Here is a 144179-nt window from a genome sequence, read left to right on the forward strand (position 1 = left end):
TGCACTACATATCGATCTGAATGGAGATCTGGGAACAGTTCGAGCGATACAGGTGGTGTCTCGAGCGAATGATTCGCAACTGCATTGGCGACGCTAACAAATCAAGCCAAATTTGATGGCTTCCTGGCCTTAAAAGACCGTCATTTTTTTTTCTTTTTGGGTGGGAGTTAACAAAATGTTTTGATTTGAATGCTCCGAAACAGGTTGACACGGACCTGCTTCCACTGTCAGGTTCGAAACGACTGTTAATGAGCAACGTAACTCTCATCACCGGGACCCGTGAGTTAAGAGCTTTTTACTATCGCTGCTTTTACTTCATGTTGCACGTCGTGGCTACAGCCAAGCAAGGTAGCTCCTTTCTTCCATTTGTCATATCTCTACGTCGACCCACCTCAATGCAATGAGTCCATACAACCACCTGGCAAGTACACACTTCTTGCTGTGGCTTGGCTTACGTCAGCGATGGATTCCCACATGACTAATACTAGCTCTGTACTATCTACAGTGCTCCAAAGCGACAAGCGTGCTCTTTTAAGGCGTGAAAAAAATTGTTCATCGAGGTTACTTTAAGAAACATTACAATGTTTCTCTTTCATCTACATCTACATCTATGTGATAACTCTGCAACTGGCAATTCCGGTTCTAGGCGCTTCAGTCTGGAACCGCTTTACCGCTACGGTCGCAGGTTCGAATCCTGCCTCGGGCATGGATGTGTGTGATGTCCTTAGGTTAGTTAGGTTTAAGTAGTTCTAAGTTCTAGGGGACTGATGACCTCAGATGTTAAGTCCCATAGTGCTCAGAGCCATTTGAACCATTTTGCAACTGGCAATAATTTCATCGAACCACCTTCAAGCAATTTCTCCAAAGTTCCACTCTTGAACGGCGTGCGGGAAAAACAGCACTTAAATCATTCTGCGCGAGCTCTGATTTCTCTTATTCTCTCATGATAATCATTTTTCCCTATCAAGGTGGGCACCAACAGCATATTTTCAGATTCGGAGGAGATAGTTGTATATAGAGATTTTACTACAAGATCCAGACGCAGCGAAAGACGCCTTTGTTTCAATGATTACCATCCCAGTTTACGTATCATGTCTGTGGCACTCACCCCCCTATTTCGCGATAATACAAAACGAGCTGCCCCTCTTTGAACTTTTTCGATGTCCCCTGTGACTCTCATCTGATGGAGATCTACCACGGCGCAGCAGTACTTCGGAAGAGGGTAGACAAGCATGGTGTAAAAACTCTTTTTAGTAGAACAGTTGTCATTATCCAAACCTTGTGCCAACAAATCTCAGTCTTTAGTTTTCTTCCTCTTCAACATTGTCTATGTGATCGTTCCAGTGTAAGTTATTCATATTTGCAATAGCTGAGTATTCAGTTAAACTACAGCATTTACATCTGCACAATTTATCGTGTAACTGAAATTAAGCTACTTATTTTAGTAATCATGTAGATGATTTCACAATTTTCAGTATTTAGAGTTCATTGTCACTTTTCGCACCATACGTATATCTTGTCTAAATCTTTTTGTAATTGGTTTTGATCATCGGGTGATTCTTTCCTGTCCTCTTTGAAAGTGTTGCCTGGGAAGAGCACCTCTTGGCAAGCCTGTCTATGATTAATTAGCACTTCTGAATAGCAAATCAGACTCTTGTGCCATCCACACAGGCAGATGTAAAAAGCATTTTGGGTAATAATGACGTCATCCAACTGGTGACACTTTTAGTAACTTGTGAAATTATCGTATTTATTTTAGAGGCTGTACAGGAAGTAGGACGAATGAATATTTACAAAATCAATAGCATGAACACGCCAGTTTCAGTTACACTGATTTTATTTATCCTAATAAAGTGATTGCGTGTAATTGTTTATCTGAAATAAACAGCAGGTGCGGCGTGGTACGCAGCAGCGACGGCAGGGGCGGCTGCGACGACGGGGGCGGCTGCGGCCACGGCGAGTCCGTTGAAGTTCTGAGCGATGTACTGCGAGCTGTGCGCCGTCACGACGGCTGGCGCGGGGGCGGCGTAGGCCACGGGGGCGGTGGCCACCAGGGGGGCGGAGTAGGCGAGGGGGGCGAGGCCGGCCTTGGGGGCGGCACTCACGCAGCAGGCGGCCACAGCCAGCACCAGGGCAATCTGTAGGACAGGACAAGTGTTGAGTTACCACTGTCTTTCGAGTCTGAATAAAGACTGAAGCAAACCATTACACCCCATTCTAAGAAAACATGACAACTTTGTTAACACATATTGCACCCATCAGTCTTATTATAAAATAGCTCTAAAGTCTGCTTTTTTATAAGTTAGGATTACCTCTCAAATATTTTATCTGTATTTAAAACATGTGATGACTTCTTTTATTCTCTCTATTTATGAGTAACACATTCTATCCATGATTAGGATAAAACGAGCAAAGTGGTTGAAAGTTCCATGTCTTGTTAATAAGGCAGTGGAAAATGAACAACGTACACCTGTACATCTGTTGCATAGATATACTAATTAGAGTGGTAAAGCCAGTTATGTTAACTCGTTGAATGAGTGGGAAAAACGTTGTAAGAACAAAAGTCTTATGCACGAGTACGAATAAGCTTGATAGTGCTTGACCAGCTGTACAGCAAGTTCAACTAGCCTGTAATGCCATATTTCAAGAAGCCATTTAGTATCATTGTGACTTTTTGTTCTACATGAAACAGCACAAGATTTAGAGTTTGTTACCCAAGACAAATTATCCAATTTGAGTTAGGTCCTGCGATTACGATGATATACAAAGTATGTCCTTTAAAAATACGTATTTCAATGAAGTCTACTTTTGTGCGGCATCATCATTTTAGACCGTTCATTTTGCTCTATGATACAACCTTGGCTCTGGAACCTAAAATTAGAAACATTCTATCAATGTAAAATTTATAAAATCGTATATACACTAGGCCACATTAAATGGTACTATATCTTGAGATTAAGTTTTGGTACATTCCTGAAACAACGTGCAACCGAAACGTCTTCCAGTTATGGATAGATGACAACTAAGAATCCGTAAGTCAGAAAAGTGTAAGAAATAAAATATATAGCTCAGTCAGGAACAAACAAGGAACTCTGAGATACAGAAGTCGGTGCCGACACATCTGGAACTCTCTCTCCTATCAGCCCTGCAGAGGCTATAAGCGAAATTTATCGGTATTTGTTACAAAACTATTTTAATAAAATTTTCCTCTAGTGTAAGAATTTGTCTGTTCCAGATCTTAACGCAAGTAAACAGATGCTCTGCTATTTGTCACTTGAGTCGTCCAAAGATTTGTCACAGTGTTGCTGACGTTAACGTGCTCTTTCAAACAGCTCTTGCAACTCACTGATTGACCAGAAGCTAGAGACGTACCTTGAACATGTTGACGGCGTCTGAGTGGACAAGACAGTGTTCAGTGGTTAGGGCAGCCCGCTTTTATAGGCGGACTGCAGGCGCGGTGGCAGCGGTGGGCGCAACGTTGGCAAGCGATCAGCGCCTTACGTCACAGGGCTACGCATCTCCACTCAGCGCAGGCGTGCTTCTCCTTGCGCAGCTAGCGGAGGACCAGTTACGCGTTGCCTCCATCCCAGAAAAGAGAAAATAATCGCTATGTTTGCCATTCACAGGAAACGCATGGTGTGTTTTCAGCTCTCAGTTCATTAGACATTAGTGTTTTGGAACTGCTACAATAGAGAAGATCTCAGGTTGCAATAATCTACAATTATGTTCTCCGGTTGACATACGTCCCACCTCAGCTTTATATTTTCCCAGTGCTACGTTAAAATGTTTCTTCACAAAGACAAACATAAGACAGAAAAACTAAATCTGGAAGTACATGGGTTGATTCCGGACATTGCAAATGGAACTGGACGTATTCTTTTAAACCATTGCAATCGACGATTGGAAACTATGTCGTCGCACTAGGGTGGTGGACTGTGCAAGCAGAACTTGTCTTCTCTCTCTGTTCATCTCATCGTCGACTGGATGCTTAACTCTGAGTTTGCTTTCCCTATGAAAACTTCAGTGCAAATGATGAGAGAGTCTGCGAGATGAGGACTTGATTATATGTATTCGTACAAGGTATCTGTTCCATACACTTTTTTACACTCTGTCTGTTATTCCACTCAATGGCATATTTACTTTTCTGTTCCTTTGATTACTCTCTCCAGCCGCTTTTATATCTTTAGGTACCGTAAATACAAAAGTCATTAAATGGCTCTATGGCTTTAACATTTACTTTGCGCAACCTTCTTTCAAAATGTTAATCAAATGTCATATTTTTTTTACATCAGGAATAATTTTCAAGCTAGTGGGATACTTTTCAATATCATAAAAGATAGAGAATAGTATTTATGGAACTAATTTGTCTTCTTCGACGTTTACCAGTTTAAAAAGCTAAATCCTTCGTCGAGAAACGATGAGAATAGTTGCCTGACATGAAAAAATTCGACCTTGACTCCTCTTTCAAACCTGGTCTTTTTATTTCAGGCCGGTCAACTGGTAATTGCGGTAAGTCTTTTGAGAGCGGTTATATATGTTTTTTTTTGGGATTCTGAATCCAATTCCATGTTTACTGCCGTTTCGGAGTACGGCTTAGGAACTAACAATGAAAAAAAAATCAATATTTTCACCATTTTTCAGTTTTTCACTTGTGTTACGAAAACTATGTGGTTTCAGAAGATGACCACTTTGCACAAAATTAATGTAGTCATAATTTCCGCTCAGGCGTCTTATCACGGTCCGCGCGGCTCCCACCATCGGAGGTTCGAGTCCTCCCTCGGGCATGGGTGTGTGTGTTGTCCATAGCGTAAGTTAGTTTAAGTTAGATTAAGTAGTGTGTAAGCTTAGGGGCCGTTGACCTAAGCAGTTTGGTCACGTAAGATCTTACCACAGATTTTTTGCATAATTTCCTACAACATGCACTAATACGGTGTGTTATTTCGACGAGCAGTATCGGTGCTAAATGCGCTGAATATTAGCAATTCTTTGCCCTTCTGCGAAAACGTCAAAGACACTCACTCCCATACTGTATCACTTCAAAAATATTCATGTTATCATAAAAAACCTTACATCACGTGAAAACAAATTAAATTTCCTCCAAGAGATGTCTGTAACATTCAATTTCCTCGTAAGGAACAGAGAGAAGCGAAAATTAAGGAAAATGTCTTCTGCACTCTGTAGACATAGGATCCCACCGAACTCTCTATCTCTTACCAGCGCTATACTTTCGGTGCATTGGCTGTTTTTAATGAAAATATGTTAAATCGTTTTTGATTAAAACATAAATAAATTATATTTACGACATATTAAGTACATGACACTGCATAGAAAGCTAAATATGAAATATGTATATAGTATTGTACATGTGTCATAAAACGGATATTGAGCCCAGGATTAGGTTATCACTTCGAGTCCTGACTTCCAGTAGGCTTTCCGCCTACAAAGAAATAACGAATTTAGAATATGGAGATAAAAGATAGATAAGTCGTGTGGTGAACTATAGGATAAATCCGGGAGAAATGGCACAGATTTTCAAAATAACATATATGACGTTCGATGGTGCACTTTTAGTAAAAACTTTTGTGTACAACGAAACACACCAGTTGTCTATAAAATAAATTTCTTTATTTTTTTCAGTGTAACAATTAAAAGTAATATCTGACCATGAAAACATCTTTATATTTATGCGTCTATCCCTTACACACTGTGTGTGTGTGTGTGTGTGTGTGTGTGTGTGTGTGTGTGTGTCTGTGTGTGTGTGCGTATGTTGGAGTGAAGAACAAATAATGAAGTGTTGAATATATAAGTATTTCACTGGTTTACATACTAGTTACGTAAACTAGTTAATTTATTGATTGCTGAAAACATTAAAACTAAGACATATGCCCCACCTGTATTCTGGTAATGACCTCCTTTAGCCTTTCTGGGTCACAAAGATCCCGAGGTTTGGTCTGTGGTTTCCGTTTGCAAAAGGTAGGCAATTTTATGAAGCCCAAAATAAACCACATACAACTACCAGTTTCAGAATGTGTTTTGCTCTAAAAATTAGAAATATAATTTTATTTATAAATTGGGTTTACTTACTTTGTTAGTATTTGGCGAGTAAATTACAAGTAATCGGGTAATTTATATATATTTGGGAATATTGCATAATTTTGTACTTTGATCTTCCTGAGACTGTGTGAAATGCATGCTAAGTGATAAAAATATCAACAGAAATGTCATTTACTTTAAACTATTGCCTGATTTGTTCGGCAAGTATCGCTAACGAAAAAGTGCGTGGAATATGAAGCGGATTTTATTTCTGCACGTATTCCGATCTTGAAGGGGGATACGTCGTATCTTACAAATCCATTACCTTGCTAACCAAGATGGCCGTACTGGGTTCGTAATACATTACCCGTGTTAAAATGGACCATTTACCAAATGCGGAAAAGGTCGATACTGTGTTGATATATGGTTATTGCGATCAAAACGCCCAACGGGCGTGTGCTGTGAATGCTGCTCGGTATCCTGGACGACATCATCCAAGTGTCCGGACCGTTCGCCTAATAGTTGCGTTATTTAAGGAAACAGGAAGTGTTCTGCCACATGTGAAACGTCAACCACGACCTGCAACAAATGATGATGCCCAAGTAGGTGTTTTAACTGCTGTCGCGGCTAATCCCCACATCAGTAGCAGACAAATTGCGCGAGAATCGGGAATCTCAAAAACGTCGGTGGTGAGACTGCTACATCAACATCGATTGCACCCGTACCATATTTCTATGTACCACGACTTTGAACGTCGTGTACTGTTCTGCTACTGGGCACAAGAGAAATTACGGGGCGATGACAGATTTTTTTGCAGGAGTTCTATTTAGCGACGAAGCGTCAATCATCAACAGCAGTAGCGTAAACCGGCATAATGTGCACTATTGGGCAACGGAAAATCCGCGATGGCTGCGACAAGTGGAACATCAGCAACCTTGGCGGGTTAGCGTATGGTGCGGTATTATGGGAGCAAGGATAATTGGCCCCCATTTTATAGATTGCAATCTAAATGGTGCAATGTATTCTGATTTCCTACGTAATGTTCTACCGATGTTACCACAAGATGTTTCACTGCATGACAGAATGGCGATGTACTTCCAACATGATGGGTGTCCAGCACACAGCTCGCGTGCGGTTGAAGCTATATTGAATATTATATTTTATGACAGGTGGATTGGTCGTCGAAGCACCATACCATAGCCCGCACGTTCACCGGATCTGACGTCCCCGGATTTCTTTCTGTGGGGAAAGTTGAAGGATATTTGCTATCGTGATCCACCGACAACGCCTGACAACATGCGTCACCGCATTGTCAATGCATGTGCGAACGTGACGGAAGGCGAACTACTCGCTGTTGAGAGGAATGTCGTTACTCGTATTGCCAAATGCATTGAGATTGACGGACATCATTTTGAGCATTTATTGCATTAATGTGGTATTTACAGGTAATCACGCTGCAACAGCATGCGTTCTCAGAAATTATAAGTTCACAAAGGTACATGTATCATATTGGAACAACCGAATTAAAATGTTCAAACGTACATCCTTGCTGTATTTTCATTTAAAAAACCTACCTGTTACCAACTGTTCGTCTAAAATTGAGGGCCATCTGTTTGTGACTATTACAGCGGCATCTGTCACAAAGCGAAAAAAGTGGTTCAACTAAAACATTCATATTTCTTTACGTACTACATGAATATGTAATAAAAATGGGGGTTCCTATTTAAAATAACGCGGTTGATATCCGTTTGACCTATGGCAGCGCCATCTAGCGGGCCAACCATAGCGCCATCTGGTTTCCCCCTTCAAGCTAGACGAGTTCCGTTCTTTGTAGTTTTTTCGTTTGACCCGGTCGCGGTCAATGGATCATCCTATATAACGCATGCTGCGTTTCTTCCGGATTTACCCTAATGGATGAAGATATACCTACACTGATATCATGTGTGCACTTTTTTTTATTGTCTCCTTTTAGCTGCTGATGATCCAGACAATGTATCTTGGGCATTAGAAGGTGCAGATGTAAGGTCTTCTGTCGCCTCTGATGCTTCAGACTGTGGGACTGCAGGGGGTTACTCCAGATCGTCACAGTCTTCCATATCAACATTGTCGTCGATGTTTGAGCACGACCCTTCACACTGCTGGCACAGTTTCGTGCAAAACAGTCCTGTCAGCCTACACCCGCACCTACCTTGGTAGTCTGTCTTGCATTTTCAAAATATAAGATGAAGAAGGTTCACGAGAGCCGGGGATTTCGTTGTGGGAATGGGAAACAACCCGTTCTGTTCCCACTGTACTTGATACAAGTATGTGATTGATGGGGGCTATGTTGCACATATTTATATGGTCGAGTCCGCCTCGATAGATGAGTGGTCAGCGTGACGGATGCCGTCCTACGGGCCCGGGTTCGATTCCCTGCTGGGTCGGGGATTTCCTCCGCTCAGGGACTGGGTGTTGTGTTGCCTTCATCATCATTTCATCCACATCCGGCGCGCAGGTCGCCCAGTGTGGCGTCTAATGTAATAGGACCTGCACCAAGGCGGCCGGACCTGCCCCATAAGGAGCCTCTCGGCCAATGACGCCAAACGCTCATAAGGTCGAACGGGCACACCCTCGAACAAATTTGCGACTGTTATATCCAGTGTGTAAGAAGGAAGAACAACCAAAGTGCGACATTTGTGTTCGATGGGTACTCAGATGGACAGAATCCAACCAAGTCAATGTAGCGCTTGAAGAGGTTGAGCAAAAACCAGTTTGTGGTGATATAATTTAGCAGCGTCATGACACCAACAATTGTACACGTAAATTTTCTGTTGAATGTGAAAAACAAGGATAGACTAATCTCCATGCTGATGACAAAGTGCAATGTAAGTGGAATCGCCTCTATGCAGGCAGCTGATGATACTGACACACTGATAGTATGTACTGCGGAATCTCTGGCTTTGGCTCACAAGACTTCGCAATTGTGGGGAAGGTGTTAACCTTCTTATCATGATAATAGGTCTCCAGTGTCCTTGTAATGTATATTTCCTCAATCCAGGAAGAGGTACAGCCTCTCAGCTCCTCTACCATCCAGCAAGTGCAGTGTTCAAAAGTATTGCCAAACAAATGATCTTCCTCCACTCAATGAACTGTTGCGACTCTGCGTCTGAGTTATTCAACCCTGGCAGAATTAAATTACTCAAATACTTCTCCAAAAATCCGGATCTTGAATCATACATTACTAACTTCACTGATCCCTCAGCCCATCCAAAGGAAATAACAGCTGCTGGGGAAAATATCTGATTACCATTCATTGTGGTATCACCCAACTACTATATTCAACAAGCCGAGATATAAGCAGTATGTGACATCAGGTTACAAGATATCAGCAAACATGCTTCCTTACCTCTCATTGAAGTTGCAGCTCAGAAACACACATTCAGAGTTCTCCATCAGGTGCAGTAGTGGATTTCAAACTGCTTGGATCCAGACTAGTGAGGTTTGACGCTGAAAACAAAATTGGTTGTTTCCAAATACCACAACGAAACCTCCGGCTTCCGACAAGCTTCTTCCACTTATCTCTTCCAGCTGCAAACCAGACCGCCAAAGGCCGATGTGGGTGTAGGCTTGCAGGCGTGCAGGACTGCTCCGCACGAAACAGTGCCAGCGATGTGAGGAGCATTACTTCAACATCGACAACAATTTTGATACGGAAGACGAAGACGACTTGGACAAGCCCCGTGCAGTACCACTGTCCGAATCAGCTGAGGCGACAGACGGTATCAATTCATGCAGTATTTTTGCAGAATTGTGCATCTTCAGTAATCAATATTTCTCTACCATAATACTAATCACTCAATTACAATTTTTTCGGTTGAAGAACAGCAACGTCTCATTGTTCGGTCTGGACCATCCATAGCCCCAGACGCTTTGATTGAATCTTACATTGCCCAGTACCCTTCACGTGGACCTTCTACGGCCCAAGAGACATTGCCTGGGCCATCAACAGCTAAATGGAGAAAATTGAGGAAACTGCACGCGTGCACGTGACAACATCAGTACAGGTATTTCTTCGTGCATGGACAGTTCACTTTTTCAGTCCAGTTTATCGCCACGAATTTTAGCCCCACTATCTGGAAACTCTAAATACTTCGTACACATTGAATAATCGTGGTAACATTCAGTGCTTTATATTATGTACATAGTAATAAATTATGTTAACAGCAACCATCGGTAATACGTAGAAGCAGAACAGGACATTAAAACGTAAGAATCAATAAAAAACATGGAATAAAAGGGATTAACTGAAGTTCCAAATGAATAACTTCCAGCTTATACTACTAGGTATGATATTGGCATCCTCTAAATGAAGCAAGGTTTGCTTAATAACTATAACTATACCCACCTCTAAGCCTACACCATTCTACATCGTCCACACAGATATGTGCATGCCTCTGCAATCCTAGAGTCCACGCATGTCCGTATGGCTGGTCACAGCATTCTTTCTTTTCTTTTTTCATGTTATTTATGATTTTCCTCATACACTGAAGCGCCAAAGAAACTTGTACTGGCATGCATAATCAAATACAGAGATATGTAAACAGGCAAAATGGCTCTGAGCACTACGGGACTCAACTGCTGAGGTCATTAGTCCCCTAGAACTTAGAACTAGTTAAACCTAACTAACCTAAGGACATCACAAACATCCATGCCCGAGGCAGGATTCGAACCTGCGACCGTAGCGGTCTTGCGGTTCCAGACTGCAGCGCCTTTAACCGCACGGCCACTTCGGCCGGCTGTAAACAGGCAGAATACGGTGCTGCGATCGGCAACGCCTATATAAGACAAAAAGTGTCTGGCGCAGTTGTTAGATCGGTTACTGTTCCTACAATGGCAGGTTCTCAAGATTTAAGTGAGTTTGAACGTGGTGTTACACTCGGCACACGAGCGACGGGACGCAGCATCTCCGACGTAGCGATGAAGTGTGGATTTTCCCATACGACCATTTCACGGGTGTACCACGAATATCAGGAATCCGGCAAAAAATGAAATCTCAAAGATCGCAGCTGCCGCAAAAAGGTCCTGCAAGAAGAGGACCAACGACGACTGAAAAGAATCGTTCAGCGTGACATAAGTGCAACCCTTCCAAAATTTGCTACAAATTTCAGTGCTGGGCCATCAACAAGTGTCAGCGTGCGAACCATTGAACGAAACATCTTCGATATGGGCTTTCGGAGCTGAAGGCCCACCCGTGTGCCCTTGATGACTGCACGACACAAGGCTTTACGCCATGACTGGGCCTGTCAACACCGAAATTGGACTGTTGAAGACTGGAAACATGTTGAGTGGTCGTGCGAGTCTTGTTTCAAATTGTGTCGAGCGGATGAAAGTGCACTCGTATGGAGACAACCTCATGAATTCATGGAACCTGCATGACAGCAGGGGACTGTTTAAGATGGTGGAGCCTCTGTGATGGTGTGGGGCGTATGCAGTTGGAGTTATACGGGACCCTTGATATGTTTAGATACGACTCTGACAGGTGACAGATACGTAAGCATCCTCTCTGATCTCCTGCAGCCATTCGTGTCCACTGTGCATCCGATAGACTTGGCCAATTCCAGCACATCACAGCGACAACATACACATCCAGAAATGCTACAGATTGGCTCCAGGACCACTCTTCTGAGTATAAACACTACCCCTGGCAGCCAAACTCCCCAGACATGAACATTATTGAACATATGCGGAAAGCCTTGCAACGTGCTGTTCAGATTAGGTCTTCACTCCATCACACTGTAATGGATTTATGGACACCCCTACAGGTTTAACGGTGTCATTTCCTTCCAGTACTACTTCAGACATTAGTCGAGTCCATACTACGTCGTGTTGCAGCACTTCTGCTTGCTCTCGGGGGCCCTACAAGATATTAGGCAGCTGTACCTGTTTCTTCCGCTCTTCAGTGCATACAGTTATTCTGATCTGTTGATGTTAATTTGGTATGCAGAGCATCAAACTGATATTATAGACTGAAAGTTAAGCAGTTGCCTTTAATTATTCGATATACTATCATACCGACTGCAGTGCACAAGCTTTGGTTACTTACAATAGTTGTTTGCAGATCGCAGTCTAATTGACTGCAGTAACTCGACATGATCAGCGATGTCTTCCTCTGCACATTCGTAGATTTGTGTGTTACCACATCCGACTCGATGCAGATGTTTAGGCCATGGACCGTGGCCTTTTAAACCGGTGCACTTAACCTCGAGTAGGGGCTGTGTCTTGCAGTGTGAGCCTCTTCCTGATGCTTGGCAATGTGCTGTAAACCCAACTTGCAGTGCTTCTAATGTCACTATGCGACTTATCTAACTTTTGTATGAATATTCCATCACAAAATTCCTTATTCTTTTTCCAGGTGGAGAACCTACTCAAACTGATGAACGAGTCTTGCGCTCGTTATTCACTCATTTCATGACAAATGACTTTATTGCATACAGATTTCACGTTTATCTTTCTGTACGCTGTCATCTTATAAATATAATTTGTTAATCTTTTCGTCAGAACATGGTTTCCCATCAATTCATTCAAAACAAACTCTTTTAAGCTTAATACATCGAAAGTATAGCGCCGATGAGATACAGACAGGTCGAAGGGGTCGCTTAGCTGTAGGACACAGAAGGCATTTCTCCTAGTTTTCGCTTTGCTCTCGACCCTCTTACGTGAAATTAGAATGTTATACACGTCTCTTGTAGGAAATTAAATCCTCTTTTTGTGTAGGGGCTGTGTTAGTATTTTGTAAGTTTTTCGAGCAGTGGATGGTCGGAGTGGGCGTTTTCTACGTTGTTGCAGAAGGGCAAAAATATCGCTGCTTTTCAGCGCGCACTGCCATAAAATCAAATTTTAGGAAATTATGTTTACTTTAATTTTTATGTATGTAAAGTCAGTTTGTTCCTTTGCTTGGCTAAAATTCAATGCTTCTTCTATGCGTCTGGGATTGTCTGTAAGAGTTGCACCATGTTTTCAGCACTATTGATTTTCTATGACATAGATTGAATTTCTGAGATGAAATACGTTTGGATTGTTGATGAGAAGACCTTCTTATTAATATGTAAAAAATTATGAAAATACATGGCCGCCAACGTACATTTTGCGTAAAGACCACGAAGATTAGATACAAGACATTAGTGCTCATACAGAGGCATATAGACTGTCGTTCTTCCCTCGCTCTATCTCCGAGTAGAACAGGATAAGAAATGAATAGTAGCAGTACATCGGTGAGTTTCAGAGTATGTGTTTAGATGTGGATGACCTTTTCTAAATGATACTTGCCCTTAAGACTTGGTTTCTGACTTCGCAGAAGTTCTGAAGGTAGACTGCGCCGGAAACGCGTCAGTACAAAAAAAATTGTGAACGACAAGTGGTCCGTTCATTGCTAGCGACTAATTTAGCAGTGACGTAATAACTACTCTCAAGTTTAGTTCTTGGTCGCAGGTCTCCTGCGAGACACTGTGCCGAATATTAAATTGTTCAACATCTTAACAGGCACCAAACTCGTATCTCTGTACTGCTTGTATTCCAAATTGAGTGATTGTTCAAAATCCGATCGTGATAGTTCTGTATTCCAAGAGTACTGAAATATCGTTATAGAAATTAACTTTCAAATCACGATGCTTTTGACACGCGTCGAGATAGAATCACAATGTATTCTTCTTTTTTATTATCTTTTTTTTTAAAGTCGCTTCACCGCTGACCACCAAAACTGCAACGCCATGAAGACATTAAGCAAGAAACGGCAACTAGGAATAAAGTGTATAACGGGCTTCGATATGCAAGTCATTAGCATTTCCGCGCAGTCGTACAACGTAAGTACAAATAACGCCATCTACACTCTTAAGGGTCTTAATCTTGTACTCACATTTCTTTTCACACGTCAGTCTTCCGCACACTTCCTGGCGATGCACTACACACATCATTAAATTGCGTGATAAGACCTGATACATAAATCAGTTACCACTGGTGCCACACATGCATACAAACAGTGGCCTTTCACCAGGGAAAATTCATTAACATCCTTGTAACATGAACAGTTAAAACAAGCAAATGGCCAGTCACGAAAAACTGAAACTAATGACGCCTCACAAGAGCAAAACTCAATGACAATTTTGCAAGACAAACAACATACAGATGAGGAAGTACTCAATAATAAAGTTACTCAGCTCCACGTAGAATTATCCAGTACTCGTGTGTCGGCTGATCTCTTTCGGCAAAACAAGTACTGTGCAACCGAAACGCTCGTGCATGCAAAAGGATAATTCCTCATCAAATTACATCTTCCTGAACAATGGCTCCCAACTACAACTAGGCGGTGCTATCACTCCAGGTGCGGCCAAGTGGTTTCCCGGCACATACATGGACTGCTCCCAGCATAGGGCGCCGTCGCCACCTTCCTTGTGCCGCTGCCAAGTCAAGACTCCTTCGATACCCGAGCCAAGGCGCCTCGCGGTCCACATTCGCACCACAAGCATCTCTGGCAAGGAGATCCTACACAACCAACGATTCCACTGGAGAGGCACAAAGACGAAAAATTCCAACTTCGGGTAGCAATTTTGACTTACGATTTAAAGAGCACGTAGATCTGAGAAATTCGAATTGCCCTTAAGTTTGCACCTGTTAGTACACAAACTGCAACTACCCTTTTCCATATTCAGGTCCTACAGAGGTCAAATAAGAGCAGTATATTCTTGAGGATATGGAGATTATGCGTTCTCTGAAAAAGTTCCCTGAACGTACCTTCAATGGGTATGTTGAGCTCAGACATCGTGGTTTATTGGGCAATTTAGACTGCATCAGCGTTCAGTGACTGCTTATGCCAATGGTGAGTTGCGTCCTGCCTTTTCTTGTAGTATTATGTTTTATTACGTTGTATCATCCTAATGTGGTGATTCGGTACTTTAAGGGCAAAAATTTGTTATTCACTTTCATCCAACAGCCTCTATGACCTTGACTCAGTCGGTTTATTCCAGCTTCGCTTTGGCGCTATTTTGGAATACTTTGTCTTGTTAGTGATGCTTCATGCTTTTTACTTAAAATTAAATTAAGCTCGTTTCTTGTTCAGGGAACCACGTTAATCTACACCCTAGCATATATTAGTTCTTTGCATATCGTTACATATCATGTTCTATAACCATTAAGTAATTGCTATCTTCTGCAGCAATTAACGCGATGCTTTTCCTTGGGCTATATTTTGCAACATTGGCACTAATAACAGTTTTTACGAATTTACTTTTTTTTATTTTCTTAAAAAACGGAAAAGACACGTTCTAAGGAATTATCTAGACTTCTTATCAGTTCACCTATCATTTCTCTTGTCTAGTTATTCGCAGATGCGCATGCGCACGGCGCATGACTGTTCTGTCCATGTCGCTAGCTCGTGCTGCTGCAACTGCATTCTGCTTGCTACACGATTCGGTGAGCGCATTGCTGCAGATATGTTCAGCCTTCTGCTATCTGCCCCCGCTATGTCTTGGTTTCTGCCCATTGAGCTGTTTAAGTAAGAAATAATATTCATTCCCGTTATTTACTTCTTGTCTTTCGCATGCTAAGCTTTAAAATAGCTTTAGGAAAGATATTTTTAGGGAATTAACTACTCTTTTACACTGAATAACTGTTTTAATCCATGCTAGACAAGTGTTGGAGCGTTAGTTGCTCAATCTTTTCATTATTTGATCATCATTTGACATATATGAACCCCGTTAGATCACCAGATAGTGTCACTCCGGGTGAGTGGTGTTAATTAGTTTCTAGGTATGTGATAGATTATTATTAGGATTTCTTTTTATTAGTTTCCTTCTTTATAGGTATCACGGGAGCATTCCATGTTAGTTCATTTTTTACGTCCACTACTTAACGAAAATTTGCTGGCTGTGAATACTGGGTTATACAATTCTCTTTTTTAGATTTGTTCATGACTTGATTTTGTGGATATGTTCATCCCGTACACAAATTTTCGTTTTAGTTATGTTTTCTTGTTACCTTACATGGGTTTTTGTCAATCAGTTTGTACGGACTGAATCCGATGATGCAGTTAACATGCTGCGAAACCGGTCATGCCTATATATAAAGGACATGCCGCTGAAGTGGTCTTTTCTGTGCAGAATTCATTATTTATTCTTTCGAATCTAAATATTTTCGTCAATCCTTTATGGAAGAGATATGTCTTATGCAAATGAGAACATATACGAAGTATGTAAGAACGTAAGCAACGTCCCTACTGCAGAAAAAGCGAAATTCCTGACGTAATTAGAATGCTAGAAAAGTATACATGAAAATCCAAACATTTTTAAGGGACTGCTGCTGAGAAAACTTAATGTTTTAACCCACTACATTTCTAGTAACTTTACTCTAAGTTTCCACTAAATTCTGTCGTTTCGGAGGTGGAAGATGAACGGTAATTCCATATACTGGCCCTGAATAGGTCAGTTTTACAGATACAGAAATTCAAAACATGTTTTTTCCTACTTCAGCCTTTAAAATTAGAATTGCAATCCATTATATCCTAAGGTTACTATGAATCATCCGTTTTTCTCCTGTCACGTTTATGTCTCATAGTGTCTGTAGATTAAACGATCTGGTTCAAATATTATGTAGCTATAAATATGATTCAATTGTAGCCACATGAACTGGCAAGCATGTTTGACTGACATACATAGGTTTAATATGTGTAATGACATGCTTACAGCTGGTCATGTAGTATGTTGTTTTCATTTAAGGGACACAACATTTGGAAAACTGTAAATAGTTCAGAAAAGAAGAGTAGTTGGCTTGCAAATAAAGAGGTACTGAACAGAATAATGGAGATGAGAATGCTGTGGCAGTACTTGACTAAAAAAATGGATCGATTTATAAGACATGTCCTGAAACATCAAGTAATAGTTTGATGATGGAGGTAAGTGCAATGGGTAAAAATTGTAGAGGGCAACCAAAGTTCGACTGCTGTAAGTTTGTTCAGGAGGAGCCACGGTGGAGTAGCTTCGCAGACATGAAGAGGCTTACACAGGATAGAGCAATGTCGAAAGCTGCATCAAACGAGCCTCACCACGACAACAACAGCAAGAACAATAACAATAAAACAGTTACTGCTATTTCTACTGAGCGACGTTGGAGAGTTTTTTAAGAACGCTAAACGTAATGATTTATTTTAACGTGATGACTTAACCTTCTTTATTTATTTTCTGAGAGACTTTTCATGATTATCACTACGTATAGGTGTGAGCAAAGACGTACGAATGGCACTATACAAGTGTCTCCCCCAAGGAGCGATTCGCAGCTGCACTGGCGACCCCAACAAATCAAGTGACGACACCTCTGGTGGCTGTGCAGACTCGAAGTACAGTTATTTCTCCCCAGGTGGGCGGCAGTTAAGAAATTTTTTGCCTTTCGTTTGGACAGTCCTTGTTGACACAGCTACGAACATGACAACTTCATTCATGGTCTTACTGTACTGATACTATACCACTGACTGTCAACGACACACTGTCTGCTATGGCTTACATCAGCTGTGAATTGTCACATGATTAATACTAACTCTATACTATCTACAGTGCTCCAAAGCGCATGTGTCCTGTTTTAAGGATTGCAAAATGTTTTGTCCGTTGAGATTTCTTTAAGTAGCATTATAATGTTTCTCTTCCATCTACGTCTACATCTACATGATAACTCTACAATTCACAATTAATCGCCTGGAAGAGGTTTCAACGAACCACCTTAAAACAATTTTTCGAACGTTCCACATTTGAAAGGCGTGCGGGAAAAAGACCACTCAAATCGTTCTGTATGAGCTGTGATTTCCCGTATTTTCTCATGATGATCATCTTTCCCTATGTAGGTGGGCGCCACCAGAATATTATCGCAACTGGAGGAGAAAGTTGGCTGTTGAAATTTTTAATAGAAGGTCCTGCCGCAACGAAAGATGCCTTTGTTTTAATGACTGCCATCCCAAATCACGGATCATGCCCGTGGCAATCCCTCCTCTGTTTCGCGATAATACAATACGAACTGCCCTTCTTTGAACTATTTCAATGTCCTCCGTCAGCCTCATCTGGTGCAGATCCCACAATGTATAACAGTACTCCAGAATAGGGCGACAAGCGTGGTATAAGCAGTCTCTTCAGTAGGCTTGTTGCATTTTCTAAGTGTTGTGCCTACAAATGGCAGTCTCTGGTTTGCTTTCCATTCAACACTGTCTGTGTGATCGTTCCAGTTTAAGTTACTCCTAATTATGATCGCTAAGCATTTAGATAAATGACAGTCATTACATTTGTGTGATTTATCATGTAAAGGAAATTCAGTGGTTTTCTTTTGTTCCATATATCAAGGACTTCACTCTTTTTATCATTTAGAGTCTATTGTCACTTTTCGCACCATACATGTATTTTATCTAAATCATTTTGTAATTGGTTTTGATTGTCGGATGATTCATTCCTGTTCTCTTTGAAACTGTTGCCCGAGAACAACAAATTCTGCCAAGCCTCCCTGTCAGTAATTACCATTTCAGAATAGCAAATCAGTCTGGTCTACCACCTACACAGAGAAATGTACAAATCGTTGTAGCATAATAATGATGTCATTCAACAGGCATACTTTTAGTAACTTGTGAAGTAATGATACTTGTTCTAGAGAATGTACAGAAAGTAGGATGAATGGAGATTTAGAAAAGCAATAACATGAACAAGACTCTTGCCATTAAAATGACTTTATTTATCCTTATGAAGAGGTTGCAGGTAAGTGTTTATCTGAAATAAACGGCGGGAGCTGCGTGGTACGCGGCAGCGACGGCAGGGACGGCGGCGACGACGGGGGCGGCGGCGGCCACGGCGAGTCCGTTGAAGTTCTGGGCGATGTACTGCGAGCTGTGCGCCGTCACGACGGCCGGCGCGTGGGCGGCGTAGGCCACGGGGCCGGCGGCCACCAGGGGGGCGGAATAGGCCAGGGGGGCGAGGCCGGCCTTGGGGGCGGCGCTCACGCAGCAGGCGGCCAAAGCCAGCATCAGAGCAAGCTGTAAGCAGGAGAAACAACAAGGGTCCTAGAGAGCATCTCAAGCAAGAATGCACACAATACGTGATAACTGAAATAAATTGATTATGTATTAACACTATCTAATGTCAGCAGAGTGTGAAGGTAAAGTGGATATTGTGTCGCTAAAAGCACATTACACTCCATTCTAAGAAAATGTAACTTTGTTAACACGTGTTGTACCCATCAGTCTTATTATAAAATTGCTCTAGGCTTTGCTATAGTTATATATCAGGGGTCTTTCTTAAATACCTTACCTTTAATTATCGCAGATGATAACTTCTTTTACACTGCCTCATTGTCATCGACACATTGTCTATGGTTAGAATAAAACGAGGAATGTGGTTGAAAGTTCGATGTCCAGTGGAAAAATTTAGATTTGTAAATTGATAACAGAAATTTCACGAGATTAATTGGAGTAGTAAATCCAGTGAAGCAAAGCCCCATTCTGCTGAATGATCGGTAAGGACATTCTAGGCACAAAAGTCTTATGTAGCAAGACATAGAAACATGACAGTGTTTCTTGTGGTCTGGAGTACCAGGAGCATCCCACAACCATTTCCACAGCAAATGGAAGTAGCCTGTAATGCCGTCTTCGAAAAAGACGTGTAGCATCACTGTGGCTTTTTATTCTGTATTAAATTGCACAAGATATGGAAATTGTTGTCCAAGACAAATTATCCAGTGTGAGTTACCTCCTGCGATTAGATGATATACAAAGTATGTCCGTTAAAATACGTATTTAAATGGAGTATACTTTCGTGTGACACCATTAACTTTAGACCATTTTGCACTATGATGAAACCTTACCTCTGAAACCTAAAATTATAAGCATACAATGAGAATAAAATTTACAAAATTGCATGTACGTTAGGCCACATTAAATGATACCATATCTTGAGGTTAGCCTTTGGTACATTCCTGAAGTAAAGTGAAACCGAAAAGTCTTCCAGTTGTGAATAGATTAGCACTAAAAATCCGTAAGTCAGAAAAGTGTAAGTAACAAAATAAATAGCTCACACGCAGAAAAAGACTCGAAACTCTGAGCTAAAGAAATTGGCACTGACATATCTGGCACTATTTCTTCTACCCGCGCTGGAGAGGTGGAAGATCGAAAGGGTTAACCCATAGCCTTTCCTGCTCGGAAGGTTATAAGCAAAATTGATCGGAATTTGTTACAGAATTGCTTTAAAATTTTTGTCTCTAGTCTAAGAATTGGTCTGTTCTGAACCTTTCCACTTGTAAACAAATGGTCTCCAGTTTGTCACTTGATTCGCCCAGAGATTTCTCACAGTGTTGCTGGCGTTACTGTCCTTTTTCAAACAGTTGTTGCAGCTCATTGGTTGCCAAGCAGCATCATACGTACCTTGAACATGTTGGCGACGTCTGAGTGGACAAGACAGTGTTCAGTGGCTAGGGCGGCCCGCTTTTATAGGCGGACTGCAGGCGCGGTGGCAGCGGTGGACGCAACGTTGGCAAGCGATCAGCGCCTTACATCACAGGGCTACGCATCTCCACTCAGTGCAGGTGTGCTTCTCCTCGAGCGACTAGCCGAGGACCAGCGTTAACCAATGGTTATGCGTTGCTTCCATCCCAGAAACGAGCAACTAATCGCTATGTTTGTCATTGCCTGGGAGCATTTGGTGAGTTTTCAGCTCTCAGTTTATTAGAGATTAGAGTTTTGTGAACTGCTACATTAGACCAGCTCTCAGGCTGGAATAATATACAACTGTGGTCTGTGCTTTATATTTTGACAGTGCTGTGTTAGAATATGTCTTCACAAAGATAAACGTAAGAAAGAAGTACTCAAATCTGGATGTACATAGGCTGATTCCAGACAATGCAAATGCAACTGCATGTATTCTTTTTAACCATTTTAATCTACTATTGGAAGGGATGTCGTCGCACTAGGACGGTGGATTGTGCAAGGAGAACTTGTGTTCTGTCTCTATTCATCTCATAGTCAAATGCTTTAATCTTAAGTTTGCTTCCCCTACGAAAATTTTTGTGTTAATAATCATAGGGTCTGCGAGACGAGGATTTGGTTATTAATATTTGTACAGTATATCAGTTCCACACATTTTTGTGTTCTCTGTCTATTATTACCTCTCAATGTCATATTTACTTTTCTGTTCCTTTGATTATTCTCTCCATTTACTTTTTGTCTTTAGGTGCAAAAGCCATTGAATGTTTCTATGGCTTATCTATTGCTTTGCGGAACCTTCTCTCAAAACGTGAATCAACCGTTATATTTTTGAACACCAGGACGGATTCTCAAGCAAGTGGGATACTTTTTAATATCATAAAAAAGGTAGAGAATGGTATTTACAAAATTAACTAGCCTCCTTCAACGCCTGCCATGTTTTAAATGCTAAATTCTTCATCTAGGAACGATGAAAACAGTTTTCTGAGATGAACAATATCTACCTTGACTTCTCTTTCAACTCTTGTTTTCTTACTTTCGGGCCAGTCAAATGGTAACTGCGGAATCTTTTATGACAGCCGTTATATATCTTTTTTTGGGAGCTGAATCTGAATTACATGTTTACTGCCATGTTGGGGGTTGGCTACGCAATAGACAATGCAAAAAACATTAATATTTTCACCATTTTTCAGTTTTTCGCTTTTATCTCGAAAACTCGAGGGTGGGGCACGATAAGGTACCTGATTTGCTTCATGAATAACACATTTGTTGCTGACAAGATTTGTAATTTATTGATGTAGAAGTAAAGAATACAGCTTGAAAATACAACCTAATGAATCACATGTTCAATATGACTGCCGTTTTGATTTACAATTTCTTCAAGTCGCATTTGTGACTACTCTCCGACACAAACCTTTTGGAATGGCGCGGCACAACTACACAATGATGGCCCTAAGTTGCACTGCATTTTCGGGTTTTCTGTGATGCACCTTCTCTTTAAGAAACCCGGAAAAGAAGAAGTCACATGGATTAATGTCCGGGCTGTGGGGCGTCCACATTCCCCCTCCTGTATAACGTTCTGGAAATCTGTTTGACAATACCCTAAGGCCAAGTCTTTCGTGTAGGAAATCAAGTACAACGTTGGCAGTATGGGGGCGTGCTACATCCTGCATGAAACATTGTGTCTGCAATGGAAGACGTTAGGCGATGAGTTGACGAAAGAACTGGTTTTACCGCATGTGTAAATAGTGTAGCATCGAAGAAGAACGGACCGATGATTCCATGGCTTGACATCGCGACCCACACGCACACTTTCTCTCCGTAGGTGTCTTCCGTGTGGATTATTCGCGGAGGTTCATATACCAGGATCGAACGTTCTGTTTGTTCACATCACCATTCACGTAAAACATAAGCTTCGTCAGAAAACCATGTGTTGTGTAGCGCTGCCTCCTGGTCTTTCCGACTGCCCACCTTGCAAACTGCGCTCTCTGCTTCTTATCTCTCGCAATAAGCTTATGTGCCACAATCATCTTGTATGGATACAGGCGAAGGTCGGATTGAATATTTCTGTGTACAGATAGTCATGAAATTCCCAACTTGGCACTGGCTCTTCTTCTTCATTTACTCGGACTACGAGTCAAAGTCACTCGAACTGCTTCAATGCTTCGCACATACAGTACGTGCATGTGGCGGCTCGTACATACAGTACATGCATGTGGCCGCTTACACTCCAAACCAGATCTAGTACCACTAAATTTTTGATGTAATCTGCGTATTGTCTGTGGACTGGGAGCCCACCGTGTACCGAAATGAACACGGAACCTTCTCTGTGTGACGCTGTTCGTTGCCTCGAACAGTAACACAATCTTCGTCTTCTGTGCGACGGTCAACCATCATTTGCTCGTCATCGCGGCAAACTGAAATGGCGGGCTCACAACGGAAGCGATGAACTCGCAACGACATTTGGCGTAATTTTCATGAAGGGCACGAAATTGAGTGCTCAATTTGAAAGCTATTGCCCTAATAGTACACTTGCAGGATCAAAATTGAATCGGATGACTTATCGTGCGCCACCATGTATGTGTTTTCCGAAGGTGACCACTCATAAAAAATTAATGTGGACATAATTTCCTACAAAAGGCACTAATCAGGTTTGCTATTCTGATGAATGGTATCGGTGGTGGATGCGCTGAACGGTAGTGATATCTTTGTTCTTCTGCGAGAACATTAGAAGGTATCAATTCTTGCAATATTTTGGGGACTTTTGCATCTTTAGTAATCAATTTTTCTCCATCATAATATTTATCATTCAATTCAATATTTTCAGTTGAATAACAGCAACATCTCACTGCTCAGCCTGGACCATAAACAGCCCCTGACGCTTTGCTTGGACCTTACATTGCCGAGTACTCTTCACGTGGACTTTACGCGGTCCAAGAGACATTGCCTGGGCTATCAACAGCTAAACGGAGAGAATTAAGTAAACTGCACACATAACATCAGTACAGATGGATATTACACTAGTAAGATTTCAGTATAATTTATTGCCACGAATTTTAGACCTATTATCTGGAAACTCTAATTACGTCATACATATTCAATAATTATGGCAATGTTCAATGTTTTATATTATGTAAATATTAATACGTTATCTCAAAAGCAACCATTGGTCATATTATTACAGAAATAAAACAAAACACTAAAAAAGTAAGAATCCATTAAAAGAAAAACATAAAATAAAAGAGGTTAATTCAATTTACGAGTGAGTAACATCCAGTTTATATTACTTGATTTTTGCTGTTATCCTCAGAATAACACGAGGTTTGCCGACTGAATACAGCTATACCTCCTACTGAATCTATTGTTGCTGCACTATTCTACATCACCCACAATGATACGAGCATGCCTCAGCAATTCTAAAGTCTACGCATAACTGGATGGGTGGTCATATAATTCTTTCTTTTCTCTTATATTAGCTTTCTTTTTTCTTATATAAGCTTTTTGTGATTTGTTGACGTTATTTTGATACTCAGAGCGTCCAATTGATATTATAGACTGAAAATTATTCGGTTGCCTTTTAGATATTCGATGTTCCGTCATATCGACTGTAGTGCACAAGTTTTGGTTACTTACAATAATTGTCTGCAGACCGCAACCTAATTGTCTGCAGTCTCTTAACATGATCAGCTATATCTTCCTCTGCACATTCGTAGATTTGTGTGTTACCACATCCCAATGAATGCAAATGTTTGGGACATGGACTGTGACCTGTTAAATAGGCCCACCATACCTCCAGTAGGGGCTGTGTCTCGCAGTGTGAGCCTCTTCCTTATACTTGGCAATGTCCTGTAAACCCTACTTGCAGTGCTTCTAATGTCACTATACGACTTATCTGACTTTTGTTTGAATATTATATCACAATATTCCATATTTCTTTTCTAATTGGCGAACGTACTCGAAGTGATGAGCGAGTCCTGGGCTCGATATTCATTAATTTCATGACACATGCACATTACTACAAGCCGATTCCATATTTAGCTCTCTGGTCGCTATCATCTTGCCGGCCGGAGTGGCCGAGCCGTTCGAGTTCTGTAGTCTGGATCAGTGCGACCGCTACGGTCGCAGATTCGAATCCTGCCTCGGGCATGGATGTGTGTGATGTCCTTAGGTTAGTTAGGTTTAAGTAGTTCTAAGTTCTAGGGGACTAATGACCTCAGATGTTAAGTCCCATAGTGCTCAGAGCCATTTTGAGCTATTGCCCTATAAATATACTTTTTAATGTTTTCGTCAATCATTACTTCCTATTAATTTTTTCAAAACAACCAGTTTTAAGTTTAATACACCGAAGTATAGCGCCGATGAGACATAGACAGGTCGGAGGGGTCGCTTAGCTGTAGGACACAGAAGGCATTTCTCCTAGTTTTCGCTTTGCTTCCGACCCTCTTATGTGACAACAGAACGTTATACCCGACTTTTGTAGGAAATTTAATGTACTTTTTGTGTAGGGGTTTTGTTGGTATTTTGCATGTTTTTCGAGCAGTGGAGAGTGGGAGTTGGCGTTCTTGAAGTTTTTGCAGAAGGAAAAAAAATCTCTGCTTTCAGCGCGCCCTTTCCTCCAATACAGATTTTAGGAAATTATGTTTATTTTAATTTTTATATATGTAACGTCAGTTTGTTCCTTTGTTTGCTTAAAATTCAATGCTCCTTCTATGCGACTGGTTATGATTCTAGAGGGCAGTACAGTTAAAGCGTAATTCTAGCACTGAGCAGTTGTCTTCCTTGCTCCAGGAATGCGTGTTACATTAGTGGATCTGAGAATCACACACTGTACAACAGTTTTGCAGGCCCTGAAGATTTCCGAGCGATGCCTGCAGAGCGCCGAACTGTTGCAGAGCAGTACTCAACAGCCGTCTGACAGCCGGGCCAGGTCTGGCATGCAGTCAGACTTTGTGTCACCCATCTAGTTAGGACGAGAGCAAACTTTTATCTAGCTGCACTTTATGCAGCGCGGCAGTGTGAACGTAGCCCCATACTCCCTCCCCCTACGTATTTGTTGCCTTTTTGCCTTTAAAGTGAGAAGCCAAGACTGTTGACTCAAGCGTACCAATAGCAGCAGGGTATGAACGTTTTGGGTGGGATATACCCTGGTTGGTTCCTGTAATACTCACTAGGATGTAATAAAGTGCTCACCATCTGACACTTAGGGGATTCCTTCTTTGAATTCTATACAAACGACAAATTTCTTCTAATCATGTCATCTACAAAACACCGATGGAGATGGAAATTCTTGCACTATGTATAATGTGAGAGACTCGTTGTGTTATTGAAAGTGGTGATTGACAGATCATACGTGAGTGGTGCCAGGGACCTAGGCTCGGCTACGTACGATCCAATGTTGGTGAATTTTGTTTAGCATGCTGAAAGGGTGCACTGGGACCGCACCTGCATTGCAAGCGGCAGCGACCGTTGACCCACTAACACAATATCAGTGCCTTGACGGAAAACGTTATGGGCACTATAGTCAGTTCAAAATTACTTTGGGACTGACAGTGCGACAGAAGCACGGACCGGACTTGTCACTTTCCACACGGACCACGTGCCTAATCTTACGTTTCATTCATTTTTTGTAAAATACTCACGTATGATCTGCCAATCGCCACTTTCAGTAACATAACGAGTCTCTCACATTATACATAGGGCAACACTTTCCATCTCCATCGGTGTATTGTGGGAGACATGATTAGAAGAAATTTGTCGTTTGTATAGAATTCAAAGAACGAATCCCCTAAGTGTCAGATGGTGAGCACTTTATTACATCCTAGTGAGTATTACAGGAACCAACCAGGATATAGAACCCAAATCATTGTGTTCTGTAAGAATTGCACAGTGTTTTCATTTTAGTTTTATTTGTGGCAAAAAATAATTAAGGTGTTATAAGGCCAATTCATGAAAATCCGTTTTTTGATGACTTTTGCTGCGCGGGATTAGCCGAGCGGTTTAAAGCGCTGCAGTCATGGACTGTGCGGCTGGTCCCGGCGGAGGTTCGAGTCCTCCCTCGGGCATGGGTGTGTGTGTTTGTCCTTAGGATAATTTAGTTTAAGTAGTGTGTAAGCGTAGGGACTGATGACCTTAGCAGTTAAGTCCCATAAGATTTCACACACATTTGAACATTTTTTTAATGACTTTAGTGAATTTTCGACATGATGGAAAACTTTTTGTTCTTAAAGCTAGGTAAACACATCACGTGAACGAAATCTTAACAATACACCATATTTTCGTGTACTCTAAGCCGGAAATCTGTCAATGTATTCTAACACGAGACAATTTCAGTTGAATGTGACGCGGAATTATCGGCTCGCTCGTCAAGCAGTAACCGACCTCTCATATTAATTCTTGTAGAAATAATGATCACTAGGTTTATAAGTAATTTAGGTTTACAATGAATCTGTTATTAAGTTTTCCGATCCACCTACTTGTGTCTAACGTATAAAATAAGATTTTTGAGGCTTTTAGCAGTGGAAGACGTCATCTCAAATAAGTCAACCGGTATTGCGAGGAAGAACAAAAACAGTCTAAAAAACACAGCCTTAGTACTGCAGTAATTGTGTTGTAATAAGCACTATTGGTTTTGTATGACATGAATTTCTGAGATGAAATACGTTTGGAGAGTGGTTTACAAGACCTTCTTATTAATATATAAAAAATTATGAAAATACACGGCCGCCAACGTACATCTTGCGTAAAGACCACGAAGATTAGATACAAGAAATTAGTGCTCATACATATGTATACAGACAGTCGTTCTTCCCTCGCTCTATCTCCGAGTGGAACAGGATAGGAAATGAATAGTAGCAGTAAATGGTGCCCTCGACCAAACACCGTTTGGTGACTTTCGGAGTATGTGTGTAGATGTAGATGACTTTTCCAAAATGATACTTGCCCTTAAGACTTGGTTTCTGGCTTCGCAGAAGTTCTGAAGGTAGACTGCGCCGGAAACGCGTCAATACAAAAAAAATTGTGAACGACAAGTGGTCCGTTCATTTCTAGCGACTCATTTAGCATTGACGTAATAACTACTCTCAAGTTTAGTTATTGGTCACGTGTCTCCTGCGACACTGTGTCGCATATTAAATTCTTCAACATCACAGTAGGCATCCAACTCATATCGATGTAGTGCTTGTATTCCAAATTGAGTTAATGTTTAGTAGGCAATAGAGATAGTTCTGTGTTCCAGGGATACTGCAATATCGGCATATAAATTAACTTTCAAATCAGGATGCTTTTGACACTCGTCGAGAAAAAAACACGGTGTATTCTTCTTTTTTATTATCTCTTTTTAAAGTATCTACAACGCTGAGCACCAAACCAGCAACGTCATGGAAACATTATGCAAGAAAGGTCAACATGGGATGAAGTGTACAACATGCTTGGATATGCAAGTGATTAGCATTACGTAGCTGGTTCCTCATTCATAAATCGCATTTATATAGTGATAATATCCGAGAAGATTTTATGTCTCGTGTAAGGACAAAGGACTAAAAGCACGTTTAAGAATTCGATAGAATTTCTGAAGAAATTGGTAGACAATTGCACTCAAGAAAGATTCAACCATCTTACTTCATTCACAAAAGTGTGGTTCAGATTTTTAGGCATAAACAACAGATTATTACCGATAAATTTAAAATGACTACGGTATATTGCACCTCATGTGATGACTGCGCAATGAGATGTATCGGTGAGACGGGTAGCAGTTTTGATGTACAATTTAAAGAACGTCTAAAGCTAAGAAATTCGAATTGGCCTTAAGTTCGCAGCTGTTAGAACACAGGCTGTAACTATCATTTTCCAGCTATATTCAGGTCCTACACAGGGCAAATAAGGGCAGTATATTCTTGAGGATGTGGAAATTGTGCGTTCTCTGAAAAAGTTCTCTGAACGTACCTCCACTGGTGAAGTTGAGCTCAGACACCGCGGTTTATTGGGCAGTTACGACTGCCTCAGCGTTCAGTGATTGCTTATGCTCACTGTGAGTTGCGTCCTGCCTTTTCTCGTTTCATTATGTTTTATTACGTTGTATCATCCTGTTGTGTTGATTCGGAACTTCAAGGACAAAAATTTGTTACTCACTTTCATCCAATTCCCTCTATGACCTTGACTCGATCGGTTTATTCCAGTTTCGCTTTGGTGCTACTTTCGAATACTTTGTCTTGTTAGTGATGCTTCATGCTTTTTACTTAAATTTAAATTAAGCACGATTCATGTACAGGGCATCTCGTTAATCTACATCCTAGCATATATTAGTTCTTTAGATATCGTTACAAGTCATGTTTTATAACCTTTAAGTAGTTGCCAACTTCTTCAACAATTAACGCGATGCTTTTCCCTCGGCTACCTTTTGCAACCTTAGAACTGATAACAGATTTTACGAATTTACTTTTTTATTTTCTTAAAAAAAGGGAAAAGACGTGTTGTAAGAAATTATCTAGACTTCTTATCAGTTCAGCTATCATTGCTCTTGTCTAGCTATCCGCACATGCGCATGCGCACCGCGCATGACTGCTCTGTCCACGTCGCTAGCTGTTGCTGCTGCAACTGCGTTCCGCTTACTACGCAATTCCGTGCGCGGGTTGCTGTAGATAAGTTCCTGCTATCTGCCCTCGCTGTGCTTTGCTGTCTATCGACTGAGCTTTTTAAGTAAGAGATAATATTCATTCCCGTTATTTACTTCATGTCTTTCGCGTGCTAAGTTTCAAAATAGCTTTAAGGCGGATATTTTTGGGAAATTAACTGTTCTTTTACACTGAATAACTGTTTCAATCAATTTTAGGCAAGTGTGGGAGCGTAAGTTGCTCAATTTTTGCATTATTTGATCATCATTTGGCATATAGGAATCCCGTTAGCTCACCAGATTCTCTTACTCCGGGCGACTAGTATTTATCACTTTTTAGGTATCTGATAGGTTATTATTAGGATTTCTTTTTATTAGTTTCCTCCCTTATAGGTATCACAGGAGCATTCCATGTCACTTTATTTTTGACGTCCAGTACTTAACGAAAATTTACTGCCTGTGAATACTGGGTAATACCATTCCCTTTTTTAGATCTGACCATGAATTAATTTTGTGGGTATGTTCATTCCGTATTTAAATTTTCATTTTAATTATCTTTTCTTGCTACCTTACGTGAGTGTTTGTCCTTTAGTTGGTACAGACTGATCCTGATAATGTAGCTAACATGCTCCGAAACTATTCGTGCCTACAAATAAAGGACTTACTGGTAAAGTTGTCCTGTCTTTGCAGAATTCGTTATTTATTCTTTCAAATTTAATTATTTTCGTCAAATCTTTGTGGGACAGGTATGTCATATGCAAATCAGAACATGTATGAAGTATGCAATCTCATAACCAACGTCACTACTACAAAGAAGCGCTATGCCTGATGTCATTAAAATACGAGAACATTATACGCACAAATCCAAACATTAGTAAGGAACTGTTGATGAGAAAACTTAATTTTCCAACCGCTACATATCCAGTAACTTTAATCGTACACTTCCACGAAATTCTATCATTCCGGAGATGCAAGATGAACGTTAGTTCCCTATACATTGCCTCTGAATAGTTGAATTTTACAAATACAAAAGTTCAAAGCTTGTTTTTCCACTTCAGTATTTAAAATTTGAGCTACAGTAGACTATGTCATTGTATGTCTCCTGAGGAGAAGCTGCATCTTCCGTTTTCGTCGTATCACGTTTACTCAATTTAATGTCTGTTGATTAAACGATGCACTTGAAATATTATTCAACTACAAATATTATTTCTCCATAGCCACACCCACAGTTAACGAAGCATTTTTTCCTTGATATAACATCTGTTGAACGACGCGCATCCTATTGTTAGGATAGTATATTGTTTTCGTTTAATGCATAATATTAGAAAACCGTAAATAGGTACACATGAGAAGAGAGTACTAGAAGGTTAGTCGGCTTAGTAACAAAGAGATACTGAATGGAGTTATGTATAAGAGAAATATGTGTCAAAACTTGACTAAAGGAACGGATATATTTATGAGACACATCCCGAGGCGTCCAAGAATAGTTTGATGATGAAGTTTTTCTACAGTAAGTTGGTTCAGAAGGCGGTAGGTTGCAATAGCTATGCAGACATGAAGAGGCTTAGACGGGATAGATTAACGTAGAAGACTCACTACAACAACAACAACAACAATAGCAACAACAGTAAAACAGTTACGGCTGCAACTTCTGAGCGACGTTGAAAAGTTCTTTTCAAGCCTTAACGTAATGATTTACCCCTCTTTATTTATTTTCTAAGAGACTTTTTAGGATTCCCACTACATATAGATGTGAGCTAAAATGTAGGAACAGTCGGCGTGATACAGGTGGCTCCTCCAGGGAGTAATTCACATCTGCACTGGCGACCCCAACAAATCAAGTGACCACATCTCTGGTGGCTGTGCAGGCTCAAAGGACAGCTATTTTTCCCGAAGCTGGTCGGAGTTAACAAAATTTTTTGCCTTTCGTTTGGACAGTTCTTGTTGACACACCTACGGACAGGACAACTTCACTCATGACGTGGTCGTGGTTACATTCAAAGAAGGTAGCTCCTATCATCCATCTGTCATGTCTCTACGTCAACCCTTCTTACTGCGCTGATTCCATACCACTGTCTGGCACCACACGCTGCCTGCTATGGCTTGTGCCAGCGGTGGATTGTCACGCGATTAACACTGGCTCTTTACTATCAACAGTGCTCAAAAGCGACAAATGTTCTCCTTTAAGGACTGAAAAATTTTTGTTCGTTGAGCTTACTTTGAGTAGCACTATAATGTTTCTCTTTCATCTAAGTCTACGTCTACCTGACAACTGTGTAGTTCAGAATTAATTACCTGACAGAGGTTTCATCGAACCACCTTCAAGCAAATTCTCTAACGTTACATTCTTGAACGGCGCACGGATTATAGAGCAATTAAATAACACTATGTGAGCTCTCATTTCCCTTATTTTCTAATGATGATCGTTTCTCCCTATGAAGGTGGACGCCAACAGAATATTATCGCAATCTGAGGAGAAAGTTGGTCATTGAAATTTTTAAAAGAAGATCCTGACGCAAAGAAAAACGCCTTTGTTTTAACGAATGCCATACCAATTCAGGTATCATGTCCGTGGCACTCCCTCCCCTATTTCGCGATAATCCAAAACGAGCTGCCCTTCTTTGAACTTTTTCTGTGTCCTCTGCGTCTCATCTGATGCGGATCCCACACTGCACAACAGCACTCCAGAGGAGGATGGACGAGCGCGCTGTGAGCAGTCTCTTCAGTAGACTTGTTGCATTTTCTAAGTGTTGTGCCAATAAAGAGCAGTCTTTAGTTTGGTTTCCATGTGATCGTTCCAGTTTGTGTTTGGAATCGCTAAGCATTTAGTTCAATTACAGTCATTACATTTGTGTGATTTATTATGTAAAGGAAATTTAGTGGATTTCCTTTATTACTCATGTCAGTGACTTCACACTTTTCATTATTTAGCGTCTATTGCCGTTTTTCGCACGGTACATGTATTTTATCTAAATCATTTTGTAATTGGTTTTGATTAGCGGGTGACTCTTTCGTGTACTCTTTGATGTCCTTAGATTAGTTAGGTTTAATTAGTTCTAAGTTCTAGGCGACTGATGGCCTCAGAACTTAAGTCGCATAGTGCTCAGAGCCATTTGAACCTTTTTTTGTACTCTTTGAAACTGTTGCCGAAGAAGAACAACTTTTGGTAACCCTCTCTATCGTTAATTACCACTTCTGATTAGCAAATCAGACTGGTGCGCCACCTACACAGAGGAATGTACAAAGCATTATAGAATAGTAGTGATTTCATCCAACAGGTGATACTTTTAATAACCTGTGAAACAATCATATTTGTTCTAGAGTGTGTACAGAAAGTAGGATGAACGAATATTTACAAAAGCAGTAACATAAATACGACGCTTTCAGTTAAAATGACTTTATTTATCATTATAAAGTGGTTGCAGGTAATTGTTTATCTGAAATAAACGGCTGGCGCGGCGTGGTACGCGGCAGCGACTGCAGGGGCGGCGGCGACGACGGGGGCGGCGGCGGCCACGGCGAGTCCGTTGAAATTCTGCGCAATGTACTGCGAGCTGTGCACCGTCACGACGGCCGGCGCGGGGGCGGCGTAGGCCACGGGGGCGGCGGCCATCAGGGGGGCGGAGTAGGCCAGGGGGGCCAGGCCGGCCTTGGGGGCGGCGCTCACGCAGCAGGCGGCCAAAGCCAGCACCAGAACAAGCTGTAAGCAGGAAGAACGATGAGGATCCTAGAGTACGTCCCAAACAAGAATGCATGCAATATGTGACAATTGACAGAAATTGACCAATGTATTAACAGTGTCTAATGTCAGCAGAGTGTGGAGGTACAGTGGATACTGTGTCGGTAAAGGCACATTTTACTCCATTCCAAGAAAAGATCATAACATTGTTAACACATATTGTACCCAATAGTCTTATTACAAAATTGCTCAGAACTCTGCTATTTGTATGTGTGAGGAAACTCTCTCAAATATTTTATCTATGCTTAAAACAGCGATGACTTCTTTTATGCCCTCTGTTTATGCTCAACACAGTGTATCTATGATTCACATAAAACGATCAAAGTATTTGAAAGTTAGACGTCTTGTTGTCAGGTCAGTGGAAAATGAATAATGTACACCTGCAGATTTGTAACATGAATACACTAATTTGGGCGGTAAAGCCAGTGATGTCACCCTTTGAATGAGTGAGAAGAACGTTCTAAGCATAAAACTCTTATGCAGAAATTCATGTAAGCATGATAGTGTTCGGTCCTGTCTGCTTTACGAGCAACATCCCACGAGCAGCTGTACAGCAAGACTAGCTAGCCTGTATTGCCAGCTTCCAAGAAGATATCTTGTATCACTGTGAGTTTTTGTTCTACACTATATCACAATATATGGCCATTTTTATCCATGACAAATTATCCAGTATTAGTTAGCTACTTCAGTTGTAATGATATGCAAAATATTTCCTGTAAAATAATATAGTTTACTTTTATGTGTCACTATTACTTTAGACTGTTCATTTTGCTCTGAGATCCAACCTGGTTCTGAAACCGGAAATGAGAAGCATTCAAAATATATAAAATTTATAAAACCCTACCCTACAGTGAATGATGCTATATATTGAGATTGACTTTCAGTGTATTCCTGAAACACAATGAAAACGAAACGTCTTCAGATTACTGATAGACGAGAACTAAGAAATCGATGGCACAAAAATATAAATAATAAAATAAATAGCTCCCTCACAGTAACGGATTCGAAACTCTGAGGTACAGAAATCGGCTCTGATAAATCTTAGCTATCTCTACTATCCGCCCTACAAATCAAAACGATCAATGCATACCCTTTCCGGCACTGAAGGTTATGAGCAAAATTGATTGGTACTTGTTACAAAACTATTTTAATACATTATTTCTCTAGTGTAAGAATTTTTCTGTTCCAGACCTTTACACAAGTAAACGAATAGTCTCCTACATGCCACTTGATCATTCAGGAATTTGGCATAGTATTGCTGACATTACAGTACTACTGAAAGCGAGAACCGAGAAAATGTAGAACTCTTCAACACAGCTCTTGCAGCTCATTCGAGGCCCAGCAGCCACTGACGTACCTTCAACATGTTGGCGGCGTCTGAGTGGACAAGACAGTGCTCAGTGGCTGAAACTGCCAGCTTTTATAAGGGCAATGCAGGCGCAATGGCGGCGATGAGCGCAACGTTGGCAAGCGACCAGCGCCTTGCATCACAGGACTACACATCTCCACACAGTGCGGGCTTGCTTTTCCTTGGTGGTTAGCCGAGGATTTGCTTTAACCAGTGTCTACGCGTTGTCGCCATTTGTGAAATGAGAAAAAAAATCACTATCTTTATCATTCACTGCAAATGTGTTGTGTGCTTACAGTTCTCAGTTCGTTGGACATTGGTTTGGACCTGCTACAATAGAGCTTATCTCGGGCTGGAACAAAATACAACTGTGGCCACTGGTTGGCATACGTCCTGCCTCTGATATTTGTTTTCCGATTGTTACCTCAAGATGTGGGAAAAGCAAGAGACTTTTGTTAAGTACAAAGACTGATTTCGGACGACGCAAATGCAAGTGCATTTTTGCTTTTAAATCCTGACAATCTACGGGTAGGAAGGATGTTATTGAACTGTCTGAGTCGTCGCGATAGTGCGCCGGTGGGGTTGTGAAGAAAGGGTTCTATAAACCTCAGCTGGCCATCCCCATTTTCATTTCTCGTGAATCCGGTAAATCGATTAAATCGAATGCTGAGGTAGTTCCTTCGAAAAATATAAGGTCTATTTCTTTCCCCGACCTTATGCAAGGAGAACTTATCCTGTCTGTTTTCATCTCATCATCGAATGGACGTTTGCTTCACCTATGAAAATTACTAAGCAAACGGTCAGAGATTCTGCTAAACGAGGATTTAATGATTTGATATTCCTACAGAGTATAATTTCCACACTTTTTTGTACTCTCTGAGGCCATATTTAAGAGGGCTTGCTGAAATGTAATGCGGCCGAATTTTTCTGTTGTAACACTTAAAGCTTGTTAATTAAAACAAACGTTATTAACATTCTACATCTTCATTCATAATGTCTTCATATTTTTGCAGCCCTCTGCTGCTACAGGGCTCCGAATTGTAGCCTGTAGCATGGCGGTGTGTAATGTAACTATGCCAGTACATGAGAAACAGTGCAGTGTAATCGAGTTTCGAATACTCCTTCGTCATAGCAATGCCAGACCACACGACATCGCTTCGACATCTGCAACAATCCGACGGCTTGAGATCACTGTTATCCACCGTATTCTATACATCACCACTTGGCTACATCCGATTTTCATCTGTTTCCAGAACCTGAAGAATACAGTCGAGGACGTAACTTCAATAGCGATAAAGTGGTGCAAGCAGAGGTGAGGTTGTGGCTTCGTGAACAAAGTCAAACAATCTACAGCAACGGTATCAACAAACTGATGTCCCTTGGGAGAGCTGTGTTTATTGTCAGGGTGAGTACGTTGAGAGATAAATATGTAAACGTGAAGAATAAAGATTGGGTAGGCCTACGTTAATAACATTTGTTTAAGAAAAACAAAGGTCTGAGTTCGAGTCTCGGTCCGGCACACAGTTTTAATCTGCCAGGAGGTTTCAACGCTTGTTTTAGTTAAAATACTTAAAGAATTTTTATACAAAAACACAGCACACACTGGCATTTTCCTACTTTTTTCCAACTATTTCTTGATTTCAGGTGCCACAGGAGTCATAAAATGGTTCTATGACTTTTCTGTTACCGTGGACAACTTCCTTTGAACATGGCAACTAAACATTATTTTTGCGCATCAGGACTGTTCTCAAGCTAGATGCAAATTGTTCAGAATCATGAAAAAGTATAGAATAACATTTCTCCAACTAACCAGCTTACTTCAAAGTTTTTCAGGTTTAAAAATTTAAATGTTTCGTCGAGAAACAGTAAGAATAGTTACCAGAAATAAAAATTTCTATCCTGACTCCTCTTTACACTTTGGTTTTCTCACTTTGCTGGTGATATATGTAGACAACCCTAAAACTGACTTGTATTTCATCCATTACACTAACATAAGTAGAACTAATGATAATCTGGTGTTTCAGTAGCGATGCAATAGTTGGAGACATTAGCTGCAAACATTTTTGTGTCTTAAAATAAATATTATTTATTGTATTTTATTAATGCTTCCAAACATCCATTTCTAACAGCAGATTCTTAAGAATAACATCTCGTCATAGTGCAGCTCATCCATAAATCAACAGGTATGGAAACAAGATTATATTCTTGAAGATGTGTTGTAAACTGCTAGTTGCATTATGTTCCTGAAGATCGAGCCTTGTGGGTTTGAGACAGATTGTAAATAATGTGGAAAGCAATGGAAAGCAATAAATAGAACCGTCTATAAAAAGAATCAAACGGTAACTAATAACGTCCATTAGTTGCCAGGTCACAAACTTGATTTTGAAAGGCTGTTACTACTGATACAGTTGAAATTAAAAGGTGCTATCTATTTACTGCAGCGTCCCATGACGTCTTTCGGAACTTTCATTGTGCAACATATATTTATAACATCAGTTTGTTCCTTTACGTGACTATAATTCATTGCTTCTTCCGTGCGACTGGTAATGACTTTAGAGAACACGTAGAACTATAGTTTCTAGAGTAACAGTACAATTAAAGCATAATTCTAGCACTGGGCAGATGTTTTCTTTTCTCCAGGAGCGTGTGTTATATTACCGCCGCTGAGAATCATGCTCACTGTACAGCATCTTGACGTTGTCTGAAATTACTGGAGAGCCCTCTGAAGAGTGCTGAACCACTGGAGAGGAGTAGTCAGGCAAAGTCTGAAGGCCTGAGGGCGACGGGACGAGTTGGCATGCGCATTTCGTCTCACAGGGATCTCATGTCAATATTGTTGTTTGGCATTCAGACTTTTTTGACATCCCTTTAGTTACGAAAGCAGAAAAGTTTGTCTCTCCACACTTTATGCAATGCGTTGAAAGGTGGCTACACTGAGCCACAGCGCCAGAGAGTTTTGTTTCGCCGCCTCCACTGGCAGTGATTAATGAGAAGTAGCGGAGGGCAGTGCTTGTTGAGAACTCGTAGTAGTGAGTGCTTGCTGAGATGTCGTAGTGAAGAGTGCTTGTCGAGATGTGGCAGTAGTCAGTTCTTGTTGAGATGTGGTAGTAGCGAGTCGGTGTGGAGATATTGTAATGTTTAGAGTGCTTTTCATCAATATAAATGAAGGTAACAAACTACTTTTCTTTTTTTTCTCATTATTTCAATGTCCTGAATAATGCGTCATTACAGGTTCAGTCAACAAAGCATCTGGCTTGTGTTCTTGTATTTGTAATTCTGTTTTTCTTGCGCAATTATAGTATTTCTCATTTTTTTTATCACGTCAGTATAAATGGTATTTGGAAATTCTTGTCTTATTGAAGAAGAACCGTGCCAGATGTGTACGTTGAGTCATACTTCCACACACAGAACAGTTATACTTGTGCTTTGGTTGCGCAGGTTTTATAGTTGCTGGGGACTTAATTAATTAATTGTGTAACGGAAATTTTCTTTCATTCTTTGTTGTTATTCTATGCAGTCAGATTGCGTAATAATACTAGTCAGGGCCAACCGTTTACGAGACACAGCGTAATCGGACATACAGCTACCAAAAATAAAAATTATTTTCAAACTTATTTAATTAAGCCCCCATGCACGAGGCGACCGCTGCTTCGGATCGTCCCTTGGAATTCTTCTGATTGTAAAAATAGTAGACAGTAGTATTGTTGTAGTAATTTGTAGTTTAGTAATTGTAGTCTATATTGCATGTGTAGATTTGGTAATTGTCATTCTTCTAATGGTATATGTTTTTCAGAATTTAATTTTGTTGTCTTGTATACGCGTTTGACAATTTAGTGCAATTATTTCAATTGTTCGTTAATCGTGTTTGAGGGAAACATTTCGTGTGAATGGTATTGTTGGAGATAAGGAGGCATTGTGTGTAATTTTCGTACAGTGACGAGTTTTGTATGTTTTGTAAATGATTACGCGATCGATGAAAAAGGCAAAAATGATGGATGGTCAGAACGACGAAATTGTTGACATGGCGAACTCGCCAACACAGGGGAGCAGTATGATGAATAATGAAGTGGAAAACAATTTAATAAGTCGGGAAAATAGTCCGGAACCATTTCAAAATTTTTCTCAATCAGAAAATTCACAGAATACGAGATTAACGATAGAAGATTCTGAAATAGTATCGAACACAGATAGCTTTATGGCTATGCAGAAGGAAGTTAGTTTTGCGGGAAATGTTAGGGGCGAAAGGAATTTCGAACCGGCTAATATGGAGCAGTTGATGGGTGCTATATTACATTTGGGATCACAGATGGGAACTTTACGATCTGAATTAAAAACAGATAGGGGAACAATGGAAACACGGTTAGACTCACTGAGATCACAAATAGGAACAATTAGAGCTGAGATGGGAACAATGGAAACAGGGTTAGACTCATTGGGATCACAGTTAAGATCTGAAAAACAGTAGGATCACAAATAGGAACAATTAAAACAGAGATGGAAACAATGGAAACACGGTTAGTCTCACGAATAGGGACATGTTTCAAAAACATGAAAGATGAATTAAAGAAAGAAATTAGAGAAGAAGTACAACCGATTTTGAATGCTCACAATAATAGATTAATTGCAGTAGAGATTAGACAAAGGGAACAGGATAGAGAACAGGAGGAAAGAGATCGCGTGATAGTACAGAAATTTTCAGAGTTAAATTTACAACCTGTATACGATAAGGAAGAAATATTTGAGAGAATCGAGGAATCCGTACCAAATGACAGAATAAATAATCTAACACAACAATATGAACCGTTAACTACCAAATGTGTCAATACTGAAACCCGAGTCGCGACACTTATGGAAGACGTAAATAAACAGAAAGAAAAAATAGGTGACTTATCGGAAAGAGTTGAGGAGATTTCAGATAAATTGACAAATCTTAGTTTACATGGGGACAGAGATTCGGATGATACAGCTCCATTACCATTTGCAGAAACCGAAGAGTACCGGAACATAAATAAGCATGTAGAAAATCAGGGAAAATTTAATGAACGCGTGAAAAGGGAATTTGAAGCATTAAAAAAGCAAGTCAAACAAATTGAAGGCGAAATCGTAGGAAAAGACAGCAAAAGAAATTTAGAATCACAGATACCAGAGGGGTTTGAAGAAAATAATTTGTTTCATTTACGGGATGCAACAAGAGAGCGCCAGGCGTGCGAACTTGACAATAATCAACATTGGGACTGGGACAGACGCGGTAGGTCTTTGTCGCCACGAGGCGAAAACTTTGACTATAAACACTTTTTGACTGTTCGGAAATTTAAGATCTTCCGCAATTCTAAGAATGACATACATCTATGTTCATGGTTAGATCAATTTATGTACGCACTCCCACCAAATTGGCCACTAAGTCACAAACTGGAATTTATGTGTGGATATTTAGAAAACGAACCGGCGACGCGGATGCGCGCACTCATTAGAGATTGTAATAATATAAACGACTTTTATCATGCATTTCTATGGGCATATTGGTCCGAAAACACACAAGACAGTGTCAAACATAGTCTGATTATGCGGCGTAATTTTAAGCAGTCTGAATTCCGCACGCCGGCAGAATACTTTGATGACATGATTCGAAAGAATCAGTTCCTGTCCAACCCTTATAGCCCGGCTGAATTAATTTGCATTTGTTTAACTAAGCTGCCACAATCCATAAGACAAATTGCTTTAGCCGGAAGATGTAAAGACGACATTGAGACTTTTAAGACTTTGTTGCAAGAACTTGAGTATGACAACGACGACGGGACTTCTTGTAACTTTTTCAGTAACAGTATTTACAATAGATTTTCAGAGAAAAGGGATAGTGATCGGAACGGGCGTTATATGGGTAACTTTGAGAATGACAGACGTAACAGACAGAACAATAGATATCAGCCTTATGACAATAACAGACGTTCTAACAGAAATTACACAGACAATTATAATAACGGTAATTCCTACCGGAATGATCAATCATACGGAAACAGTAATCGGTATCATCAAGACAGAAATTATTCATACAATAATAGAAATTCTTACTACAGAAATAACCAATGCAGTAGATCTAACAGTAATTTCAGAAGTGACAGTCGAAATTACACAAGAAGTAGTTATGCAGACAGACAGGAAAACAGAAATTTTAATAATAGACACAACCAAGAATTTGTATCTAACAGGCAGGAAGGACCTAATTGGCATCCTCCATGTCACAGAACTTCAGAGAGACAAGTGCAAATCGTAGAAATTGATCCGCGAAATGACGCGAATAATCAAAGACGTGACGCAAACAATCGACAATGACTTGCAGCTTCGGCTTCTGGCAGCAATATAGACTGTTCAGAAAGTAATGACACTACGACTTTACACTACGTACGCCTGGAAGACATGAGAGACATTTTGCTAGACGAAAAGGAAAATAATGTAGACGCATTTTTACATCCTGTTATTGAAGTATGTGTGGGTAAGAATAAGTTCACTGCAGTTTTAGATTCTGGGAGCCCATTGAACGTCATTAGTGAATCAGTTTTTCGTATATGTGAAAGAACTATTGCCTGTCCTGTGTTACCTATTTCTAAAACTACAATTCGAGGAGCGATTTCTGGAAAAAGTGTGGAAGTCAAACAACAGATCAACTTAAATTTCATTTGTCAAGGATACGAATTTTCTGCTAATTTTATTATTGTTCCATTACTCAGTACACAAGTTATATTAGGTATGGAGTTTCTTAACACACACAAGGCAATTTTGAACTTTAAAGAAGGAAGTGTGAATTTGACTGTTGCCGGAATGCCGAAATGTTTGAAATTTTTCGAGTGTTTAACAAGATCTGAGTCAGATACAAAATGTTTAAGGTTTCTTACTTCTGATGTTTTCGTTGAGCATTATGACGACAGTGTGTTTATTCATGACAATGACAATAGATACAGAGACGCGATGGATGATATAATTAATAGCGAAGAATTAATTAATGAAAAGGTTAAGAAAGCTGAAGTGCCAGATGACGTTGCAAGATAAGAGCTGCACCACATTTTGACTTCACATGCTACAGTGTTTAGTTATCACACAGGAACTATACAAGGCATACAATATTTATTTAAAGTAAAAGAACACACACCATTTCGCGGGAAAACGTACGCTATTCCTTTGGCTTACAGAGACAAGGTTAAGAGTGAACTTCAATACATGATAGATCAAGGCATTATTGAGCCAGCAGTCAGTCCTTATACCAGCCCATTACACGTTGTTCTTAAAAAGGATGGGTCAATTCGTTTGGTTCTGGATTCCAGACAGATAAATAATATCATCATTCCTGAAACTGACCGCCCACAAAATTTAGATGAACTTCTTCAACATTTCCATGGAATTAAAGTTTTATCCACGATTGATATGCGCGCAAGTTTTTGGCAAATAGAACTCCACCCTGATTGTAGAAAATATACTGCCTTTTTAGCCTTTGGTAACTGTTACCAGTTTCTTATTGCTAAACATTCTTGGAGTGGGCACAACAAAATTTTGAATTCATTATTACGTATTTTTGCAAGAGTTGGCATTACAGTGAACCTGGAAAAATCTGAATTTGGTCGTTCTCAGGTGAAATTTCTCGGTCACATTATTTCTACAGAAGGTATTCTTCCTGATCCAGAAAAATTAGACGCTATTCGTAATTATGCTGTTCCTACCACAAAACGTGATGTTCGTAGTTTCCTTGGTGTCTCTAATTTTCTTAGACGCTTTGTTAGATTGGACAATTTGGCCACACCTCGTTTATGTGAACTATCTGGAAAGAAACCTAATTGGTGTTGGGATGAGGAAGCTCAATCAGAATTTGAACAACTTCGTGATGCTTTAGTTGCTGCTCCACTTCTTTCACATCCGGATTTATCTAAAGATTTTTGTTTGGCGACGGACTCATCATACAAAGGCCTAGGTGCACATTTATTTCAAGAGATAGAAGAAAACGGCGTTGTAGTACAGAAGACTATTGCATTTGGAAGTCGTGTTCTCTCTAAATCAGAAAAGAATTATTCGATTACGGAACTTGAAGCTTTGGATGTTTTATGGGCTTTCACAAAATTTCGTACATTTTCGTTTGGCAGACATACTAAGGTTTACACCGATCATCGAGCTCTGGAATTTCTTATGTCGACAAAATTAACTCATGGCAGATTGTCACGATGGGCGTTGTACTTACAGTAATTTGATTTTAGTATTGTTTACATACAGGGTTCTTCAAATATTGTTGCTGATGCTTTATCACGTGCACCTATGGGTTTGAAACAAAGTGCTGAAGAGGACTGCAACGAAAACAATTATTGTTTGATGTATATTCAAGGTGTTGCGTTTGAGAACTTTATTTCGTCTTCGCTGCAGGACATCGCTAAGGAGCAAAATAAGGATCCAATCTGGAAGGACATTAAGGAGAAGTGGAGGAGAAAGGAAAGAGTAGCGATTAGACAGCATTATTTAGTTCGCAATGACATTCTTTTTAAACGAAAATCGGTCGACAACTCTGTTTGGTTAGTTTGTATTCCTGATGAGTGGGTTAATAAGCTGATTTGGTATACGCATTTCAGTTATGCACACATTGGTCCCAGAAAATGCTTTCATAAATTACGGGAAAATTGCTACTTCAGTAATATGGAAAAACGTATTCGATCTGTTCTGGCCAAATGCAAATTATGTCAAAAGGCTAAGCCGCCAACAATTTCTCACAGAGCACCGTTGTTTCCTATCATTCCAGCGAAGTTAAAGGACATGGCTGCAGTCGATTTGTTCGGTCCAGTGGTTCGTTCTACTAATGGTTTTGCGTACATTTTCGTAGCAGTGGAGTTGACATCAAAATATGTGTATTTTACACCATTACACAAAGCAACAGCTCGTTCAGTATCTAATGCTTTCATTAACCATTTTCTTAAAGAAGTTGGTCATGTTGATAGGGTTATATCAGATAATGGACCACAGTTTCGTTCTAAAATTTGGCTTCGTACTCTACGGCGTCGTAAAATTAAACCAATTTTCATTTCACTTTTTCACCCTCAATCTAACGTTTCAGAGGGATGGACGAAGGAAATCAATAAATTGTGTCGTCTTTATTGTCATCAGAATCACAGAACGTGGGATCAGTATCTTCATATTTTTCAAAACATTCTGAATGAACTTCCTAATGACTCAACTTCTTTACCGCCTATACTGATATTAAAAAACAAAGCACCGACAAATCGCATATCTGAAATCGTTCCTTTTCCGCCTTCACGGAAGCTGCGGCATTCTGAACTTGTCAACCTGGCTCTACAACATATTGCATCTGCGGCTGCTAGAAGAGAGAAATCAGCTAAGCGTCCTGGTCGTTTAAAAATCTTGTCAGTTGGTCAAAAGGTGTTAAATAAGTCTCATCGTTTGTCTCACAAAGGAAAAGGCTTGTGTCGCAAATTTTTTCTGCTTTATAACGGTCCATATAGAATTAGCAAAATTATTCATGATAACACTGTTGAAGTAGAAACTCTTAAATCACGACGCTCTAAAGGAATACATCATATATCAAACGTTAAAACTTTTGTGGAATGACATACTTTCGAGAAACCAACAGTTTACGTAAACATGCAGAGAATACAAGGATACCGCGCTGTGTTTTGGCGGCGGCAGATACTCAAAGCAACAGTCAAGTCTGCGCGCCGCACAAGGCAGTCGTTGACCGCAAACAATTGCTTCCTACGTCACGCGCCTACAGCTGATCGAGCGCTCAGTGTGAATGCACTGACAGCCGTAAACAAATACACAGTCTAATTTCTCCGACTAAATTCAGTATAAGCTATAGTGACTTGATGAATTATGTTATTAACGTTCAGTATTTTTCAGGATACGGTTGTATAAAATATTTAAGAACTTCAGGTAAATTCTGTGTGTCTCGGACGTTAAGAGGACTTGCTGTCGAGAAAATTTCAGAAAGAATGTAATTTCCAAGAAGAAACAAATAAACTAAAAATGTAACTATTAATTGAATTTATTTTTTCAGGTAACATATTTCCACTTAGGTACGTACTTTAGACGTAATTTACTGCTCGCGATTACGTGATTCATACTTTGTGCTAATTTCATGTTCTATGAATTTACTTTTGAAGCGACGTGCTTGCGTACATTTGCTGATTTTTGTCAATGTTTTAATAATGAACAGGGTTGTTAATTGTATATATTATGCATCGCTTGGCTGCAATGCTTTTTCACTGATGTCATATTTTTTTATTATGTGTCTGCTGTGCTTATTTATTTAAATTATAATTGTCACCTGATTAATTGTGCTGACTGTGGTTATGTATGTAAGTTATACTTTGTGATTTATCTGCGTGCGCCTTCATGTTTACTTATTAAGATGACATATGAACATTTATTTGCTTATGCTGATATGATGTTAATGACCTGTTTATTACGTAAGATATGTGTTTGCTGCTATGTGTATGGATTGCATATTTATACATTTCTGTTTGTTGTCATAACTACTCTTTAATTAGGTATATAGAAATGCTGATATACTGTGTACAAACATAGAGTTTAGGTCACACTATTTATTAATTATAGATTGTTCGCTTGGCAGAGCCTCGTTGTAAGAATTGTGCTGCATCCACTTGTTGACATTCTGTTCTCTACTGGTATATTTACTCGCTATTGCATGTTTTGCTTACGCTCAGTGCCTTATATTTTTAAGATAGGAAAATGAACTGCTATAATTCGACATAAACGACATTAGTACAAGAAACTTCATAAAAGTCACATGAGCTGAAGGTTTTATGGAAGCTGCATAACTGTATGCTAATAGGAAGGAAGCTAACGACATGACATAGCAAAACTAGGTTTAGACCATTGACAGTTATTACACTGCATTTTTCGTGAGCAATTGAAATAGGAAGTGACACTTGACACAAGAAATACTCCACATGTTTGCTTCTGTTTGCCATAATTCTTGAAGTGGTGTACACACTGTGAAATATTATGATCATTCACACTCCGTAATCGTACTTAATTACTGAGAGTTATTCAAACTAAGTCTGTTAGAGGTCATGTATGCATTTCTTTTATTTAATGATGGACAAGGTAACCAAAATCCATCTTATAATTTATAATGAGTAGAAGATTTGGGACAGATGGATTACACAGAGGTTGTGTGTTGACAGTGTGTCTTCGGATTGTATGGGATGATGAGGTCTGCATTAGGATTTTATCTGTATTTGTTCGAGGAGACTGACTAGAGGAAAGAGTTGTTATGGAAGTGAAATGATATTGGCGATAAGGTTTATATGTGTCGACGTATTGAAGAGGTATTATTGAGGTATTGAGATTATATGAAGTTGATGATTATTGGAGTTTTTGTGGACAAGAGGTAAGGTAAATGATATTGATGATAAGATTTATATGTATCGACGTAAGAGGTATTATTGAAGTATTAAGATTATGTGATGATAATGATTATTGGAGTTTTGGTGGAAAAGAGGTAAAGTAAGTGAGGAGCATATATTTTTTTGTTGGTTTATATGGAACAAGGAGGATGAAGATGGCAGACTAGAACACTCAACTGGAAGGAAGATTGTCTACACACACACTTTGTTAAATCACTAAGCAGTATATACTTTTTTTTTTTTTTTTTTTGGAGAGAGGAAGTAATTGCATATCTTGGCTCACTGACAGTTGTTCAGCAACCGTACATTTTGATCTGGGTTGGCAAACATTGGTCTTGACATGATGACTATGACGTTGACTTAACTATTATTGACTGTTATACATTGCTGCCACTACTACTTGATACACATGATGAACATCAAATTTTGACAGAACTGCATTTACACAGTTAACACTATTCAATTACACTGTAGTACTTAATGTGGATGAAAGATGAGTGAGTGTGTTTTGTGTGTTTTCCTTTCCTAATCCTACCGACCTATCTCCTAAATATTATTTTATTTGTTTGTAGTGGCTTGCACCGACACCCATAAATATTATAGGTTTACTGATATTTGAGTATTTGTAATAGTTAATATGACAATTATCTGATACCATTTGTGTGTTTATTAGAATTTGTATGTTTAGTGTAAGAGCATTGAGAATAATTTTGTAAAAGCATTTGTATGTGCGTTCAAACTATTGTTCATGTCTGAACTGTCTGATTAGTGATGGTGAATATTATGGACTGTTACCTGCACTTGTTCAACATTGATGTGTGACACATAGAAATGTTTAATTTCTGCTGATGAACTGTGTGATTAGTGATAGTGAATATTATGGACTGTTACCTGCACTTTTTCAACATAATGGGTGCCACTTAGAAATGATTAATTTCTGCTGATGATCTGTGTGATTAGGATAGTGAATATTATGGACTGTTACTTGTACTTTTTCTACATGATTGGTGCCACTAGGACATGTTTAATTTCTGCTTATAAACTCTGATGAACAGTGTGATCAGTGATAGTGAATATTATGGACTGCTCTCTGGACCTGCTCATCATTGCTAGGTGCAACTGATGGACTGCTTCTACTGAGATAATGTCACTTGTTGGTGTCTGCACCTGCTCAACATTACTGGGTGTCACTGATGGACTGTTTTTTTTTTACTGAAATAATGTAACTTGTTGCTGTGTGTACCTGCTCAACATTACTGGGTGTCACTGATGGACTGCTTCTACTGAAATGATGTCACTTGTTGGTGTCTGCACCTGTTCAACATTGCTGGGTGCCACAGATGGAACTGCTTCTACTGAAATAATGTCACTTGTTGCTGTCTGCACCTGCTCAACATTGCTGGGTGCCACTGATGGACTGCTTCTACTGAAATAATGTCACTTGTTGGTTTCTACACCTGTTCAACATTGCTGGGTGCCACTGATGGACTGCTTCTACTGAAATGATGTCACTTGTTGGTGTCTGCACCTGTTCAACAATGCTGGGTGCCACTAATGGAACTGTTTCTGCTGAGTGACGTCACTTGTTGGTGTCTGCACTGTTCAACATTGCTAGGTGCCACTGATGAACTGCTTCTACTGAGATAATGTCACTTGTCAGTGTCTGCACCTGCTCAACATTACTGGGTGCCACTGATGAACTGCTTCTACTGAAATAATGTCACTTGTTGCTGTCTGCACCTGCTCAACATTGCTGGGTGCCACTGATGGACTGCTTCTAATGAAATGATGTTGCTTCTTGCTGTCTGCACCTGTTCAACATTACTGGGTGCCACAGATGGAACTGCTTTTACTAAAATGATGTCACTTGTTGGTGTTTGCACCTGTTGACCATTGCTGGGTGCTGCTGCTAGAACTATCAACTATTCGTTTTTTTTTTTTTTTTTGAATAATTAAAAGTATTCTATGTGAACATTTGTATAAACTGATTTTTTGTGTATTGTGTAAACTATTATGTAAAGCCACATGTATGAAAGAATTTGTATTGCCTACTGTATTTCATATATTAGGTTATTGAAAGGTCAGTGCAAAGCCAAAATTTTATCTAATTATGTCATACTTACGTATTAATATTAACTTTTATTTTTGTCTGTATTTTTTTTGACGAATTTGATGGTATTTTCACCACCAATGCTGGCAAAAATACCATCAAATTCTAGCCCGTGGAGGAAGGGCATATGAAAGGTGGCTACACTGAGCCACAGCGCCAGAGAGTTTTGTTTCGCCGCCTCCACTGGCAGTGATTATTGAGAAGTAGCGGAGGGCAGTGCTTGTTGAGAACTCGTAGTAGTGAGTGCTTGCTGAGATGTCGTAGTGAAGGGTGCTTGTCGAGATGTGGCAGTAGTCAGTTCTTGTTGAGATGTGGTACTAGCGAGTCGGTGTGGAGATATTGTAATGTTTAGAGCGCTTTTCATCAATATAAATGAAGGTAACAAACTACTTTTCTTTTTTTTCTCATTATTTCAATGTCCTGAATAATGCGTCATTACAGGTTCAGTCAACAAAGCATCTGGCTTGTGTTCTTGTATTAGAGTGTAATTCTGGTTTTCTTGCGCAATTATAGTATTTCTCATTTTTTTTATCACGTCAGTATAAATGGTATTTGGAATTTCTTGTCTTATTGAAGAAGAACCGTGCCAGATGTGTACGTTGAGTCATACTTCCACACACAGAACAGTTATACTTGTGCTTTGGTTGCGCAGGTTTTATAGTTGCTGGGGACTTAATTAATTAATTGTGTAACGGAAATTTTCTTTCATTCTTTGTTGTTATTCTATGCAGTCAGATTGCGTAATAATACTAGTCAGGGCCAACCGTTTACGAGACACAGCGTAATCGGACATACAGCTACCAAAAATAAAAATTATTTCCAAACTTATTTAATTAAGCCCCCATGCAGCGTCTATGTGAGAAGCCCCGTCTCCCTATATTTCTTTCCTATAAGTGACCTGTCAATATTGCCATTATAAGTGTACAAATAGCAACTAGTAACAGGGTACGAACGTCTTCACTGGTATTTATTTAGCTGGTGTCCCGTAATGCTCACCGGGATGTAATAAAGTACTCATCATCCAGTTATTAGCTGCTTCCCTGCTTCCCTCTTTGAATTCTATGTGAACGATAGATTTCTATTAGCGTCTCCTACAAGTACACGATGATAACGGAAAGTGTTACACTATGTGTAATGTGAGAGACTCGTTGTATTAACGAAAGCTGTGTCTCACAGATGATACGCACGTTCTGCAGCGCCCTCGGCTCGGCCAAGTACGCGCTAATGTTGGTGAATTTCAATTAGCGCACTGGATGAGTGCACCGGGACCGCGCCTGTTCTGCAAACGGCAGCCACCACTGGCCCAGTAATGTGATTAGATGAAGTTTATCATTCACATAGAATTCAAAGGGGGACTTAGCCAAGAATTAGAAAGTGAATACTTTATTACAGTCTGGTGAGTATTACGGGACACCAGCTAGGTAAATCCCAGTGAAGACGTTCATACCCTGTTACTAGTTGCTATTTATACACTATATGATGATACAGCCTTTGGAGCGCTGTACGACCGATTTGTTCCTGCTACGTGACACATGAAATGTAAGTAGCTGTAGATTTGTTACAATTTTTAGATATGGTACAATGAATTTTATATTTTGTGGTTACAACCGTAATACTGGAAGAAATGTTTGTGTTTATTTCTGTTTCATGATACGAGCGAGGGTGTGGCAGTGGCGGAAGGAAAGGTCTTCCCGTCGTCACATAGTCAGAGTTGCCGGCCGTCAGAAACGTAACAACGACGGTCGAGTTCCAGAGAAGACGTCCCGAAGCGACTTGTCCAACCTTGCTGTTAATAATGGAAAAAAAGAATGTTACAAACTGAAATTTTTTTTTATGGAATTGATACTGTAAAGATCGAGAGAGTTCATGGTCAGCTTTTGTCACGAATGGGTGAAAACTTACTCATCCACGTTGTTAATGCTTGACACGTGGTTTTATAACTGTATGATTTAACTGTAATAAAGTGCATAAAACGTGAAGTTATTAATTTTAAAGTGATCAGTCGAAAAGTTTATATGAAGATAATTGTTACGAATTGAGTCCGAGTGGATATATTGTGGATTAATTGAAGTTGATTTTTTAAAGTTGAAGTGAGCTTAATGAAGCTGGAGATCAAATTATATGGGATAATGCTATCTTTGGAATGTTTAATGCATGGACGTGATATTTTATGGACTATACCTCACGGTGACTAGGATACTGAGATTTTCTTCAACAGGCATACAAAAGATAAATCTTAATTCATAACATTCCAGAAACGAAGTTTTATCAAATTACAGGCGAAATAAGTTTTCAAGTGACAGTTATAAATCGACAGCAACTACAGCGGAGCACTATACTAAAGTCGCTGGGTATTTTTACTTTATGGAAAAGTGTTGGCTGAAACTAGTCCAAAAGCCAATTATTGTTTAAAAGTGAAACTTCGTGAGCCTGTGTTTTTTTTTTTTCTTTTTAGCGAAAAGTCACAGACTCTTCCAGCATTAAATGTGACTAGGACCAAAGATCAGTTACTGTGAAAACTTGACAGAAAGTGAATATCTTTGGGTTGCTATGTCGAAAAATTAATAAATAAGACCGTGATAAGAAAATTTCTATAATCGTGAATACTACTAAAGCTACTGCTACCAATGCGCTTATGCCATCGACGATCGACCGTTAAAACTGAACCGGCATATTGATTATATCTTCGGAATCATACAGCGTATGGCAGCTATAATCCGTTCATCATAAGAATAAACCTGATGTAAACATTGCGCTATGAATTTTTTTGCGTTTGCTGGAACCTCATCGGATTTCGTTTCATGTGAGATACGGTAATAAGGGTGCGTTTTGTGCTGTGCGTTATGTGCACATCAACTTGGCGATAATACGGGACAACAGCTTTACCGGTGCATTTAAATTGGACAGCACTGACCGCTCATCTGGTACAGCTAGCTTGCAGTGACGCGGGCAGCTGCAGGTCACAAGTAAAAAGAGACGAGCAGAGGAGCAATACAGCTTCGAATGTTAGTTAATTTTTAAGCAGAATGAAATAATACTCTGCAAATCTCCCACAATACGCTCCTTTGACGACTAGTCGGAAACCGCGACATGTTATCGTTTTTAGCTAACGTACTATTGTAATTAAAAACAAGAATGATGAAAATTCCTGACTTTCTCCGTAAACTGTGTGTAACGTAAGGGAGTATTAAAGGATTTCATCGTATAGTTGAATATTGAAGACAGTGAAGGTAATACATACAGTCAGTCGTTTGTTAACCTCCTAGCTCCTTCCTCATCCGAATCTGAGAAATTCATTTCAGTTGATAACGAGCCTTTCAGCAACAGAATCCACAAATCCAACCAGGCGCAGCATTCTCTCTTCTTCTTTTATGACGAGTAGTTCTATATCCCGCTAGCGTTCGGCAGTGACGAGTGAAAAAGCAGCATGCGTTAGTTACAGTACGTCTGGCAGCTTAAGAGTCTTGTTACTTGGGCCAAATCACGCAGCTTGGCCCCGGATCAGTTCTGTTGGGTTCATATCGTAATGGTACTGTAGCAAACGTAAAAACGCAGCATTTGTTGTGTGATGTGCCTGATGCAAAATGATTGTTTTTTCATATTTCTACGATACTTAGCTACCTCTGTGGTATAAAACGTTGGACATAGTCCAAATAAAGAGGATTTGGTTTTTCATTTTTGCATTAAAAATTAAACAGTTACGTTTTCTTAATTTATACAAATTTTATCAACAATCTTTCATAAAAGATAGATAATTAACAATTTGTATTTGAAATGCAAACAGAAATTTATCGTCAAAATGTAAATAGAAACAAGAAGATGTGCATTATTCATAAAAATTATGATGAGTTTTATAATTACGAGATGTAGGTATGCCAAATTGAACGAGAAAAAAAAATTACGTTAGGGAGATTTACAGCAACGCATGACTAGTCGCATATCGTTAATGTTCTATTACGCTACCGACTGCGCTACGCGATCAATCTGATATTGTCTCTCAACTGCATTACATTCAACTACGGGAAAACTTCAAAGCTGATTATCTCCGTTCATTTATGAAAAACATTAAGTACAGCCTACTTCTCGGCACTTTTTAACGGTGTTCCATGCGCGTGTTTCACTACGGAACAGAAAGCAGCCTCAGCCATTTTCATACTGCGCATTAACAGCGCGACAATCAGAGCACAACAGTACAGAGACTGTTACTGTATACGATTTTAGAAATAAAAACTACTTAACTAAAGCGTGATTAAGAAAAACGTTGATGTTTCTAATATATTTCAATATCTTAAAGATTCATTTCATGGAACTTAGTAGTAAGATATCTAATACAGAAGTAGGGCCTACTTCCAAGAGCGTAACAACACCAGTGTACATGTGCTATGGCTTCTGACCAATCATCTCGTTTGTGTTTGTTTACATCAGGTTTATTCTTATGATGAACGGATTATGCAGTATATGCTTTGCTTTGTTGCAGTAACATATCGTAACTGACAGGTAGCAACTTTCGTCACCAAGCAAGAAAATTTGCCGTGCCACTGAAACTTGAGTTAGCAATGTTGACAGGTCACTTGCAGGAAACAAATATAGGGAGCGGGGGATTCTCACACAGACGCATTGCATAAAGTGCTGTGAGACAAAGTTTTCTGCTATCGTAATTAAAAGGATGGCTAATAAGTCTGGATGCCAAACAATAATACTGATATGTGAGTCCCGTGGGAGGAAATGCGCATGCGAAGTGGACCTGTCGCCCTCAGGCTCTGAGGTCCCAACAGTGACACAGCGGAAAATATGGCGGGCATTATAGTCAGTTGAAACTTATATTGGGATTGGCAGCTCCGCAGAAGCACAGAATAGAATTACCATGTCCGATATGGACCACGAGCGTAATCTTACGCTTCGTTCAACTCGAGCAAACAGGAAAACTATTCGGCGTAAAGATATGGTCTGGAACAATTGCACTAAGTTTTCATTTTGGTTTTATTTGCTGTAACAAATTATTAAGACGTTATATGGACATTTCCGAAAAACTCTACCAAATTTTCTACATAATCGAAATTTTTTGCGATTAAGTTAAGTAAACACACCATATGAATGAAATCTTAACAATACATCATCTACTCCAAACTGGAATTCTGTCAAAAATTTTTAAAACGAGATAATTTCAGCTAAATGTGACGCACAATAATCGGCTACCACGTCATGTCATAAGCAGTTTCCCGCATTATATCGTCGAGAGACACAGATCACTACGTTTAGAATTAATCTGCTATTAACTTTTCTGAGCCATCTACTTATTTCTAACATAAATTAGAAGACTACTCAGGTTTTTCGCAGTGGGAAAACTTTTCATAAATGAGCCATTCGGTATTAGGGGGAAGAACAAAAGCAATATAAAAAATTTAGAGCTTCAGTATTGCAGCAACTACGTTCTTACAGTCAGATTTGTTTTATGTGATATACACTGAATTTCTGACGGGAACCTGAATACCTCCTTATTATTACGTCATAACCTATGGAAATATGCAAGCCGTCCCTCGCTTTTATCATAAATATTTGTCTGAGTGAAGCTACTCATGTACCATCACAATAGAAAAAACATTGGATAGTAGAGGGGGGTATGAATGAAAACAGTGACTTATTTAACTCTTCTGTGAAAATTATACTTCCCTGCTTAAAAATAAAGAAAAAGATTCACAGGGGTGCGGATTTCTCACGATCGTGACGTGCTGCCATATGTGGGACTCTGTTGTGAACTTAGTGACACCAGCCGTTTTGTGGTGGAGAACGTGTTATGGTAGTGGTGCCGTTTTGTCAGAATAATCAGTTTTTGATTATATTTCGTGTTAAAGGTAAGTTTTAACCGGTTGTGAGGGTGTGGCGCTTACGGGACGTTTCACACCTGGCCGACAGACGACGTGGACGGCTGAACGACAGCCGACACGGTATGGTCGCAGGTTCGAATCCTGCCTTGGGCATGGATGTGTGTGATGTCCTTAGGTTAGTTAGGTTTAAGTAGTTCTAAGGACATCACACACATCCATGCCCGAGGCAGGATTCGAACCTGCGACCGTAGCGGTCAAGCGGTTCCAGACAGTAGCGCCTAGAACCGCACGGCCACTCCGGCCGGCCAACGTGTGGAAGAGATGCTGAATATTTTATTTTCTTTGCCGGAGAATGACAGTGATTCTGAAGTAGAATGTCATTTATGAGCCACTGGCGATTTCAATAACTTGTATGAATCGTTTCATCCCACATCAGTAAAATTGTGCGTACCATGTGCTTATGTGCATGAAGAATGTGCGGAGAACAGGGCTGAAGGAGATACTTTGCAGATACTACAGATGATACAAGGACTCAAGATCTTATCAGTGAAGGGGGACAGGTGTCATTCAGTAAAAAGTGATGCTTCAAAACATGTTTTCAATGACAATGACAATGAACTTATGCTACTCTTCAAAACTTTTTGATGTCGATATTTTCGGCATAACTATAAAAGAAACAAATAGATATGCTACTCAAAATAGAGCTCTGTACAGGGGTAATGTTGGTACACCAAAAGGAAGGAATCCTACAAAGATTAGAGAGATGCAGGCCTTCATTGCATGCCTTATTATTATGGGCATCCATGAACCTCCAGCACTGACAAATTTTTGGAGTTCAGATGCATTTCTAAGAGTTGACGCTATAGCACAAGTAATGAACATAAGAGATTGTTGAAAATATCCATTGCAGCAGAAACGTCGAAACCACCCTCAGTATGACAGCCTTCACAAACTGCGACCTCTCCTACCAAAACTTCTAGAGAATTGCAAAGCAAATTACGACCACTTCTCTTTCCTATCTGTTGACGAGAATATCATTGCTTTCAAAGGCCGCTCTAGTATGAAGCAGTACATGCCGATTTCAACCTGTCGAGAATGGATTTAAAGTGTGGTGTTTATACGACGCAGGGACAGGATAGGTGCTGAATTTCGATATCTATACTGGAAAATCAAAAAGCAGTGATGTTTACTCACTAGGGGAAAGAGTAGTCCTCATACTAACAGAATATGTGCATGAGGAGGCTGCACCTGTGGTGTTTGACAACATTTTTAGATCATGAAAGCTGACGCCTTATTTGACCGTAAGTCCTTCATAGCTCTTTTAAATTCCGATTCTAATACTGGAGCCCCTGTCTCTTCTAAATCGACTCCTGTTTCTTTTTCTATCACATCAGACAAATCTTCGCCTTCATAGAGGCTTTCAATGTATTCTTTCCACCTATCTGCTCTCTCCTCTGCATTTAACAGTGGAATTCCCGTTGCACTCTTAATGTTACCACCGTTGCTTTTAATGTCACCAAAGGTTGTTTTGACTTTCCTATATGCTGAGTCTGTCCTTCCGACAATCATATCTTTTTCGATGTCTTCACATTTTTCCTGCAGCCATTTCGTCTTAGCTTCCCTGCACTTCCTATTTATTTCATTCCTCAGCGACTTGTATTTCTGTATTCCTGATTTTCCCGGAACATGTTTGTACTTCCTCCTTTCATCAATCAACTGAAGTATTTCTTCTGTTACCCATGGTTTCTTCGCAACTACCTTCTTTGTACCTATGTTTTCCTTCCCAACTTCTGTGATGGCCCTTTTTAGAGATGTCGATTCCTCTTCAACTGTACTGCCTACTGCGCTATTCCTTATTGCTGTATCTATAGCGTTAGAGAACTTCAAACATATCTCGTCATTCCTTAGTACTTCCGTATCCCACTTCTTTGCGTATTGATTCTTCCTGACTAATGTCTTGAACTTCAGCCTACTCTTCATCACTACTATATTGTGATCTGAGTTTATATCTGCTCCTGGGTACGCCTTACAATCCAGTATCTGATTTTGGAATCTCTGTCTGACCATGATGTAATCCAATTGAAATCTTCCCGTATCTCCCGGCTTTTTCCAAGTATACCTCCTCCCCTTGTGATTCTTGAACAGGGTATTCGCTATTACTAGCTGAAACTTGTTACAGAACTCAATTAGTCTTTCTCCTCTTTCATTCCTTGTCCCAAGTCCATATTCTCCTGTAACGTTTTCTTCTACTCCTTCCCCTACAACTGCATTCCAGTCGCCCATGACAGATTTTCGTCCCCCTTTACATACTGCATTACCCTTTCAATATCCTCATACACTTTCTCTATCTGTTCATCTTCAGCTTGCGACGTCGGCATGTATACCTGAACTATCGTTGTCGGTGTTGGTCTGCTGTCGATTCTGATTAGAACAACCTGGTCACTGAACTGTTCACAGTAACACACCCTCTGCCCTACCTTCCTATTCATAACGAATCCTACACCTGTTATACCATTTTCTGCTGCTGTTGATATTACCCGATACTCATCTGACCAGAAATCCTTGTCTTCCTTCCACTTCACTTCACTGACCCCTACTATATCTAGATTGAGCCTTTGCATTTCCCTTTTCAGATTTTCTAGTTTCCTTACCACGTTCAAGCTTCTAACATTCCACGCCCCGACTCGTAGAACGTTATCCTTTCGTTGATTATTCAATCTTTTTCTCATGGTAACCGTCATACCTTGCTAAAAAGGCAATAGTTCCTGTGGACATCACGCTATCACAGATTGGAAACCATCATTCTATTTTGAGAAGCAGTTATCGGAGTCTCAGATTTTGCACGAGTAAGCAGATTTAACACTGAACTCGGTATACATGCACAGCTTGCAATTTCCCATTGAGCGTGGATCCACGTTTTCGCCAGTTTAATGGGAAATAATCTGTTTTTACTCAATAGTGTGTTATTTTCAACTCTTTCTGTCATTTTACGAGGAAATAACATAAATGATTAAAACAAAATTGGTATTGTCATCATCTTTCCTCATGATGAAAAGTGGCAAAGGGAAAAATACTCGTACTTCCCACTTGCTAGTATGGGTCAACTGTAGTTCGTAAACTAAATCGAGTTGGAAAATTGTAATTACCCACTAATTGCAGTGTTATGTCATCCCTAACATAATTAAATATCCTTCCTCATCTGTTTTTACCACTAAAGGGGGCTAAGTTTACGAAATGATGACAAATTTTATTCAACCTTTAGTACTACTAGTATCTGATAAATCTTACACAAAAACGACAAACACAAATCGGATAAGTAATAGTGTTTGATAGGTAAAGCGTACATTGGGGTGGAAGCTACACAGTTTCTCTTTTACAACGCATTCTGACTTTGTTTACAAGAACCCACTGGGAGGCCCACCTCTATTCAAATGAAATTAACTACGATCAACTATCCACATACTATTGATCACCTGAGGGCAATGATATGTGAATATCATTTAACAACTCTACGTCAGTGCAGCAGTTTTTTACCCGTTCATCTTGATTCAGGCTGCAGCAGAAAACGGCGCGCTGTTGACGAGGAGCGGTCTCTGCGGCAACTGTAATGTTCTGACACAGTCTGGTGTTTATCAGAACGTGGGGTACTTCCCTATCGGACACCTGACTTCCGGTCAGATTCCAGTGTGAGGTGTATCAATTCGCTGGCCTGGCCAAACGAATTTCACTTACACGCACAACGGTGCATGCTGGAATTGTTAAACACCAGGAGCCAACTCAGGACGAATAAGTTCACTCTCATGACACTCGATGCGTCTGAGATCACATGCAGTTCCACTGTTGGACCAGGTGGAATCTGCCACAGGCTCTTAGTCCACCAGAAGATACAGACCACAAGTCTTACCCAGTAAGGAAAGACCTGAAGTTCTCCGCCATGGGAGGACCAGAAGACGAAGAAACTAAATAATCATGTTCACTTTCCACCAAGCCCCAGTACAGGAGCCGAATTAGCAAAACGAAACTGCCTCCACATTGCACAAACCAATCGAAATGATATTCTATTCACTGAATTTCTCCCCTTGACTGTTCTGTTGGCCTGGTAGCCAATCCAGACATAGCGCTGGGGCTCCCACGCTGGGGCAGCAAGGCTCTACTTTGCATATCCTGAGAGGAGTCAATCAGTGACTCATAATCTCTCTTGCGTGTTTAAAGAAGATTATGAATTAGTGAGGCGTCGTTCTCACGGTAAGCATGGTCATGATTTAGCAAAAAAATATTTTCCTAGATGGGACCTCAGTTACTCATTTACGGCGGAATCTAAACTTTCTGGGCTGTAGTATTCCAATTTCTGAAAGAAGGCTGTTGAGCTTCCCAGGCACTCATGCCCCTTAAATACATGTTTTTGCCACTCAATAAAAGATTATGCCGTCTTCCTGGCATTAGTGTGGAGTTTACAGTTCTACTTCCACTAGACATGTACACCAGCCACACTGTCCATATCATCCCAGCTATTGAGAATGCAAAGAGGCTTATGACCTTTCCACCATTAGCGCAAAAGCTCAATTTAGAGCAGTCTCTCTTAAATGGGTTCCTCACCCACTTTCCGCCAACTCATCACTTTCACAATCGACTGCTGTCTGTCCGGGGTAAAATGTTTTGCAAACTAGCGCCCTTCCATCTGACCTAAATGGGAAAGAGGAAAGGTAGTCGTTTTGTTCTTTTAGTACACATGTGTAAATGGTGTTAACACAAAATAAACATTTAAATGACATGTGAAACAGGTGAGACTTTATACAAATGACAAAGACAAAATAAAATCATGAGTCAGTTTCAAAAAGTGTTTTGAATATTAATGTATCTGTTGTTTGTTATCCTTTGTCAATTTAAAATTTTTGATAAGAGTGAACTTGCACCCCTATAGTTCAAAAAGTGTTTTGAATATTAATGTATCTGTTGTTTGTTATCCTTTGTCAATTTAAAATTTTTGATAAGAGTGAACTTGCACCCCTATACGCATCTGAAAACGGTTTTGTCCCTCATGACCAACATAGTAGGAAAGAAAAGTGAAAAATTACATTTCACCTAGTAAAATAAAAACAGCAAGGCACACAAAAGTAAGAAAAAAGAACACAGATATATTTTAAGTCTCGTGTTGCTCTCTTCCAAGGGTCTTTAGAGAGTCCAAAAACTAAGTTTACATTAATCATGCAAATAAACGCAGCACTACACTCATGATGTCTGTAACAGGTTGGATGTGGTTGCTGTAGGGGGTGAGTTACTGCTAAGAGATGGCTACTACTTCACTTAACATCATCAGTGGTGGCAGTGAAGTCTGTGGCTGCACCTGTCTTCTGTGTGTGGTAGCAACAGGTAGGCATCTGCACCATTGACAGTCAAGAGATGGGGCAGCCCTTGTTGAAGACAGTCCACCAGCAGCAGATGTCAATGTTCTGGTGAGTGGCCAGAAATGTCAATCGATTGATTCGTCCTCTCTAGTCCCACCTTTCCTCTTCGGCAGTGACATTGCCTTAAGGTCCGCTCCCTTGGGACTCTTGCATCAAACAACTGTGGCCAAGGTGGTTGCGTGACGTCTGGGCGAGCCTACATTGCATGCTAGCAGCAAACAAGGCTCCCCTACTGATGCGCCATAGTGAATCGAATTCCTTTCCTTCTCTGTTGATGGGAGTGGAAGGGATGAACAGGACTGTGTACACACGTCTATCGCCTGTGGGCTACCCCACTGTAGGAGTCACGTCAGCCGGCTGCCCCCCCCCCCCCCCCGCCCTGTCACCTCAGGGGAGGGAGAAGGGAGATGGGTTGCCTGTAGCTAGCAGCTGCCTGTGTGACCACGTAGTGATGTCAAATGAGCTGGTCGCTCGATCCAGTTGATAGCCATGTGGTGTATCACGGCGGCAGCTGCACTTGTCATAGCTCTTTCATCAGTGAGCTCGCACCACGTCTCTTCAGCTGTGTTGTAACGAGTGCTGCCAGCCCAGCAGCCAGCCACGGTCGGCCAGGGGTCTGCTTCTCGCTCGCCGTTTGGAACGCTGTAGTCCTCTGCATAATCTTTAGCGCATATTTTTGTGCTGTGGTTTTAAAATGAATGTTTGCAAAACCACATAGATCGAAAATCATAACAAAAGTAAGAACTGTTTGTAACTGAAACATTACAATATGATTCATGCAAAAAAACTGAAATGTGCCTTACTGATTTCTTTTACTGGAACAATGTTACTAATAAGGTCCTTTAAAAAATATAATATCTTACAGATCTTTTTGATTTCAATAATCATCGATAAGTAATCGTTTATTTAAAAGACATAAACTAATCGTTTTCTAGTGGTGAAGTCATGTTGCTGTAGCGTATGCCATTGTTTTGTTAGTTTTCCAACACCAGTCATGCATCCCAATGGGCTAAACCAGCACAACCTGCACATTCATATCAAACCCTCTCACACAGTGCAACACGTACTTCTCATTATATCCTACCCATTACCAAATCCAGCTACCTCTAACTCTTTCTGCTTTATGTTAAGCTGGATTTTGATACTTCTCCTGATGCCAGCTTATTGGATGGTGATGCTGATGCGGTCACCTGGTGCAGAATGTATGTTGAATACCACTCACTGCCAACTGAACACTCCTTACTGGGCGGTCAGGAGAGTCGAAAAAGTACCACCAACTAAAAAATATCGTACCATAGGCGATTATCCATGAGTGTAACTACACTCGAAAACCACAAACGACGACACATCGTTCCACTGGCAATAACCTTAATCGAACTACAACAGAAAGAAAAAATAAACAAATAAACACTTGAACTTCAACACGTCTCTGGAGTTGATAACCTGTGTTCATCTCGCAAGATACCCAAGTAGGTATCGGTGGCGTCATCAAAATCACGCCAAGATCCACTATCGGATCGCAGATCAACTTCTGTGGCGCCACTATCGGCTCCTCGCTACGAATGGTGAACAGATCGTGCATTCGCTCCACTGGCAATGCAGAGGATGTTAACGGTAGAATCCGCACTATTACATTCCAAGAGGAATTCTAAGAGGAACTGTGTCTCTAAGAATTGTGCAATTACTTCTGAAACAAAAATGCAATTTTCACGCTGTTCCAACACAAACCTTTGCTGTGGCGAGACAAGCTACTAATATAGCAATGCTCAAGTGTTAAACCAACCATTTTTATCATAAACCCAAGCAGTTTCTGCCGATAAATCCGCACATTTTTACCCACGAAATAATTTTCTTTCTGTAAAACATGACAGGATACCAGTACATCTCAAATTTGCAGTAAATAATTAAAATACAAATGCTGTACAGAAAACTACAAGCTCCTAACTCGTTTATCAGATGCCAGATCTTATCCGCTGTAATGATGTAACTCTTATAAGATTGCCAGACCGATATTATGTGCGGCTTTGTTTTGGTCTGACTGTCAATTGCTACGTGGACTTCTGCTGCCTTTCTGTTTGAGGGATTAGGTGGTCTGATTCCCTACATCAATCTGGTGATCATGTTGTGGAGTTCGTCTACCAATACCTCCAGTATTCCTTGTTTGCCCTAAATTCCATATTGCATGTCTGTCCTCTTCCTATTTCTGTTTTCTTGAAAGTTACCTCCGACGTCCCCATATGCTTCTATCATTCCACGGAGGCTCATTATTAAATATTGGTCGTGATATTTGTTTCTTGTCTCCCTGTTTCTATTTGTGTTTTGCTCATCATTGTTGCTACCAGACGCATCTTGCATATTTCGTTCATTAGGTCTCATTCGGTCTCTCGCGTTTTATGGTTCCCTGACAAAAGTCTAACTCTTGTAGTGCGCTGTTCGACGACTCTATTGTGTCATTACATTTGATAATGAGTGGTTGCAGTTTCATGTAGCAGTGTTGCATTATCTCTTATGACTACACGGTTGGTCTAGGTAGCGGTTCTTGTTGACAAGCATCTTGAAAAACTCTGTCGGACTGCGGCACTCCGATGCATCGTAGTCATTCATAATCACCTGTTTAATCCTTTCTTGGGTGTCCTGTGACCAGCAGTATTTAGGCAAAACCTCTCTGTAGCTACGACAGTTTGCAGCAACGCTACGCCTGTGCCCTGCTATTGAATGTTCCAGGTACCCACAGACTAATTTCAGTTTGTGTACTAGAGACCATTACTCGGGTTGTAGCCTTTCATACTGAGCAATAAATGACTTGGGACATAATTCCATATGGGCTGTAAGGACTAGTTAGAATTTTGCATTTCCCTCCTCTTTCTACTTCTATTTTCTTGCAAGTTATCTCCATTCATCACCCATCTGCTTCTATTATTCCACTGAGGCTCATTATTAAATATTGATCCTGATATTTGTTTCTTATCTCCCTGTTTCTATTTGTGTTTTGCCCGTCATTGTTGCTATCAGACGCATCTTGCTTATTTCGTTCATTATGTATCATTGTTTGAATTTAGAGAAAATGTGTAAAGTCGAGCCGCGTGGGATTAGCCGAGCGGTCTAGGGCGCTGCAGTCTGGGACTGTGCGGCTGGTCCCGGCGCAGGTTTGAGTCCTCCCTCGGGCATGGGTGTGTGTGTTTGTCCTTAGGATAATATAGGTTAAGTAGTGTGTAACCTTAGGGACTAATGACCGTAGCAGTTAAGTCCCATAATATTTCACACACGTTTCAACATTTTGTTAAGTAGAAGTATTCGTCATTTCACGCCACTGGACCTTCTATAACTTCTGGCACGCGTGCACCCAGGATTTCGTGGGCGACTGATGGTTGAATGTTGTTGTACCCTCGTCTCACGTCATCAGCGTCATGTAATTCAGTTTCTTTACGTCTGAGTTTCGCGCAGTCGTGGTCCGGCTCGGCACTCTTTGTGCTACACGCCACTGACTGCGCGCGCTCCGCCGAGCGTCGTACCCCGTCAAGCTGGCGCTCCTGCCGTTTGTTGCCCTGTGCCTGGGATGTAGTTACGAGTTTAGTTGAAAAATTTTGTCTGTGACTTTCCTGGTGACCAACGATCTCACGGCGACATGCTGTTGCTTCTGTCTGAATTTCTACAGGAGCGAACCGTTCGCAAATTTGTCTCATCTCATGGGCCACTTCATTCTGTTGGGTAGTGGGACGTGTTTGCTCGTCTCTGAGTTCTAGCTTTTCCTCTTGTGTCATTTCAGCTACTCTCTGCCATTGTGTTTTGAGAGCGGAAATAGCCTTCTTGGTTGCGCTCACTTCGACCTTTTGCCAGCGCTGCCTGATCTCGCGCAGCTTGGCCATTTTTATGCGTATCTCGTGTTATTAATCTGGCTGTCCTAAAGCCTCACATTTGGATTCTTTCGCTACTTCACGCCTCTGAACTGGCGTTTTCCTAATGTCTTCAGTCTCTGCTTTTACTATCTTAATTTTATTCCTGACCTTTACTTTTCGACAAACTCATCAGCCCTCCTTTGGATTTCCTCAATTTCTTTCATGATTTCGTCCTCTCTCTTTTCCTCCTTGTCTTGTCGCTTCTGAATTTTCATAATTTCATTAATGAGGATCTCCTGTCTTTCGTCTTCATCCTGCCGTCACCTTTCTTCCCTTTCCTTCCTCTGTATTCTCTCCACTTCTCATCTCTTCTCTTTCCTTTCCAGACATCACTTCTCCGTCTCTTCCAGTAACGAACCCTGTATTAGACGCACTGCTCTATGATGCCTTGTTCGCGAAATCGGACTGTTACTTTCCCTGACTGTATCTTTTGCCATATTTGCAGAATCTGCTGCCTCGGCATCGTTTTCATTTTCATTTCCTGAATGAACGGATTCCTCGTCTTCAGAGTATGCATTTGACATTTTCGCGCCCTATTTGCAGACTGATTTGAGTAAACCTCTTTCGCCGTTCTGTCTTGTTCGGCTCCATTTTTACGACATTAGGGCGCAGCCCTTCTCGCTACACACATGAGTTTTCCTTCTTGTAAGCATTCAAATTGATTACTACTTCCTCAAGTTTCCAACTCTAATGCATCATGCTCTTCAACTTTACTCTGATCTTCTTTTAAATAATGCACACATTTACGCCTAAGCCCATGAAAGAAAATCTACTCTACAATGCCATACACATCACCATAAAAAACTTTTTTCCACAAGAACTTGAACAACGACGCAACATCAGGCAACAAGTGACGCAAAAGCCAATGACAAGACACCAAGACCCAATGAAACAATACATAAACTGAAATATAAAAACTGCAATATCTACAAATTGCCGAGATACAACGCATAGCGCCAAACCCGAGTCTGTATATCCACATTGTCTTGCTGTACCTGAAGTTCTCAAAAAAAAAAAAAAGGTTCAAATGGCTCTAAGCACTATGGGACTTAACAGCTGCGGTCATCAGTCCCCTAAACTTAGAACTACTTAAACCTAACTAACCTAAGGACATCACACACAGCCATGCCCGATACAGGATTCGAACCTGCGACCGTAGTAGCCGCGCGGTTACGGACTGAAGCGCCTAGAACCGCTCGGCTACCGCGGCCGGCTGAAGTTCTCCTCCAGGGGAGGACCATAAGACAAAGAAACTAACAAATCGCAACTACTTTCCACCAAGCCACGATACGGAAGCCGAATTAGTAAAACAATACCATACCCACATTGCACAAACCAATCAAACTGTGTTCTAGTCATCGAATGTCCCATCTTGACTGTACCGTCAGCCTGGTAGTCATTCCATATACAGCACCAGGGTTACAATGCTCGGGGAGCAAGCGCCTACTTTGTATATTCTGAGAGATGTCTATCAGCCACTCCAGAATTCTCTTGTCTGTAGAAAAAGATTTTAGATCAGCTTTAACGAAATCGTCGTAATGAATGGAATTGATTTGAAATTTCGTTAAAGAAGAATAATAAATTTTATCTTTTGCTTTTAAGTTAATTTTCTTTCGTGCGAACTTTGTTGTAGAACCACTCTCTTATTTTCGTGTGGTAATAAAAATTTTTACTTTCTTAAGAATTACGTACATCTAAAGAAAAAATAATATTTACGTGAACTCATATGAACTGGTTAAGAATATTAGGTTGAGAATTGAGTCCTTTAAATCTTTCGGCCTTGGCATACACTTTCCAGATGCAGTGGGTTTTTTGTTAAATATTTTTACTGAATTTTATCCCGGCACTAGCCATAGAACACAAGATTACCTCTATTAGCAGAAAATGTTTTAATTATTGCCAAGCCGACATTTATCACTGATCAAACCTACTTCATTACACATTTAAGATATTTTGAAAGAACCAAACTGTTTAAATTTCAATGTTAACTAACATTAGCTATCCGCCTACGAATGCACAAACGTATAATTAATTCAAATTTTATCAGCCACAGGATCTCTGAAAAAGAAGAACAATTTCTTAATTCACCATTGATTTTTATGCATCTGTTCCCGATTTACGGGTTTGCTATTGTTGGTCGCGGCACAGCCCAACAACACCGCTAAAAAAAATGCTGAAAAATTCTTAAAGAAATTTTATAGATGACGTGGGCAAGCTAATTTACATAAATAATTCACACTTTTGATAAACTCTAATATATTTAGATCAAACAACAATACAACTCACATTAATTCGTAACGCATCGTCTAATGGCGGCTAAGTCCAGACAGAGACAAAAGAAGTCTACCCATTCGTAAAAAACTCTTTCACAGTGTCCTACCGCAATGACTTCTGAACAGAGAAGACCAAAGAATACATAATGCATTGTGCTTAAATAGCATTGCTGACTATTAACATTTCTTTGCAAATTGACGATATTATTCTCTTCTGGCAACATATCTTTGCTATCGCAAATACTGACACATTTTACAATCACATAATAAATACAGAAAAATTCCTATCCTAAATACAGAGAAATATTACAACAAAAAATATAAGGAGAATAACAAATGTCTTTTACACCACATTCAGTAATATTTTTGTTCAATAATTACGATATATACAACTTGCCCAGAGCGGCGTATATGGTACAAATAAACTCTTGTTTTTTAATAATGTGAGTTTGCCAGGGAACGTTACATTGCCCTCTGGCAGCATTTGGCAAAGAGTTTTTTCACTTTGACACAATGGTGCCAGTAACGTTCTTTACACTTGTATATTTTACGGAATGGCTCTTTTATTTAGTCCCAGGGTTCATGGCTCCCCCATTTGGGCGTAGGCAAACAGGAAACCTGGGCAAAACTGTGCCGGAGCCCAGCCATCCCAGTTGGTTCATGGTCATTTGAATTAAATGCAGTTCGTCACAAACGGTTACACAATTATACAATATCACAGTCACATACAGTTCGACTGAAGTTTTTTGTGTGTGATACTATTATTCTTGTGATACACTACAAGGTCACTTGCCCTACGTAGTAAATGTTCAATGTTTATCGAAATGAAGTCATTGACATGTTATTCAGTTTATGTGAACATAAAAAAAATCAATAATGCTGTATTTGGTGAGCGGTGCGGAGTGATTGTTGAGCGGCGCTCGGCGCGGCGCGCTGACTCCGTGTAGGTCACCGCCCCCGGCGTTGACAGCTACGGCGCGGAGGAGCGTGGCTGTCTGTCTGGTCTGCTACGGGCTGCTGCGGCCGCTGCATAGCTGTTGTAGCCGGATGCGCGTTGGATATCCACTCGCCCGTGCGACGTCTTCTTGCAGTGCTCCAGGAAACATGCAACAAGTTCAGAAACAGTGTACTATCCTTATAGGCATTTTTCCTGCTGTGGGAAAGAACGCACACAGTTAGTGGCAGTTATTACTCAGTAGGCCTTCACTAGTCTGGTTTGCACAATGTTTCGTTGTCACAGTAACACGTTTTATGGGCATACAATATTTTTCACCATGTCATGACTTGTCATTAGTCACACGCAAGTTTTCACCTTTGGACAAAATGTATCTCTGTAGTCAATGCGCTTTCCTAGCGTCCCTTGACACACAAAGAGTTAAAGTTTGATACTAGCTTGATCCACCGTCCGTTATCGGTTCACTGTTCGTGTCGTGCTAGTTCCTTGTCCATTTGCACACACGGCGATGATACAGTTTTTTATCACTTATACACAACTACTCCGTGACGTATTGCTGCAGGTTTAACAGTCACTGTCTGTCTCTGCCGCACAATACTGCACTTTTGTTTAAGTTCCTTTATTTTTATTTACAATGTCCGCTGTGCAAATATATATATATATATATATATATATATTTTGTAATAGCACATTCGTAACTCTTTACCAAGGTGTGATATTTGCTTACATGGTAACAAAATATTAAAATTTGGTATTAGTTTGCCCAAAAGTCATCTATATTCGTGTTCGAGTAGATTTTATTTGTGCATTCCAGCCGGATTCAGGCATATTGTTCAATAACTCCTTTGAACTCATGTCACACTTTACTATCAACGTCCTACGTAACTACAGTGTAGTCTCTGTAGGCAAAAATTGACTTGGACTGTATCTGGCTAGCTCTTTTTTACTGTTTGAATCTGCACATGCTTCAATTGAAGCTTCTTTGTGCGTAACTTTGCATTACATAAATTTGCAACAAGTTTGCCTCCCGTGGTGCCCTCGGGTCACTACTGGGTGCATTATTTTCTCTAATAACATTGGTGAGATAATTAAGTTCTCAGGGCCTCATATTATTGATATTATTCTGGGTTCGAATCTGTCAATCTGACAGCTACACATATCTACATACATACACATAATAGAAAAGATTGTGCCAAGAAATATTTCAAATTTGGGCACATAGAAAATTATGTAGTACACTAACTAATCATTACTAAAATGTTCTTTTTGATTGAACTCTGTCACAGCTTAACACTACAAATAATTGCACTAATCAGATTATCTGTGCAAACATTTAGAGCATGTTCTAGATAACACAAATTAAAAGAGTACATAACACAAATATCCATACACATGAGAAAGTCAATCATATTCTTATAACTAAACACTTCTACACTAGTACATTATCTCTAAAGATCACACATCATTAATGTTCATTATTTACAAAAGAATGGTGTCCACATATGACTATTAGTCTTTTACTGTAGGAATGCTTTTACATCCTTACACGGATACAGTCCCCGTACTCTCCCTGAGTGGGGATCTGCTAAGAGATAGCTACACTCATGTGGCACACTTACTACTCTAAAAGGTCCATTGTACACCAATTGCCACTTGCTATTCTGTTTCAAGGATGCCGAGGACTTAGGATGATTGCGTAAGAGTACCAAGTCCCCAAGACTAAATTTTTTGGTTATTCGTCACATGTCGATTATATTTTTCTTCCCTTTTTTAGCGCACCTGGTAAGGTTGTACAATGTATAACCTGAACAATTTATTTAACTCTCCAAATGTTCGTAAAAAAAAAACTTTTTCCTTCTTGGGCCAAGGAATGGAGTATGAGGCTCGACAGTAAGTTTTGTGAGGCTTTACCTCGATCTTGTACTGATATCCCTTAACAATTCCTGGTCGTTCAGAAAATACATCTGCATAATTAAATAATAACTGTACCAACTCCTGCTGTTGCATAGAGTTCAAATTCTCGGACTGTGATACTTTGTTCACAAGTGCGTCCACATTTTCTTTTAATTGATCACCTTGTACGTCAGGATAATAGAGGTTCTGTCCTAGACAATGATTGTCTAAATGTAGTATCGACTGATTCCTACACTTTATGTTAATAGCATTACAATTAGGTACAGGTACCTCTTCAGATCTGAGCATGGACAATTCTATTCTCCTACCAGCATTCATCAAACTTAATTTTCCCCGAGAAAGGTCGATTATTGCGTCCCTTTCTCTCAAAAAATCTACCACCAAAATGCAGGATACCTTTAAACCCTTTACTACCAGGAATGAGCACGCTATGGCTTCATCCCCTAAATACATCTCTACCCGCACTTGGAGTTTCATTATTTGTCGCTGTGCACTTATGGCTCCAGTGACTTTACAATTATTCACGGGAAAAGTCAGCATACGCCTTTCCTTCCCCAGTACTTTGAATAAGTCCATACTCATAACACTGACAGTAGCACCTGTATCTACGACCGCTTGCACATCAATATTGTTAATTTTGATCTCTATTATCGCTTGTACTTTGTATTTGTGCTCCTTTACGCACGTGGATGGTTCAGTTATTAATTCATCTCCCATCTGTACCCCGTCATTATACCTAAGGATACAGATTTTGTTCGGTGTTTTGTTCTGTGTCGGGCTGCTCTCACTCCAAACCTCAGCCGACGATGGAGAGCGTATCTCGGCTGCATCTAGTTTGTTGAATTATTGCTAGTGGATGGGCGTGGCTGCTCTGTGTCACTGACCTCCACTATGTGCACGTTGTGTTGCGTCGGCCGCCACGGTTGCGCAATTGGCGCATTTTGTGGTGGCGGTCGGTTATTGTCATACCTATCACTGTTTTGCCGGTCCGGACTGGGCCTCTGGTTCTGCGGCCAAGTTCGGTTTGCATGATTATAAGTATTAGTGTTGCTCGGCCCCTTGGCATTTTTCCATCTACTATTGCTTGGTGGGCCTGTTTCATACCGGTCATCGAACCTCCTTTTCCGGTCATTATTCACCGGCGGACTATTGCCGTTCCGGTCTCTACCTCTATTTCCGTTTTGTGCATAATCTCGTCTCCTATTATTACCTCCGCCGTTTCCATTACTTGGTGGAGGCGTGTTATTTCTAGCATTTCTATAACCATTTCCGTTACTTCTAGCCTGTTCAGAGGCTGCCTTAACGTCCTCCTGAATCAGGTCAATTGAGTCCAGAACAGACAAGAAATGTTCCATATCATTTTCAGGCACGTGTATAAGCTTTTCCTTTACATGTATCGGCAAGTGTGATTTCAAAAGCCTGATCAAATCCCGGGATGAAATCTGTTCGTCCCAGTAACGGGTCTTATTAATGTACTTCTCGAAATATTTTCGCAAATTGCCTAGTCGTGGAGAATACGGCTCTGGATTATATACCTCCTTCCGTAATCTCTCCTGGATACATGTTGACCAATATTTGGCCAAGAATGCTTTTTCAAATTGCTCATATGTATCACAACTGTCAGCTGCTTCGGTTGCCCATAATGCAGCATCTCCTTGTATGTAGGACATAACGAACTGTGTTTTCTGGGTATGACTCCAAACGCTAGGCAAAATGTTTCTAAATCCCTTGATAAACACTACAGGGTGAACAGATCTCTTCTCCGTTGTAAAGATCTGAAACTGTCGGTTCCTAATCAAGCTTTCTTTAATCACTACTTTGGAATGACATTTATTTGTTTCGCTTACATTGGTTGCCTGTTCTGTCTCGCAGTCGCAATTTTTTACTGCAGTATTTATATGCCTATCATTGTTGGACCTGGCTGGCGTGACATACGCCTGTGCCTCGTCATGCCGCAAGCTAAGCTCCATTTCGGCAAGACGACGGTCCACACTCCGCTGCCACAGCGGAATGTCTTTGTGCACTATCTTTTTTAGATCCTGCACATCCGCACTTGAGCCCACATCTCTGGCCTCAATTGCGGCGTGCACTTTCTGATCTATTTCTTTCATGACTTCATTTTCTACTTTGTGCACTTGTTCGATCAGTTTGTCCTCAATTATTTGAGTTGTGTCAATTTCCAATTGCTCGACTCTGTTAGTCAGGACACTAACTTCCTCTACGATATTGGCGTTAGCCACTTGAATACTGTCTACTCTTTCGCTTAATTCATGCACTGTTTTGGGTATGGTTTCATATTTTTGTTTCAAACTAACAAGCTCACTTTGCATAACTTCTAAAGTTTGCATCAACTGCAAGTCCCTCTCATGCAGGCGTCGGTCACGCTCTGCTTGTTTAGCATCACGTTCTTTATCACGCTCTGCTTGTTTAGCATCACGTTCTTTATCGCGTTCTGCTTGTTTGCATGCAAATTCAGCTACCAATCTCTGGTCACGCTCGGCTTGCATATGTACAAATTCAGCTTGGAAATTGAGCATGCGCTCGAACATAACTCTTAATGATCGCACTTCTGACATCACACCACTCTCTGATCCGTGTCCAGTGCTTGCGGATGGCACAGTATTTCCGCTATCAACTGAATCACTGGGTGGCAGTGGCAACGTTTCTTGTCCTTCTGCCCCCAGATTCTCACATTGTACTTCCTGAACTACGTCACTAACATTACTTTGTGTCCCACTTTCCAACTCGGTATCACTACTTACTGACTGTTGCTCATTATCCATGTTGATATCTTTCTGACTACGCAATCTAACCATAGTAAACAAAAGAAATAAAATCTGAACTAAATATCCTAACACTCAGGTTTCACTGACATAATCACACAAGAAATGGACATTAACTAACACACACTTACTATATACTACAATGACTAACTACCTAAATGTCCTGTTATTTTAAAACAAAGTAATAACAACAAGCACACCACTAATGATCCGAGAACACTGCACTGAGGCTACTTTACTACCCACAGGACAACTACACTGTAGCTTTACCTTTTGGTCATCTATCTTGGGTGCAGCTGCCCCCTGATATTGTGGTAGGTAATTAATTTTTCGAAATATTGAGCTCTCTTCTTCAGCTTGCCTCTGGGTACATAGTGTTCTCATGCAAAAAATCATAGACAGGTATTACCACACAATATTGGTTATGCAATACATACAATACATAGAAAAATTATTAAATGTTCTGCAACAAAGTTCGACTATATTAATTCCCTAGTTATCTCACGGGTATTTAGTGGCCACTGCATATTCGAGCCCCACGTTGGGCGCCAATTTAACGAAATCGTCGTAATGAATGGAATTGATTTGAAATTTCGTTAAAGAAGAATAATAAATTTTATCTTTTGCTTTAAGTTAATTTTCTTTCGTGCGAACTTTGTTGTAGAACCACTCTCTTATTTTCGTGTGGTAATAAAAATTTTTACTTTCTTAAGAATTACGTACATCTAAAGAAAAAATAATATTTACGTGAACTCATATGAACTGGTTAAGAATATTAGGTTGAGAATTGAGTCCTTTAAATCTTTCGGCCTTGGCATACACTTTCCAGATGCAGTGGGTTTTTTGTTAAATATTTTTACTGAATTTTATCCCGGCACTAGCCATAGAACACAAGATTACCTCTATTAGCAGAAAATGTTTTAATTATTGCCAAGCCGACATTTATCACTGATCAAACCTACTTCATTACACATTTAAGATATTTTGAAAGAACCAAACTGTTTAAATTTCAATGTTAACTAACATTAGCTATCCGCCTACGAATGCACAAACGTATAATTAATTCAAATTTTATCAGCCACAGGATCTCTGAAAAAGAAGAACAATTTCTTAATTCACCATTGATTTTTATGCATCTGTTCCCGATTTACGGGTTTGCTATTGTTGGTCGCGGCACAGCCCAACAACACCGCTAAAAAAAATGCTGAAAAATTCTTAAAGAAATTTTATAGATGACGTGGGCAAGCTAATTTACATAAATAATTCACACTTTTGATAAACTCTAATATATTTAGATCAAACAACAATACAACTCACATTAATTCGTAACGCATCGTCTAATGGCGGCTAAGTCCAGACAGAGACAAAAGAAGTCTACCCATTCGTAAAAAACTCTTTCACAGTGTCCTACCGCAATGACTTCTGAACAGAGAAGACCAAAGAATACATAATGCATTGTGCTTAAATAGTATTGCTGACTATTAACATTTCTTTGCAAATTGACGATATTATTCTCTTCTGGCAACATATCTCTGCTATCGCAAATACTGACACATTTTACAATCACGTAATAAATACAGAAAAATTCCTATCCTAAATACAGAGAAATATTACAACAAAAAATATAAGGAGAATAACAAATGTCTTTTACACCACATTCAGTAATATTTTTGTTCAATAATTACGATATATACAACTTGCCCAGAGCGGCGTATATGGTACAAATAAACTCTTGTTTTTTAATAATGTGAGTTTGCCAGGGAACGTTACACAGCTAGGTGTCGTTCTCACGGTAAGCATGGTCATATATTGGCAAAAAACATCTACCTAGATGGAACCACAGCCCCTCATTTACGGAATGATCTAATCTTTCTGGGCTGACGATTTCCAATTGCTGAATGAAGGTTATTAAGCTTCCCAGACAGTCATGCCCACGTAATATACGAGAGGTGTCCCGAAATTAAGTTCCGATCAGTCGCTAAATCGAAACCACAGCGAAAATGAGAAACATTTTATTTGCAAAAGTTAACTACACTTTCCAGCTACTTCTCTACATAGTCGTCGCTCCGACGAAGACGTTTGTCGGAGCGTTATACCAAATTTCCAACACCATCGTCACAGAAGGCAGCCGCCTGTGCTTTCCGATATTTCTCGGTGGTCTATAGCGCGCAGCCTGTGCCCAAGTGGTGTCTTCGTATCCAGCGTTTCATGTGAACAGAGATGATACTCAGGACGAGCCAATTATGGCTGTGTTGTGGTTGATCGAACACTTCCCATTGAAAAGGCTGCATGAGCATCTTGGCTGCCTCTGCAGACTGCGGCTGTGAATTGACATGAAGAAGGAAGTGCATGGCAATTGTGTTAGATGGGCTGCATTCATTAAGGCGAAGCCTCTCTGCGGGCCCTCCTACTTGGTGGGAGACATCATTGTTCTAGGCACCTTTACTCGCTTACAGTGCCCCTACAACTGAAAAGAGCGTCTTGATGACATCGACGGTCATACTAGAGACACTACCCAATACATCTGTGCAAAGATTCAACGGGTTTTCACTGTGGTGTATATTTCGCGACCGATTGGAATTTACTTGGTGGACAACCCTCGTATGTTTTTTCCGCGCACTAAAATAACGGACGATATCATGACACCAGGAGGGGGGGGGGGGGTTACAGTCATACTTCCACTAGACATTTTCGCTGGCTCTCTATTTGTTTCATTACTCGCGTAACAACTAATATATGAGATAAAATATGTTGCTATGAAAAGAGCCCCGAAATACTTTTTAGGGATACTGTGCTGTGACATTCTTTGGATCATTAATTTTCAACAAAACAAATTATATTACGTTCTTATTGTTCTGGATCTGGCTTTCTATTAAAGGAACATTTTTTCGTTACTGTAACTCGCCATAAAGTTCAACATATCTTCCTGATTTTACAGTTATTGAAAAGGTTACTGAAAATTATTTCGTTATGAATACTGATGCTACAGTACGCAATGTTTGTTCAACATCAAAATTTTGCAGTGGATTTTTGTTAACAGTAAAACACCAATAAGTACCACGCCTAACACGAGAACATGAGACTATTATCAGAGAAAAAGATGGTTTTACTATAATTTTTGCCAGATCAGAACTACGCACAGCAAGATTTCTTTTATATTATGAAGGTAAATTATCTTTTTGTACTGTTAATAATATATCATCAGCAGCCCGCGTCAACCTGTAAAACACATCATAAAATTTGCTGCTCTGCCCTGCAATTCCGAAAGCTGAAAGAAATAATTTTAGTTTACTATTACCTGTCCGCTTCTTTGCGGTATGATTGTTTTCATTTAATGCAGTTTGAATGCGCCGCGGCAGCGGCTCGTTCGTTCGTAGCGCAGCTCTGCACCACGAATAATATTTAAATAGCTGAAAATGTCTTAAAGGGATGGGATAAAATACCAGGCAAGCTTATTACAAATCATAATGCAAGTTTTCACTAAGTAACTTTATTCAAAACCATTAAACAGATTAAATTATTACACACGTCTACAAATCAGTGTCTGATGGAGACCTTCTCTCAATCTCGACAAAAGAATGCTACGAAAGCGTACAATATAACGTCACAGGCTCTTCCTACTCACGTAACTACAAGGAGACGACAGAGAAATTAATGTTCGGTCATTACTATTTATACTAGTCACATATTCTCATCTTTGTTTGATATTTAATAAGTATCGTCTGTGGCGGTTTCAGTACTCGCGGACACAGATATTATCTTTAAAAAAATTAGTACATAATTCTATACACGAACAAAACATGGCACATAATGCTTTCTCTTTATTACATAAAGTTTACACAATCGTTTTCCACGCAATTACAATCATCCAGTACAATTATTCTTTTCTCCATTTCTTTTTTACCACATATAATATGTCTTTTACTAAGAGACGTTACAACATCTACACCACCAGCTTTGTCCACATCATTCCAGATTTTAACATGAAAATTTATGGAGTTTTATGACTTCAAAACCTTGCACAAAAGCTCAGTTTACAGCAGTCTCTGTTAAATAACTTTCCCCCACCCGCTTTGAGCCATCTGGGTGTCTTTCACGATGGACTGCCGCCTGGCGCAGGTAAATTGTTTTGTGAACCAGCGCCCTTCTATCCGAACCTAAGTGGAAGGAGGAGAGCGTGTCAGCCAGAAGTCCCTCTGCAGGTCAGAACCACTCAACACTGTTTTCCAGGATCACTCGCATTATCAGGTCGCTGCACTCACCACTTATCGCCCCCAATTCATGTTGTTCCCTGTTCTGTGTCCCCCCAGGTACAAGCTCTCTACAGGTTACACATGCTGTTACAACAACATTCTGCCTACGATTTCTTCATGTAGAAAAATTCATTAACAACACATAGCAAAATAGTATAGGGAGGTAACGAGATCATGTCCTAAAATGTGAATGTTTAGACAGACAATAATGCTGAAGTGAGAGAGTACCGTGGCACCTCTCAGACACACTCACTCATACTCTTCTGGTTGAGTATGGGATCTGATGACCCCATTGTTGAGCGCTCTCTACAGACCACCATCACCACCACCATCAAAATACACTGCCTGGCAAATAACATGAGACACCCAGCAGAAATGGTCAAATGCACAGTAATTGCGTAAGCGTACATATCATCAGCGGGTGTATAAATGATTATAATTGTAATTCCCCATGACAGGTAGAACGGGTACCAGACTGCATTAGTTCTGATCATGTTTAGTGTTGTTACGGGCTTGGTAGGTCATAGATGTGGCTTAAACAGCGTCACATGTTCGGTGATCCTCCCGAAGGACACGGAGACGCCACGCACTTGTATGGGACAATGTTATCGGCACGTGACAGAGTCTGAAAGAGGTGACTGTCAGTCCCCATTTGGTCAGATGGTCGAAACGTCCAATATGCAGGTTTGTTGGGCATTCGGTTGTGGCAGTGGGTCTATGTCAGGCAGTACAGGAATGTGAAGGCAGGCATAGTCGTCGTCAAGATTCTAGTAGGCCGTGCCTGACCGTCGCAAGCAAGATTCGCCTTATTGTGCACTAAACACACGGATGGACTCCTTGTCTTGTCGCTTCTGAATTTTCGATTCTCTCTTAACTGTTGACGAACTTCCCTCTGATACTGTTGAGTACCACACAACAAATAAAATAACATCTCCTGTACTGGCAAAAACGACAAACAAAATCTCAGGGTGCAACGATAACGCATGGTAGCAAGCTGCCTGAAACTGAAGCACGGTATCAGCGGGAAGAGTTGTGTGGTGGTGGTGAAGTTTCGGCAACTTCGGGGACTTGCTGGGGCTGCAGGTCTCGTGGGATTGGCGGAAGACGGGCCTTGCCTCTCGCGTGCTCCCCTCCCTCCCCCCCACCCGCACCCCCCTCTCCCCCTCTACAACATCAACCGTACCTGCCAATCTAAAATAATTTTCAATAGACATTACTAATCGAAGCTGGATAATGGCTTCCGTCCTAAACACGAGCAGTATGACGCAATGGATTGATAACATTACAAAGGAACAACGTAACAATATGTTACCGAAAAGCTACTTAATAAGCAACTACACCAGTTTACAGAGAATGCATTAAGAAAATTACTGATGATACCCACAGTGGAAGATAGTAAAGAGCATTAGTACCTGTAAGATTAATAACACAAAAAGTGCTTGCCATATTTTCACAATCATGAAATCATTAGATAGCTGGTGATAAAGGCCGTCGATTCAGCTACTCAGAGTTGCAATACAATGCAGCGGACTAGCGCAAAACGCGATGTGTTATAATTACACATTTATTACTTTGTAATGTATTTGCAACAGTAAACGTATGTCAGCCAACAGAATGTGAAGCTAGCAGCACTGTAGCGTCATAATACGGTTTCCGGAGATATAATATATTCATATTTGTATAGTCCATACTACGATTAACATCAAATACGGAAATTTCGAGAGGACGGTGTGAGCCACGGATCTCTATGCTCGTGTTTAAAGAGGAGATAGTTTTCTGTAAAAAAAAAAAAAAAAAAAAAAAAAAAAAAAAAAAAAAAAAAAAAAAACTATACCTACACACTTACCATATGATCTACGTATGTTTCTTGTGTGTGATAAATCTGTACAATTATGTATAACGTTAAACACAGTTAATGTCACGTACCAACCAGTGTAGGACATCAGTTACTCTTCTTTCTGTGTGTTTAGAGTGTGTATGCAGTACCGATCGCAGCTTTTGTGCAAGATACGTTACTTAAATAGTTTGTGTTGTACTGATAATGCTATGTATCCAAAATGAAGTTTCCACTCTGAAGTGGAGTCTGGGTCGAAGCAAAACTTCCTGGTAAAATTAAAACTATGCCAAGGACCGAGACTCTAAGCCGGAAAGGTTCCAATTTCGAGTCTCGGTCCAGCACACAGTTTTATTCTGTCAGGAAGGTCCTATACCAGCTTTGTCGCAGATCTGCGACACCAGAAGCCAGAGAGATGTTGAACTGTATAAGTAGGAAGCTATGAGGCATAAACGCAATTAGTCCTGTAGGAGTAGTGCAGTTGGTTTTGCGGACTGGAATTGGACAAAATTTACTGTGTTGCCGTTAGAGACGATAGGCTATACTAAATTAAAGACACATTGCTGCCCATTAAAACCACAACACAATGTGTATTACGTGCTTGCATATTCAACTGAAAAGCATTCCAGCGCAACTGCTCAAAATATGTAGGAGTAAGGCCATCTACATTCTGTACAAAAGCTTCGTTTATAGTGCGGATTTGTTGTTTATTTGGTGTCGGAATCCGACAGTGGCAAAATTGTGGCCTAACGGGGCTGAAGTTTATGATTAAACGTTATAACTGCTTGCATAGGTCGGACTCGTCTTTTCAGACGAATGGTTCCGCTCATGTATCCGGGGTTGCACCGGGCGCATCACCGTCTGTGTGCCTCCCTCTCTGCTGCACGTCAACGAAAACCGCAACAACGGTTGACATTCCGTCAATCCGTGCTGCTCCAGATGTCGTCGCACTGTCTTTCTGATTACTTGTCTTGTTACGAACAAGCGCAGTTCCCAACTGAAGGTATATGACGCAGCTGTACGATCCCGCATGGCGTTCTCAAAAAGTTCCATATTGTCTGGCGCAGTTGTTGGATCGGTTACTGCTGCTACAGTGGCAGGTTATCAAGATTTAAGTGCTTTTGAACGTCGTGATATAGTTGGCGCACGAACAACAGGACACAGCATCTACGAGATAGTGATGAAGTAGGGATTTTCCAGTATGACAGTTTCACGAGTGTTCCGTGAATATCAGGAATACGGTAAAACATCTAATCTCAAACATCGGTGCGGCCGGAAAAATATCCTCCAAGAACGGGACCAACGACGATTGAAGAAAATCGTTCAACGTGACAGGAGTGTAACCCTTCTGTAAATAGCAGCAGATTTCAATGTTGGACCATCAACAAATGTCGGCGGGCAAACCATTCAGCGAAACATCAACGATATGGACTTTCTGAGCCGAAGGTCCACTCGTATACCCTTGATAACTACATGACAAAAAGCTTTACGCCTCTGTGGGCCCGTCAACACTGACATTGGACTGTTGATAACTGACTGGAAACACGTTGACTGGTCGGACGCGTCCTGTTTCTTGTCAGTAGGTGAGGCTGGTGAGGCTCTGTAATGGTGTGGGGCGCGTGCTGTTGGAGTGACGTATGACCCCTGATATGTCTAGGTACGATTCTGACAGGTGACACGTGCGCAAGCATCCTGTCTGATCACCTGCACCCACTCATGTCCATTGTGCATTCCGACAGACTAGGGCAATTCCAGCACGACAATGCCACACCCCACATGTCCCGGATTGCTACAGAGCTGCTCCAGGAATACTCTTATGAGTTTAAACACTTCCGCTGGCAATCAGACTGACGAGACATGAATATTATTGAGGATATCTGGGATGCCTTACAACGTGATGTTTCGTATTCTTACAGATTTATGGACGGCCGTGCAGGATTCACGGTGTCAATTCCCTCCAGCAATACTTCAGATATTACTCGAGTCCATGCCACGTCGTGTTGCGGTACTTCTACGTACTCCTGGGGGGCCTTGCACGATATTAAGCAGCTGTACCAGTTTCTTTGGCTCTTCAGTGCATAATGGACTACTTGCCCAATTAAAAAATCTTTCTGGATGTCGAGTGTAAGATGTGACAGTTTTTGGCAATGTAGCGTACCTTTTACGCTTCAGTGATTAAGGTGTGTGAATTGAACAAGTGATGAGCATTAATTGTCTAGGGACTGTTTTCATCAGCTATAAAGACAACCATGGAGGTGAAAAATCAATGCAGTAATTGTAGCCGGACATCTGCAAAATATTGTATGGAGGAATAAATTTATGACAACTAAAGAGAAAAAAAAAATCATGCAACTGCAGGTCCTGTTGTGAGATATGCAGCAGAAACTTGAGCAGAAACGAAAAAGATGAAACACAAGTTAGGACATTGGAAATGTAGGTAGACAGATCTAAAGGGTAACCGTTTGGGACAAAAGAGCAAATGTGTCGATAAGGGAACAACGTAGAAAAGAAAATGCAAATAAATATATGGACCCCCACAGACTAGCTAAACTTTGTAAACATCTAAAACCACGAGGGAAATGACTGTACAGACGATGTGTCTCAAGTGATGAGACAGCAGCTGATCCAGTATATTCACGGAATGAGGCATACAAAGAGGGGCAAATCTAGTCGGCAGATGATGAAGAAGATGGATACTTACAGAAATAAATACCAAGTTTTACACTGAGATCACCCGTGTGGTAAGAAAATATCTCATTTCAGTAAGAAGTCGCTGTTGCATAGCATAGTAGTTACCAAACATCATGTTGTTTCTAGTGTAGAACTCGAAATTATCTACAGACTGTATGCTGTTATGTATGAGGGAGAAGCCTATAACCTCCAGTAAGCCAAATTCATTCCCCATCCTTATCCAACTGACAATGAGGGAGTGATGTTTCAGTAATGAAAATGCCATCACAGAAAAGATAACAGAGATCTTCCATTAACTTCAGCACTTCGACTGCCAGGTTACCAATTACAGTCTCTTGTGAATGCTCGTGTATTCATTGATATACATGGAACACATAGTAACTGACTTTCCTAAAAATACTTTAGCTTGATTAACTGTTGTATGTTCCGCCAAATTCACTGCAATAACACTTACATTGACACGTGCTTTCTCTCTCTACTTATTTGATATTTTGCTGTCGTCTGTGACAAATTGTTTTTAATTAATCTTAACAAGATCATTGACTTCCTGACATGATTTTTATTACCAGATCACGAAAATTATTATTATTATTATTATTATATACTAACTCTCAAACCGAAAGACATCTGTAGATCAAAATGAGAAAATTGTTTTCCTCGTTCTTGCTACGATATCTTAGTCTTATTATTATTATGTGTGATTTTACCGCGATAAACAATGATTGGATATGCAGGGAATGTCATGTTTGTTCTACTTTTGTTTCAGATGGAAGACAATAAAACACTCCTTATTGCTAATAAGATGATTTTATTTTTTTATTAAATATACGTGTGTCAATCAAGGGCTGCTTATTTGTAATAAAAGGCGGGAGCTGCGTGGTACGCGGCAGCGACAGCAGGGGCGGCGACGATGGGGGCGGCGGCTGCCACGGCGAGTCCGTTGAAGTTCTGCGCGATGTACTGCGAGCTGTGCGCCGTTACGACGGCCGGCGCGGGGGCGGCGTAGGTCACAGAGGCGGCAGCCACCAGGGGGGCGGAGTAGGCCAGGGGGGCGAGGCCAGCCTTAGGGGCGGCGCTCACGCAGCAGGCGGCCAAGACGACGATCAGCACAAGCTGTAGCATATGTAAATGAAAAGATACAGAGAGTGGACGCAGTCCAAGAAAGCAGAAATCACTCTACAGCTGAACTACTGCTTTAACACTGTTCCGAGTATTCAGAATGAAAACACAAGAAAGATATTGCGTTATAGGAGCTGCATCAGAATGAAGATCATGAACAAATAGGGGGTACCGTAGCAATTTTCACTCATAAAATTAGTAGTCAACTCTTATCATAAACCAAATTTGTGAGGTAAGGTGTTTACATTCAGAAATTTCGCTTGCGTCCCTTGATGAATGAGATTTCCACTCTGCAACGGAGTGTACACTGATATGAAACTTCCTGGTAGATTAAAACTGTGTGCCAGACCTATGCCTCTCTGTAGCAAGTTGTCTACCAACTGAGCTACCTTAGGACGACTTATGAGGAGAGCTTCTGCGAAGTTTGGAAGGTAAGAGACGAGGTACTGGGGCAAGTGAAGCTGTGGGGGCGGGTTGTTAGTCGTACTTGGGCAACTCAGCTGGTAGAGCACTTGGCCGCGAAAGGCAAAGGTTCCGAGTTGGACTCTCGGTCCAGCATACAGTTTTAATCTGCCAGGAGGTTTCACATCACTTGGTGATGATTCCTATGTGATCGTGAACCACATACCTTGATAAATTTAATTTGCCATTTGAGGAGTTTAAGTTCACCACATCCCCTAACGGTGATTCCTATGATATTCTGAACTTCGTGTCTTTACGAACAATATTTCCATTGCGGTGTTATGAGACTAGCAGAAAATGGAAAAATGTATAAATTTGTCATTAAAGTTCAGTTCCTCATCAAATATTCATTGAGGTCACTGAAGAGCTGTACAGTATATGTGGCCTTAAGATATTGCATCATAGTGCAATCATATCTGATTTACTACAGAGTAATATTTCGTTACGAGGATCATACAGGATTTGTAATCAATTTAGACATGTCCGAACGCTCTGGATAAACACATTCTATCCAATTTAGAACTATTTTCTGCAAACAGTGTTTCACAGTTTGTAAGATTATGTAGTAGAAGGGATGGCTGTTCCAAAAAAAATTCCGTCACTTGTGAGACATCTGATGTACCTCACTATGTAAGTGTATGGTACTGTAATGGGCAAGTGCAGACAGTGTTGATACTCTCACGAGCACAGCAGAATATGTCAATCAGAACCGTTAGCAAAAGTTTCTTACCAGACAGTCTACAAGCAATGAAACCGGCTGCTGTCACATACCTCTGACAGAGCAGCAAAATTCAGTGGTCGATTTATGGATGGCACAATGTCGTCTGTAGCCATACGAGCTGATCCTCCACTGTTGTAAGTGATAATCATTCATATGTGTGGCTTGCACCATTATGAAGGGGTCTGCCAAAATGCGTTGTTCAGTAACATATTTCACTAACTCATGTCGTTATGGGATCAATATGAGAATTAGGACTCGCCCACAGTGTTTGAATGTCAAATGTCATTGTGGTTTAAGACGTCTCTGTTAATTAAACATTCAGTTCTAAAGATTCTCTTAAGCAATACACGAACAGATGTCACTATGGAACCATACACTCAAAACTATCACACAGAGACGTAGAACAGAACACAGACTGTACCGTATTGTTCAAAATATTACCTTCCTCACAGTATCTCATTACTTTCAGCACTTTTGGAACTCCGTTTGATAATATTGTCACTTTAGCAGATGCAGCCAGCGTTCTTGCCACAGAACATCACCTTCGACTAGTGTCTACGGCGTATCGTTCGTTCGTTAACATACGGTGACGTCTCAAGCTATTTCCCCACTTAAGGCATTTGCTTAAGGAGAATAGATCAATGAAAGCTGCAGCGTACTCTTTTGCGAATTCTATCGTGTATATATATATATATATATATATATATATATGGCTGTGTTGACTTAGCTGCTGCAGCTACATACAGCGCCAGTGCCTACGTAGTTCGCTCGGCTGCCGCTAGAGCTTGGAGGATCGCGCTATAGTTTTAACTAAGCGCGATCCGCTGGAAAACTCAGCTTCCGGTGACGCCATTGCTGTTCTGAGCGCGGTTACTTTCTGCTACGCCCCGTCTCTAGCTAGTTATCTGCAGGAAGTGTGACGTAGAGCGCGGCTCTTATCAGTACTTGCAGGCAGCTATATATATATATATATATATATATATATATATATATATATATATATAAGGAGGAACTGATTTTTTAGCTGGACAATATTCGTGAACACAGTTTCCTGATTACTTGATTTGAACTGGAAGATATCCAAAATCTTAGTTTGAAGCTACCACCGACTGTTTCCTCAATTGAGCCTTCGAGGAGAATGATAGCTCGGTGGGGTAATATTTACGACCTTGCCTGCATACTGACCAAATTCCTGGACCAGTTCTGACAAACAATGGGAACGCGGTCTTTTCTTCCAAGGCAACGTCTGAATCACAATGATTCATTTACGCGTGATGAATTATATGTGCACGATACTAGTAAGATTCTGAAACTATTGTCCAAAGCCACTTGTCGGTAAGGAGTGAGTATCCAACCCTTCACGTGTTCCTTACACGTAACATTTCCGAGCACGACTTCTCTACTCAACACATAGGACATCACACAACGACACAAAAGAGGATTCTCCATTCAACTCCTGGCCCGATAATATTCCATCACTAACTGTAGAAGAAGGAGATCAGATGTATAGTGGATTCTCCTGTTTATAATTTGATGGGAAAGCTAGTAGTGTATATCACGGAATCTGTATCACTATAACACTGAGCGAGATGTAGTCCCAATAATCAATAATTAAAACACGTGCAATATGTTTTATTTATAAATTTCCCATTGCTTTTACGAAAAAAGTCCTTATTTGGTAATAGGTGACTAAGTGTGCGGCTGCAGAACACGGCTCTTGTAGCTTACTAAGTGCCCAGAGCGCTAGACGTACCTTGAACATGTTGGCGACGTCTGAGTGGACAAGACAGTGCTCAGTGGCTGAAGCAACCAGCTTTTATAAGGGGCTGCTAGCCGCCGTGGCAGCGATGGGCCCAACGTTGGCAAGCGACCAGCGCCTTGCATCACACGAACACACGTCTCTCCACAGCGAAGAGCTGCTTCACCTTGCTCCGTCAGCTAACGGCCAGAATTAACCAGAGAACGAGCTACTTGTATTCGAAAAATGAGTAATTAATTGCTTCCTTTACCACCCGTGACAAATCTGCTGGGTGCTACAGTTCCCGCCTTTTTGTAGATTTCTGCCTTAGAAGTAGCGTTACATCCACAATGGACTGTCTTCAAAGAACATGGCTGGACAGATAAGTCATAAATTGCAGCATGTTCTATGTCAGTCACGCGAAATTTGAAGTCGGCTGTACTATTTCAAGACGATACCAAAACTAGCAATCGTTGGGTAACAAACGAGATAATAAATTTAATTGAGGAATGGAGAAAATATAAAACTAGTGCAAATGTTAAAAGGCAATAGAGACCTCTAAAACTGATATGATATTCAGTGCTAATGGCAAAATAGGACTGGCTGGAGGAGAAATGCAAGTCTGTAGAAGCGTGCATGACTACTGGAAATCTGGATATTCTCTACTGGTAAATTAGAGATAGCGTTGGAGAAAAAAGAAGCACAAGCAACAAGAGCTCAAATTGCAAGGTAGTACTGTGCTAAGAAACAGAGAGCACTATACATATGATCCATTCAAGGGTGACTAACATTAAGACAGTGTTGTAGAAGAGGAAATTGGTGAAGATGAGATAGGAGCTATGATACGGCGAGAAAAAGTTAACAGAGCACTGAAACATCTGAATCGGGGGATCGCCCATGAGGTCGACAAAATAGCTTTACAATTACTGAGATCCTTGTGAGATGCAATACACATGTATTCCACTTAATACGCAGATTGTGTCAGATTGTGAAATACCGTCAGGTGTCAGGAAGTTTGTAAGACATTACAATAAAAGAAAATTTAGTATATTATATATGTTAATAATACCGAAACATCAGTTGACTAATTGTAGTATGTAACATGGTGGTTTGTAACGTTACCATATCGGTCCAGGAGAAACAGTGTGCTGTAAACCAGCTTCGAATTCTAATACTTCGTCCACATTGGGAGCACCCTCTTTCTCTAGCATGACAATGTCAGACCATACACGAGCGCGGCGACATCTACAACAGTCCGACGCCTTGGGTTCAAATGGCTCTGAGCACTATGCGATTTAACTTCTGAGGTCATCAGTCACCTAGAACATAGAACTAATTAAACCTAACCAACCTAAGGACATCACACACATCCATGCTCGAGGCAGGATTCGAACCTGTTACCGTAGCGGTCGCTCGGCTCCAGACTGTAGCGCCTAGAACCGTACGGCCACTCCGGCCGACCGCCTTGGGTTCAGTCTCATCGACCATCTTCCATACAGTCCAGACTTGCCCCATCCGATTTTCATCTGTTTCCAAAACTTAAAGAACACGTTCAAGGACTACATTGCGATAGTGATGAAGCGGTGCAAGCAGAGGCTCCGTCAACAAAGTCAAATATTCTACAGTACCAACAAACTGGTTTCTCGCTGGGAGAAATGTGTTCGTCGCCTTGGTGACTAGGTTGAGAAATAAATCGGTAGACATGGAGAATAATGAAGTGGGATATTAAAAATATTTGTTTCATTTAAAAAGCTGTAAGAGTTTTCGCATAAGAATTTTGGGGGCATCACCTTTCAGCACTTCCCCGTACAGTGAACACGGCGTGAATGGTAAATTTGGAAGAGGTATTAATGCTCAGCGAGAAAAAATAGAAGCTTGACCGATGACACTACAATATCAGTTGAACGGGGTGCACAGTGTTTTGGAAAGAGATTACAGGAGGTAAAGTTAAACGAGTAATGTAGTCAAATCAGGCGATGCTGAGGGAACTGGATTAGGTTCAAATGGCTCTGAGCACTATGGGACTTAACATCTGACGTCATCAATCCCCTAGAACTTAGAACTACTTAAACCTATCTAACCTAAGGACATTACACGCATCGATGCCCGAGGCAGGATTCGAACCTGCAACCGTAGCAGTCACGCGGTTACGGACTGAAGCACCTAGAACCGCTGGGCCACATGGGCCGGCAATTAGATTAGGAAATGACACTCTGCAAGTTGAGTCATGCAATATTGGTAACAAAGTTTGTGGCGAAGGTCGAAATAGAGAGAATATGAAATGCAGAAAGGCAATAAGAAGAAAATCGGTTTCGACAAAGAAAAACTTGTTGACTTTAAATGTAAACTGAAATATTAGCATCCATTCCCTGAAGTGAGCTGTCTGGAGTATAATGCCCATTTCACACGATGAACGAACTTGTAATCGACTGACTGCCAGTTGCGTGAAAGGCGGTCTTCTATCGTATGGACGGACTCACTATTATGATCGCGTTAGTACCAACGCGCGATATTTCTAGGGATAAAGGAATAAAGCCAGTTCTAAATTCGGTACAAGTGGCCTCAATGCGCGTGCGCAGACTAGTAGCTGTCCGCTGTGGTCACGTGTCTGCTGAGTGTTAAGTCTGCCATATTGCTTTCTGGCACACTTACCGTATGTTAACATTTGTTTCTATTTATGGTCGTTTCGTTATGACAAGGAAGTTTCTGAGTAAGTGAATACTGTGCGCTTTTCGTAATTATTTTCACAGAAGTTTTTAAATATTTGTAAATTTCATTAATAATTAATGATATGCTAATGTGAAATCACGACTTTGGCACTGTTGTACTATTAGCGGTAAGCGCTGTCTACATTTATCATTTAAACACGCTGTGACAAGATATTGTACGTTTTTATGGTTTTGGCATAGTACGCTTGAAGTACTTCAGTAAACTATAATCTTTCTTGAAGACTTTCGTTCATTGTGTAAAAAGTGCTTAACCATATGTCAAATAAATATGATAAAGGGTCATCTGAAATGTTGATCTAAACGAGAATGCTAATGGTTAGATGAGTAGGTCGTGTAACTAAGCAAGATGTGAAACTTCCCTTTGAACAATTTATACACGACTGTGCTTAAACTGACACACAATATTTTGTTAGCGCAACGCAATCTGACTTTCAAAATTCCCTACAAAAGAATGGCCCTGACTAACATTAAACTATACCTTTCACAAATCACTTACCTCACAAAAATCTTCGCTGCTCAAGCTACTGCAATACAGCGAGCGCCACTACTGCCAGCTAAATAAAAGATTCAAACTATGCAAGGCACTAACTACTGATAGGGATAGTTAGCAAATGAAAGATATTAATAGAGAACAAACAATGTATTTACCTTGATATCATCATATATAAATATAGCAGTTCATGACAAATTTCAAAACTCCGCCATCTCTCCCCCCACATCCACCACTGCTGGCGGCTCACCTCCAACTGCGCAACGCTACGCGCTGTTCACATCCAGCTGCCTAACACTACAATGGCGAGTATTACAACAATGCAAAGCAGCCACAGACTGCACACAACACAGCCAGTGATTTTCATACAGAGGTGGCGTTACCAATAAAAAAACCTAAACAGCCTAACAGCCTACTTACAGATGTACCGAACGGAAATGAGGAGAAATGGAATTTCTGGCACGACTAAAAGAAGGGCTCGGTTAATTGTGCCCATCCTGACTTATAAAGAACTCGTCGAATTAAGAACTCGTCGATTTGGTGATGGGAGGAAGTGCAGGGGGAAAATTTCGGAGGAGCCCAAGGCTTAACTGAAGTAATCGGAATCAAATTAATGTTGGTTGCACTTCTTATGCACAAATGAAGAGGCATACGCAGGAGAGGTTAGCTTGGAGACATGTATCAAACTAATCTTTGGTATGAACATCAAGTGCAGGAGATTTTCGTCTTATGCAGTTTATATCTATTAATGTAACGGGTTTTGTTGAAATAATCAAAATATTAATGAATGTGTCGCGTTGAATGAAAAGTTTTATGGTTTCCACCCGCTTCAAGTGATTATAATTACACGAGCTTCAGGCCAAAGACTACTCGGCCATTGTTAAGTGTTACGACTGCCAGTGGGCTGCTGGAAAGCCTCTTACACACTCTAGCTGCCAGCTGGACGTCACTGGTGCTCACAGCATCACCACGTAAGAACATATGTTGACTTGGCGTTCAATATGCCCGCTTAAATCACCCAGTCGCTAGAACCCATGCTGTGCTGAGCTGCAGGCCATCATCTCGATCTAGGGTGTTGTCGGTGAGTTTTATTTCAATGGTTTCTTTAATTACACAATCCCGGAAGCCGTTTGTGCGAGCTGCGCGGGATGTTACGTCAAGTTGTATCCGGCGACCGTTTTCTAAAGCATGTTCAGCCAAAGCAGATTTTCGGATTAGCTTAGGCGATAAAACCTCTAATGCTTCTTAATGCGTTGTTCCACAGTGCGTACTGTTGGTCTGACGTAAGAATGCCCACGCTCGCAAGGTATCTTGTAGACCTCAAGTGTTGTGAGAGTTGCTACATCTTTCATTGCTCTCAGTAATTGATGGATGTTTATCGGAGACTGAAAATCGATTTGTTCTTTTATCTCTTCTGCAGGGAACTTATCTTACCCGACACGGAGCTACAGAACGGCAAAAAAGAAAATTTCATTTCCCGCTCCTCGTCGGTGGTTCTATTTGGTTTCTTGCTTGAAATTACTTCGTTTTTATGATGGGCGCTATAGCCGTTGCTCCTGAAGACCTTGCGTTCGTGGCTCAACTCATAGGGCAGTTTATCAGCGTCAGACTTATTCTTGCACGATGCACCAATGCTCGGTATGCAGTGTGCTTGTGTACCAGACGATTATGCCTAACGGGCTGAAAAGTAGAGGCCGGTGAGGGTGGGTTTTCTGTAGACACTGTGACCAAATCATCCATTTCTTTTGTGGAGGACGAGGACTAGCACTTGCGCAGTGAGACGTGAAGGACGTAGGTACGTTAGTGGAAGAACGGTTTATGTTAGAAGGTAAAGATGAAGTATTTTGACGAAATATTTATACCTTGACGTGTAGAGAAGAGAATGCAAGAAGTATTGTATGGAGGCGCGGTTAAAGTGAAACTATTTTGAGAAACAGTCAGTCTGATGAAGGACGCAGCAGAGATCGGGTAATGCGTCGTAGTAGAACATGTTAGTGGACTTTTTTTGTCGGAACATTCAAAGAATGTTTAGGTGTATCAGGAAAGAAGAGATCCAGATTGGAAAACGAAAGAAGGGCGGGAATTAGTTTTCTGATGAAGATTTGCAATGGAGAAGGTAAGAACAAAAAGATCAAGAATTGTGTAATGGTTAACGGTGGCTATGTTAAGTTGGAAGAATTTTGAATAACTATTTGGAATCTGATTGAAGACTTGTGGGCAAGGAAGTGGGAGAAGAATGAAAGGGGTGTGCAGCCAAAAGAAAAAAATTATTCGCCACCAAAGTGGAAGCCGTACGTATAATGTGTCGTGCAGACGGACTGTGGCAAAGCCGGCCGTTGTGGCCGAGCGGTTCTAGGCGCTTCAGTCTGGAACCGCGCGACCGATACGGTCGCAGGTTCGAATACTGCCTCGGGCATGGATGTGTGTGATGTCCTTAGGTTAGTTAGGTTTAAGTGGTTCTAACATCTAGGGGAGTGATGGCCTCAGATGTTAAGCCCCATAGTGCTCAGAGCCATTTGAACCATTTTTGACTGTGGCAAGTAAATTATGTTTATGAATAAGTGCCTGTTTTGTGGCCTATCATGTCAAGCAGGAGTAATTTGTGAGGGCATATTGCGTGTTATGTGGAAACGAACGTTTGAAATGAAAGTGCATTTCGCTTGTCCAAATATATCAACAGCGCTAGTTCTCATTGTTAGTAATAACTTTAGTCTGCTTTAAAATACATGACCTAAATTAATCTTGAAGATCCTCTTGGCTTATTCAACACATTTAATGTACATAAAAATATTGTTTGAAGTTTTCGCTGTATTAATTTTCAGCTTAACTTTGGTTATTTGATCTGGAGACGGCCCCATTTTCGCAGCTGTCTCGTCCAGCGAAGACAGAGCGATCCTGCCGATGCTGTGCAGCAGCTAACGGTCTTTTGCCCGAGCCAGGGTAATCTCAGAAATACAGCTTACAGAAGACGGCACAAAATAACAGATATCGAGATAATTACAAAATCATTTTAGAGAAGTGAATGAAATTAACCTCAAAACATTTTTTGTAGTAAGATTAGAAATAATAAAATAAATTGAACTAGAACACTTTAAAAATGATATTCAGCTTCGTTCTTCACCGGCTACTGTTATTGGAAGATTGTCTTTGATGACATTGCCAGTTATCAGTCAGCAGTCCTTCACGTAATCTGTCATATATAGTACTTTAAACTACTTGTATCATTTATGACATTAGCCAGATTATTTCTATTTTACGTCCCACTATTGATTATCGTTGTATTTGGTGTGCTGTTGAATCATTTATGAGTAATATGCATTTTTGATCCACTTGATGTACTGTTCTTCTTCTAGTGATGATGGTAACAATAACCGGAACACGTGAAGAATAAAGTCGAGTGTGTACAGCTGATAGCTTAAAAATGGTGTTCTTCAAATATTTAGCAGCTGTAGCAAATAACCGTTCTTTTTCTTTTGTACTTTCTTGTCGTCAGATTTCACCGCGCGGGATCTCCCGAGCGGTCTAAGGCGCTGCAGTCATGGACTGTGTGGCTGGTCTGCGCGGAGGTTCGAGTCCTCCCTCGGGCATGGGTGTGTGTGTTTGTCCTTAAGATAATTTAGGTTAAAGTAGTGTGTAAGCTTAGGGACTGATGACATTAGCAGTTAAGTCCCATAAGATTTCATACACATTTGAACATTTTTGTCGTCAGATTTTTGAGTGGTTTGATGCAGTCCGCCACGAATTTATCTCCTGTGCCAACCTCTTCATCTCAGAGTAGCAGTTGCACCCTTCAGAGTCAATTATTTGCTGGATGTATTCCAATCTCTGTCTTCCTCTACAGTTTTTACGCTCTGCAGCACCCCCTATCACCATGGAAATTATTCCCTGCTATCTTAACAGATGTCTTACCACCCTGTCCCTTTTTCTTATCGCTGTTTTCATTTACTCTCCGATTATCCCGAGAAACTCCTCATTCCTTATCTTATTACTCCACCTAATGTTCAACATTCTTCTGTGGCACCCTATCTCAAATGCTTAGATGCTCTCCTTTTCCTGTTGTTTGACACTCCATACAATGCTGTGTTCCAAACGTACATTCTCAGAAATTTCTTCCACAAATTAAGGCCTATCTTTGATACTAGTAGACTTCTCTAGGCCAGGATTGCTCTTTTTTCCAGAGCTAGTCTACTTTCTCTGACCCCCTTGCTCCGTCCATTACAGGTGATTTTGCTGTCTAGGTAGCAGCATTCCTTTACATAGTTTACTTCGTGATCTTCAGTTCTGAAAAAAAAATGGTTCAAATGGCTCTGAGCACTATGCGACTTAACTTCTGAGGTCACATAGAACTTAGAACTAATTAAACCTAACTAACCTAAGGACATCACACACATCCATGCCCGAGGCAGGATTCGAACCTGTGACTGTAGCGGCCGCTCGGTTCCAGACTGTAGCGCCTAGAACCGCACGGCACTCCAGGCGGCTTCAATTCTGATATTAAATTTCTCGCTTTTCGCATTTCTGCTGCTTCTCATTATTTTCGTCTTTTTTTCAATTTTTTCTCAATCCATATTCTATACTCATTAGATAGTTCATTCCATTCAATCTAGCTTGTAACTCGTTTCCACTTTCACTTAGGGTAGAAATGTCATCAGCGAATCCTATCGTTGATATCCTTTCACCCTGAATTTTAATCCCATTCTTGAACCTTGCTTTTATTTAGATCATTCTTTCTTCGATGTATAGATTGAAAAATAGGGGCTAAAGATTACACCCCTGTCTAACAACCGTTTTAATCAGAGCTCTTCGTTCCTGGTCTTCCAATCTTATTGTTCCCTCTTGGCTTATGTACGCACTGTATATTATCCGTTTTTTCCCTATAGCTTAACTCATTTTTCTTAGAATTTCCAAAATCTTACACTGTTTCACACTGCGAACGCTTTTTCCAAGTCAACAAATTCTATGAACGTGTCTTGATTTTTCTTTAGTCTTGCTGTCATTATCAACCGCAACGTCAGAATAGCCGCTCTGGTGCCTTTAAACTAAACTAAACTCCTCCTGAACAGGCCATGTAGGCCCAACGGTACTGACCGGCCGCCGTGTCATCCTCAGCTCATAGGCGTCACTGGATGCGGATATGGAGGGGCACATGGTCAGCACACCGCTCTCCCGGCCGTATTAAGTTTCCTTGACCGGAGCCGCTACTTCTCAGTCAAGTAGCTCCTCAGTTTGCCTCACAAGGGCTGAGAGCACCCCGCTTGCCAACAGCGCTCGGCAGACCGGATAGTCACCCATCCAAATGCCAGTCCAGCCCGACAGCGCTTAACTTCGGCGATCTGACGGGAACCGGTGTTACCACTGCGGCAAGGCCGTTGGCTGGTGCCTTTACTTTACCTAAAGTCAAACTGATCGTTATGTAACACATTCTCAGCATTCTATTCCACTCTTCCGTATCTTCAGCATCTTGAATGCATGAGCTGTTAAGCTGACTGTGCGCTAATTCTCGCACTTGTCGACTAAGGTATCTTCGTAAGTTTGTGGACGACGTTTTTCCGAATGTCAGATGGTACATCGAAATTGTTATTGATTCCACACACCAATGTGAAAAGTCGTTTTGTTGTCAATTCGTCCACTGATTTTAAAAATTCCGATGGAATGTTATCTACCCTTTCTTCATTCTGCCCTATTTGATCTCAAGTAGTCGAAAGCTCTTTTAAATTCTGATACTAATACTGGATCTCCTATATTTTTCCTGTCGACTGATGTTTCTTTTTCAATCGTATCATCAGACAAGTAACCCCTCCCCCCCCCCCCCCCCACACACACACACACACACATTGAGGCCTTGAGTGTAATTTTCCCACCTATCCGTTCCCTCCTCTGCGCTTAACAGAGGAATTTCCATTGTATTCTCAATGTTACCGTCAATGCTTTTAATTTAACCGAATTTTGACTTTTCTACACGCTGAGTCAGTCTTTACGACATTAATTTATTTTTCCATTTCTTCATATTTTTTATACAGCCTTACCATCTTAGCTTCCCTGCACTCCCTACTTATTTCGTCCCTAAATGACTTCTGTATTCCTGAATTTCCCAGCACATTTTTGTTCTTTCTTCATTCGTCGATCAAATGGAGTACCGTATTTCTTGTGTTATCTACGGTTTCTTCGCTTTTCTGCCCAACTTCAGTTCTGCCTTTTAAGAGATGTCATCATTTCTTCAAGTGATGTAACTATTGTGCTGCCTACTCCAGTATCGACATCTCAGAGAACTTCAAGCATCTCTCTGCGTTCCTTAATATTTCCGTGTGTAATATTAGTAATTTTCGCCTCACAAACATAAATATACGCTCAATAGTAAATGCCTGATGGCCTAAAGTTATCGAACAATTGTAAAGTAAAAGAAATGAACGATCGCATAGCAGCGACAGAGTCTATTATTCTTCATCTTTGCCGTTCTTGCGCGGTGCCTGTAAATCTCTATGTACATGTATCGATTAATGGTATAAAAAAGAATTCTGTTGTTTCAAGACAAATGAGGCTTTTGGCGCCTCACCTTTTACTGTTTGTTCCGCAACTGTATTTTATATTCTATGTGAAAATATTGAGTGGCTATGCTAAATGTTATTTTTTTTTTCAATCAGAAAACATATAGTTTCTTGTAACTGATTACGAACAGACAGCATCAAGAGGACATTTTGACTGTTATGTATAAAGTATTTAACCACAATGGTCATCTATTGTAATTTAATATGAAAAGGTACGTAGCATTAAAAAAAGGTGTGTTACAGATAAGTGTGCTGATTTTAGTAAATTAACCTTGATGATTTCCATCTCCTCATTTACTTTAATTATAATTATTTTGTGTTACTTCATCACCAGAAATTACGATCACGCTGATGGGCCGAACGCAGCATGGGGCAGAAGGAACATTATCGTTTTCCTATTGTTTCTGAACCAACTTTTTTGTGTAGTGTTGCATTTCTTTTAAAGTCTGTAAATCTTCTGGTCCCTTAGTGTTGATCCGGGTATGACTACATCGCGACTATAAAAATGCACAGAAATGATAATGTTTCTTCCGAGCGATCTCAAATATATATATATATATCAATATTCTGCTCTTATTCAGGTATTTAATGCTCAACGTATGTTATTATAATAGTGTAATCAATCCCTGATTCTGTTACCAAGTGGCCCACCAAAATATTAATTTTTTCGACATTTTTCAAAAAAAAAAACAATTCTTTTTCTTTTCGTCCCCCAAGAGCTACGCTACACTTGGCGCCCGAACAGGGACTTGATCAAAAATCATTTCATGTATGTGTTTAAAAATTTTTCAGTGCTTGTTCTAATAATTCAAATGGTTCAAATGGCTCTGAGCACTATGGGACTTAACAGCTGTGGTCATCAGTCCCCTAGAACTTAGAACTACTTAAACCTAACTAACCTAAGGACATCACACACATCCATGCCCGAGGCAGGATTCGAACCTGCGACCTTAGTTCTAATAATTGTTTCATTTTTTCATGTGGATGCAATTCAACCGAGAAAGAGAAGTGGGAAAACCTTTTAATTAATTCAGAAGAACGATTGATGAAATTACCAAAAAACGCGAGTATCCAGCCGTATCACCATCAAGACAGCCATAGTAAGTCAAATTTTTATACGCAGTAGCCAAGCTTTCGTAGTGACGTTGCATCCTTCGAGTTGATCAGAACGTAAACCTGTCTTTCCTTGCTTTTTGTAACAGCTTTATTTCAATTTGTCCATAGTCCATTCTTATATAGTTAAATTCAATGAAAGTGTACCATTGTTGTCAGTACATAAAAAAAATACGATATGGCGGATAACTACGCTCAAAACTGGTAAAACGTGTGATATTTCATTTGTTTGTAATTAGTAGGAACCATCTTGTCTTCTTGGCGTACATGAACGTCAGTTGTCACCCAGAGTTAAAATTTCATCTTAGGTCCCAGTAAGCCATAGCACTACGTCACAGACAAACGACTGACGGTAGTGACAAACAATATCTGTAGCATTTTGACGTTTGACAAATAATTCATGAACATGGCTGACGGTAAACAGCGGACACAAACAAAAGCAGACGACAGCGGTGATGCGAATGGACCTCACTATCCATTACGATCACGCGCGATAGGTACACGAGCGGAGGCAGAAGCAGCCTCGACCGAAGTTTTAGAAGCCGGTCCTAGTGTGCAAACTATTCCCGCTTTTGAAAAAAATTACTTGGCCGCAATGATCGAAGCGATAATGGAACGCAAGTTCGAAAGTCAAAGACAGAGAGAAGCGCAAAGACAGGAACGTGAAAAGCAGGAAAAATTTGATGAAAAGGCCCGCTAACAAAAAGAGAAGGCCGAAAGACGGCATAATAAAAATCAGGTCCTTACAAATCTGTGCAATTCAGTAAAAGCAGACATAAATTCAGTAAAAACAGATCTGCAAACGGAGATAAATGACCTAAATACACGGTTAAATTCAGTAAAGGCCGAACTAAAGGCAGACATAACAGCTGATTTAAATACCCTGTTGGGTAATGTCCAAAGCCAAATCAGTAGTCAGATCACGACCATGAGGCTAGAAATTGACACACAAGTAGAGTCAAAAATAGAGGATATTTCAAAACGGTTAGATGAAAAAACCGAAGCAGCCAAGGGAGAGATAAATTCAAGTGATGGAATATCAAAAACAATCTGCGACCTTAAAAGAAGATTATACTGCAATCTCTGATGAGGTCAAAGGAGTTAAAACCGCAGTAGACACGATCGAGAATGTTGTTGATGATCTTTCCAAACAGATTGAGACTCTTAATGTAGAGGATCAAATAACGAATACTGTTAAGGCACATGCTGAAGCACTGTCCGACCACTATCAAGAGTGGATTAAAAACAAAGACGGATTCATAGAAAACAAGGTCAAGAACGAACTCAGGGAAACTGTCAAAAACGTGACCTTTGAAATATTGGCAGCCGCTGGAAAAACAGGAGACACGGTAATGTCAGAATTAGGCCAGATAAGACGAACGTTAGCTCAAGATTTACCTGAATGGCGTCAACAAATAGTTGATGAAGTTCGTACACTAAAATTTCAAGTTGAAAATTCCCCACCTCCCGTGTCAGGAGAGTGGAATAATTCACCACGATGTAATGAACAACAGCAGGTACATTATCGTTCACCATTTGATAGCGCTCAAACTCATAGTTCTATAGAAGCACAATTTAACCAGAGTACCAGCCCACCCACTTTTGTCAGTTAATGCAGGAGGAAAGCGTGATGAAACATCGTGTTTTTCCGACTTTTCACCCACAGAAAAAAGAAATTCATCCTATAGTGTTCCTCCGAAATTTTTCAGGAATTTTCCCGAATAGCTGAAGTGACCGCCAGCGAATTCAATTCGTTACTGGATTTATCGTAGGCGATGCTGCCCTATGGGGAACCGAAATGGTCGACTCTTGTAAAAGTTACAAAGAGTTTGAACAGATGTTTTTAGCTAAATTCCGGAGTTCTGGTGTGCAGCAGCGCCTGAGAAAAGAGGTTTACAACGCCGAAGTGTTTAACAGTAAGCGCTGTAGTTTGAGAAGATATTTTGAAAAGTATTTAGCGAAAATCAAGTTCTGGGATTCGCCGATCACCGCCAAAGATGTTATTATGATTCTAAAAACTAAGCTACCGATTGCGATCAGAGAAAAATTAGTAAACGTGTCTGAGGACGATACGGACACTTTCCTATCTGTGTTAGACTCGTTAGATCTGATTTACGAGGACGCTAGAGTTGATGTTGGCAACGCCCACTCAGTGCAGGCGGCCAGCACAATACAGAATACGCAGGCAACAATGGTGGCCGAGCGAAAGCGCGTCACAGCGACGGCCAGTACCAAGCCCACAACGGTTTCAAAAATAAACACACTACGTACTCCAACAGTAAATACAAAAATAAGTAGAATAACGGCCAGAGATACAATCCAATATATAATTCGTCACCACCTCAGTACGGAAATGCACTTTATAATACACAGCCCCAGCAATATGGAAACACGCAACCGATCAACGGTAATTATCAAAACGATTAGTCTTACGATTCAGATCGTCACTGGAAAGGAAATAAATGGCATAATCAAGGTGGAGACCAACGTACACCTTTCAGTAACGGTTACAATCAACACAAGCCACAGCAAAATACCTTTCAGCCAAAAACTATACACGTCACGCAACAAGCGAACGGACCTTCGGGAAGTCTGAAGCCTAAACGCCCGCATAATACGCAAATTTATTATGCGCAAGTGAATACGCCAGGACAACAAGATCCATTTCCAACCAAGTTCGTACCACAAAACCAACACCAGTTCCAGACGGAAGAAACTTTAAGAAATATAATTCAGCAGGAAAGTAAGCGTCGATCGGTAAATTAAAAGCAGCACCTTTGAGCCTCCTAGAGGATGCTGCAGGTTTGAATGGGGGCACGCTGTCCCTTAGTCCACACGAAATTAAAGCAATTAGGTATGACAAAGAGACAAACTTACGGGATGATCTAGTAGCAGACACTGAGACGAAAGACAATGATGACGTATGGGACGAACAAGTTCAAGCTTCCATAAGAGTATCAATTGCCAACATACCAGTAACAGCCATTGTAGATATAGGAGCTAATATAAATGTCTTATCTTTATGTTTATTTAAGCAAATATCCTCTGTATGCAAAATTTTATCACTTCCAATTCAAGGTTGCACCGTTTGGGGAGCAATTTGTCCACTAACACAACGTGTAAATCTTCAGACTCAGCTTCAAATCCAGATAGAGTCTATTTCAGTAACGTGCATTTTTCTTATTGTTAAAAACCTATCAGTGCCATGTATCTTGAGTATGGAATTCTTGAGGCAGACGAAAGCTAAAATTGACATCGAGTGTGGAATCTGTACTCTAGTAGCTAGTAGCGAGCCAGCAACAAGTAACTGTAAATTTGTTAAGAAGTAAGGTGAAGACAAACTTTGGGGTGCTTCAAATAGCAGTACGGCCATGGACTAAAAGACAACAGTACAGTCAGACAGAAGACATGACAGATCTTGAAAGTGTTAATTCCCGGTCAGAATGGAATATACGGTAAAGCTAGCGAGTCCAGTGAATTATCCAAACAACAGAAGAATGAGCTTTACAATTTGTTAACAGATTACGTTCAAGTATTTTCTAAGAAACCTGGACTAATAAAAGGCTGACCCATTCAACCTACTGTAGAAAAAGCTATTCCATTCCATATGCGAGACGCGTAGCTGTCAAGTGCGAGATCAGGAAAATGTTACGCTGGAATGTGATAGAAGTATCTCATCCACCTTATTCGAGTCCTTTATTATCTGTACTAAAATCAGATGGTAGCTTAAGGCTAGTCCTAGATGCAAGATTAATCAATAAAATTATAGTATCCATAAGAACGAGACCAGAGGCTCTTGAAGAGCATCTGCAGAAGTTTCATGGAGTTAAGTATTTGGGCACCCTTGATTTGAAAAGCAGTTACTGGCAAGTAAAACTTGCGCAGGAGTCTAGGAAGTACACTGCGTTTATATTTGCAAGTAGATCTTTCCATTTCAAAGTTGTACCGTTTGGACTAAATGTGAGTTCCGGAATTTTTATTTCTGCCCTTGACTATGTACTAGGTCCTGAACTTTTAGATGAGGTAACAGTCTATGTGGATGACGTTCTTGTAGCATCGAAAAATTGGGAAGATCATGTGGCCCTTCTGCAAAAAGTATTTCAACGATTCAGAGAGTATGGCGTTACAGCAAATCTTAAGAAATCCAAGTTTGGAAAAAGTGAAATCAAATTTTTAGGACACATCATCACCCCTGAAGGAATTAAACCTGACCCGGAAAAATTGTCTGCTATAAAAAACTTTCCAACCCCTGTTACAAAAAGGCAACTGAAAGGATTTATCGGTCTTACGTCATTTTTCAGACGTTTTGTTCCCAATCAGCTATTGAACAATCCCGCTCTTCACAACCTTTTAAAAAAGAATTCACATTGGAATTGGACGCCGGAATGCCAAAACGGATTTCAGAAAATTAATGACAGTCTGGCTAACAGTAACATTCTCCATCATCCTCAGATGGATAAGGAATTTTGTATTACTGCAGACGCTTCCTTTGTGGGTATCGGCGATTGTCTTTTCCAGATTCAATTAGTAAATGGACACGAGCAAATCCAAGTGATCAGCTTTCCGAGTCGAGTGTTCTCTGAGTGTGAGAAGTCTTATTCGGTTACGGAGTTGTAGGCACTCGCCGTAGTATGGGCTTTTAGGCGATTTAACTATTATATCTATGGAAGAAAAATTAAAGTCTATTCAGACCATCAAGCCTTATCATTCCTCCTTTCATGCAAGTTGCAAGACCCCCGTCTTACTCGATGGTGCTTACTCCTGCAGGAATATGACTTTGACATTATATATATAAAAGGTAAAGATAATGTTATAGCAGACGCACTTTCTCGCTCACCTGAGGGCTTACCAGAAACCAGCGAACTGGTGGAACAAATGTCTAATTATAAAGTTTTGTTAATGAAAGATCCAATTCAAAGAAAGTATTTTCTTCAGATATGTAGGCAGATTCAGATTCTTCAAAATACAGATCCAAAATGGAAAAAGGTTAGACAAATTCTTCACGAAAATCCAGCCCACAGGTTGTCCAAGTTTTATAAAGTTCATAAGACGTCTGAGTCATCTGAGAGGTGGTGTGTTTGCATCCCTCGAAATTTCATTGAACAACTTCTGTGGTACACTCACATTTCATGGGGTCACTACGGACCAGAAAAATGTAAAAGGAAAATCTCGACTTACTGTTATGTTCCGAATCTACAGTAGAGAATCCATAAATTATTGAGAAACTGTGTCATCTGTCAAAAGGCAAAATCCTTAAACATTTCCACTTCAATCCCACTAAATCCAATAATTGCTGAAAGGCCAAACCAGCTTCTTAGTATTGATCTGGCAGGTCCACTACCCACCGGTAGGGGAGGCGCTAAATACTTAGTAGCAATCCTGGACAATTTTTCTAAGCACATAAGACTGTACGCAGTGAAATCTTCTTGTGCAAATCCGATAATTCGTCGCATTGAAAATGATTATTTCCCACGATTCGGGGTTCCAGAATCAATCTTGTCCGATAATGCTTCAAATTTCACATCACGCCCGTGGCGTGCATTTCTTGCTCGCCATGGAATCAAACAAATTTTCGTATCCCTCTTTCGACCGCAATCGAATCCGGCAGAAAGAATCTTCAACGAATTTAACAGATTTATAAGGACGTACATTCCGAACAAGCAGTCTAAGTGGGTAGACTTCGTAACACCTTTCGAACAGATTGTAAACCACCTTCCTCATCTGTCGACCAGATTCACGCCACATGAGTTAATGTCAAGATCAAAAGAAAGGAATGAATGGATAGACCCCCTTCCAAAGTTACAAGACAACGAATTGGACCTAGACGCAAAAATCAGGCAAGCTCTCATATCATTGACAATGTATGCTAATCTCCGAAAAAAGGCATTTGATAAGAAGGTAAACAGAGTTATCGATTTCAAAGAAGGAGAAAAAGTATTAGTCAGGACTCACTTTAAACCATCCCTGTTGTTAAAGAAGAATCGTAAGTGGCAACACATTTATGAAGGTCCCTTTGTGATAATGAGGAAACCACACATTGGTAGCTATTTGTTATCTGACCCTGCCACGAATAAAATCAAAGGATTGTTCCACCATCATGATTTAAGAAAATTTTATAACGCCAGGAATTAAGTTAATTTAAGCTGTAAGAAAATTCTATGGTATTGGAGATCAGGATTAACCAATGAGTGACAAGAACTGAACTGAACTGACTAAGGACGTTAACCGGTGCTAAAAGGAAACCTTATGTATTAAAACAACGCGTCTGGAAAATAAAATACAGAATAAGTTGTAGACAAGTATTTACATGAATAATCTTTATGTAAACAGGATGACATGTCCTAGAGGCGATTTTCAGCTTTAGTTATTAGTATGTAAGAAAAATGATGTACTCGAGAGGTATTAATTAGCCCCGAGGTACTAAAAGGAGGAAAGATGAAGGAGCGAATAATGCACTTCTCCCGCTAAATAGTAATTTGAAAATGAGCAGGAAGGAGCGAATAATGCACTTATCTCGCTAAATAGTAATATGAAAATGATGATTATATGTGCTTAGTATTAGAAAGTGAAATTTAATCGAGGACAAATTAATGACCTGTTTTAAAAGGAAATACTTAAACGTCCAGACAAAAGAGGAAAGTAGTGTGAAAAGATTCGATTCCATGAGGTTATTCCCTGTTTTCAAATGTGACGTAAATAAGGCACCACCTGTTAGCGCAAAACAGTCGGTAGATTTAACTTGTAAGTTCCTGCACAGTGCTGTGCCAGCGATAAAATAACATCTCTTTGAAGTAAACAGGTACCTAGGATTAAGCATGAACAGATTGATAACGCAGTGCAATTGTTCTAAAAAGGCCTGACGTTAACCTTAAGTAAAAGCGTGATGGAATAAAAAGGAAGTTTATTATATAAAGCAAAGTAAGATGAGTCCAGACTATAAACAAGCTGAGTAAAAGAACACATGAGTAACATGGTTTATTACGGCAACTTCACGGTACTATTGAGCATTAGCGATACTGCAAATTCACAAGCTAGCAGCAAATAGAATAAGAATCTCGCCCAAGCTTCACAGGTCGCGACAGCAGCAAACAACAACACTCTAGTGAGAGGCTTATGTATACAAATGATAATTAATACCCAAATGCTTAATGCATGAACTTGACTTAGTCTAAGAAATGAACAAAGAGTAGTAAGCAAGCTGCAGCAAGATATATATTAGATATAAATGCTTGAAGTGATAGATTTTATTTTAAGTGCGCACTGTAACATTTATTATTCTCTGTGATTATTGAATCCCTTTCCTAAGTGCAAATCCTTTAAGATCCTTGATCCAATCCACTCCGCAGGATCAACGTGTAACGATGCACGTGTGCTTGGGAAGTGAGGCACTACGTATAAAAATGAGTAGGTTCGCGACGCGCATATCGCTTTTGTAATGCGCAATGTAAATTAAATTCTCGACCTGGTTGAGGAGTAATTTAAATTCTGTCGACGATCCGCGAGTAGGCCCGCTTTGCCCACTTTTCTTTTTCGACTGTTTGTATTTCTACACGAAATCCAGAGGCGGATTTGCTATTTTCAAATCTGTCCTCGAACTTTCTTTAAAGACAAACACATACGAGAGAAACTTTGACATAAATGAAGCTCCTCTCACAAGTCACTGAATAAGATGAGCATCAAAGAAAATGTATTGAGCCTACAAAATGAATAAGCAAGCGTGATAAAGATTACTATGAATGAAATTAATTTGTAAAGGAGATTGGAATGAATTTGGTCAAAGAAAAAATGGTTCAAATGGCTCTGAGCACTATGGGACTCAACTGCTGAGGTCATTAGTCCCCTAGAACTTAGAACTAGTTAAACCTAACTAACCTAAGGACATCACAAACATCCATGCCCGAGGCAGGATTCGAACCTGCGACCGTAGCGGTCTTGCGGTTCCAGACTGCAGCGCCTTTAACCGCACGGCCACTTCGGCCGGCGGTCAAAGAAAAAGGACTTATAATAGCTTACCTGTGACCATAGGCATAAATAAAGAAAAGACTAATTAAGAAACAATTGTTCTGATTCAAAGTGGTCAATTAGATTATTTCTCGATTTAAATGAACTCTTGTAAATATTAGTATGTAAATCAATTTGTAAACACTGTGTGATGTTATGAAGCGAGAATTTATTTTAATACACCGTTCACGCAGACGCTCACCACAGTGCAAGTGAAGTTTTAAAGTTCGACGATTTTCAGTGGCAGTATTCTACTGCACCATATGTGTGAAAAATTCATTGATGTGTGCATTGTGTAATAATCAGCGTCATTCCACACATGCAGTTGCAGCGGTAGCTACCACTTACCTGTGAATCCGTAATTGTATAGTGGACAGGAAGTGATGTGAGGCAGTTTCGGTGGCAGAAGCTCCCTCCAGCAATCTAAAAAGCACAAAGCCACGATCCGCCGAACAAAAGCGACGCACGGCATCTCAAACGCGAAATCAACGCTCTGCAAGAAAGCTCCGGTCACGTGCGCGCGCACAGACTGAATTTCAAGATTGCTCACAGCAGTTGCTGAGCGCTATATTCTGTAGCAAAAACATTCACATCCAGTACTGAAAACATTTTTGTATGTATCATAAACCTTCTGAGAGACTCTAAGATTGAGAAGTTAGCGTAATTAGTATAATGACTGATTGTACACAGAGATAAGTCACAAGTTCACCTCTGAACACTGTTGAAAAGTAAACTTTAACGAGAGGTCACGATACGAATGAAAATAAGCACACGACAATACGTAAAAGGATCCGGTCCTTCCTATATCCCATCCCACATGTATATAAAATTAGTTTTGTAGGCTATTCTAATATAAGATATTTTATCTGTTTCATATGTGAAATAATTCGGAGAGCCACCCTCGAGCACTGAAAGTGAAAGATATGGACTTCCTTGTCGAAGCCATCACCAGTGGCCGCTCTACAATCCAAGTCTATTATAAATAGTGTATGTGCGACGAAAATAAATGTATAATTAAGTGCGACAACAGACAAGGCAATCAATCGACAAGACTATGACAGTATAATGAATACAGTCAAAACAGAAAGTTGTGTACCAGTTGTGATAGTCAAATTACTTTTGCAACGATGAAAAATGAAGTGTGACTCTATTTCCCTATAAATTTTGTAAATATGTGTACTTATAGCCTTAATTTTAAGAATCATCAAGAAAGACTGAATCCATGCAAACACTGATAGAAACACAGAACAAATTCACAATGATCCACCGTCAGTAATTACAAATTGAAACGTTAATTCTTTTATTATGGAATGAATGTGAAATGAAACTTTTAATAACCTGTATGTTACACACGAAAATTACAAATATTCCAATGGGCATGAGGATGAAAGTAATACCTTCGGTATTCCTTCCCTCCTCATGGGAGGCAGTGTAATATTAGTAATTTTCGTCTCACAAACATAAATATACGCTCAACAGTAAATGCCTGATGGCCTAAAGTTATCGAACAATTGTAAAGTAAAAGAAATGAACGATCGCAAAGCAGCGACAGAGTCTATTATTCTTCATCTTTACCGTTCTTGCGCGGAGCCTGTAAATCTCTATGTACATGTATCGATTAATGGTATAAAAAAGAATTTTGTTGTTTCAAGACAAATGAGGATTTTGGCGCCTCACCTTTTACTGTTTGTATTCTATGAAAGGTGGACGCGGACTTGCTGCGCTCCGCAACTGTATTTTATATTCTATGTGAAAATATTGAGTGAATATGCTAAATATTTTTTTTTTCAATCAGAAAACATGTAGTTTCTTGTAACTGATCACGAACAGACAGCATCAAGAGGACATTTTGGCTGTTATGTATAAAGTATTTAACCACAATGGTCATCTATTGTAATTTAATATGAAAAGATACGTAGCATTAAAAAAAAGGTGTGTTACAGATAAGTGTGCTTATTTTAGTAAATTAATCTTGATGATTTCCATGTCCTCATTTACTTGAATTATAATTATTTTGTGTTACTTCATCACCAGAAATTACGATCACGCTGACGGGCCGAACGCAGCATGGGGCAGAAGGAACAGTATCGTTTTCCTATTATTTCTGAACCAACTTTTTTGTGTAGTGTTGCATTTCTTTTAAAGTCTATAAATCTTCCGGTTCCATAGTGTTGATACGGGTATGACTACATCGCGACTATAAAAATGCACAGAAATGATCATGTTTCTTCCGAACGATCTCAAATATATATATCAATATGCTGCTGTTATTCAGGTATTTAATGCTCAACGTATGTTACTATAAAAGTGTAATCAATCCCTAATTCTGTTGCCAAGTGGCCCACGAAAATATTCACTTTTTCGACATTTTTCAAAAAAAAAAATTAAATAAAATAACAATTCTTTTTCTTTTCGTCCTCCAAGAGCAACGCTACACATGTCCCAGTTCCTTGCACACTGATTCTTACTGACTAGTCTGTTAAACTTCACCCTACTCTTCATGACTACTAAATTGTGATCTGGGTCTATATCTTCTCCTGGGTGCGACTAAAATCCAGTATCTGATTTCGGAATCTCTGCCTTACCTATGGAAAGTAATAGTTTGAAGATAGCCTCAAGTTAACCGAAATTAGTCCGATTTCAGGAAAATACACAGACACTGTAATTTATCTTACAGTCTCGCGCCATATAACCTCTGTGTATGTATAACCAGTTAAATCTATGTTCCTTGTGAGTAATTTTGAAAGTCTGGATTTTTCTGCGAGTGATTTACGTTAAGGCGGAAAAAGTTACACCAATGTTTTTTGATTACACATTGACGTTATATTGAAGCTGGCTACAGAGTTTACTAAATAATAACAATTTATAAATAAAGGAAATTCTTACAGGAGATTAATGCATTAAATGCAGACACTGATTAGTAAAACACATATACTAGCATAAACTACACTATATGATCAAAACTATCCGGACACCTGGCTGAATATGACTTACAAGTTCGTGGCACTCTCCATCGGCAATGTTGCAATTCAAAATGGTGTTACCCCACCCTTAGCATTGATGACAGCTTCCACTCTCGCAGGTATACTTTCAATCAGGTGCCGGAAGGTTTCTTGGGGAATGGCAGCCCATTCATCACGGAGTGCTGCACTGAGGGGAGTTATCGATGTCGGTCGGTGAGGCCTGGTAAGAAGTCGGCGTTCCAAAACATTCCAAAGGTGTTCTATAGAGTTCTGGTCAGGACTCTGCGCAGGTCAGTCCACTACAGGGATGTTATTGTCGTGTAACCACTCCGCCAAAGGCCGTGCATTATGAACAGGTGCTCGATCGTGTTGAAAGATACAAGCGCCATCACCGAATAGCTTAAAACATCAATGGAGGCCTGTGCTGTGATAGTCCCACCCAAAACAACAAGGGGTTCAAGTCCTCTCCACGAAAAACCCGAGCACGCCATAGCACCACCGCCTCCGAATCTTACTGTGGGCACTACACACGCTGATAGATGACGTTCACCGGGCATTCGCCAAACCCATTCCCTGCCCTCGGAGCGCCACATTGTGTACCGTGATTCATCACTCCACACAACGTTTTCCCACTATTCAATCGCCCAGTGTTTACGCTCCTTACACCAAGCGAGACGTCGTCTGGCGTTTACCGCCGTGATGTGTGGCTTATGAGCAGCCGCTCGACCATGAAATCTAAGTTTTCTCACCTGCAGCCTAACTGTCATAGTACTTGCAGTGGTTCCTGGTGCAGTTTGGAATTCCTGTGTGATGGTTTGGATAGATGTCTGTGTATTACACATTACGACCCTCTTCAACTGTCGGTGGTCTCTGTCAGTCAACAGACGAAGTCGGCCTATACGCTTTTGTGCTGTACGTGTCCCTTCACGTTTCTACTTAACTACAACATCGGAAACAGTGAAAATAGTGATGTTGAGGAGTGTGGAAATCTCGCGTACAGACGTATGACACAGGTGACGCCCAATCACCTGATCACATTTGAAGTCCGTAAGCACCGCTGAGCGTCACATTCTCCTCTCACACGATGTCTAATGACTACTGAGGTCACTGATATGGAGTACCTGACAGTAGGTGGCAGCACAATGCACCTAATATGAAAAACGTATGTTTTTGGGGGTGTCCGGATACTTTAGATCGCATAGTGTAAATATTATAGTCCATTATTATTATTATCTTCACTTTCTCAGACGTTAAGTCCGGTTAAAAATGGAGTGACGCGGACCTTGATCAAGCGTCACTTCCTTTTAACTGTACGGCATGTGTTATATTGCATTTAGGAACTTTCGGGTAATTGAACATGTATCAATAATTACGGATTTCTGTAGCTGTATATATATGTTTGGATGTAGCTGTATTGCATTGATGTACTGGTGGATATTGTGTGGTATGACTCCTGTAGTTGATAGTATAATTGGTATGATGTCAACTTTATCCTGATGCCACATGTCTTTGACTTCCTCAGCCAGTTGGATGTATTTTTCAATTTTTTCTCCTGTTTTATTTTGTATATTTGTTGTATTGGGTATGGATATTTCGATTAGTTGTGTTAATTTCTTCTTTTTATTGGTGAGAATGATGTCAGGTTTGTTATGTGGCGTTGTTTTATCTGTTATAATGGTTCTGTTCCAGTATAATTTGTATTCATCATTCTCCAGTACATTTTGTGGTGTATACTTGTATGTAGGAATGTGTTGTTTTAAAAGTTTATGTTGTAAGGCAAGCTGTTGATGTATTATTTTTGCGACATTGTCATGTCTTCTGGGGTATTCTGTATTTGCTAGTATTGTACATCCGCTTGTGATGTAATCTACTGTTTCTATTTGTTGTTTACAAAGTCTGCATTTATCCGTTGTGGTATTGGGATCTTTAATAATATGCTTGTTGTAATACCTGGTGTTTATTGTTTGAACCTGTATTGCAATCATGAATCCTTCTGTCTCACTGTATATATTGCCTTTTCTTAGCCATGTGTTGGATGCGTCTTGATCGATGTGTGGCTGTGTTAGATGATACGGGTGCTTGCCATGTAGTGTTTTCTTTTTCCAATTTACTTTCTTCATGTCTGTTGATGTTATGTGATCTAAAGGGTTGTAGAAGTGGTTATGAAATTGCAGTGGTGTAGCCGATGTATTTATATGAGTGATTGCCTTGTGTATTTTGCTAGTTTCTGCTCGTTCTAGAAAGAATTTTCTTAAATTGTCTACCTGTCCATAATGTAGGTTTTTTATGTCGATAAATCCCCTTCCTCCTTCCTTTCTGCTTAATGTGAATCTTTCTGTTGCTGAATGTATGTGATGTATTCTATATTTGTGGCATTGTGATCGTATAAGTGTATTGAGTGCTTCTAGGTCTGTGTTACTCCATTTCACTACTCCAAATGAGTAGGTCAATATTGGTATGGCATAGGTATTTATAGCTTTTGTCTTGTTTCTTGCTGTCAATTCTGTTTTCAGTATTTTTGTTAGTCTTTGTCTATATTTTTCTTTTAGTTCTTCTTTGATATTTGTATTATCTATTCCTATTTTTTGTCTGTATCCTAGATATTTATAGGCATCCGTTTTTTCCATCGCTTCTATGCAGTCGCTGTGGTTATCCAATATGTAATCTTCTTGTTTAGTATGTTTTCCCTTGACTATGCTATTTTTCTTACATTTGTCTGTTCCAAAAGCCATACTTATATCATTGCTGAATCCTTCTGTTATCTTTAGTAATTGGTTGAGTTGTTGATTTGTTGCTGCCAGTAGTTTTAGATCATCCATGTATAGCAAATGTGTGATTTTGTGTGGGTATGTTCCAGTAATATTGTATCCATAATTTGTATTATTTAGCATGTTGGATAGTGGGTTCAGAGCAAGGCAGAACCAGAAAGGACTTAATGAGTCTCCTTGGTATATTCCACGCTTAATCTGTATTGTCTGTGATGTGATATTATTTGAATTTGTTTGGATATTAAGTGTGGTTTTCCAATTTTTCATTACTATGTTTAGGAACTGTATCAATTTAGGATCTACTTTGTATTATTATTATTATTATTATTACACAATAATGATGTTCTGTCTGTCTGGAATGTGTGAATGAGTGCTCATGTTTGTGTCATTTACGTAAACATTGCTCAGTCTAAAGCGATAGATGATTCTTTTATCAGTGTACGTTATTGTCTTATCAGACGGATGCGAGCAAGGTGGTAGCGATGTTTTATTAACTTTCAACTGAGATGTACAGTGACAATAACCCAGTTAAGTTCAGTTAACAGTAGTGTGGTGTCAGTTGTTCACTGTACAAAGCAAAGTCGGTGGCAGGCACTGTAAAGTGTACACTGGAAAAGATTCAGCGAAGTAGGAAGTTGCTTGGTACAAGATAAGAGTAGTAACGTTCTCGAAGATAATACCCACATAATACAGAGACCGAACAACACTATACATTTAGTAGAACGGTAGACGTTCGTTTGTAATCTTTTTAACCACAACGACAACATCAGGCACTTTGTATTACAGTTACATCAAATGTTACTATGGAATTGTCATTCCAAGCTGCCAATGTTTTTAATTAAGTATTTTGTTTTAACTCCTTTCCTTTTATACGAAGATGATTGTCAAACGGAACACCACCAACCACGATCATCAGGTGTATCTGCTTGCACAAGTGCCATACACATGTGATGTAACAAAAAATTGTGTTTTCGGTTTTCGCCACGAGGACGAGGAGGATGGGTGTCGTTTTTCGCTAGTGGTGTACATATATTATTAAAAATGTAAAATCCATAATTACTGAGATGCCTTTTTGTATGTTGCTGTAGCGTTCGTATGTCTGTTATTACACGTTCGAAAACAGTGCTGTTTCGCAATTTTTACAAGGCAATAAGTTGAGTTCTTGTATTAAAAATATTACACGTAAGCCGTATACACACTGAAAAATGTAAGTTTTATAAGCTTCTTACTTTTCGGTCGGATCCACTAGTTGTGTATACTAATTTCAAGATCTTCTTGTAGTTCATTCTAAACTCTTCTTTTTTATACATCAAAGATGCTGCGTATATTTTCAAATTAACGTCACGTAAGTTTTACGCGTGTAGATATTGCTGTTCCACTGGTTGTGCTGTATTGGAAAGCGTTTCTGTGATTCTAGTGCCAGATTCAAAAATTTCTCAACTATGTCGATGGGTGAACCTTACATGACAACATGTCATGACTTTCATAGCTGTAGATCGTCAAAGACAGCGTCTGTTTGTCTAGACACCTAGACACGCATGCATGACTGAAAGACATTGTATTGTAATGAATGCATTTACAGCATGAACACAGACAGTGTCGGCATTAATGATTAATGATGAGTGGGAACATTATGACCACTGCTCGTGAGTGTTCTCATATTGATAAATAACTTCAGTGGGCGATCATTAGTCACCCAGACAGAACCGTGTATCAATGGAAATATGTCGTGTGGTGGGATGAACAACATTTCTTGCCACCTATTTCGACGATTGTGTCCGGAAACGCCGCCACCCAGGCGAACGGCTGCTCGAAACAAGCACTGTACTAGGAACACAGGTCGATGGTGCAGCGGGGGTAGGGGGGGGGGTATTATATTATGCTGCGTGGGATATCCACCTGGGCTTCCATGGGATCTGTGGTAGTAACCGAAGGCACCATAATAGCTGCAGACTACATAGACATTAATGCGGACCACATGAATCGATTCATGCTTGATGTCTTCACTGATGGTGATGGCATTTTCCGGCGTGATAACTTGTGAACGAGGGGGTGCTATAGTTAGTGTAAGAAAAACATGAAACTAACGTACATTATTAGTTTTTTCCAAAAATTCTGAGAAATCACAATGCCATTTTTAGTTATGAACTGAACAAGTTATTTCCGGGCTCCTTTCGGAATGTCAAGTTACCTCTCAAGGATAGGATTCGCTAATGAAATTTCTATACAAAGTGTAAGATTGTTATTGACTTGGCAGAATGGCAGAGAGCCGCGCCTACTCAACTTGAATAATTATCCGTTAGAATGTTTCTAGGCACGGTCGAGGCTGTTGCGTGTGAAATTCAGTGAAGTGTACTGTTGTGGAGGAAATATGGGGCTTGCAAGAGCTGTAGCGCACAAGCTACGATGACTGCTGCCTGCGCCGCTCACTGCTGACAAAGGACCTCTAATCGCCCCTTATCTAACTATTGGCATGGTACACCGGTCAGATAACCAGTCCACCACGATGCCACTCAACAATTCGCTCGCAGGCATTTAACTATAACTCTGTCCGTTCACACCGCACAAAGTGTGGTGGTCAACACCATGAACAACGCTTAATCGCAAGGTATCAATATAGAGTCGCACTCCGATTTGCTCTCAACAGAAGTGCTCTCCCAGTGAAGTACTAAGGAGAGACTTGTTCCTCGCTCTTTGAGTACACGTACGAGCGCACACGCTCTCGTTATGTGTTGTCGCTCCAAGAGCGACAACGGAGTGGCCCCTCTCCACGCCACACATGAAGGGGTATATCTTTCAGTCTCTTCCATTACTCCTTCAGCTCAAGGCGTCAGGAATATCGTCTGCCAATCAGCATTGCTTTTCTAAAACGGGAGAATGACGGTTCGTTTAAGGTGACCAATCCGGAAATCTATAGGATCGGCGTTTGCCATTTGCTGTCTCCCTGTGAAAATCTCTGAAACTGCGTGCTATGTTTGTAAAGAATGCGTACGCTGGGCGCTCCCACACAATGTACCGGAATTTGCTTTAAGCTGAACACGGGGTCATTATCCCTTTCACTCGGGCAAACGTTGTCTGCTCTACGGGCTGTCGCCCGCCGATGTAGATAGGTTGACTCGTCCTCTGAAGGGAGCGGCCTCCTGGCGTGCGGTTTGCCTCTCCTGGACTAAAAGCTTTTGTGACCGTCGTGTCTTGAATGTGTGTGTGTACGCCAGCCTCGAGTATTTCAACCTCGCTGGGTTCGAATGAAGCATCTTGATGTGCGGAACATGATTCTGAGGGCAGAATATGTAAGCAATGAAGGTCAGGAGACCACGATGTCTTACAAACTCACACTGTCATCAGGGCAGATTGCGCTACATTGGTTAGAGGACCATGATAGTGAACCCACAGTGATGTACACGCCAACAAAATCGCCCAGTGTGAACCAGATGGGACACATCTGCAGACGCTAACGGCCGCCATCTGCGCGCCCGCAAACCACTGGCAAGTAAATTTAAAGAAATTGGGTGGTTTCTGAGTTCATATCTGGGTCAAAGGGCCTTCGGAAACCTTCTAAGGATAGCAGTAGTATTACGTTACGAAGGTAGCCGAGCACACTGTTAAGAATATGGTTGTAGTTTCTTGTTGTATCTCCAGAAAAACTGTTAAGCCACGCCAGGTGGTGTAGCAACTGACTACCATAAACCGCGCGCTCAATGACGCTGGATTCCGGGTAACACTCATTTTGACGTCATATGCAATATCGACGACAGCAGGAACTGCCACCACCTTTCAACGTGATCCTCTCTCGCTTGGATAACAGCTCACACATGTCCTTAGCAGCAGAAATTTGTCAACCGGAAGTGATATTATCTTTAAGGAGTACTTGTGAGATGACTGTTGCCTGTAAAATTTGGAACTTGGGCATTTGTGGTAAGATCTTATGGGACGAAACTGCTGTTGTCATAGGTCGCTAAGATTACGCACTGCGTAATCCAACTTAAACTACCTTACGCTTGGGACAATACACACACCCATGCCCAATGGAGGACTCGAACCCCAGACGGGGGAAGTCGTGCGGACTGTGACAAGGTGCCTCAGACCGTGTGGCTACCCCGCATGGCTAACCGTAAAATATTTGTTTCAAAGAAGAATATGAATGCTACTGCTAAGCGTTTCACTCCAAGCTCTTTAAACTGTCCTCCTAGGTTCCTGTCTAACCACACACTCGGAATCGCCACATATACGGAAATAAACACTCAAATATTTATTTCATCTTTCCTTCTCTTAGCAGATGGAAATGTTAAATAACATCAAATATTGCATAAATATTGGTATTAATTCATATGAAAGAGCCAGAATGTGGTCAGATAAGAAAATAATTATTAACGTGTTCTGAGATGCGTACCTACTGAGCCGTGGCGCCATTGAATTAGTAAATTGTTCTGTGTGACGCCACTGGCTCAGGTGTAGTATCGACTACCCTATTGCGACTCCATTGCCGATATCTATGATGAAGAGTTGGTATCTGTGGGTTGTGTCCTTAAAAGGTCCTTGCTTTCCGATATATATACGGGGGTCGCTGACCCGAGAGAGAGGCACAAAGTTTGCGGTTTGGCGGTACCGTCGCGACAAGACCAAGCCACGAGCTGCTTAAGGAGGGCATGAGCAGGGCGAAGGTACTGAAGCACCGGGGTCAGCGTCGACTACAAGCAGCAGGCCGACATCTCGTCGGTTGGTTGGCAACATTCATGTCGGACGACCGCTCGTGGCCTGGCTGCCCTCTTCTACCAAGGTTTCATCGGTACCACTCAGTAACCGCTGCGACGCACCGTGGTCCATGGAACTGCTTGCTGATAAACGGGAGTAACGTTCTGTAATCCTCGTGGTGATTTGTTTCATTGTCTACCTTCACTCCTTATTATTTTCTGGTTTGTACAGGACCCTCGGAGTTTTACTCGGTAGGCTCTTTGGTCGTAAATATAGGCAGTAGTATTGTACCTAGACACTAGTTTTCGTTTGAAAATTTTCCCCCTATTATATGGCCTTTCCTTTTTGGTTTGAACGAGATCATTAATATTCTAATTAATCAGCTCTTGGTCGTAAATACAGCCGGAACGATTGTACTAAGACACAGGTTGCCGTTAGACAAAAGAGGGACCTTATGGTTAGACTTAGCCGTTATCATTCAGTTCTTTGATTGTAATTGCATTTCTCAGTCATTAGTCATAATCTGAACAACCTGTTGTATTAAGCTGTTTGTTTCCGTGTTTGAAAGACCCGATCATTATTAATGTATTTTAGCTGGATCTTACGGTTCCGCCGAGTGAGTTCTCTTGTAGTAAGTGTTCACAAGTAATGTTTTAAGACAGTCCTTCAGAGTGGTCTTAATAACTGACAGTCAGTTTAACTTCTAAATTATTAACAGCAAACTGTCACCAGGACTTGAGCCAGAATAAGATTCTCAAAAGGGACAGATTGGGATCCAGTCGCACCATGGTTGCCGATTGAAATTAACAGCTTGGTTGCTTTGAAGTAAGCCTTATCATTGTCAAATTGTTTGCTAATCTGTTTAACCCTAAGCACACGGACGTAACTTAACACCGAACCTTATGACATACAGCATTCAAATTAAAAGTTAAGTCATCTGTTTTGAGTAATTGAATCATTCTTCTCATCAATCGTGCTTATATAGTTTTCGTGTGTTGCAGAAGGGCATGTAATAAGACAGAGTGTGTCTAGCGCGGTAGTAAACACCGCTGTTTCCCCGATAACGGGCGGGTTGCAGGTCCGGCCGTCTTGTAATCATTGTGATATTGTTTGCTGTTTTGCAATACGGCACTTCAGATTTCTTTTGCAAAGATTAAAAGCTTATTGAACTTAAGGTTTAAGGTCAAAAAATTTTGCAAATTTGTTCATTTGTTAAAGAAAATTTCATGGTTAAATCCTTCGATTACCCGTAAAACACAGCTTATATAATGTTAAATAAAAAAGTTTTGTGAAAAGGACGTTATATTGGTTGGTCCTACCTTCGATGTTTACCTTAATTCCAGTAAGTACCACGTATCACCTACATCCTTCGACACCATATACCACGACCTCTTTCATTACGCCACAGCCTATTCAAGTCTTAAGTCTCGGTTATCACAGTATCTCTTGAAGATTTATGTCGTTGATGCGTTGTTGACTGCATTTATGATAAGGGTAATGTGTTTCTGATACATTTTGAATACGCCGCTCCCTTAGAACGGCATACTGCAAATTATAATACAAAACAAATAAGCATACCAAAATAAATATGGATCCTGCCGAATCGATTGTGTGTGACGTGAAAATGAACACATGATTGCAGGATGTGTCGCTCTGTCACGGAATAATCTATAAACACAAAAGTTCGACTATCACCGAGCAAGAATTTTATGAATTGCACTCTAGTATACCATATTCAAAAATATTAGTAATATATAAAAAGATTTTATATGAATAGTTTTTTATTTTTGTATAAATTTTGAGTCATCAGTCTTCTGACTGATTTGATGCAGCCCGCCACGAATTTCTCTCCTGTGCCAAACTTTTCGTCACAAAGCAGCAGTTGCAACCTACGTTCTCAGTATGTAATGGATATATTTGAATCTCCGCCTTCCTCCACAGTTATTGCCCTTTACATCCCCTTCTAGGAGCATTGAGTTATTTCCTGATTTCTTAACAGATGTGCTACCATCTTGTCCCCTCTTCTTTTCGGTGTTTACCATACATTCCTTTTCTCCCCACGACTCTACGGAGAACCTCCTTATTTCTCACCCTATCAGTCCACATAATTTTCAACATCTTCTGTAGGCCCAATCTCAGATGGGTCGATTCTCTTTTGTTCTGGTTTCCTCACTGGCCATGTTTCACTTCCGTACAATGCTGTGCTCCAAACCTACATTCTCAGAAATTTCTTCCTCGAATGTAGGCCTGTGTCTAGAAATACAGTCTAATACAAGAAGACGAGCCAGATGCTTTGATGACTGAACCTGTGACCAAGAGGCATTATTGTTTAAGACATTGAAATAATGAAAAAAAGGAATTTTTTTACCTTCATATATATTGACGAAAAGCACGCTCTGATCATTACAGCATTCCCAATCCAACAACATCTGGTGTCTAGCCCATCAAAACAATACTACAAGTTCTGAACAAGCACTCACTACCGCAACTTCTCAACTACGACTCACCACTGCTACATCTCAACAAGCACTCTCCACCACGACTTCTCGACAAGCACTGCCTACTACGACTTCTCGACAAGAACTGCCAGTGGAGGCGGCTGAATAATACTCTTTGGTGCAATCTCTGGCGCTGTGGCTCAGTGTAGTCACCTTTCATATGCCCCTCCTCCACGGGCTAGAATTTGATGGTATTTTTGCCAGCATTGGTGGTGAAAATACCACCAAATTCGACCAAAAAAACACAAACAAAAATAAAAGATAATATTAATAATTAAATATCACAGAACTAGCTAAAATTTTGGCTTTGCACTGACCCTTCGATAACCTAATATATAAAATACAGTAAGGAATATAAATGCTTTCATACATATGATTTTACATAATAGTTTACATAAGTATTATTCCATCAATGGCACCCAGTAATGTTAAGCAGGTGCAGACACCAACAAGTGACATTACTTCAGTAGAAGCAGTTCATCAGTGGCACCTAGCAATGTTGAACAGTGCAGACACCAACAAGTGACGTCACTCAGCAGAAGCAGTCCATCAGTGGCACCCAGTAATGTTGAGCAGGTGCAGACACCAACAAGTGACATCATTTCAGTAGAAGCAGTCCATCAGTGGCACCCAGTAATGTTGAGCAGGTGCAGATACCAACAAGTGACATTATTTCAATAGATGCAGTCCATCAGTGGCACCCAGTAATATTGAACAGGTGCAGACACCAACAAGTGACATCATTTCAGTAGAAGCAGTCCATCAGTGAGTGGCACACAGTAATGTTGAGCAGGTGCAGACACCAACAAGTGACATTATTTTATTAGAAGCAGTTCCATCAATGGCACCCAGCAATGTTGAGCAGGTGCAGACAGCAACAAGCGACACCATTTCAGTAGAAGCAGTTCATCAGTGGCACCCAACAATGTTGAACAGGTGCAGACACCAAAAAATGACATTACGTCAGTAGAAGCAGTTTCAGTGGCACCCAGAAATGTTGAGCAGGTGCAGACACCAACAAGTGACATTATTTCAGTGGAAGCAATTTCATCAGCGGCACCCAGCAATGTTGACAGGTGCAGACAGCAATAAGTGACATCATTTGAGTAGAATCAGTTCCATCAGTGGCACCCAGTAATGCTGAACAGTTGCAGACACCAACAAGTGACATCACTTCAGTAGCAGCAGTTCCATCAGTGGCACCCAGCAATGTTGAGCAGGTGCAGACACCAACAAGTGACATCATTTCAGTAGAAGCAGTTCCATCAGTGGCACCCAGCAATGTTGAACAAGGTGCAAGCACGAACAACAGTTTGAATGCACACACAATTGCTTTTACAAAATTATTATCAATGCTCTTACACTAAACATACAATTTATAACAAACACACAAATGATATCAGATAATTGTCATATTAACTATTACAATACACAAATAACAGTAAACCTATAATATTTATGGGTGTCAGTGCAAGCCACAACAAACAAGGAAAATAATATTTAGGAGATAGGGATTAGGAAAGGAAAACACACAAAACACACTCACTCATCTTTCATCCACATTAAGTACTACAGTGTAATTGAATAGTGTTAACTGTGTAAATGCAATTCTGTCAAAGATTTGATGTTCGACATGTGTATCAAGTAGTAGTGGCAGCAATGTATAACAGTCAATAATAGTTAGTCTACGTCATAGTCATCATGTCAAGACCAATGTTTGCCAAGCCAAATCAAATGTACGGTTGCTGAACAACTGTCAGTGTGCCAAGATATGCAGATACTTCCTCTCTACAAAAAAAAAAAAAAAAAAAGTATATAATGCTTAGTGATTTAACAAAGTGTGTGTGTAGACAATCTTCCTTCCAGTTGAGTGTTCTAGTCTGCCATCTTCATCCTCCTTGTTCCATATAAACCAACAAAAAAAAAATATGCTCCTCACTTACTTTACCTCTTATCCACCCAAACTCCAATAATCATTATCATCACATAATCTTAATACTTCAATAACACCTCTTACGTCGATACATATAAACCTTATCATCAATATCATTTACCTGACCTCTTGTCCACCAAAACTCCAATAATCATCAACTTTACACAGTCTCAATACCTCAATAATACCCCTTCAATACGTCGACACATATAAACCATATCGCCAATATCATTTCACTTTATTACAACTCTTTTCTCTAGTCAGTCTCCTCGAACAAGTACAGTTAAAATCGTAGTGCAAAGCTCAATTCATCATCCCATAAAATCCGAAGACACAATGTCCTCACACAACCTCTGTGTAATCCATCTGACCCAAATCTTCTACTCATTATGAATTATAAGATACATTTTGGTTACCTTATCCATCATTAAATAAAAGAAATGCATACATGAGCTCTAACAGCCTTTAGTTTAAATAACTTTCAGTAAGTAAGTACGAGTACGGAGTGTTAATGATCGTAATATTTGACAGTGTGTACACCACTTCAAGAACCATGGCAAAACAGAAGCAAACATGTGGAGTATTTCTTGTGTCAAGTGTCACTTACTATTTCAGTTGCTCACGAAGAATGCAGTGAAATAACTGTCAATGGTCTAAACCTAGTGTTCGTATATGTCGTTAGCTTCCTTCCTATTAGCATAAATTTATGCAGCTTCCATAAAACCTTCAGCTAATGCGACTTCTATGAAGTTTCTTGTACTAATGTCGTTCGTCGAATTATAGCAGTTCATTTTCTTATCTTAAAAATATAAAGCACTGAGCGTAAGCAAAACATGCAATAGCGAGTAAATATACCAGTAGAGAACAGAATGTCAACAAGTGGATGCAACACAATCCCTACAACGAGGCTCTGCCAAGCGAACAATAATTAATACCATAGTGTAACCTAAACTCTATGTTCGTACACTGTACATCAGCATTGCTATATTCTAAATTGAAGAGTAGTTATGACAACAAAACAAAAATGTGTAAATATGCAATCCATACGCAAAGCAGCAAATATGTATCTTACATAATAAACAGGTCATTAGCATCATATCAGCATAAGCAAATAAATGTTCATATGTAATCTTAATAAGTAAACATGAAGGCGCAAGCAGATAAATCACAAAGTATAACTTACATACCTAACCACATCAGCACAACTAATCAGGTGACAATTACAATTTAAATAAATACGCACAGCAGGCACATAATTAAAGAATATGACATCAGCGAAAAAGCAGAGCAGCCAAGCGATGCATAATATACACAAGTAACAACCCTGTTCATTAATCAATCATTGTCAAAATCAGTTAACACGAAGTATGAATCACGTAATCGCGAGCAGCAAATTACGTCTAAAGCACGTACCTAAGTGGAAATATCTTACCTGAAAAATAAACTCAATTAATAGTTTCCTTTTTAGTTTATTAGTTTCTTCTTCGAAATTACATTCTTCCTGAAAATTTCTCGATAGCAAGTCCTCTTAACGTCGGACACACACAGAGTTTACCTGAAATTCTTAAATATTTTATACAACCGTATCCTGAAAAATACTGAACGTTAATAACATAATTTATCAAGTCACTATAGCTTTATACTGAATTTAATCGGAGAAATTAGACTGTGTATTTGTTTACGGCTGTCAGTGCATTCGCACTGAACGCTCGATCAGCTGTAGGTACGCGTGACGTAGGAGTAATTGTTTGCGGTCAACGACTGCCTTGTGCGGCGCGCAGACTTGACTGTTGCTTTGAGTATGTGCCGCCGTCGGAACACGGCGCGGTATCCTTGCATTCTCCATGTGTTTACGTATAACTGTTAGTTTCTGTAAAGTATGTCATTCCACAAAAATCTTAACGTTCGAAATATGATGTATTCCCTTAGAGCGCCAAGATTTAAGAGTTTCTACTTTGACAGTGTTATCATGAATAATTTTGCGAACTCTATATGGACCGTTATAAAGCAGAAAAAATTTGCCCTTTGTGAGACAAACGGTGAGATTTAATTAACATCTTTTGACCAATTGACAAGATTTTTAAACGACCAGGATGTTTAGCTGATTTCTCTTATCTAGCAGCCGCAGATGCAATATTTCGTAGAGCCAGGTTGACAACTTCAGAATGCCGCAGTTTTCGTGAAGGCGGAAAAGGTACGATTTCAGAAATGCGATTTGTCGGTGCTTTGTTTTTTAATATCAATATAGGCGGTAAAGAAGTTGAATCATTAGGGAGTTCATTCAGAATGTTTTGAAAAATATGAAGATACTGATCCCACGTTCGGTGATTCTGATGACAATAAAGTCGACACAATTTATTGATTTCCTTCATCCATCTCTCTGAAGCGTTAGATTGAGGTTGAAAAAGTGAAATGAAAATTGGTTTAATCTTACGACGTCGTAGAGTACGAAGCCAAATTTTAGAACGAAATTGTGATCCATTGTCTGATATAACCTTATCAACATGACCCACTTCTTTAGAAAATGTTTGATGAAAGCATTAGATACTGAACGAGCTGTTGCCTTGCGTAAAGGTGTAAAACACACATATTTTGATGTCAATTCCACTGCTACCAAAATGTACGCAAAACCATTAGTAGAACGAACCACTGGACCGAACAAATCGACTGCAGCCATGTCCTTTAATTTCGCTGGAATGATAGGAAACAACGGTGCTCTGTGAGAAATAGTTGGCGGCTTAGCCTTTTGACATAATTTGCATTTGGCAAGAACAGATCGGCAATAGATTTCTGCACTACAACGCCGTTTTCTTCTATCTCTTGAAATAAATGAGCACCTAGGCCTTTGTATAATGAGTCCGTCGCCAAACAAAAATCTTCAGATAAATCCGGATGTGAAAGAAGTGGAGCAGCAACTAAAGCATCACGAAGTTGTTCAAATTCTGATTGAGCTTCCTCATCCCTACACCAATTAGAATTCTTTCCAGATAGTTCACATAAACGAGGTGTGGCCAAATAGTCCAATCTAACGAAGCATCTAAGAAAATTACAGGCACCAAGGAAACTACGAACATCACGTTTTGTAGTAGGAACAGCATAATTACGAATAGCGTCTAGTTTCTCTGGATCAGGGAGAATACCTTCTGTAGAAATAATATGACCAAGAAATTTCACCTGAGAACGACCAAATTCAGATTTTTCTAAGTTCACTGTAATGCCAACTCTTGCAAAAATACGTAAAAATGAATCCAAAATTTTGTTATGCTCACTCCAAGAACGTTTAGCAATGAGAACATCGTCAACATATGAAGTAATATTGTCACGAAGATAAACAGGTAAAATTTCGTTTAAAGTACGAATGAATGCTGCAGAAGATATAGTAAGTCCAAACGGTAATTTCCGAAATCACTTTTGGGTAAAATAGCCATATCCGGTTATTCTTTACCGATTCTCTAGATAGATTGATAGTTGAAGAATTATTTTGATAGATACAAAGAATAGTAGAAGAGTAGGCAGCGGTGCAGAAAACTAAAAGGGAAATAGCACCACTACAGCTCAGGGCCCTGTGCATGCTACGGCACATATTCACTTAGTGTAGCGAATCCCCTGAGGACCAAAATTGCCTTATGTGTGTTAAGAGACTCCATACCTAATATAATTTGTGTACTGAGTAATGGAACAATAAAAAAATTAGCAGAAAATTCGTATCCTTGACAAATGAAATTTAAGTTGGTCTGTTGTTTGACTTCCACACTTTTTCCAGAAATAGCGTCTCGAATTGTAGTTTTAGGAACAGGTAACACCGGACAAGCAATAGTTCTTACACATATACGAAAAACTGATTCACTAATGACATTCAATGGGCTCCCAGAATCTAAAACTGCAGTGAACTTATTCTTATCCACACATACTTCAATAATAGGATGTAAAAATGCGTCTACATTGTTTTCCTTTTCGTCTAACAAAATGTCTCTCATGTCTTCCAGGCGTACGTAGTGTAAAGTCGTAGTGTCATGACTTTCTGAACCGTCTATATTGCTGCCAGAAGCCGAAGCTACAAGTCATTGTCGATTGTTTGCGTCACGTCTCTGATTATTCGCGTCATTTCGCGGATCAATTTCTACGATTTGCACTTGTCTCTCTGAAGTTCTGTCACGTGGACGATGCCAATTAGGTCCTTCCTGTTAGATGCAAATTCTTGGTTGTGTCTGTTATTAAAATTTCTATTTTCCTGTCTGTCTGCGTAACTATTTCTTGTGTAATTTCGACTGTCACTTCTGAAATTACTGTTAGATCTACTACCCTGGTTATTTCTGTAGTAAGAATTTCTATTATTGTATGAATAATTTCTGTCTTGATGATACCGATTACTGTTTCCGTTTGATTGATCACTCCGGTAGGAATTACCGTTATTATAATTGTCTGTGTAATTTCTGTTAGAGCGTCTATTATTGTCGTAAGGCTGGTATCTATTGTCCTGTCTGTTTCGTCTGTCATTCTCAAAATTGCCCATATAACGTCCGTTCCGATCACTATCCCTTTTCTCTCAAAATCTATTGTAATTACTGTTACTGAAAAAAATTACAAGAAGTCCCGTCGTCGTTGTCATACTCAAGTTCTTGTAGCAAAGTCTTAAAAGTCTCAATGTCGTCTTTACATCTTCCCGCTAAAGCAATTTGTCTTATGGATTGTGGCAGCTTAGTTACACAAATGTGAATTAATTCAGTCGGGCTATAAGGGCTGGAAAGGAACTGATTCTTCCGAATCATGTCTTCAAAGTATTCTGCTGGCGTGCGGAACTCAGACTGTTTAAAATTACGCTGCATAATAAGACTATGTTTGACTCTGTCTTGCGTGTTTTCTGACCAATATGCCGATAGAAATGCATGATAAATATCATTTAGATTATTACAATCTCTAATAAGTGCACGCATGCGCATCGCCGTTTCATTTTTTAAATATCCACACATAAATTCCAGTTTGTGACTTAGTGGCCAATTTGGTGGAAGTGCGTACATAAATTGATCTAACCATGAACATGGATGTATTTCGTTCTTAGAATTGCAAAAGATCTTAAATTTCCGAACAGTTAAGAAGTGTTTATAGTCAAAGTTTTCTCCTCGTGGCGACAAAGACCTACCGCGTCTGACCCAGTCCGAATGTCGATTATTGTCAAGTTCGCGCGCCTGGCGCTCTCTTGTTGCATCTCGTAAATGAAACAAATTATTTTCTTCAAAACCCTCTGCTATCTGTGATTCTAAATTTCTTCTACTGTCCTTTCCTACGATTTCGCTTTCTATTTGTTTGACTTGCTTTCGTAACGCCTCAAATTCCCTTTTAACGCGTTCATTAAATTTTCCTTGATTTTCTGGTACTCTTCGGTTTCTGCAAATGGCAATGGAGCTGTATCATCTGAATCTCTGTCCCCATTTAAACTAAGAGTTGTCAGTTTATCTGAAATCTCCTCAACTCTTTCCGATAAGTCACCTTTTTGTTCTTTCTGTTTATTTACGTCTTCCGTAAGTGTCGCGACTCGGGTTCCAGTATTGACACATATAGTAGTTAACTATTCATACTGTTGTGTTAGGTTATTTATTCTGTCATTTGGTACGGATTCCTCGATTCTTTCAAATATTTCTTCCTTATCGTGTGCACGTTGTAAATTTAACTCTGAAAATTTTTGTACTATCACGCGATCTGTTTCTTCCTGTTCTCTATCCTGTTACTTTTGTCTGATTTCTATTGAAATTAATCTGTTATTGTGAGCATTCAAAATCGGTTGTACTTCTTCTCTAATTTCTTTCTTTAATTTATCTTTCATGTTTTTGAAGCATGTCCCTATCCGTGAGTCTAACCATGTTTCCATTGTTCCCATATCAGTTTCTAACCGTGTTGCCAAAGTTCCCATCTCTGTTTTTAATTCAGATCCTAACTGTGATCCCAGTGAGTCTAACCGTGTTTCCATTGTTCCCATATCAGTTTTAATTGTTCCTATCTCTATTTTAATTCTTCCTATTTGTGAGTCTAACCGTGTTGCCAAAGTTCCCATCTCTGTTTTAAATTCAGATCGTAACTGTGATCCCACTGTTTTTAATTCAGATCCCAAATTAAATATTGCACTCATCAACTGCTCCACATTCGAAATTCCTTTCACCCCTAACATTTCTCGCAAAACCAGCTTCCCTCATCATAGCTGTAAAGCTATCTGTGTTCGATACTATTCCAGAATCTTCTGTCATTAATCTCGTATTCTGAAAATTCTTTAATTGTGAAAAGTTTTGAACTGGTTCTGGACTATTTTCCCTGCTTATTAAATTGTTTTCTACTTCATTATTCATGATACTGTTTTCCTCTGTTGGCGATTTCGCCACGTTAACAATTTCGTCATTCTCACTATCCATCATTTTTGCCTTTTTCATCGATCGCGTAATCATTTACAAAACATACAAAACTCGTCACTATACGAAAAATAAACACAATATGACACTTTATCACCAACAATACCATTCACACGAAATGCTTCCCTCAAACACGATTAACGAACAATTGAAATCTTCATAATTGCACAAAATTGTCAAACGCGTATACAAGACAACAAAAATTCTGCAAAAAATACCATTAGAAGAATGACAATTACCAAATCTACACATGCAATATAGACTACAATTACTGAACTACAAATTACTTCAACAATACTACTGTCTGCTATTTTTACAATCAGAAGAATTTTAAGGGACGATCCGAAGCAGCGGTCGCCACGTGCATGGGGGCTTAATTATTTATAATGCAAATATTTTTTAATTTTAGTAGCTGTATGTACGATTACGCAGTCTCGTAAACGGTTGGCCCTGACTAGTAATAGTACCCAATCTGACTGCATAGAACAACAACAAAGGATGAAACGAAATTTCCGTTAACACAATTAATTAATTAAGTCCCCAGCAACTATAAAACCTAGAAAACAACAAAACACAAGTGTAGATGTTCTGTGTCTGGAAGTGTGATTCAACATACACATCTGGCACGGTTCTTCCTCAGTAAGACCAGATATTTTAAAACCATATACACTGAAGTAATTAAAAAAAAAACAGAAATACTATAATTGCACATAGAAACCAGAAATACAGTCTAATACAAGAACACGAGCCAGATGCTTTGTTGACTGAACCTGTGACCAAGAGGCATTATTGTTTAAGACATTGAAATAATGAAAAAAAGGAATTTTTTTACCTTCATATATATTGACGAAAAGCACACTCTGATCATTACAGCATTCCCAATCCAACAACATCTGGTGTCTAGCCCATCAAAACAATACTACAAGTTCTGAACAAGCACTCACTACCGCAACTTCTCAACTACGACTCACCACTGCTACATCTCAACAAGCACTCTCCACCACGACTTCTCGACAAGCACTGCCTACTACGACTTCTCGACAAGAACTGCCAGTGGAGGCGGCTGAATAATACTCTTTGGCGCAATCTCTGGCGCTGTGGCCCAGTGTAGCCACCTTTCAGTATGACGCAAGCAGACTTATTTTGGCCAGAAATACCTTTTTTCCAGTGCTAGTCTACCTCCTATGTCCTCCTGGCTCCGTATATCATTGGTTATTTTGCTGGCTAGGTAGCAGCATTCGTTCTCGTCGTTTACTTTGTGATCCCAAATTCTAATATTCAATTTCTCACTTTTCTCATTTCTGCTGCTTCTCATTACTTCTTTAAATTACTATCAGTCCATATTTTAGGCTCATTGGACTGTTCATTCCATTCAACCTAGCCTGTAATTCGTTTCCACTTTCACTCAGGCTAGCAATGTCATCAGCAAATCTTATCTTTGATATCCTTTCACCCTGAATTTTAATTAGTTCATTGTAATTAGTGCACTTCGTTCTTGGTCTTCCAGTCTTACTGTACCGCCTTGGCTCTTGTATGCTCTGTATATTACCCGTGTTTCCCTATAGCTTACCCCAGTTCTCCTCAGAATTTCGAATGTCATGCAGCATTTGACACTGACGAACGCTTTTTCTAGGTCGACAAATGAACGCGTCTTGATTTGTATTTAGTCTCGCTTGTATTATCAACGTCAACGGCAAAATTGCCGCTCTGATGCCTTTACCTTTCCTAAAGTCCAACTAATCGTCATGTAATACACATTTAATTTTCTTTTCCAATCTTCAATATCTAATCCTGTCAACAACTTGGATACATGAGCTGTTAAGCTGACTGTACGACAATTGTCGCACTTGTCGGCTCTTGCTGTCTCCCTAATCGGGTGGACGATGTTTTTCCGGAAGTTCGATGATGTCTCGTCAGTCTTATGGATCGTACACACCAACGTAAACAATCGCTTTGTTGCCAATTTACTCACCGATTTAAGAAATTCCGATGAACTGTTGTACATACCGTCCGCCTTATTTGATTTCATCTTCAATGTACTTTTTGCCTTCAGTGTACTTTTTCCATTTACCCGTTCCCTCCTAAGCGTTTAACAAGGGAATTTCCATTGCACCCTTAATGTTGCCGCCATTGCTTTTAATTTGACCAAAGACTGTTTTGACTTTTGTATATGTTATATACGACTTTTATATATGTACTTACAACAATACTTTATTTTTCGGTTTCTTCACATTTTCCATACAACCGTACCCTCTTAGCTTGTCTGCACTTCCATTTTATTTCGCTTTTAAGTCTATTTCTGTATTCCTGAATTTCTCAGCACATTTTTGTCCTTCCTTCTTTCGTCGATCAACTGAAGTACCATACTTCTTCTATTATCCATGGTTTCTTCGAAGTTGCCTTATTTGTACGAAATTTTTCCTGCCAACTTCTGTGATTACCTTTTAAGAAATGTCCACCCCTCTTCAACTGAACTGGCTGTTGAGCTATTTCGTTATTTCAGTGTCTGTTGCATCAGATAACTTGAAGAGTATCTCTTCATTCCTTAGTACTTCCTTACCCACTTCTTTGCACATTGATTCTTCTTGACTAATCTCTTAAACTTCAGACTAATCTTCATATGAACGAAATCACGATCGGAATCTATATCTGCTCCTGGGTACGCCTTACAATTCGATATCTGATTTCGGAATGCCTGACCATGATGTAATCTGACTGGAATATTCAATTAATTCCCGGTCTTTTCCCAGTAGACTTTCTCCTCTTGTGATTTTTAAGCGGAGAGTTCTCTATTGTAAACTGAAATTTATTGCAGATCTTAGTGTTTCTCCTATCTCATTCCTGTTACCAAGCGCATAAACTCCCGTAAACGTTTGTTCTACTTCTTCCCCTACAGTAACATTCCAATCCACCATAACTGTTAAATTTTCAGCTCTCTTTACATACTGAACCATCCGTTCAGTTTTCTCATATATTCTCTCTATCTCTTCATCTTCTACCTGCGACGTTGACATACGTTCCTGAACTATTGTTTTCTGTGTTGGTTTGCTGTCGATTCTAATGAGAACAACCCTGTCACTGCTGTTCAAGGTAACTCATTCTGTGCCCTGTCTTCCTACTGAAAGGGAATCCTACAGCGTTATACCTTTTTCCTTTTTTTCGTCGGACCAAAATCCTTGTATTCTCTACATTTCAGTTCACTGACCCACACTATATCTAGATTGAGCGTTAATATTTCCTTTTCAGATTTTCTAGCTTCCCATCCACATTCAAACTTTCTCGCCCCGACTCGTAGAACGTTATCCTTTCGTTGATTATTCAGTCTTTTTCTTATGCTTTTCTCACACTTGCCTGCCGGAGTTCCTAATGGGGGACTGGTCTGGAATCTTTTGCCAATAGAGAGATTATCATGACAATTTTTCTGTAATGGGCCATATATCCAGCGGGTACAGATTATGAGTCTTTAATTCAGCGGTTTCCACTGCCTTCTGCCTCGTGCCATTGATCACTGCCGATTCTTCCGCCTTTTAGGGGCAGTTTCCCACAAAAAATGTACAAGAGAGTGCCGTGAACCTCTTACTGCTCCTCCGCCCTCTTTGACAAGACATCTGGTAGATAGAGGCACGGATAACCCGGGACCGAGGAGGTTTGAATGTTAGTCAAAGAGGCTACCACCATGGGTGCAGATGTAAAGATAATTCAATTTTCTATAGCAGTCTGTGTTCTTCTCTCAGGTTTTAAGCTCTCTCCATAAGGAATGTAATCCTAATCGGTTGTGTGGTTTAGTCTTGAAAACTTAGACAGTTACATTCGCATTTATATCAGTATGAATTGCTGTTTGTGTTGGCGTGATTAACCTCGGCATGTTTCATGGGCAACCATGAAGGATGCTTGCTTGTTACCTCTACGGCATCTCTATCTCACGTTGGGATGCTGTTTATTCTGGAACAACCAGGGACAAGCTGGTTTAAGTGGACAGCTATGTGCGGTCTGCCAAGGGACGACACCGCGTCCCCAAATCGATCTCGGATAGCAGTGACTCCTACGCATTACTCTGCACTTCAAACGACTGCTTCAGTATGTTGCCCTATGTTTCCCTTCTTCGAATGTTACTTATGTTGGCATGATTGCTCTCATTACATTGGGTGAGTTAATATTGAGAATACTTATTCATTACTTCTGCCACACCTGTTATTCTAAAGGAGAACGCCCGTTCCCTGGTTCTTGCATATAGTTTTGTGGGTAAATACGATGTGGGATGTCAAGACACTTCGGTGGTACTACAAAGGCCTCGAGTACGTGCCGTACCGTAACTCAGAACTTCAAAAGACTATCAGTGCTAAAACATTTGAAGGCTTACGTTACTCACCCATGTCAACAAGATTCTAACTATATAGAGACACCTCCGAGAACGCTAAGGAGAATCTCTACCACAGATATTATACTGACCAGAATGGGATTTTCCTTAGTGACAAGGCCATTTGTGGAATGCGTAGCCCACGTCCATTTTATGAGTAATCAGCTCGTAGTCTACCAAGGAGCTCAGTCATGGCAACAACCTCAGACACTACGTCCATGTGGTGCAAGGCCCCCTACCTCAGACGATAGCCAAAGCTTTACTTAGATCCCATAGCGTGGAACTGTTTGTTTTATCCAGCAACAAACTTTCCGCATATGATGACATGATGGAGACCGTGGCTGTTGTTTGAAGACAAATGTTGATGGTGTTAGGACAGCAACCAGCCACATATTTACTTTGAGTTTCTTTATTCAAAGGAAACCGTTACCGGTTTCGAATCGTTGTGATTCATCATCAGACGGTTTACACGCTTTCTTTATGATATTTGGTGCGTTTTTATAGATTAATTGTCCTAAAATATAAATAAAACATGATTATAAACACGCCGCACACAAATGGTTGCGTTACAGATTTTCGTTGAATGTGACTTACGTGAAACGTCGGTTTCGAGTGTTTGTTTTCATAACATTTGTCCAACCGATGTAAATGCATTCCCACTGCATCCTCGTTGTTGCACGCGTAAATAGTTCTCACTGTACACTTAAGATTTGTCGCTGAGATCATTTCAACCACGCATGCAGGGAGCGAAAGGCTATTTACAATTTGTACTGAAACCAGATGGCAGTTATAAGAGTCGAGGGACATGAAAGGGAAGCAGTGGTTGGGAATGGAGTGAGACAGCATTGTAGCCTCTCCCCGATGTTATTCAATCTGTATATTGAGTAAGCAGTAAAGGAAACAAAAGAAAAATTCGGAGTAGATATTAAAATCCATGGAGAAGAAATAAAAACTTTGAGGTTCGCCGATAACATTGTAATTCTGTCAGAGACAGCAAAGGACTTGGAAGAGCAGTTGAACGGAATGGACAGTGTCTTGAAAGGAGGATATAAAATGAACATCAACAAAAGCAAAACGAGGATAATGGAATGTAGTCGAATTAAGTCGGGTGATGCTGAGGGAATTAGATTAGGAAATGAGATACTTAAAGTAGTAAAGGAGTTTTGCTATTTGGGGAGCAAAATAACGGATGGTTCAAATGGTTCAAATGGCTCTGAGCACTATGGGACTTAACATCTATCATCATAATAACGGATGATGGTCGAAGTAGAGAAGATATAAAATGTAGACTGGCAATGGCAAGGAAAGCATCTCTGAAGAAGAGAAATTTGTTAACATCGAGCATAGATTTAAGTGTCAGGAAGTCGTTTCTGAAAGTATTTGTATGGAGTGTAGCCATGTATGGAAGTGAAACATGACGATAAATAGTTTGGACAAGAAGAGAATAGAAGCTTTCGAAATGTGGTGCTACAGAAGAATGCTGAAGATTAGATGGGTAGATCACATAACTATTGATGAAGTATTGAATAGAATTGGGGAGAAGAGGAGTTTGTGGCACAACTTAACAAAAAGAAGGGACCGGTTAGTAGGACTTGCTCTGAGGCATCAAGGGATCACAAATTTAGCATTGGAGGGCGGCGTGGAGGGCAAAAATCGTAGAGGGAGACTAAGAGATGAGTACACTAAGCAGATTCAGAAGGATGTAGGTTGCAGTAAGCACTGGGAGATGAAGAAGCTTGCGCAGGATAGGGTAGCATGGAGAGCTGCATCAAACCAGTCTCAGGACTGAAGACCACAACAACAACTATAAGTTCATTGAATTCATTGATTCCTTTCGATCATCAGGTAACGACATGACATAAATTTTGTCTGGTAAGATTTTCAGAGCTCTTTCTCTTGTGGATGTAGCAACAGTCTGTAACTAACGAGTGAGCAGGAGTCCCTACTTTCTATGGCCAGCTATTTCTTAAATAGCTCCCACAGGAATAAAGGCAAATCGGCATCACACCGTCTTAAACCAGTGATGGTACAGTTCTCGGAGAAGACTGCGGAGTGATTGTTAAAAAAATTTGTGTGTGGATACAGGAGTTATTACCTAACAAAAGTTACTAAAGAACGCACATGAAAAAAATCTTTGGAAATCGACACACACAGCACTGCACTCCTGCACGGGAAATTGAGCCTTTGGCGTAGCGTTCACCTGGGAAAGATTTATTCTTCAGTTTGCTATAGCAGGCTAGTGTGTTCTGTGATTGTACTCGTAATATGTTTAGCATATAACAACGTAATGAAATGGTATCAGGAGGGAGATTAAATAAAAGTAATCACTGTTTAGCAAATAACTTTATTTCACTTTAGTGAGAGATGGTGTGTCAATGACAAAACCATTATCTGAAATAGACGGCGGGGGCGGCATGGTATGCAGCAGCAACTGCAGGGGCGGCGGCGACGACGGGGGCGGCGGCCGCCACGGCGAGTCCGTTGAAGTTCTGCGCGATGTACTGCGAGCTGTGCGCCGTCACGACGGCCGGCGCGGGGGCGGCGTAGGCCACGGGGGCGGCGGCCACCAGGGGGGCGGAGTAGGCCAGGGGCGCGATACCGGCTTTGGGGGCGGCGCTCACGCAGCACGCGACAGCGGCCAACAACAGCACAATCTGTAGACAAAAACACTATGATATACTGAGTACATACATGCGTGGCAATTTCAAGGGACTGCAGAGTAACTGTAATGACAGTTCTTTCCAATACATACTCATATGCATTTCTATCAAGCTGCTTTGCTTGAGAACGCTTTTCTTCTTTAACGTTATATAAACGCTACAATAAACCAGCGGAGCTCATTTATAGTTTCAATGAAAGTTGTGTTATTCAAGTGCAAGGTTTAAGCTCTGTTCTAGGCGCTGTTAACTGCTAAACTGGAAGTGTATGGTTTACGAAAGGTTGGTATCCCTCCCCGTTCGTGTCCCAGTTCAGCACACTATTTTAATTTGTCACCTTTAGTCTTCTTGTGACATGTAAGCTTAGGTTTCCGCTGCCGTTGACACACTTCTGTGTACTGACCGCATTGTCTACGTTTAAAATTCTCGACATTTCGGCCACTGTTACAAATGGCCTTAGTCAGTGTGTTTTTGCAACCTACTATGAAAAACAATCTGAGGAAGGCCATTTGCAGCAGTGGCCGAAACATCGGAGAATTTTGCGCTTTGATACTGACACGCACTCAGAAGAATTTTATTTATTTCCTGACTTCCAGAATGAGATTTTCACTCTGCAGCGGAGTGTGCGCTGATATGAAACTTCCTGGCAGATTAAAACTGTGTGCCGGCCTGAGACTCGAACTCGGGACCTTTGCTTTTCGCGGGGAAGTGCTCTACCATCCTAGCTACCCAAGGACGACTCAGAGCCCCTCCTCCCAGTACCTCGTCTCCTACCTTCCAAGTCGTGCTTGGGTAGCGCAGATGGTACAGCACTTGACCGCGAAAAGCAAAGGTCCAATTTCGAGTCTCGGCCCGGCTCACAGTTTTAATCTGTCAGGAAGTTTCATTTTCTGACTTGTTTAGTTTTGTCTTTTTCGTCTTCAACAAATTATTTCAGTTGATAGAAAACAAGTGTCTCCGGTGGAAGTCTTCAACAGCGGATTTAAAAAACTGATTGTTGTAGATATACAAAAGTGTCGACGAAACGAATCTTAAGACTTCATTTGTAGTCGCATGGTTTACGATGGCTTACAGATTCAATTTATGGACGTTAGTCTTCAGTTGCGTGACACTGCTTTCTTCATATCGCTTCACAGGTTGCTCTGGTTTACGCATGTGTCTACCAAAACAGCAAAGATCATTAACATCAATATAAGATTAAACAGCCAACCGGTTGCACATAGACGTTAGATATAATGACCTAGGTTTCGATACCAACTAGGGGTGTCTTCATCAGAACGAACTGTTGCTAAATCCTAAAAAATAATACAAAGAAAATCAGGTATGGCAAAAAACAGACTAAGCAAGATGACAATTTTCATGACGCACAAAGGTTACTTAGTACGTAAAAAGCATTAGTCAGAATTTGGAGCAGCTACGCTCAAAAATAAAACAGAACGTTGTAGCCTTTGCCACGTGTACCCAGCTAAGAACAACCTCCGACTTATCCGCCCAGTGGCTCACATTGCTGCCACGAAAACAATACGAGTTGCGCTGCCTATCAGGTGTGGCCAGTTACATGTGCCTATTTGAAACATTATTTAGAAATAAATGAGAAAATAGTTAATTTAAAAAAAAGAAAAATAAACATAGCTTAATGTCTTTTGAAATAACACAGAAGTCAAGCAGATTGTGATAGAGCAATCTTTTAGGGTTTACAGAAATAAAAATTACATTAAGTTCTAAATGACAGAAAAACTCTTACAAACAGCTGTACAATCCAGAAAATATTAACATAAAGGTAACTTTAGCAGCACGTATCAATGAGAGTAGAAGAAAATAATGCTTCTAAACCAGAAGCAGGAAAAATATATTAAAAAATACAGGACTCAAAACTCTGCGAACAGTAAATTGAAACCATTAAAAAAAATTATGTTACGTAGTTGTAACTCTTCATTGAGGGTGAGGCCATCGTTCTTAGAAATATGCTTGAAAATCTCTGGCTCTTCGAGTACATCGACCCATGACCTTTCCTGTCTCTACGTAAAATGGAAATTTCATCAACGCATTTCGGTTTGTGTCCGGAAATTAGCAGATGATCAGCAAAAGTGGGATTGTGTACATTAGTGCCTCTTTTTCCCAATAAATATTCTGTGTACCTGACACTAAAAGACCTTCGGGTATGTTCTACATAATAAAGTGGACTCGTATCCCAAGTGATTATATACACCCTTGAATTGTGTTTCGGAGCCACTGTGGTTTTGATACTACGGATGAAACATTTTGTGAGTTATAGTTCATGGAAAAGGCAACTTTGAATCCATATTTTGTAATCAGAAGACGATGAATTTTATATGAAATAGGGCCTAAAAATGAAATCGAGAAAACAATTTTATACTAGTTACTGTCAGGAATAGCACTGCTGCCTAAAGTGGTCACTTTAACGTCAGTTTTAACTTTAAAGATCTTGTTAACTAACGTGGGATCACAGCCGTTATTAACTGCAATAGTTTTTATTTTGTTCATATCTTCATTAAGGTTGTCAGGTGACAAAGGTAGGTAGAATGCACGATGAATGGCTGAATGGAAAAATGCTTTCATACGAGAATCAGGATGCACTGAACTTTTTTTTTTTTTTGGTCATCAGTCTACTGACTGGTTTGATGCGGCCCGACACGAATTTCTTTCCTGTGCTAACCTCTTCATCTCAGAGTAGCACTTGCAACCTACGTCCTCAATTATTTGCTTGACGTATTCCAATCTCTGTCTTTTGAAATAACACAGAAGTCAAGCAGATTGTGATAGAGCAATCTTTTAGTTTTTGCCCTCTACAGCTCCCTCTAGTACCATGGAAGTCATTCCCTCATGTCTTAGCAGATGTCCTATCATCCTGTCCCTTCTCCTTATTAGTGTTTTCCACATATTCCTTTCCTCTCCGATTCTGCGTAGAACCTCCTCATTCCTTACTTTATCAGTCCACCTAATTTTCAACATTCGTGTATAGCACCACATCTCAAATGCTTCGATTCTCTTCTGTTCCGCTTTTCCCACAGTCCATGTTTCACTACCATACAATGCTGTACTCAAGACGTACATCCTCAGAAATTTCTTCCTCAAATTAAGGCCGGTATTTGATATTAGTAGACTTCTCTTGGCCAGAAACGCCTTTTTTGCCGTAGCGAGTCTGCTTTTGATGTCCTCCTTGCTCCGTCCGTCATTGGTTATTTTACTGCCTAGGTAGCACTGAACTAGTGGGCGCAATTTGATCTGTATTGGTGGCTTTTCGAAAAATACTGAAAGAAAGCCTGTCGTTTTATGTAAGTCTGCATGTTTTCATGGCCGTTGTCACTAAAGTTAAAATCTTCTGGGTTGTTAAGCCGCGTCATATTTCCTTCTAAAATAATCGACGTTTCGACCACTGTGCTGGGATCTTCGGTGTCCACTTTTGCAAGTGTTCTAGCCAGCAGTGGGGTCGAAACTTCGATTGTTTCAGACGGAAATATGACGCGGCCTGATACCCCAGAAGATATTAATTTAAAGTCTGTCGTTGTCAATAGAAATATTGAGGTCCAATTATTTACCTGACATTCGTTATTTTCTAACTCAGAAGTTAATCTAATTTTTTCGTGAAGACTATTACAAATTTCAAACAAATGCTGAATTCCTTCGAGTATATGATCAAAATGTCTTCTAAGTACCGAGCGTAAGATTTAAGACAAAACACCAAGACCAGCAGCTGAAAAATTTATTGAAGAATTTCTCTTACAGTGATTTAATGAAAATATCGGCCTAGATACCTAACAGTGGCTTACCCATTACCAGGGCGCCAGGCTAGTGGTAGAATTAGCCATTGAAATATATACGATTGCTGAATAACAACCATTGTCAAAACTGTTAAGTTACTTAAAACACATTTTTTCGTTCCTTCATGCATATAAAGTTTTTATAGACAGAATTCACTCTTTTTAATCTTAAGTCTAAATTATTTTCATAGCTATCTGTCAAAAATAAGAAAAATCTTTTGCACATTCTGGCTGATTTACATAGTCAATGGAGAATCTTCAGCGGCGTTTAATGGTTATGAATCATATCAGAAAAGTTTCAGATTTCAAAGCATGTAATTTCTGCTCTTCTTATTCTACGGTCAGTTCTTCTCCTCTGTTAATCGTGGTCATAGAATTTTCTGATTCCTGGATGCATCGATACTAAGTAATCTATCAAAACTGGAAAGAAAATTTTAATTTCTACGACCCAAGGCCTCTACTTTTCCGCTGAAACTAGAGGAACACAAGGACAGAGTAATTTTGCACGTTGTTGTAATGTCTCTGGCCGGTTCGCTACCATAATTGATGTTGTCTTTTGGTCTTCAAGTTCCCCGAATAGGAGGAGGAGATGGTGTGTTTGTGACACTTCAAGCATGCAACCAGACCAAGGCAACATTGTACCAAATAAATATATGTCAGCAGAATGAAAAAGACACTTCATTAAGACGATAAAAATCCCGTCTTACAGTTGACAGTGCAAACTCAAAAGTGGCATTACGTAAGTGTCCCTCTGTACGTAACATGGTAAGTGTCCCTCTGTACATAACATCTACAATGCATGTCAACTGAAACGCGTCGCCTGAAATCAATATACTTTCACGTGAAGCTACTCATATTACCGTATGTTTTATTAATGGAGAAAAATATGCAAAGTTCCGAATATGAATTTATATGGACGATGATTTCTTACAGTAAACAGCGATAGTGAGATGTTTTCTCAAATACTTAGCTAGTAGTGAACAGCAGTATGCGCACCGTACCTTGAACATGTTTGCGACGTCTGTGAGCACAGTACAGTGGCCACTGAGAGGGACGGGCAGCCTGAGAGGCGTGGCACGCATCGCTGTGCCGTGTTGCACTCGCAGGTGATGGCAGCAACGCTGCCTTGGTAGGCGGCCAGCGAGTTACGTCAGTTGAACGCATCCTTACGTAGCACTTAGGCAGATCTCTTCTTCGTGACAGGCAGGTTGCTTGTACCATGCAGTCACTACATTAAACAACAGTAAGTGCAGAAATGTGACACTATCACGTTTCGTAGCTACTGACTATAGAAATACACAGAAGAATCGAAAAGAAATTCGGGAATCTGTTAGGTGACGATCAGTTTGGTTTTAGGAAAGGTGAAGGCACCAGAGAGGCAGTTCTGATCTTGTGCTTGATAATGGACACAAGACTCTAGACAAATCAAGACACGGTTATCGTATTTGTAAGCCTACAAACAGCGTTCAACAATGCAAAGCGGGCGCAAGATATCGAACTTCTCAAAGAATATGTGTAACCTATTGGAAGAGTTGAGTAGTGTGTTACATGTACAAGAAGAAAGAGCGAAAAATAAAACAGGAAGACCAGGATAAAATGGTTCGATTAGGAGGGATACAAGACTGGGAAACAGTCTTTCACCACCACTGCTTAATCGTTACGTGGACAAAGCAATGGCTGAAATAAAAAGAAAGTAGCAGCAATAGGGATAATATTAAGGGTGAAAGGATCTCAATGACACTGGTAACCTTTAAATATGAAGAAGAATTGTAGAACCTGTTAAATGGAATGGAAAGTCTAATGAGCGTGCACTATGATTGGAGCCTAAACAGAAGAAAGGTGGAAACAATAAGGTGTTGCAGGAATAAGGTTAACGGTAAACTTAATACCAAAGAAAAAGCAGAACCCATGAAATAAAATTATTCCACCTTGGAAGTAAAATAATACGAGGCGGACGAAGCAAAGAGAACATAAAGAGGAGACTAGCACAGACAAAGAGAACATTCGTGTCCAAAGGAAATATAAATTAGTACCAAGCATCAGTCTGAATTTGGAGACGAAGTTTACGAGAATGTGCACTTGGTGTGCAGAGTTGTATGAAAATGGGCCATGTGAAAACTGGAAAATTTGAGAATCGAATCGTTTGAAACGTGGTGCTATAAAAGGATGTTGACAAAAGGTGAACTGGTAAAACGAGAAATGAGCAAGTTCATAATTTTGCTGCTTTTTCCCGTTTACATTTGACATTCCCGCTGTTCTACATCCTTTGTATTTTAATGGGGATTTTTACATAATTATTCATTCCATAATTTCAGCAAGACCCTCTCGTTATACTCATGACATTCCCAGGAACCACTCCCTGCTTCCTTTCTCCTCACTCTAACTCCATTTATCCTTCTACCCCACCCCCTCTCCCCTAAATCCAACACATACATATTTAAAACATTGACCACAGTTGCAAAACACAGTACCCCAATATGAGTTTCTGAACAGACAAGGTGGGTTGCTGACGAAACTGCTTATGTAAATTCTACATTTATGCACAATTCTTTTTCCTACTCATAATAAAATATAAGAGGGTAAATACTTATTTTACTTTGTTTGAAGATATGAAGATAATCCTGATTCATCGAACTAGATCATATAATTAAAATGTGCAACTGAGACTGAACAATAAATGAGAATTGCCATAATCAACGAGTTCCTGGTTCTCACGGGCGAATATGTTGGCTATAATTATTTGAAACTGCGTTCTCGTACATGGGAACTGAAGTATGCCTAGGGACCTTCCGATTTGTGAGGTAAGTGTTTCGGTTTTGTGGGCGTGCTCGTCTTCCGAAGTCAGAATCCTTACATGAGACCGCAGATCTAGCTTCTAGCTATAGGGAGTGTTCACTCTAGTACGTGGACTCGGCGCCATTTAATTGAAACTAAATTAATTTACACTACTTTCTGTGAAAAACTGAGAGTGCTATTTTTATGTGTAACTTACTTCCTACTGATTTCAAATCGTTGCCCTTTTTTGTTTTGTGGAGACTACCGGCTGGAGAGTCCAGTAGTGAGCTGGTTTTCCTCTAATTACGAAACTTTACCCGAGTCAGTTTGTGGTCTGCTGCGAGACTCTATATTCACTTATTTCCGTATTTTCTGCAGGCCGTGGTTGGAATTGGTCCGCAACTTTCTTGTGACTACAATAACTATTATAAGAACCTTCTTAAATTGTAAGGAAGAACATTTATTTGTCAATGAAGTTCAGGACTACTTGTCCGTTACCAAACGAGCCTGAGGGATAAAATACACTAGATATTACAGTATATAGCAGTAATGTATGTAAAACTGCATTAAAGTAGCAACATAGGCTCCACAACATTAATACTGTTCAAAAGTAGTTGATAAAAGTCTTGCGTTACAGCAGTCACACACGTGAAACATCGACTACAATATCAATAAGTGTGATAGTATATAACGTGACCTCTACTATCACACTTATTGATGTTACGGCCAGTTTCCACTTCTATGACTGGTGCCAAACAAGTGTGTCATCAATTTCTGAAAATCATTAGTGTTGTAGAGATTGTGTTGCTACTGTAATGCATTTTTATAAACCTTATTGCTGTATGCTGTAACATCTACTGCGTTTTATTCCTCAGGCTGAAATTATAATGAACAATCAGTCTGAAACTAGTCATTAATAAAACAAAACTTCTTCCTGTGCAACATAAGACTTTCTCGTAACAGTTATTGTATTCACTTATTGTTTACAAGTTATCTTGGGTAATAGACATATTTGATCTTGAGTAAGGTATTCGTTCGTTATCACTTACTTCTCACTGCAACTTGTAAGGTGAACCTTAGAAATAAGACAATACGCAACCATGAATGTGTGATGGAAAACCCTCAGCATGCGTGAAAGAAATGATTGCGCAAGCCACCATCGGCACAAAACCCTTTACATTAAGGCGACACTGAAATATAAAATAAATTAGAAACCTATTTAAAAAAGATATTAGAAACCTACATATAACAGCCAAAAACATCATCTTTCCTAAAAGTCTTTTCCTTTTCCGAAAACTCACAAATCTAGGAGAGAACATGGTGAATATTTATCATGGCTACTAGAGTTCTTGAAATTTTTGGCTGAAAAAGGCACTATTTTATTATTTCTAGGTCCATAAAACCGCATATTTGCTGACGGTAGCGTCAGGTAGCCGAGAATGCTGAGTAAACTCGGTGATACAAAATGTGACAGGTAATGTGTGAATCAAAGGCTGCCGCGGCTTCTTTAGTCACAGCACGTGAGATACGTGCTGGAGGTCTTAAAGCACGAACTGACCGTAACTCTGAGCTGTGGCGTTTTATCGTCTGCTCCTGTCTATTACATTTTGCCTTCCGAATCTTCTCCACAGCCGGGATATGACACTACAACTATTTCTTTTTATTTGGCATCCAGAGTGTGAACTATGTTTAGCCACCTAAAACACATGGTGACAATGTACACGGAACTGTATGAAGAGAATACATGAGTCCATATTCACTGATATAACAGCCCTAACTGTTATAATTCTGTTCAAAATAAATTATTAACCAATAGATTTAGAAGTAAATTACACAGTTGTGATTTTTAAAATACACCATTTATGAAATTTCATCACAAGAAACATATAAAAATGAAATATGCACATCGTCAAAGCCTACAGAATTTTCCCACTTTTCTGGACCTAGGCAAATGTCTTAGGCACAAAAAGAGAACAAGCTGATTGAGGGACCTGATATTCCATAACCAACAATGTTTCCACAGTCAAAATTGGGACTCTAAAACAAGGTGCAGTTTAAAGAAGCTTGCGATTCGCAATCACACTCACACGCTGGGGAGCTGTAAATGTTGATACGATTTAGTGGAGAGGAAAAGAGACGTAGTTGAAGCTAAGTAGAATTACGATGGAAATCATTGATCGGTCGAAATGGGACCTCGTAAGAACAGCTTTGAGGGAAGTCGTGATTGTAACGCCGCAAAGAACCACCTTTTGTTTGTTGGAACACTTTCAACACCTCCCGCCTTTAATGTTTTCCGTGGCTCTTGACTTCAAATGGTTCAATTGGCTCTGAGCACTATGGGACTTAACACCTGAGGTCATCAGTCCCCCAGAACTTAGAACTACTTAAACCTAATTAACCTAAGAACATTACACACATCCATGCCCGAGGCAGGATTCGAACCTGCGACCGTAGCAGTCGCGCGGTTCCAGACTGAAGCGACTAGAACCGCTCTGCCATTTCACGTAAGAGGCCCGTATACGGCAATTTCAGATTAAAGACGGTGCCTATATAGGCAGCTTGCTTCATTAATACGCCAACTTCCTTAATCTAGTGGATACCTACGTGGTAATGCACCCACAGCAACTGGATTGTCTGCCCTCTCCATGTACTGCGAACATATTCCAAAAGCACGTACAATGTATACAGAATTGTTGATCTATACCATCTCCGGTGTTCAGTACTTTTATGGACGCTCTGGGAGGCAGGCACGATTAGTGTATTTGAGAGGGGAGTTGAAGATACAAATCTTAGTGTTTCCAAAGGTGCTACCGTCTCTACTGTAAAAATAGAAGCACTTTTAGGCGGTTTGAAGGCTTTACAGAATTGGAGCTGTGGGCATAGAAAAGCAAATTCAGTATAATCCTCTTGCGGAATTTTGGATCCGTCGGTATACGTACACATATAATCAGGCCACTGAACTGCAACGAAACCATTAAAATTGCAATTTACATCAACACTTTCCGAGCTGGTCACAATAAAATAATAGACTGAAATCTAGCAGGTGAGTATGCCACGATCATATTTAAATAAAGGCAAATGCAATGACCATCGAACAAAACGTGTGATAGGAAACCACGAATCAAAGCTAGTACTAACGAGTGGATGTTTATCTTCTGTAGGAGACAGTGCATGATCCGTAAGTGCAGTGTCTATTTTTACATGTGAACTGTCCCTGGAGGCCATGCTTTGAAAATGAGAGTTATTGGACACCATTTGGCGTCTAACTGAACCCGCCAAGTTAGCCGAGAGCGCTATTGCACTGCTTCCTGGACGCGGGTAGGCGCGCCGGTCTTGGATCGAATCAGCCTGGCTGATTAACGACGAGGGCCAGTGTGACAGCTAGCTTTGATGTGGTTTTTAGGCGGTTTTCCACATACCACTAAGTGAATTCGGGACTGGTCCCCACGTCCCACTTCAATTACACGACTCGCAGACATTCGCAACACATTCGCATTATTTCATGATTTACACTAGACGCAGCCAGCTGGGGTACACTGATCCCGTCCCAGGGGGTATGGGGTGGCAGCAGGAAAGGTATCCGCCACCCCTTCAAACTAACCTTGCCAAATCCGATTGTAACCACCCCGACCCTGCGAAAACTGAGAGACTAAGGCGTAAGCAAGAGAAGAAGAATTTGGCGTCTAACTATCAAGGGCATGTCCCCTGCCTCTACTGAAAGGAAATTTGTGAGCGTCGAACGCACGGCTCCGAGACGGCTACAAATGGCTCTGCAGTGAAGATTATGCCCTTTGGAGAGATAAACTCAGACAATCGTAATCTCGTCGAGATCGAATAATACTTTAGCACATGGTGAGTAAGGTGCTGTGATGCCCTGCCCACTACACAGCCCATCTTCGAGCTTATCATGGAATCGGCTATCCTTTAAGGCGTAGCTGCAGGTAGTGCGATAACATGTTTTGTATGCGAGGAATAAACAAACAACTCGTGGCCGAATTTGTCCAGCAGTTTTAGGTGGTATGAACTGCAACGTTACACACTTTTCAGGAGGGACAGTTTGCTCTAAAGGAGTATGATTTTTATGCGCAGGCAAGGAATCAAGCAAAGGCAAATTTTTTTGACCAGCTATTGGCCAAAAGCAGTGCTCATTCCACAAATATAGTTCTCTTATGTCCATTTTCCTATTGTTGCTAGCTGTGACGTAAAGATTCTCTACCGCCCTTGCAAGATCACCCACACAAAAAAGTGTAGTAGCAAGCAGAGTACCTCCAACTTCTCGCAGAACAATAAATAACATTACAGCTAATTTACCACCAAGATTAACAGTAGGTATAATTGTATACGAATGCATTAAGCCATTGCTGTTGGTTGATCTTGATACAACTGTTTTGATAGCTCTAATTTTCAGCGTTCCTTTCACATGTATTTCAAATCCCAGCTGATCGGAGTAGAAAAAAATTCCTTATTGAACGATGGGATAAGTTTGTTTATCTCATCTACAGATTTTCGGGCCGATTCCGCGGTTAACTGTGCATCGTCAAGTTGACGCTTTGTTTGAAATTTCATTATCTTACGTTTTCCAATTCTGTATCACTGAGGTTCTGCAACCATCCACTGCTTCCTTGAAATCACTGTAATCAGTGCCGCGAGCACTTTGATGTGCACAACGTAGTAGGTCACTAACATGCACATTCTGTAAGTTTTATCGAGCAGCCTTGAAACGGTCAAACATGTTTGCCTTGACCACACTTTAATATCTGTAGTTTTCCTTACACATTACAGTCATATTGCAGCGAACTTATTCGAAATCTGTTCATAAGCTTTCTTTTTTTACTATGCTGCGGATTATCTTCCACGTATGCAATTATTTTTAGTACAAGCTCTTTGGACAACAATTGTCCATTACTATGTTTCACTGGAGTCGAGATCTCTGGCTCCCTGCCCAACAAGGATGATGAACTACATGGCTGGACACCTGTTTCATTATCACTTTCGCTTGTTAAACACGTTTAGTGGTCATTGTACACCTCATGTTCATTACCCGCGCAGCCGACCGTATACGGCATCACAAATTCCACTCACTCATCTTGCAGAAAAGCTAATATTTCATCTGCAACTTCTTTCTCACTGCGAAATTCTTTGGATTTCTTTCTGATGAAATGCCAACTTCGGCAACTGATTTTGTTGATATAGTCTAGTTTTTCTTTGTTTATTGTTGCGATTGCTCTGCTTTGTATCAAATCATCAGCACTGTTGTGAGTTACTCGTCGATTAAGTAGTTCAACTACACTCCGTAGCCCCACGCCGCACCCACCATGGGTTGCCTCCAGTTCCGCCCCCTGTCGCGATTAGCGACCAATATTGTGCTTGCATTGTAAAGGATATGTGGGGCGTGGAATGGTATAAACGTCATTACCCTTTTGCGACCTCGCACTTAAGGGGTTCTTTGTGACTATACAAGAGTGGGCTTAATATTGCACCGTGCGGCAAGCCCTGGGAGACAAGAAAAGTTGACTTTGACATAGATTTTTCTTTGTGCTACTGGAGATTGACACCATAATCATCCTTGAAGAAATTTCGAATCCCGCCAGTTTGTCCAAGAGAATCGGTATATGGACGTGGTGATCATTTAACGTTAAGAATGTGGCGACAACCGTTTCTATCGTTTTAAAGGCCGACGTGATATTCATAGCAAACGAATATAGGTCATCCATTGCCCCTATTTATTTTCTGAACATGCATTGTCTCCAAGGCACCAATTAATATTTTCAAGCCACCATACCAGTTACTCGCTCCAGCTTGGAAGTACGTGCAAAGGTTTTTGCAACACATGACAAAAATGTAATCGATCGATACTTAGAGAGCTTATTTGGAACTTTTTAGAATTGAAATTGTTACCCGTGTTGCCATGAGGTCCTGCTGCATCAAATACTGTGTAAAAATGTACAAAACCAAATTTTTCGATTATATGGGCAGATTCGCAAGCATGAAGTAATGAATAGCACCGATACCAGGTCAGCTGTCATTGTATGATTTAACAGCTTCATGCAGTTCTCTGTGATAGAAATAGTCCACGCATTCTGCGACAACCTAGCGTTGAATTGTAAAAATTGTTACGTGTAAACAAAAAAATGGAGTGTATAGGACAATAAATTTTATATAGAATTGCTTATTCATGAAAGTAAATCGGAAATGGCAAACACGGTCAAAAAATCAGCATATTGGCAAAAAATGTTTTTAAATAAGTAAAGCGGTATAGATCCGGTTCGAAAACGTTACCGAAGAAAGTCATAGGGTTGAAAACGTCTATCGACAGTTTTTTTGTAACTATCGATTGCTTTCTTGCGTTTCAAGATACACTGAAAAATTCATTATAATCGTTTCTCTATAGTTAATCAACATTCATATTCCATTACCTGTTATTTACTATACGTATAGCCCACGGGAAGTCAAAAAGTACTTCTTTAAAAAATGAAAAACTATAAATTAATTATTTTTCGAGATATAACAATTTTTGAAGGAAAAGCACTCCCGATAATTAGATGGATCTTCTCAGTAGATGACCCTACAGTAGCGGTGTTAGTCTTATTTTTATTACATAGAATTGCCTTAACTTGCTAGTAAGTAACTTTACAATTTTGTAAACTGTAAGGATCAGGACACGACTACGAAAAACCTGCATTTTTTACTTCTTTGGGTGTGTATTTTTAACCGCGCGGGATTAGCCGAGCGACCTAAGGCGCTGCAGTCATGGACTGTGCGGCTGGTCCCGACGGAGGTTCGAGTCCTCCCTCGGGCATGGGTGTGTGTGTTTGTCCTTAGGATAATTTAGGTTAAGTAGTGTGTACGCTTAGGGACTGATGACCTTAGCAGTTAAGTCCCAT

The 144179-nt window shown here is 40.2% G+C and overlaps 2 protein-coding genes and 1 pseudogene across 2 annotated transcripts; all 3 read right to left on the bottom strand.

Moving 5' to 3' along the window:
- Positions 1-1871: 1871 nt before the first annotated feature.
- Positions 1872-83618, bottom strand: LOC124606196 (cuticle protein 16.5-like). The gene is made up of 5 exons (XM_047138164.1): positions 83610-83618; positions 80464-80667; positions 32608-32811; positions 18860-19063; positions 1872-2138 (listed from the first exon to the last, which is right to left on the bottom strand). The coding sequence occupies exons 1-5, from the start codon at positions 83616-83618 to the stop codon at positions 1872-1874; spliced, it is 888 nt and encodes a 295-aa protein (XP_046994120.1).
- Positions 83619-92069: 8451 nt separating this feature from the next.
- Positions 92070-92187, bottom strand: LOC124608090 (annotated as a pseudogene).
- A 38222-nt stretch (positions 92188-130409) lies between these two features.
- Positions 130410-135545, bottom strand: LOC124605109 (cuticle protein 16.5-like). The gene is made up of 2 exons (XM_047136561.1): positions 135522-135545; positions 130410-130735 (listed from the first exon to the last, which is right to left on the bottom strand). The coding sequence occupies exons 1-2, from the start codon at positions 135528-135530 to the stop codon at positions 130469-130471; spliced, it is 276 nt and encodes a 91-aa protein (XP_046992517.1). The 5' UTR covers positions 135531-135545; the 3' UTR covers positions 130410-130468.
- Between the last annotated feature and the right edge of the window lie 8634 nt (positions 135546-144179).

The sequence above is a fragment of the Schistocerca americana genome, chromosome 3 (assembly GCF_021461395.2).
Source record: "Schistocerca americana isolate TAMUIC-IGC-003095 chromosome 3, iqSchAmer2.1, whole genome shotgun sequence".
Taxonomy (NCBI): Eukaryota; Metazoa; Arthropoda; class Insecta; order Orthoptera; family Acrididae; genus Schistocerca; species Schistocerca americana.

Coding starts and splice junctions, on each gene's coding strand:
- LOC124606196 (XM_047138164.1), bottom strand. Junction 32,812..80,463: donor TGGCAGCCGCCGCCCCCATC/GTCGCCGCCCCT, acceptor TCCTGCTTACAG/CTTGTTCTGGTGCTGGCTTT. Junction 2,139..18,859: donor TGGCCGCCGCCGCCCCCGTC/GTCGCCGCCGTC, acceptor CCTGTCCTACAG/ATTGCCCTGGTGCTGGCTGT.